The 144,179-nt window shown below is 42.0% G+C and overlaps 1 protein-coding gene and 1 long non-coding RNA gene across 2 annotated transcripts; one reads left to right on the top strand and one right to left on the bottom strand.

The window, feature by feature from the left end:
• Positions 1 to 62,437: 62,437 nt before the first annotated feature.
• Positions 62,438 to 99,413, bottom strand: LOC136589657 (P2Y purinoceptor 2-like). The gene is made up of 2 exons (XM_066588318.1): positions 99,286 to 99,413; positions 62,438 to 64,521 (listed from the first exon to the last, which is right to left on the bottom strand). The coding sequence occupies exon 2, from the start codon at positions 64,496 to 64,498 to the stop codon at positions 63,449 to 63,451; it is 1,050 nt and encodes a 349-aa protein (XP_066444415.1). The 5' UTR covers positions 64,499 to 64,521; positions 99,286 to 99,413; the 3' UTR covers positions 62,438 to 63,448.
• Positions 82,955 to 87,515, top strand: LOC136615005 (uncharacterized). Its single transcript, XR_010790968.1, has 3 exons — positions 82,955 to 83,011; positions 83,099 to 83,201; positions 87,239 to 87,515. It is a non-coding gene; the product is annotated as an uncharacterized lncRNA (long non-coding RNA).
• Positions 99,414 to 144,179: the final 44,766 nt, after the last annotated feature.

The following is a 144,179-nucleotide window of genomic DNA, read 5'->3' as shown; positions in this document are numbered from 1 at the left end:
GCGGCCCCCCCGTGTAACAGTAACCCCCCACAGCGGCCCCCGAGTGTAACAGCGACCCCCCCAAAGTGGCCCCCCGGTGTAACAGCGACCCCCCAGTGTAACAGCGACATCCCACAGCGTCCCCCCACAGCGCCCCCTGCAGTGTAACAGCGACACCCGAGAGCGCCCCCCCCCCCCCCCCCAGTGTAAAAGCGACACCCCACAGCGGCCCCCTGTGTAATAGCGACAACCCATTGCAGCCCACATGGAAGGGGGATGCCTGATGCGGGCCTCTATTGCTTTTTACCTGGCCTTGAGGGCCCCCCTTGCATCAGCGCTGTCTCTGCCGCCCGTACTGCTGCCAATAGGATGGCACTTGAAGAGGCCCTGCCGCCAGCGCTTACGCTCCCAGGACGGATCTTCAATAGGTGCTGCCGCCGTCTCTGCCACTCGTGCCGCTACTGAGGTTCAGCCTCTCCTCCAGAAGCAGGACAGCACTGAAATTGGCCCTTCCGCTGCTCCCGCTGTGCTCCCCGACCAGGACAGGAGTTGTGAGAACAAACACGTTATCAAGTGTCAATGCTGGGGCACTATGTCGCCAACTTCCGGTGGCGACATAATACACCATTACCCAACGCTGCTAGTGGTGCAGCTGTGTGAATGCTGGCAGAAAGCTGCAGCCCCTGTTGGTATTCACAATTATTGAGCAGCCAATGGCTGTGCGTGTAACCTCTGACATGCGTGCCATAGGTTCGCCACCACTGCTCTAGTGTCTTCCAACTCTATTTTGCATCCCTTCAGCTGCTCCTGCACCTCATGCAGCTTCTGCATAGCTTCTTCTCTACTATTATTTGCAGAGGAAACTTCTTCCTTTAAGACTTTTTTAATTTTCACAAACTGTTCACATTTCGTTTCCAGATTACCTTCTAAGCACAACTTGGCGTACCTTGTAACTCATCTTTAAGTTCCTCCATCAGGGTCTTCATCTCTTGCTATTACACACTCTTGGGACTTTTCCAGTTCCAAAACTTTCTGATCAGCATCCTTCTCGGCGCTAAACAAGTCTAGGAAAGGGCCGGAACGTGCCACGAGGGGCACATACGTGGAGGCCCTGCATGACAGGGTTGGCAGGGAACGAAAAAGGTAGTATAGGGTTAACTGATAAGGTGAGGGGAGTGACGGTTAAGAGGTAGTTTAAAGGGATTGGTTAGTGAGTAAGGAGGGCGGGGGGTTGCGGGGGGGTTAGATATAAAAGGGGGTATTCGGGCGGGAGCGCCATCTTTTTTGAAGCATTTTAGAGAGAGAGAAAAGTAAAAAGTATAGGAGCCGATAGAGAGGAGTACAGCGGTTATCTCTGCAGCGGAGCGTAGCTAGCGGTCTCGGAGTACCTAGCAGGACAAAGCGGCAGCGGAGTGAGAGCTGAGGGCAGAGAAAGGAAGCAGGTTACCGGTATGTCGTCTGTGGAAGCGGCGTTAGCGATCCTCAGGGCAGCGGCGGTGAATCATCCCCCTGGGTGGCTGCAGGCTCAAATGACAGGAGCGGAGAGAGGTGAGCCGGCAGCAGGCAGCGGAGAAGGAGCCCCGGCACGGCACGCGCGCGCAGGACACGTCCTCCGGCTAGGCTGATAGCCGAGGAGGCGGAACCCTGGACCCGGCGCAGGGTTAGGAGCCCCTCTGGGGACCCTCTGACCGGTCGCTCATCACCCACAGCCAGGGTGGCTGGGGACAGACCGGCCAGGAGGAATCCGAGACAACGCCCGGGTCCAACGGCCAGCCGCAGGTCTCGCTCTCCTCGGGGGCGGGGCTTGCCAGGCGCGACGCCATCTTAGATGCACAGGACACGGCTACCCCCCAGGGTGAAGTGCCGGCCCGGGGGGGGGGGGGGCAGGCAGCGAGAGAGAGGAAGAAGCGTGGTAGGAGCCGTGCGTCACCTGCAAAATCCGCCTAGGGCAACGGGGAGCTCGTCCGAGCGCCCCTGGGTTTCGGTCGCGGAGCAGGCAGCAGGACCATCTCACCAGCAGGAAGATCCACCTAGGGCTACGGGGAGCTTGTCGGAGTGCCCCAGGGATTTATTTCCAGGAATTCATTGCGAGGTGGCAGGAGGTAGTCGGCAGGTCAGGTCGGCTATTTTTGTGCCACTACCGGACGGGCGCCAAGTTGGCCCGGAGCAGTTAGACGACCCGGATCAACCGCAAAGAGAGAGCTTTTTTCGTTATCAGCGGGACGAGCAGGCGACTGGCGCAGTTCGTGCGCAGGAACGACGACCGGATCCGCGGATGACGGCTGATGGGATCACAGCGCCCATGCGGCCCGGTGAGCATGAATGTTTGACTCAATGTTATAACCTTGATGATGTTAATTTGCCTAGGGGGAGCGGGGAGTTTATGATTGGGGGGAGCGGGGGTAGTACAGGTGGAGGTCAGCGGGAAGTTGAATTACGCTCGTTGTTAGGTAATATGCGGGAGATGTTGGTCCGCTGTGAGCAGGGCCTGGGTTTGGGGACTCAGACAGTTGCATCGCCAGTAGCGGCGTGGTTGTCTGCAGGGTCAAGAGGTGTTTCACAAGAAAGTGGCGCGGTAGGTGGGAGCCAAGGGTTGACTACTGGATCCGCGGTGTCGGGGGTGACTGTAGGAATTCAGACGGAGAAAGATGGGGACGCGATCTGTTTAGACGATAAGGCTAGAGGGGAAGTTTACGTGTGCTTTGAGGGTCCCCTGGGTGCTCATCTAAAGAAGGAGGTTCGCGAGAAAATCTGGAGAGATGAGTATGTAGAGATTTTTTCCCTTTTACCTTTGGAAAAGTTCAACTTGGACAAAGGAAAAAGGACCGATTCTAAGAAGACAGACGAAGAAAAGAAACGGTGGCGGTTGATTCCGCAAACGTTTCAAAATTGGTTGCAAGCTTTTGCGATTTTGGCAAGTGTTATAGGCGAAAAAGCCCCGGAGAATTGTTCGGGCCTTTTTTGTTATTTGGATGCGATAGCGGAAGCGTATCGCACGTATGGCGGGCAGACATGGCTTCGCTATGACGAACAGTTTCGTCAGCGAAAGGCGGTCAGGCCAAGCATACAGTGGGATAATAAAGACATAGGTCTTTGGTTAAGGGTGATGGCCCCGGTTAGGTACGGGGGGGGCCGGCGGGGCCGGCGTCGGAACAGGGGGAGGAACGGGACAACAGTCGGGGCAACAAAATGTTAAGAAGCCCGGTGTGTGTTGGGCATTTAATGAGGGGAGATGTAAGTTTGGGGCCGCCTGTCGATTTAAGCACGTCTGTGCGGTTTGCGACGGAGTGTCGCACGGAGCAGCGCGTTGTTTTAAAAGAGACAAGGCAAGAAGTGCCGGTAGTAGTGGAAAAAGGGATGACGCCGGTGATGCTACAAAGGATGGCCCCTTATCTAAGTAGATATGGGAACCGGGAAAAGAGTGTTTTACTGTTTAATAGTTTTGATGTGGGTTTTCGTATTCCCCCTCCGGGGCATGTAGTTCCTGTTACGTTAAGAAACCTGAAGTCAGCATTGTTGCACAAGGAGGTGGTAAGGGATAAGTTGGAGAAAGAGGTGGGATTAGGAAGAATGGCGGGCCCCCTTTTTAGCTCCACCATGGGACGATTTGATTGTATCACCGCTTGGGGTGGTGCCGAAAAAAGAGCCGAACAAGTTTCGGCTTATTCAGCATCTATCCTATCCAAAAGGGGCCTCGGTCAATGATGGGATTGACCCCGAGCTTTGCTCGGTGGATTACACCTCATTTGACATAGCGGTTAAGTGGGTTCAAAAGTTTGGTAAGGGAGCCTTGTTGGCCAAGACCGATATCGAATCGGCTTTTCGTTTGCTGCCGGTTCATCCGGAAAGTTGCAAACTGCTGGGGTGTTTTTGGGAAGGGCAGTATTACGTTGACAGATGCTTGCCCATGGGTTGTTCTATTGCTTGTGCGTATTTTGAGATGTTCAGCACATTTTTGGAATGGGTGATGCATGAGGTGTCAGGGGCGTGTTCTATTATCCATTATTTGGATGATTTTTTATGCATTGGCGAGGCAGATTCGCCCATGTGTGCTAATTTGTTGACAACGGTCCAATGGGTGGCCAGTCATTTCGGTGTTCCATTGGCTCCTGAAAAGACGGAAGGGCCGACTACATCTTTGAGTTTCCTAGGGATTACAATTGATACTGAGGCAATGGAATTTAGGTTACCAACGGAGAAGTTAGAGGTTTTAAGGCAGGATTTGCAGAAGGCAAAGGCGGGAAACAAGATTACATTGCAGCGGTTACAGTCATTGTTAGGAAAGTTAAATTTTGCCGGGAGAATAATGCCCATGGGAAGAATATTTTGTAGAAGAATGGCACGCGCGACCGCAGGAGTTAAGAAGCCTCACCATTTTATAAGGGTGTCAAAGAGTTTGAAGGCTGATTTGGAGGTTTGGTTGTCCTTTCTTGAGAGGTACAACGGAAGGACTATGGTGATGGAAGAAGTGGTCGATAGTGCAGTATGTGAGTTGTTCACTGATGCAGCGGGAAGTGCAGGTTTCGGTGCATTTTTCGGGGGTCAGTGGTGTGCGGAAGCTTGGCCGGAAGAGTGGGTGACAGCGGGGTTAACTAGAAATCTGACGTTGCTTGAATTGTTTCCGATTGTGGTAGCCATAGTTATTTGGGGTGAATCCTTCAGAAACAAAAAAGTAATTTTTGGTTGCGATAACCTGGGAGTAGTGCAGGCCATTAATAAGGGATCTGCGTCTTCGGCGCCGGTTATTGACTTGTTGCGACAATTAGTTTTGTCAGGGTTAACGTTGAACGCTTGGTTTGTGGCTGAGCATGTCCCAGGGGCAAAAAACTGCATAGCTGACTCACTCTCTCGCTTTCAGTGGGAGCACTGGTGCCAGAGGCGGATACGGAAGGACGAGTGTGCCCTCCAGAACTTTGGCGATTGGTCGAGCACTTGATTCAGGGGTCGCTGGCAGCCGGCACATTGAAAGCTTATGAGGCAGCCTGGGGGGAATGGATGCAGTGGATTGAAAATATAGAGGAGGTACATTCTGAAGAAGACCAGGTAGAGGCGTTGTTGTTGTTGATAAGTGAGGCGCATGGGGCTAATTGGTCGGTGGCCAAGATCGAGAGATTAATGGCGGGTTTGGTATTTGGCTTCAAACTTAGGGGTGCGGAAGATATTACAAAGCGTTTCATTATATCCCAGGCTTTAAAGGGTTTCAAGAAAGGGAGGAGGGTGAAGGATAGGAGGAGACCAATTTCATTTTCCATGTTAGAAAGGATTGGTAGGATATTGGAAGACGTTTGTTTGGATGATTCGGAAATTGCGCTGTTTCAAGCGGTTTTCTCGTTTGCATTTTTTGGGGCGTTTCGTATTAGCGAGCTGGTGTCACCTAACAAAACGACAGTTGGCGGTTTACAGAGGACAGACGTCAGTTTGAGTGAAGATAACGTCGTTATATGGCTGACACACTCAAAAACGGATCAGATGCGAAAAGGGAAGAAGATTGTATTGGGAAGAGTGTCGGGCGCTCTGATGTGCCCTGTAACGTGTTTCACTAGCCTGATGGGGAAAGTGCCGGGCGACCAGGGTCCTTTATTCCAACATAGGGATGGGTCTTTTGTATCAAAGTTTCAGTTTGGAGCAATGCTGGGGAAAGCGTTGCAAGGATTGGGCATGGAGAGGATGGGTTTTTCTTCGCATTCGTTTCGAATAGGTGCAGCTACGGAGGCATACGAGCGAGGCCTGAGCCCGGGAGTGTTACAAAAAATTGGTAGATGGAGATCCAATAGATACCGGCTGTACGTTAGACCGGAAGGATGGTTTGGAAATGTATAAAAAAAAAAAAAAGAAAAAATGTATTTCTTTAACATCATATGTTTTTTAATTGCATTATAATTTTAATACGTAAAGGTATTCTGCTTACGGTCCCCCTGTTTTTCCTTCCTTTTTCTTTTGGTTGTTTTTTCTTGACAGAAGGAAGCCCAGCGCTCGTGTGGATATTAGGGCATTCTTTTGTGTTTTGGGCAGCCGAGCGGGCACAGGTTAGACCAGAAGGAAGACAGCTGGGATTTTCCAGAAGGGAAGCCATCATTCGCTGGATGGGTATTCGGGGGATGATGTGGGGAAGGGTGTTACCAGAAATCACTTCTTATGCAGAGCTGGATAGGGCTCCAGATGTTCTGGTAATACATGCAGGGGGTAATGATCTTGGGGGGCGTCCAGCCAGAGAGGTTAGACGGGACATACAACATGACTTTCTGCGACTTCGCAGGTTATTCCCAGCCATGGTAATTGTATGGTCTGAAATTTTGCCTAGAAAGTCATGGAGGATGGCCAGATCTGTTCAAAAAATTAATAAAGCCAGAATAAAGATAAATAGGCATATTTCAGCTTTTGTAGTTAGGAACGGAGGTGTTAAAGTGCGACATGAGAGCTTGGAAGGTGGGGTAGGGGGGTACTGGTTAGATGACGGCGTACATCTAAATGACGTCGGCTCGGATATGTGGTCATTGCGGATACAAGAAGGGATAGAGAGGGCTTTGATGGTATGGAGGGCGGCGCAGACTTAAGGGGTTAAGTCGTGCTGGCTGTGGCAGGCGGGGGGGGGGGGGGGGTCCTTGGAGGCAGTTTATATTGGGTGGAAGGAGTTACGGTGGGGACGGCCTCACCTGGAGTGATTATCACCCTAATGATTTTGGTTGGGTCTGGCGCGGTGGTCGTAGGCCAGGGAAGTGGTCCTGGTTGGCCTACAATATTATATGGTGATTGCCTCCCAGAGGGGGCTTTTTGGGCCTCCGAGCCGGGGTACGGTTGGAGGCCAGGTACAGTTTTGGTTTATGTATTATTATACGCCAGACCCTTATTATTATTATTATTATTATATTGGATGGGACTCCAAGGGCCTCCTCCCCGTATAGTTTAACGATACTGTGTTAATTTTGTTTATGTTTAATAAAGGCTGCTGTGGCCAAAATATTCCAACTAAGAAGTTGTTTGGACAGTCATTAACAAGAAGAGGTATGAATTTAGTTAATACCGAGTGAGTCGGTCATACCCTGGTCATGCCTTTCCATAAGCATTCTCTTGTTGCTGCGTTTTTCTAACTGAGCCTTTTCTCCGAGGGCCGCACTATCCACATCATTGCCGCCCCGACGGCCCCGCACTGTGCATGTGCAACTGTGAGCCAGCCGGCACATCCACAGAGCAAAGCGAAGATACCGGACAGGTAAGCCGGAGGCACTGCAGCGGCACAGGGTCACATCCCGCTGCGATGATCCCGCAGTCAGAATCCGACCCGGCCGTCTGTATCCGGCCTTAATCTGTACTCTTGCTTGCAGCAACTCCTCTTCCTTCTGTCTCAGTTTTGTGCTAAGGCCCGGCTTCTGACGAGTTTGTTCTTGCAGCAGTTCCTGAGAATCTTGAAGCTCAGATTCCACCCTTTTTCTCTTGTATTCAGAATCACTCTTGCTTTGTATTAGTACCTTTACCTCATTGCTCAACTCTTTACGCTCACTTTCCTTTGCCTTTTTAGATTGCTCTAGGTGTTGGACCAGTTCCTCCACAGCTTGTGCCCGTTCCTCTCTCAGCTCCTGGACTTGGGTTTCGTGTACTTCCCCTTTTGTTTTTCTGCCTTGCTGTGAACAGCTTTCTCCAATCCCCGGGCTTCCTGTAGTTCACCTCTCTGAAAATCAAGCTTACAAGTCTTCTTCAGAGCCACATTCTTTCGGGCAGACTCTTCCTCTAATCTTGCAAGGGCAGCATCAGCGTCTTGCTTGCTGTGAGCAATTCGCTCTTCCAGTAACAATCAGCTTGGCAAATCTTTTGAGGTGTTCATTCTCCTTTAAGATCACCTTCCTGTTTCTTCTTCTACCAGTAGCCTTGGTCTCTTGGCCTCTCCTGCAATTAGACACAAGTTGGCAGCTTCCTTTTTTCAATTGTAACCGATAGCTTTCACTTGCAGCTTGATACGCTTCTTCTGCAATCATTTGGGCCTTTAAAGGTATATCCCTGTTAGACACATCTGGATACCTTCCTCTTGAACTCTATGCACCTGTTCACCTTCTTTTCCATTTTGAACCTCATGGTCTTCACTGTGGCCTCCTGTCCACGAGCGGATAAGATTCTGCATGCGGGAGCCCACAGCGGAATCCGACCCTGCCCACAGCCAAGGACCCTGCGGGTCTTTAACTTACCCGTCCAAGTCTTCATTTTCTTCCCTGCAAATGTGTGCGGAAGCGCCGGCTGGTGCACGGCTGCATGTGCGCAGTGTTTTTTTTCTTTTAAACTCCTACTTTCCCGCGGAATCCGTGGCCCATCCACGGCCACAGATCGGACAACTTCCATTGACTTCAATGGAAGCCGTCTGTGTGGGATCCGCACTAAAATAGAGCACACTGCTATTTTTTTTCCGGAACAAAAGGTCCACAAATCAACTCTGCATGCTTTATTACATTTGTGGACGCCCAATGCTTCCCTATGGGCGGCTTGATTTGTGGATCTTCCACAAATCAGATCTGCCCCTGGACATTGGGCCTATCTCCATCTTCTGTTTTCAGAAAAATATTTTATTTTTCTTCCTCCTTTTCTAATCTTTAGGCACAGCGTACATCTGGTTGCCACTAGCAACCACATTAGTTTCACAGGAAACTATACTGACAACACCTCTCTCTAGTTTGCCTTCACTCTTGGATACTTTGTGTTAATTCTACGCCCTACCACTTGGGACATACTTGAGCTAATTTCACTATGGGCTGTGACTGAGCTATCTGTACCAGCTTGTTCACACTCTGCATTCACCTGTGGGGATTGTGGAATACAGTGTGCAGCAGGATTCTATTGTTCCATCTTCCTTATTTGCATATATTTCCCAGAGGAGCTTGCATGGCCTTATAAGTCTCCTCACTCACCTTCTTGGTGCTCTCCTTAAGGAGATATGATACTCCTCCCAACCCACATTGCAAGCCTCTCACTAGCCAAACCAGAATCCTACTGCACACTGATGAGGGATAAAAAACCCTGAAACAGCTGTCTGTGTTTGGATTCTGGCTTGGTTTTCAATTCCCACTCATTGTTATAAAGACCTGTATAAAGGGTTAGACATTGATTTGCAGGAATGCTACCATCCAATAGTTGGCACTGCAGAGGTATTGTTCCATCTTCCTTATTTGCATATAGACAGAACAGGACATTCCATCCTGCAAAGAAAACATATTAAGCACATTATATGACTTTCCAATCACATTATCATATTTTGTTCTGTCATTTCTAGCAACTCCTTTTGCAACAAAAACGTCCAACAACACATTTTTTTAGCACTGGGGCCATCAGTTTCTACAAGTCCATGCGGCACCCCGTTATTGGTACAGGCGATGGGTCACCACCCCGCAGACTTGTCTTGTGGTACTGCAGCTCCTCAGGACACACTGACGTTGGACCTCAGACACAGTTCACACTGTCAGATAGGGAAACTCCAACCACGATCTGCTCGGAGGCTTGCTTCTTGCTTGGCTGTTTGGACTGCTGACCAGCAGATTTTGCAGGAGGCTGCACATTATCCTTTCCTTCCCGCAACTGCCAGAAGTATGGAAAGTCCTTGCCCAGAACAAGCTCCATTTTTTGCACTTCACATTTAACAGTTTCATATGCTACAGTTCCATATATTATCTCAAAATGGACAAGCACTGTCTTTGCTCTGGACTTGTCTTGAGGAATGGCAGCACCTCGGGCATGACCTTGGAAACCTCCTGGTTTGGATTCAATTTTACCAGCATTGGAATTCCACCCAGCAGCAAGTCACGAGTCCTTATCTACAGCTTCACTGGCCTCCTGGCCAGAAAACACATAGGTGCACATCTGTCCACAGTGTGGCATCCCCAGTAAAACTCCTTTTGCCTGTTTATGACAGCTACCTGCTATCGGCCTTCTTGCCCACAGCAACCGCTCTCTTTTTACCTGTCCTCCAGAGGAACAACAACTAGGACCTTGGCAACAGTACTCTTTTGCCACAAAACATTTTTGTCCAAGATTCTTAATGGCAATTCCTACAGTAATGACCGTCTCACATCTACAGAAAACAGTTTCTATAATTTTAGGCTTCCAGCCCTTTAAATCTGTACAATGTTTGCAGCAGATGTAGTGACCTGGACAGGCACTACATAATAGAAGTACTGTACCTGCAAGTTCTTTTAATAAAGGGTAGTTAAGCTGGATTTTGTTTAATAAGAAGAGGGAGTCAGTAAACTAAAGAGTTAAGGTTGTTTAGGCACCGTTGTAAATCAGTTAGGTGCTGAGTTGTGACAGGCCCTCTGAAGTAAAAAGGTGGGGGTTCCAGCTCATTTTGTATTGCGCAATTAGAAATTGATAACAGTGTTAGAAGACAGAAGTGAAGGGGAGTATGGAGTGAGACAGTGAAGAGGTCAGTCGGAGGAGAGAGTGAGGAATCGAGATGGACACGGAGGAAGCTGACAGCCATGTGAAGCCCAAGCATGCAGCTTTTCCCCCTCCTCTGTCCTGCTGTAATTAGAGACACGTTATGTAAACTTTCAAGAAATCCTGTGTGCAGCAGCCCGTAAATCACCCAGACACTGAGAAACTGTTTGTTTTCCTAAACCTAAAGTCTGTTCTAGCCAGCTCTGCTTTCTACTGGACAGCAATACAGCCGCAAAGCTTCAGACAAGAAGTAGAGAATCTTCATGCAAGTTTGTGAGTACTAAAGAAAACTTGAGCACCGTGTTTCAGGAATGACAAAACTGTTATATAGCTCTTCCTTAGCTCAGATGCTGCCTCCTAAAAGTTTGTTTATCCATGTATAAAGTGTTAAATAGTGTATATGCAACTTTTATATGCAATTTCTGGTGCTTAAAAATAATGCAGACAACCACGGGCCTGAAAGTAAATGGTGTGCCTGTCATTTACCTACATACATGTGTTAGTCTTATTTTGCTACTAAGCTCTTTTAATCCAGACACTGGCATCACGATCACCTAATTCCAGTAGTTGTCTAGATCCTGTTATATACTTTCAACAGTGCACGAGATTGCAAAGAGCGTGCTGCACTCATTGCCACCGTGACATGGCTCCTCAGCCACATGCTAGCAACCGCTCACAGAGTGCAGGCCTCTTACCGCTTGTTGCCCGTTGCACAGACTTATCACATGCAGCAGTCAATTTTCAGCCATCCTGGCTCCTTACTACAAGACATTACTTTTATTTGCGGAAACCAGCACTTTCCACCTACCACAGGACATCCAGATTTCAGGACAACAAAACAAGGTTGTGTGTCCTTTTCTTTCCCGCATCCTCCACCATATGTGGCAACTTGGGGGTTGCTAGCTCACTGGATCACCATCTTCCCCCATCTAGATGGATGGTCGCCCCTCAGTAACCCGTGTCCAGACCAGATGTTTCGTAAAACTCAATAAATCCGTCTTTATTGCGGTAATTTAACAGAACAGCAGCAGTAACACAATCTTTACACTCTTAGATGTCACACGATTATGCAATTTCCTGGCTGTCTGGTTGTTAATAGAGATGAGCGAGCACCAAAATGCTCGGGTGCTCGTTACTCGGGACGAAATTTTTGCGATGCTCGAGGGTTCATTTTGAGTAACGAACCCCATTGAAGTCAATGGGCGACCCGAGCATTTTTGTATATCGCCGATGCTCGCTAAGGTTTTCATTTGTGAAAATCGGGGCAATTCAAGAAAGTGATGGGAACGACACAGCAACGGATAGGGCAGGCGAGGGGCTACATGTTGGGCTGCATCTCAAGTTCCCAGGTCCCACTATTAAGCCACAATAGCGGCAAGAGTGGCCCCCCCCCCCGCACTGTCAGCATAAAGATCGTTCTTCTCTGCCGCAGCAGTAACAGCTGTGGCAGAGAAGAACGATGTTAGCCCATTGAATTCAATGGAGCCAGCAATACAGCCGACTCCATTGAATTCAATGGGCTAACATCGTTCTTCTCTGCCACAGCTGTTACAGCTGTGGCAGAGAAGAATGATTTCTCTTCTATATGTTCTCAATGGGGTCGGCGCTGCTGCCGCCGGCCCCATTGAGCGCATATAGAGAAGAGAACAGGAATCGCAGATCGCAGATAGGTGCGATCTGCGATTTCTGTTCTATAATTTATCGGACCAGCGCATAAAAAGCGCTCATGTGTCCGATAAAAATTCGCCGGACGCATGCGCAAATCGCGCGAAAAACGCCCGACTGACTAAGGCCTTAGTCAGATGGGCGTTTTTTCGCGCGATTTGCGGATCACATGAAGGATGCGCATCCGCAAATCGCGTGACCGGTGCCCAAAAATCGCCCGAAAATCGGACGGAGCTGTCCAGCGCATTGCATTCAATGGAGCCGGCAATACAGCCCGCTCCATTGAAAGCAATGCGCTGCGGGCAACTGTGGGATGAATTGTCGGGAAGGGCTTAAATATATAAGCCCTTCCCTGCAATTCATCCAGAAAAGTGTTAAACTAAAAAATATATATATACTGACCTGCTCCCGGCAGCCGGAGTTCCGCGCGGCCGTCCTGCAGTGGGTGTGAAGGGGGTGTGAGTCAGACCTGCCCCCTGATTGGCTCAGCGCAGAGCCAATCAGGGGGCAGGTCTGACTTACACCCCCTTCACACCCACTGAATGGGTGTGAGTGAGACCTGCCTCTGATTGGCTCAGCGCTGAGCCAATGAGCGGGCAGGTCTGACTCACACCCCCTTCACACCCACTGCAGGACGGCCGCGCGGAACTCCGGCTGCCGGTAGCAGGTCAGTATATATATATTTTTTAGTTTAACACTTTTCTGGATGAATTGCAGGGAAGGGCTTATATATTTAAGCCCTTCCCGACAATTCATCCCGCGATTGTCGGCAGCCCATTGATTTCAATGGAGTCGGCTGTATTGCCGACTCCATTGAATTCAATGGGCAAACATCGTTCTTCTCTGCCACAGCTGTTACAGCTGTGGCAGAGAAGAATGATTTGTCTTCTATATGTTCTCAATGGGGTCGGCGCTGCTGCCACCGGCCCCATTGAGCGCATATAGAGAAGAAGGACCGTTGGGGTTCTTGAAGCCTAAAATCACTCCTAACACTCTCCCTATAGCAGCCCCGGCATCAACAGCACTTTCCCTCAGCTAAGTGAGAATGCATCTGTGGCGAGCCGCAGGCCGGCAGATTTCAATACTCGGGTGACACCTAATCTCGCCAGCCACTCACAGCAGGGGGGTGGTATAGGGCTTGAACGTTGCAGGGGGAAGTTGTAGTGCCTTCCCTGTCTTTCTATTGGCCAGAAAAGCGCGCAAATTTCTCAGGGAAGAAAATGAAAGTAACTCGAACATCGCGTGGTACTCGTTACGAGTAACGAGCATCTCGAACACCCTAATACTCGAACGAGTATCAAGCTCGGACGAGTACGTTCGCTCATCTCTAGTTGTTAAATAACAGGCTATTTTCTAACTATCGCGGGCTGAGTGCTTCAAACGCATACAACATAGTGCATCAAATATCCTACCCAACCAGGGTGTCAGCCTCGGGGCTGTCTACCGGTGTCAGGTCCGTGGCTTTTCTCAGCCACCATTAGCTGGTCTCAGGTTCTCTCTCTCCTTGGTACCTCTCACAAGATCCTGTCCCAGAGAGAGCCATTCCACAACAGGCCACAACTAGTCTCCAATGAACCTCTCAGGGTCCTCAGTTCAGCAGGGCTGGAGGTATTATCTCCTCCACCCACACATGTGTTCCCTGATTAATCAGGTGACTACCTGCTCTCTAGCCCCCTACAGGCAATCTTCTACACTGCACTGCCACGCATTTCTCCCTCTGACAAGTATAACTTATACCAGCTTTATATATGTAATTATATACGGCAGATGCCCAGGTTATACCAGCATGCTCCATATCACTATATAGAGGGAGATGTATAACTAATACCAGCTGTATATATATAATTATATACAGGAGATACTCTGATTATACCAGCATGGCTCCTATCACTATATACAAGCGATGTACAATTTATACCAGCTGTACATATATAATTATATACAGGAGATACCTAGGATATAACAGCATGCTCCATATCACTATATACAGGATGTATAACCTATACCAGCCATCCATCGGCAGTGAAACATTATATGGCGAGAGCCTGTGGCCCTCGTAACTAAGGGGCCAAGTCACAATTGCAAGCTCTGCGCCCCCTAGGGGGTATGCCACTGGTCTACACAAGGCTCTGTAAAGGTGGTTTCACACCTGCGCCTGGGGAAGCAGGAAGGGGGAAACCCGGTGCATGAATGCCTCCGTCTCAGGACAGAACTGAACAGCGCTGAACAGATGCCATTGACTATAATGGGGTCTGTTCGGTTTCCGTTCAGATGCCCAGAATTTAGCTGGAAAAAAAGCGCAAAATGAGCCGTATCTGCAGGCGGAACCTTCCGGACAGAGGTTCCAATGCAGATGTGAAACCACCCTAAGCTAAACAGCCTAGATTTCAGACAGGTACAATGTACAAAGCCAGTCCTGCTCTCAGCTGAGAAGTGGATACAGTTGTATCCAGTGCAGACAATGCTCTGTGAGCTCACGAGCCCGCACTCGAAACAGATACATTGTACATAGCCAGCCCCACTGTCAGCTGAGAAGTGGATACAGTTGTATCCAGTGTAGACAATGCTCTATGAGCTCAACACACCAGCGAGACCAATCCTTGCTAGTTTACTGCAATGTATCAGTTCGTTGCCCACACTGCTTTGCTCATGGAGCATAGTCTGGACTGATACAGTTATATCCACTTCTCAGTTGAGAGCAGGACCAACCATAAACAATATATCGGTCTAAAATGTGGGCTGTTGAGCTCACAGAGCATTGTCTGCACGGGATACAATTGATTAAACTTGATACTGGATACATCTAGAACAGCACTTTAGATCTATCCACAGCAGCTTGTTGACGGTTTCCAGTTAATTTCAGGTACTTTTTTTAGAGCTGCACAAAATTAACTATATGAAAAGTATCTGTGATAACAATGCAAAAGCTAATGCAGACATGTAACAAAAATGTATAAAGCTGAGCTTCCCTTTAAAATCCTCTTGCTGTAAAGAGCCTTTTACTTACGTAGATTTCCCTTATCCTAAGATCTCTTGGAATACAAAGTTCTTCCCGTAAATCCTTGTTTTGTACTTCACAGTATTTACATAAATATCTCGTCTACTTCTTGTCGTTTGGCCGGAATTGCATTTTCATACATTTTTGCTAAATCACAGGTTGATTGATTAAGCTTCCTAACAAATGACAGCAGGACGGGGGCGCCACAATGAGCCTTATCACTTCCAGCCGAAAAGCCAAGATACCCATACGGGAAAGGAAGGAGCGCGCGGCCCCACAGCCTGTTACTACCCCAGGAACTCCCATAAGCTTCCGAGGAATCCAATATTTATGGTTGAAACGGTTCTTCATGTACATTTTCTTAGTTTATTTTACAGTCTCGTTCCATTGTTTTCTTCAGACACTCTTGATATCAAAGAATATGCAGTGAAGTGACGAACAAACCGAGAACCGGGAACTAAAAATAACACAAAAGTCTAAGAAAAAGATGTTAAACAAAACTTGTGATTTATTTAGTATAAATTATACAACCTAAGTAGAGATGAGCGAGCACGCTCGGATAAGGCAGTTACTCAGGCGAGCATCACTCTTCTCGAGTAACTGCATTCTCGTCCAAGCAGGCTCAGGGGGGTGGGGGTGGCAGGGGTATGCGGGGGGCGGCAGGGTGTAGCCAGGGGGGTGGGAGAAAGAGAGAGATCTCTCTCACTCTCCCCCCCCACTCTCCTCCGCTCCCACCCCGCCGCTCCCCCGAGCCTGCTCGGACAAAAATGTCTACCATCATCAACTGTGTCTCTAATATTTAGTTTTGTATACATTTATACAAAACTGTTTGCCCCGCCCTCTAATGATAATGAGATGACAGCTGACCCCACTCTGTAAACATAGAAACATACACGCAGAAAAAGACCATGTGGTCCATCTAGTCTGCCAGTATATTATTCCCTCTTTATTTCTCTAATAGATAGATAGAAAACCCGACGGATATACGCCCATCTGAATAAGCCCTAATGCCATTGACCACACCCTAATAATGAGATGACCTCTGACCCTACCCTTTAAAGATAATGAGGTACCTCTACTGACCCCTCACTCTAATCATAATGAGATTACTTTCCTGACCAGCCTACTAATGATAATGAAATGACACTGCTGACCCGCTCTCCAATAAACATGGTAACATAGTATGTTAGGCTGAATTAAGACAATGTCCATCTAGTTCAGCCTGTTTTAACCTCCCCCTTGTTGGTCCAGAGGAAGGAAAAAAAAACCAGCAAGCCAATTAGCTCCCATGGAGGAAAAAATTCCTTCCTGACTCCATAATAGCAGCCAGAGTAATCCCTGGGTCAACATTTGAGACCAACAACCCCGCTGGTCACCTAATGTCTATATCCTGTCTATATCCTGTAATATCATAGCGCTCTAGAAAGACATCTAACATCCCCTCTTAAGCTCCTCTATGGATTTTGCCATCACCACATTCTCAGGCAGAGAGTTCCACAGTCTCACTGCTCTTACAGTAAAGAACCTCCTTCTATGTTGGTGATGAAACCTGGAGATCACTCTGTTGACCACATCGTCTAATAATAATGAGGTAGCTGCTGACCCCGCAGTCTAAGGATAATGAGATGACTCTGTTGACAACATCCTCTAATGATAATAAGATGACTGCTTACTCCTCCCTCTTATGATAATGAGAAGACTCTGCTAACCCCATCCTCTAATGATAATGAGATGATCCTGCTAACCCCACCCTCTACTGATAATGAGAAGACACTGCAGATCTCATCCTCTATTGACAATGAAATGACTCTGCTGACTCTCCCCTATTCTACACGGCAGACCTTAAAAATGAGTTTTAGAAAATGGGAGATGTCAGCATATTGTACATATCAACACTATGAACATGAGGCCCTATGCATATGTGAAGCATATCTGATGGGATCTTTTGGGGTACATGTGCCCAATGTAAAAAAAAAAAAACAGGTCTGTGAACTGACTCTAAGTGACATAAAGTTCACACATAACACTGCCATGTATTTCACACCTAATCCAGTAATTCAGTCATATACACCACTATACAATACTATGTGCTTTAGGCTTCATTCACATGAGCATATATCAGTCCTGCTTTCACTGCCGGCTGATTTACCTGCCCATTTTATGCATTGATTTACAATACATCAGTTCAGATGGGCATATTCCAGCATTATAAAGACGCCCGCCGTCCAAGATAGTGCATAAGGTGCGCATTTCGGCCGGGCGCTTTTTTATGCCGGCCAGGAAACATAGTTCAGGAACTATCTTCTGGCCGGAATATGGCATTAGCTCCCATAGACTCCTATGAGATCCTATGGTAGCTGCCAGAGGAAACTGCTAAACTCCCACCGCCTTCCCTTCTCCTGTCCGCCCATTTCCGACTATTTGCAATGGGAGTTGGAGCTAGTTGCTAAGCTGGCAGCCGACAAGGGGCAGAGAGGGGGCGGGAGCTAAGCACACTATCTCCTACCCTGTCCTGCCCCCTCCCCTTGCCTAGAGCTGGCGAGGGGGCGGAAAGGGGGACGCACTTTAACAGAGCTAAACCGTCTTCCCCCGCCCAACAGCATTCTGGGCTCGGCATATTTGCGCCGGACCTGGGCCTTCAGATTTGTGCGCCTGTTTATGCGATTCTTGGTCGCCCTATGGCCGTGACACGGCCGACCGAAAATCGCTTTGTTTGTGTGAAGGAGCCCTTAGCGGTAACTTGTCATCATGTTTAAGCCCTATTAACTACATTATGGGGCTCAAATGTGAGTAAACGGGGCGATGGCGGACAGGTGTTTGATACCCACAGGGCGCCTCATTCTCACGCTGCGTTCCCATGAAGTTGCAGCACACACAAACTAAAAAGAGTCACACTGTGTGCGTGCCAGAATGGGGCGCCCCGTGAGTATTAAACTTTCACAAACTCTGTAAAGCTAACGAGGAGGCTCTCAGACAATAAAAAGGAAGGCCATTGTAGTGTCAGGGTTTTCCACATATCGCACCAATACCTATACTGGTCGGGTGGATATGTGGTACCGGTAGTGAAGTATGATCACAAGGTTTGGGTTATGAGGTATTGATATTTCTGGTTCCTATCCATTAACTGGACTGCACCTCATTCTACATATATGTGTAAGTCTGTCCAAAATTGGTGTTTTTAAATAATATTTAATAAAGTTAGTAATTTTGAATACATTTCTTTTTCGGCGACCAGTTTAAACAGGAGGAACATGAAGCATATACTGTAGCGGATTGTTGTTTGGGCCCATGTCATGGAACCAGGGGTGTAACTATAGGGGATGCAGGGGATGTGGTTGCACCTAGGCCCAGGAGACTTAGGGGGGCCATAAGGCCTCTCTTCCCCAGATAGGGAGGCCAATACTATGAGTAAAGCATTATAGTTGGGGGCCCTGTTACGGGTTTAGCATTGGGGCCCAGAAGCTTCAAGTTATGTCTCTGTGCAGCATGAATTAGGTATGGGTACGGGTACAGATACAGATAGAGGGAGGGGCGCTCACGTTTTGCATCAGGGCCCCTGAGCCTTTAGTTACGCCCCTGCATGGAATAATTGGTAATAACTTTTGAAGGAATAAAGGTACATAAGAGGTTTTGGATTTCTCACCAAATTCTCGATCAGATACATATGTCACATGCACCCCTTCCCATTTAAAAATATTAACTTGCGGACTCCAATCAAGGTGTAGAAACATCTCAAAGATGATCAAGAAAAATAGAAGACTCCCACACCAAGGGTCAAGGGTCATACCAAAGGGCGTGGATACTTACCTCACTGCAAAATGATTGCTTTACATTTTTAAAAAATGTACGAAAATTTGCAGCATTCTGTTGTAACTTTGCCTTTATGTCATTATGGGGTATGGAGTGCAAAATGAGGTGGAAAACTAGAATTTGCACAAAGACACAACATTAAAATGTGATTAAATATTAAAAAAGTGATAAGTTCTGAAGACTTTCCGGGCCTCTGCACATCCACCGTCTGGAGGTGTCACAGTCACCATGTAATCCATGTCATTCCCTTCTCCTATCATATCTTAGTCCGTCCATATGAAACCTCATTCTGCGCAAAAACACAACTTAAAAGTTCAGCTGCAGCTTCCCCTCCCCCACATCATTATAAGAGGATAATCTAATAAGAGTTTTCCTTTAATGGATGTGTCAGAGTGAATCAGACGTTATTTGTACTGCTGAATGTGATCCACAAGAGTCGCCATTCTGAAGAAATTGTATTTACAGTTTCCTGCTTTGCTCAGAATTCCCAACGACTTCGTCCATAAACAACCGCTAATGACTGAAAGCTGAGATGTAAATAATGGGGCCTCCTCCACAACATCATTAATCATATAGAAAGCCTCCAAACACCAAACCCAGGCAGATATTCCCACATAGACTGTAATAGTTATATTTTTGTACATGGGAAGCAGTATTATAAAAGTTATATTTTTGGACATGGTGTTGCGGATTGTCGGTCGTGACAACGTCGTGGCATAGTGGCATCGACACAGGCCAAGACCTGTTGCTTTGTTAAGCAGGTCAAGGGTTAATTCACCATGTGCAGAGTCTGCTGGTGCTGTCTGCCTTTGTTGCATGGATGCATGTCGGATTAGCCATGCCTGGGAGTAGGGTGGAGGTGTGGTTTTCTATTCACTCTGCCAGTTTTCAGGTGCAGAGTGGCTATATATTCTCACCCCTCCTGGTGGTCAGTGCTGCTTTTTCTGTTCCATAGTGGAGAAGTTGGAATTTGGAGCTCTGCTGTGCTGGGTATTCTTGCCTTTCATTTCTGTTTTTGCTTTGCGTGTCGGTTCATCTCCTCAGGGGTTCCTATAGGGACAATCAGGGCCCAGAAAGAAGACCGTGGGGTTGCCTTTATTGAGGTGATGACCCTACTTTAGGCAGGGACCCGTTACCTCCCTGCTAGGCTAGGGCCGAGCTTCTTTCCCTCTCCCTAGAGTGGTGCTACCATTCTGCATTGCGTTGTGTGCGGCTTTTTCCAACTGTGTGTACGTTCCCTGTTGCCATGCCATGTGTAGTAGTATTGTCTCGCACAGGCTTTACATCTGGGCTACGTATTTCAGTTGTGGTGCGCACTGTTCTTCGGTGCGTAAGTCTATCTACTAAAGTAGTCGTGAACATCACCCTGCGTCCGTGCTGAGCGCGGTGCTTGTGAGCCACACAAAAGTGACATAATAAGCAGCCAGACGTTTCCTCAGTGGCTTTTTATTTTTCCTGGTGGGAACATGGATCCCATTGAGTCATTATCCAACCAGCCTAGGTCTCTAGCTATCGAGGTTGCCGAAGTCAAACAGCACGGCTTAGGTGGTATAGGTTTAGTTAGAGAACCTAAGCTGGATCTGCCAGATCCTTTTTCTGTTAAAAGGCAGGAGTTTTTTGTTTTCAAAGAATCTTGTAAATTATACTTTAAACTTCGCCCTGGTTCCTCTGGTGATGAGTCTCAGAGGGTAGGGTTGGTAATCTTCAGGTTGCAGGGAAATCCCCAAGCCTGGGCGATTTCATTGCCTCCCACCTCTGAGGCTTTTTGGTCGGTGGACTCATTTTTTTCAGCTTTGGGTCTGATCTACGATGACCCCGATAGGGTATCCCTGGCAGAGGGTAAGATCAGAGGTCCACGTCAGGGAAAATCACCTGTTGAAGATTTTTGCGCAGAGTTTCGCCGTTGGTCTAATGATATACAGTGGAATACCCCCGCATTACAGAGTTAATTTTGCTTTGCGCTTTGCGATAAGATAAAGGATCTCATGGTTTCACATCCCGCACCTAGAACTCTTGACGAGGCCATCTCCCTAGCCATATGGATTGGTTGGCGGTTGAGAGAGCGGATGAATGAGCTATCCTTTGCCTCGTCCATAGAACCCGTTGAGCTTAATGAACCCATGCAATTAGGCTCTTTATCCAGTGGTACAGGGAAAAAGGAGAAGCAGGGGGGCAGAGGTTGCTGTTTTTTCTGCAGTCGTAAAGGACACTTTATACAGTTTTGTCCTTTCCGAGGGTCTCAGTCAGGGAAACTTGGTGGCCTGAAAGCTAATAGGAAGTTCCCGTTGGGTCTGCAAGTCACCTGGATATCATCCTCCAGGTTGGCCCTTCCGGCTGAGATCCGTATTGGTGGGCATAGTTGCCCAGTAACAATCTTTTTGGATAGTGGAGCGGGAGTCAATGTAATTGATTATGAGGTTGCCAAACGGCTGAGACTTGATATAAGACCCTTGGATTACCTGATACCCGTATCAACCATTGATTCCACTCCACTGTCTCAGAAGTGCTTAAAATTTTTTGTCAGACGTTTGTCTTAAGATTGGGTTGTTTCATACAGAGAGAATAATGTTGTTTGTCATGGAATCACTTCCTACACAGATGGTGTTGGGTTTGCCGTGGCTGAAGTTGCACAACCCAGTGGTAGACTGGGAAAAGGGAGATGTGGTGCAGTGGAACCCTTCTTGTAGACAAAACTGCATGTCAGTCAATGTCTCTGCGGTACAAACCGAGGAGTTACCTGAGTACATCAAGGACTTTGCTGAGGTTTTTTCTAAAGAGGGAGCGGATAAATTACCTCCTCCAACACTGTTGGTTGATGGGAATCTGCAGTTTGAGGTCAGCCTCATCATTGGCTCTCTTCGAGTCAGGAACTCACTGCAGTATATGGTGCATTGGCGTGGGTACGGTCATGAGGAGAGAACATGGGTTCCAGCGTCTGAGGTTAACGCAGACCATTTAGTCAGGAATTTTCACAAATGGAATCCTGGTAAACCAGGACCTAAGGTTCCAGAGGCCCCTCCTCAGAGGGGTGGTACTGTCATGGTTTGTCAGTCGTGACAATGTCGTGGCATGGTGGCTTCAACACAGGCAACAACCTGTTGCCTTGTTAAGCAGGTCAAGGGTTAATGTAACATGTGCAGAGTCTGCTGGTGCTGTCTACCTTTGCTGCATGGATGCATGCTGGATTAGCCATGCCTGGGAGTAGGGTGGAGGTGTGGTTTTCTATTCACTCCGCCAGTTTTTCAGGTGCAGAGTGGCTATATATTCTCACTCCTCTTGGTTATCAGTGCTGCTTATTCGGTTCCATGGTGGAGAAGTGGAATTTGGAGCTCTGCTGTGCTGGGTGTTTTTCTACTTGCAGATAAGTACTGTGGGTTGTTTTTCAGTTGTATTGTTGCTTTTCATTTCTGTTTTTGCTTTGTTTGTCAGTTCATCTGTCCAGGGGTTCCTATAGGGACAATCAGGGACCAGAAATAGGACCGTGGGTCTACCTTTTATCAAGGCGATGACCATGCTTTAGGCAGGGACCCGTCACCTCCCTGCTTGGTTAGGGCCAGGCTTCCTTCCCTCTCCCTAGAGTGGTACTACTGTTCCACATAGCGTGGAGTGAGGCTTTTTCCAACTGTGTGTATGTTCCCTGTTGCTGTGTTGCGTGTAGTACTTTTGCGTCACACGGGTTTTACATCTGGGCTACATATTTCAGTTGTGGTGCGCACTGTTCTTTGGTTCATGAAGTCTATCTACTTGTAGTCATGAATATCACCCTGCGTCCGTGCAAAGCATGTTGCTGGTGAGCTACATGGACGTGACACATGGGAGCAGCATTATAGTAGTTATATTCTTGTACATAGGGGGCAGTATTAAAGTAGTTATATTCTTGTACATAGGAGCAGTATTATAGTAGTTAAATTCTTGTACATAGGAGGCAGTACTATAGTAGTTATATTCTTGTACATAGGGGGCAGTATTATAGTAGTTATATTCTTGTACATAAGAGCAGTATTATAGTAGTTATATTCTTGTACATAGGGGGCAGTATTATAGTAGTTATATTCTTGTACATAAGAGCAGTATTATAGTAGTTATATTCTTGTACATAGGGGGCAGTATTATAGTAGTTATATTCTTGTACATAGGAGCAGTATTATAGTAGTTATATTCTTGTACATAGGGGGCAGTATTATAGTAGTTATATTCTTGTACATAAGAGCAGTATTATAGTAGTTATATTCTTGTACATAGGGGGCAGTATTATAGTAGTTATATTCTTGTACATAGGAGCAGTATTATAGTAGTTATATTCTTGTACATAGGAGCAGTATTATAGTAGTTATATTCTTGTACATAGGGGTAGTATTATAGTAGTTATATTCTTGTATTATAGTAGTTATAGTCTAGTACATAGGGGGTAGTATTATAGTAGTTATATTCTTGTACATAGGAGGCAGTATTATAGTAGTTATATTCTTGATCATAGGAGCAGTATTATAGAAGTTTTATTCCTGTACATAGGAGGCAGTACAATAGTAGTTATATTCTTGTACACAGGGGGCAGTATTATAGTAGTTATATTCTAGAACATAGGAGGCAATATTATAGTAGTTATATTCTTGTATATAAGGGGCAGTATTATAGTAGTTTTATTCATGTACATAGGAGCAGTATTATAGTAGTAATATTCTTGTACATAGAGGGCCGTATTATAGTAGTTATATTCTTGTACATAGGGGTAGTATTATAGTAGTTATATTCTTGTACATAGGAACAGTATTATAGTAGTTATATTCTTGTACATAGGGGGCAGTATTATAGTAGTTATATTCTTGTATATAGTGGGCAGTATTATAGTAGTTATATTCTTGTACATAGAGGGCCGTATTATAGTAGTTATATTCTTGTACATAGGAGGCAGTATTATAGTAGTTATATTCTTGTACATAGGAGGCAGTATTATAGTAGTTATATTCTTGTATATAAGGGGCAGTATTATAGTAGTTATATTCTTGTATATAAGGGGCAGTATTATAGTAGTTATATTCTTGTATATAGGGGCAGTATTATAGTAGTGATGTTCTTGTACATAGGGGCAGTATTATAGTAGTTATATTCTTGTATATAGTGGGCAGTATTATAGTAGTTATATTCTTGTACATAGGGGCCAGTATTATAGTAGTTATATTCTTGTACATAGGGGGCAGTACTATAGTAGTTATATTCTTGTACATGGGGGGCAGTATTATAGTAGTTATATTCTTGTACATAGGGGCAGTATTATAGTAGTTATATTCTTGTACATAGGGGGCAGTATTATAAAAGTTATATTCTTGTACATAGGGGCAGTATTATAGTAGTGATGTTCTTGTACATAGGGGGCAGTGTTATAGTAGTTATATTCTTGTACATAGGGGGTAGTATTATAGTAGTTATATTCTTGTACATAGGGGACAACATTATAGTAGTTATATTCTTGTATATAGGGGGCAGCATTATAGTAGTTATATTCCTGTACATAGGGAGCAGTATTATAGTAGTTATATTCTTGTACATAGAGGGCACTATTATAGTAGTTATATTCTTGTACATAGGGAGCAGTATTATAGTAGTTATATTCTTGTACATAGGGGGCAGTATTATCGTAGTTATATTCTTGTACATAGGGGCAACATTATAGTAATTATATTCTTGTATATTGGGGGCAGCATTATAGTAGTTATATTCTTATACATAGGGGCAATATTATAGTAGTTGTAGTCTTGTACATAAGGGGCAGTATTATAGTAGTTATATTCTTGTACATAGGTGGAGTATCATAGTAGTTATATTCTTGTACATAGAGGGCAGTATTATTGTAGTTATATTCTTGTACATAGGGGGCAGTATTATAGTAGTTATATTCTTGTACATAGGGGCAATATAATAGTAGTTATATTCTTGTACATAGGGGGCTGTATTATAGTAGTTATATTCTTGTACATAGCGCGCAGTATTATAGTAGTTATATCCTTGTACATAGGGGTCAGTATTATAGTAGTTATATTCTTGTACATAGGGGGCTGTATTATAGTAGTTATATTCTTGTACATAGAGGGCAGTATTATTGTAGTTATATTCTTGTACATATGGGGCAGTATTATAGTTGTTATATTCTTGTATATAGGGGGCAGCATTATAGTAGTTATATTCTTGTACATAGGGGGCAGTATTATAGTAGTTATATTCTTGTACATAGGGGGCAGTATTATAAAAGTTATATTCTTGTACATAGGGGCAGTATTATAGTAGTGATGTTCTTGTACATAGGGGGCAGTGTTATAGTAGTTATATTCTTGTACATAGGGGGTAGTATTATAGTAGTTATATTCTTGTACATAGGGGACAACATTATAGTAGTTATATTCTTGTATATAGGGGGCAGCATTATAGTAGTTATATTCCTGTACATAGGGAGCAGTATTATAGTAGTTATATTCTTGTACATAGGGGGCACTATTATAGTAGTTATATTCCTGTACATAGGGAGCAGTATTATAGTAGTTATATTCTTGTACATAGGGGGCAGTATTATAGTAGTTATATTCTTGTACATAGGGGGCACTATTATAGTAGTTATATTCTTGTACATAGGGAGCAGTATTATAGTAGTTATATTCTTGTACATAGGGGGCAGTATTATCGTAGTTATATTCTTGTACATAGGGGCAACATTATAGTAATTATATTCTTGTATATAGGGGGCAGCATTATAGTAGTTATATTCTTATACATAGGGGCAATATTATAGTAGTTGTAGTCTTGTACATAAGGGGCAGTATTATAGTAGTTATATTCTTGTACATAGGTGGAGTATCATAGTAGTTATATTCTTGTACATAGAGGGCAGTATTATTGTAGTTATATTCTTGTACATAGGGGGCAGTATTATAGTAGTTATATTCTTGTACATAGGGGCAATATAATAGTAGTTATATTCTTGTACATAGGGGGCTGTATTATAGTAGTTATATTCTTGTACATAGCGCGCAGTATTATAGTAGTTATATCCTTGTACATAGGGGTCAGTATTATAGTAGTTATATTCTTGTACATAGGGGGCTGTATTATAGTAGTTATATTCTTGTACATAGAGGGCAGTATTATTGTAGTTATATTCTTGTACATAGGGGGCAGTATTATAGTTGTTATATTCTTGTATATAGGGGGCAGCATTATAGTAGTTATATTCTTGTACATAGGGGGCAGTATTATAGTAGTTATATTCTTGTACATAGGGGGCAGTATTATAGTAGTGATGTTCTTGTACATTGGGGGCAGTATTATAGTAGTTATATTCTTATACATAGGAGGCAGTATTATAGTAGTTATATTCTTGTATATAGTGGGCAGTATTATAGTAGTTATATTCTTGTACATAGGGGGCTGTATTATAGTAGATATATTCTTGTACATAGCGCGCAGTATTATAGTAGTTATATCCTTGTACATAGGGGTCAGTATTATAGTAGTTATATTCTTGTACATAGGGGGCTGTATTATAGTAGTTATATTCTTGTACATAGAGGGCAGTATTATAGTAGTTTTATTCATGTACATAGGAGCAGTATTATAGTAGTAATATTCTTGTACATAGAGGGCCGTATTATAGTAGTTATATTCTTGTACATAGGGGTAGTATTATAGTAGTTATATTCTTGTACATAGGAACAGTATTATAGTAGTTATATTCTTGTACATAGGGGGCAGTATTATAGTAGTTATATTCTTGTATATAGTGGGCAGTATTATAGTAGTTATATTCTTGTACATAGGAGGCAGTATTATAGTAGTTATATTCTTGTACATAGGAGGCAGTATTATAGTAGTTATATTCTTGTATATAAGGGGCAGTATTATAGTAGTTATATTCTTGTATATAAGGGGCAGTATTATAGTAGTTATATTCTTGTATATAGGGGCAGTATTATAGTAGTTATATTCTTGTACATAGGAGGCAGTATTATAGTAGTTATATTCTTGTACATAGGAGGCAGTATTATAGTAGTTATATTCTTGTATATAAGGGGCAGTATTATAGTAGTTATATTCTTGTATATAAGGGGCAGTATTATAGTAGTTATATTCTTGTATATAGGGGCAGTATTATAGTAGTGATGTTCTTGTACATAGGGGCAGTATTATAGTAGTTATATTCTTGTATATAGTGGGCAGTATTATAGTAGTTATATTCTTGTACATAGGGGCCAGTATTATAGTAGTTATATTCTTGTACATAGGGGGCAGTACTATAGTAGTTATATTCTTGTACATGGGGGGCAGTATTATAGTAGTTATATTCTTGTACATAGGGGCAGTATTATAGTAGTTATATTCTTGTACATAGGGGGCAGTATTATAAAAGTTATATTCTTGTACATAGGGGCAGTATTATAGTAGTGATGTTCTTGTACATAGGGGGCAGTGTTATCGTAGTTATATTCGTGTACATAGGGGGTAGTATTATAGTAGTTATATTCTTGTACATAGGGGACAACATTATAGTAGTTATATTCTTGTATATAGGGGGCAGCATTATAGTAGTTATATTCCTGTACATAGGGAGCAGTATTATAGTAGTTATATTCTTGTACATAGGGGGCAGTATTATAGTAGTTATATTCTTGTACATAGGAGGCAGTATTATAGTAGTTATTTTCTTGTACATAGGAGGCAGTATTATAGTAGTTATATTCTTGTACATAAGAGGCAGTATTATAGTAGTTATATTCTTGTACATAGAGGGCAGTATTATAGTAGTTATATTCTTGTACATAGGGAGCAGTATTATAGTAGTTATATTCTTGTACATAGGGGGCAGTATTATCGTAGTTATATTCTTGTACATAGGGGCTACATTATAGTAATTATATTCTTGTATATAGGGGGCAGCATTATAGTAGTTATATTCTTATACATAGGGGCAATATTATAGTAGTTGTAGTCTTGTACATAAGGGGCAGTATTATAGTAGTTATATTCTTGTACATAGGTGGAGTATCATAGTAGTTATATTCTTGTACATAGGGGGCAGTATTATAGTAGTTATATTCTTGTACATAGGGGCAATATAATAGTAGTTATATTCTTGTACATAGGGGGCTGTATTATAGTAGTTATATTCTTGTACATAGCGCGCAGTATTATAGTAGTTATATCCTTGTACATAGGGGTCAGTATTATAGTAGTTATATTCTTGTACATAGGGGGCTGTATTATAGTAGTTATATTCTTGTACATAGAGGGCAGTATTATTGTAGTTATATTCTTGTACATAGGGGGCAGTATTATAATTGTTATATTCTTGTATATAGGGGGCAGCATTATAGTAGTTATATTCTTGTACATAGGGGGCAGTATTATAGTAGTTATATTCTTGTACATAGGGGGCAGTATTATAGTAGTGATGTTCTTGTACATTGGGGGCAGTATTATAGTAGTTATATTCTTGTATATAGTGGGCAGTATTATAGTAGTTATATTCTTGTACATTGGGGGCAGTATTATAGTAGTTATATTCTTGTATATAGTGGGCAGTATTATAGTAGTTATATTCTTGTACATAGGGAGCAGTATTATAGTAGTTATATTCTTGTATATAGTGGGCAGTATTATAGTAGTTATATTCTTGTACATAGGGGGCTGTATTATAGTAGTTATATTCTTGTACATAGCGCGCAGTATTATAGTAGTTATATCCTTGTACATAGGGGTCAGTATTATAGTAGTTATATTCTTGTACATAGGGGGCTGTATTATAGTAGTTATATTCTTGTACATAGAGGGCCGTATTATTGTAGTTATATTCTTGTACATAGGGGGCAGTATTATAGTTGTTATATTCTTGTATATAGGGGGCAGCATTATAGTAGTTATATTCTTGTATATAGTGGGCAGTATTATAGTAGTTATATTCTTGTATATAGAGGGCCGTATTATAGTAGTTATATTCTTGTACATAGGAGGCAGTATTATAGGAGTTATATTCTTGTACATATGGGGCAGTATTATAGTAGTTATATTCTTGTACATAGGGGGCAGTATTATAGTAGTTATATTCTTGTACATAGGGGGCAGTATTATAGTAGTTATATTCTTGTATATAGTGGGCAGTATTATAGTAGTTATATTCTTGTATATAGAGGGCCGTATTATAGTAGTTATATTCTTATACATAGGAGGCAGTATTATAGTAGTTATATTCTTGTATATAGAGGGCCGTATTATAGTAGTTATATTCTTGTACATAGGAGGCAGTATTATAGGAGTTATATTCTTGTACATATGGGGCAGTATTATAGTAGTTATATTCTTGTACATAGGGGGGCAGTATTATAGTAGTTATATTCTAGTACATAGGAGCAGTATTATAGTAGTTTTATTCATGTGCATAGGAGCAGTATTATAGTAGTTATATTCTTGTACATAGGGGGACAGTATTATAGTAGTTATATTCTTGTACATAGGTGGCAGTATTATAGTAGTTATATTCTTGTACATAGGAGCAGTATTATAGTAGTTTTATTCTTGTACATAGGGGGACAGTATTATAGTAGTTATATTCTTGTACATAGGGGGCAGTATTATAGTAGTTATATTCTAGTACATAGGAGCAGTATTATAGTAGTTTTATTCATGTGCATAGGAGCAGTATTATAGTAGTTATATTCTTGTACATAGGGGGACAGTATTATAGTAGTTATATTCTTGTACATAGGTGGCAGTATTATAGTAGTTATATTCTTGTACATAGGGGGCAGTATTATAGTAGTAATATTCTTGTACATAGAGGGCAGTATTATAGTAGTTATATTCTTGTACATAGTGGGCAGTATTATAGTAGTTATATTCTTGTACATAGGGGGCGGTATTATAGTAGTTATATTCTTGTACATGGGGGCAGTATTATAGTAGTTATATTCTTGTACATAGGGGCAGTATTATAGTAGTTATATTCTTGTACATAGGGGTAGTATTATAGTAGTTATATTCTTGTACATAGGGGGCAGTATTATAGTAGTTATATTCTTGTAAATAGGGGGCAGTATTATAGTAGTTATATTCTTGTACATGGGGGCAGTATTATAGTAGTTATATTCTTGTACATAGGGGACAGTATTATAGTAGTTATATTCATGTACATAGGAGGCAGTATTATAGTAGTTATATTCTTGTACATAGGGGCAGTATTATAGTAGTGATGTTCTTGTACATAGGGGGCAGTGTTATAGTAGTTATATTCTTGTACATAGAGTGCCGTATTATAGTAGTTATATTCTTGTACATAGGGGGGCAGTATTATAGTAGTTATATTCTTGTACATAGGAGGCAATATTATAGTAGTTATATTCTTGTATATAAGGGGCAGTATTATAGTAGTTATATTCTTGTATATAAGGGGCAGTATTATAGTAGTTATATTCTTGTATATAGGGGCAGTATTATAGTAGTGATGTTCTTGTACATAGGGGCAGTATTATAGTATTTATATTCTTGTCCATAGAGGGTAGTATTATAGTAGGTATATTCTTGAACATAGGGGGCAGTATTATAGTAGTTATATTCTTGTACATAGGGGCCAGTATTATAGTAGTTATATTCTTGTACATAGGAGCAGTATTATAGTAGTTATATTCTTGTACATAGGGGGCAGTACTATAGTAGTTATATTCTTGTACATGGGGGGCAGTATTATAGTAGTTATATTCTTGTACATAGGGGCAGTATTATAGTAGTTATATTCTTGTACATAGGGGGCAGTATTATAAAAGTTATATTCTTGTACATAGGGGCAGTATTATAGTAGTGATGTTCTTGTACATAGGGGGCAGTGTTATAGTAGTTATATTCTTGTACATAGGGGGGTAGTATTATAGTAGTTATATTCTTGTACATGGGGGCAGTATTATAGTAGTTATATTCTTGTACATAGGGGGCAGTATTATAGTAGTTATATTCTTGTACATAGGAGACAGTATTATAGTAGTTATATTCATGTACATAGGAGGCAGTATTATAGTAGTTATATTCTTGTACATAGGGGGCAGTATTATAGTAGTTATATTCTTATACATAGGGGGCAGTATTATAGTAGTTATATTCTTGTACATAGGGGGCAGTATTATAGCAGTTTTATTCTTGTATATAGAGGGCCGTATTATAGTAGTTATATTCTTGTACATAGGAGGCATTATTATAGTAGTTATATTCTTGTCCTATGTCTAGCTATCTAGGCAGAGGTGAAGCTAGCTATGTTAACTACCTATGATGCATATAGTTAGAGATGAGCGAGTATACTCGCTAAGGCACATTACGCGAGCGAGTAGTGCCTTAGCCGAGTATCCCCCCGCTTGTCTCTAAAGATTCAGGGACTGGCGGGGGGCGGGGAGCGGCGGGGGAGAGCGGGGAGGAACGGGGGGGGGGGGGAAATCTCTCTCTCCCTCTCTTCCCGCCAGAACTCACCTGTCACCCGCATCGGCCCCCGAATCTTTAGAGACAAGCGGGGGGATACTGGGCTAAGGCACTACTCGCTCGAGTAATGTGCCTTAGCGAGTATACTCACTCATCTCTACATATAGTGCATCAAGACCTGCTAGCCTTTCTATCTCCATAAGCCCATAGCGGAAAATAACAAAGTAGTTATAGTCGTGTATAAATGGGCAATATAATACAGTGTTTCCCTGAAAATAAGACAGTGTCTTATATTAATTTTTGTTCAAAAAGGTTTAACCTTTTTACATGTATAGCTGCCTGGACACTATTTAAATTGACTTTTTTAATTAACTGTTAGCAGGGCTTAATTTTGGAGTAGGGCTTATATTTCAAGCATCCTCAAAAAGCCTGAAAAATCATTTTGCATCCTCAAAAATTCCGGAAAATCATGTTATGTCTTATTTTCAGGGAAACAGGGTAGTAGTTAGCTAAACTGAGAAGTGAAGGGATGCTACAGGTTCAATCATTTAGCTGTCATTTTTCCATGCTTCAGTAAGTGCAATGTTTAATATAACAGTAGAGGTTAGCAGCTAATGCCAGGGAAGTGCTGTGAAGGCAGTTGAAATCCTCACACTTGATGGGTTTAGATACGGCATTCCTGCAGACAGTATCACGCATGATAGGCTTAGATACCGCAGCACAGTTTCACACATATTACTGGATGCAGCAGCTCAGCAGATTGTATCATAGTTGAAAGATTTTGATATAGCAGACTGTATCACAAATAACGGGCTTAGATACTGCAGACTTAGCAGACTGTATCACAAATGACAGGCTTAGATATAGAGACTCAGTAGACAGTATCACAAATAACGGGCTTAGATACTGCAGACTCAGCAGACAGGGTCACAAATAACGGGCTTAGATACTGCAGACTTAGCAGACTGTATCACAAATGACAGGCTTAGATATAGAGACTCAGTAGACTGTATCACACATGAGATGTTTAGCTACAATGACTAATCATACAGTATCACACATGGTGGGCCGCGATGCGGGAGTTCAACAGACAATATTTCAGCGAGGGTTGCATGCGCTCCGCAGACTTGTACAGTATATGGCGTGGTGTCAACCACTGCCAGCGGCCATGTTCACTGATATACTGATATATTCTAGTACATAGGAGCAGTATTATAGTAGTTATATTCTTGTACATAGGCGGCAGTATTATAGTAGTTATATTCTTGTACATAGAAGGCAGTATTATAGTAGTTATATTCTTGTACATAGGAGCAGTATTACAGTAGTTATATTCTTGTACATATAGGGCAGTATTATAGTAGTTATATTCTTGTACATAGGGGGCAGTATTATAGTAGTTATATTCTTGTACATAGGAGCAGTATTATAGTAGTTATATTCTTGTACATAGGAGCAGTATTATAGTAGTTATATTCTTGTACATAGGAGGCAGTATTATAGTAGTTATATTCTTGTACAGAGGGAGCACTATTATAGTAGTTATAGTCTTGTACATAGGAAGCAGTATTCTAGCAGTCATATTCTTGTACTTGGGGGGCAGTATTATAGTAGTTGTATTTTTGTACATGGGAGGCAGTATTATAGTAGTTATATTCTTGTACATAGGGGGCAGTATTATAGTAGTTATATTCTTGTACATAGGGGGCAGTATTATAGTAGTTATATTATTGTACATAGGAGGCAGTATTATAGTAGTTATATTCTTGTACATAGGGGGGCAGTATTATAGTAGTTATATTCTTGTACATAGGGGGGCAGTATTATAGTAGTTATATTCTTGTACATAGGAGGCAATATTATAGTAGTTATATTCTTGTATATAAGGGGCAGTATTATAGTAGTTATATTCTTGTATATAAGGGGCAGTATTATAGTAGTTATATTCTTGTATATAGGGGCAGTATTATAGTAGTGATGCTCTTGTACATAGCGGCAGTATTATAGTATTTATATTCTTGTCCATAGAGGGTAGTATTATAGTAGGTATATTCTTGAACATAGGGGGCAGTATTATAGTAGTTATATTCTTGTACATAGGGGCCAGTATTATAGTAGTTATATTCTTGTACATAGGGGGCAGTACTATAGTAGTTATATTCTTGCACATGGGAGGCAGTATTATAGTAGTTATATTCTTGTACATAGGGGCAGTATTATAGTAGTTATATTCTTGTACATAGGGGGCAGTATTATAAAAGTTATATTCTTGTACATAGGGGCAGTATTATAGTAGTGATGTTCTTGTACATAGGGGGCTATGTTATAGTAGTTATATTCTTGTACATAGGGGGTAATATTATAGTAGATATATTCCTGTACATAGGGAGCAGTATTATAGTAGTTATATTCTTGTACATAGGGGGGCACTATTATAGTAGTTATATTCTTGTACATAGGGGGCAGTATTATCGTAGTTATATTCTTGTACATAGGGGCAACATTATAGTAATTATATTCTTGTATATAGGGGACAGCATTATAGTAGTTATATTCTTATACATAGGGGCTGTATTATAGTAGTTATATTCTTGTACATAGGGGGCAGCATTATAGTAGTTATATTCCTGTACATAGGGAGCAGTATTATAGTAGTTATATTCTTGTACATAGGGGGCACTATTATAGTAGTTATATTCTTGTACATAGGGGGCAGTATTATCGTAGTTATATTCTTGTACATAGGGAGCAGTATTATAGTAGTTATAGTCTTGTACATAAGGGGCAGTATTATAGTAGTTATATTCTTGTACATAGGTGGAGTATCATAGTAGTTATATTCTTGTACATAGAGGGCAGTATTATAGTAGTTATATTCTTGTACATAGGTGGAGTATCATAGTAGTTATATTCTTGTACATAGAGGGCAGTATTATTGTAGTTATATTCTTGTACATAGGGGGCAGTATTATAGTAGTTATAGTCTTGTACATAAGGGGCAGTATTATAGTAGTTATATTCTTGTACATAGGGAGCAGTATTATAGTAGTTATATTCTTGTACATAGGTGGAGTATCATAGTAGTTATATTCTTGTACATAGAGGGCAGTATTATTGTAGTTATATTCTTGTACATAGGGGGCAGTATTATAGTAGTTATAGTCTTGTACATAAGGGGCAGTATTATAGTAGTTATATTCTTGTACATAGGTGGAGTATCATAGTAGTTATATTCTTGTACATAGAGGGCAGTATTATTGTAGTTATATTCTTGTACATAGGGGGCAGTATTATAGTAGTTATATTCTTGTACATAGGGGCAGTTTAATAGTAGTTATATTCTTGTACATAGGGGGCTGTATTATAGTAGTTATATTCTTGTACATAGGGGGCAGTATTATAGTAGTTATATCCTTGTACATAGGGGGCAGTATTATAGTAGTTATATTCTTGTATATAGAGGACCGTATTATAGTAGTTATATTCTTATACATAGGAGGCAGTATTATAGTAGTTATATTCTTGTACATAGGGGGCAGTATTATAGTAGTTATATTCTTGTACATAGGGGGCTGTATTATAGTAGTTATATTCTTCTACATAGAGGGCAGTATTATAGTAGTTATATTCTTGTATATAGAGGGCCGTACTATAGTAGTTATATTCTTATACATAGGAGGCAGTATTATAGTAGTTATATTCTTGTATATAGAGGACCGTATTATAGTAGTTATATTCTTATACATAGGAGGCAGTATTATAGTAGTTATATTCTTGTACATAGGGGGCAGTATTATAGTAGTTATATTCTTGTATATAGAGGGCCGTATTATAGTAGTTATATTCTTATACATAGGAGGCAGTATTATAGTAGTTATATTCTTGTATATAGAGGACCGTATTATAGTAGTTATATTCTTATACATAGGAGGCAGTATTATAGTAGTTATATTCTTGTACATAGGGGGCAGTATTATAGTAGTTATATTCTTGTATATAGAGGGCCGTATTATAGTAGTTATATTCTTGTACATAGGAGGCAGTATTATAGGAGTTATGTTCTTGTACATAGGGGGCTGTATTATAGTAGTTATATTCTTGTACATAGGGGGCTGTATTATAGTAGTTATATTCTTGTACATAGGGGGCTGTATTATAGTAGTTATATTCTTCTACATAGAGGGCAGTATTATAGTAGTTATATTCTTGTATATAGAGGGCCGTACTATAGTAGTTATATTCTTATACATAGGAGGCAGTATTATAGTAGTTATATTCTTGTATATAGAGGACCGTATTATAGTAGTTATATTCTTATACATAGGAGGCAGTATTATAGTAGTTATATTCTTGTACATAGGGGGCAGTATTATAGTAGTTATATTCTTGTATATAGAGGGCCGTATTATAGTAGTTATATTCTTGTACATAGGAGGCAGTATTATAGGAGTTATGTTCTTGTACATATGGGGCAGTATTATAGTAGTTATATTCTTGTACATAGGGGGCAGTATTATAGTAGTTATATTCTTGTACATAGGGGGCAGTATTATAGTAGTTATATTCTTGTATATAGTGGGCAGTATTATAGTAGTTATATTCTTGTATATAGAGGGCCGTATTATAGTAGTTATATTCTTGTACATAGGAGGCAGTATTATAGTAGTTATATTCTTGTATATAGTGGGCAGTATTATAGTAGTTATATTCTTGTACATAGGGGGCAGTATTATAGTAGTTATATTCTTGTACATAGGGGGCAGTATTATAGTAGTTATATTCTTGTACATAGGAGGCAGTATTATAGTAGTTATATTCTTGTACATAGAGGCAGTATTATAGTAGTTATATTCTTGTACATAGGAGGCAGTATTATAGTAGTTATATTCTTGTACATAGGGGGCAGTATTATAGTAGTTATATTCTTGTACATAGGGGGCAGTATTATAGTAGTTATATTCTTGTACATAGGGGGCAGTATTATAGCAGTTTTATTCTTGTATATAGAGGGCCGTATTATAGTAGTTATATTCTTGTCCTATGTCTAGCTATCTAGGCAGAGGTGAAGCTAGCTATGTTAACTACCTATGATGCATATAGTTAGAGATGAGCGAGTATAGTCGCTAAGGCACATTACTCGAGCGAGTAGTGCCTTAGCCGAGTATCCCCCCGCTTGTCTCTAAAGATTCAGGGACTGGCGGGGGGGCGGGGAGCGGCGGGGGAGAGCGGGGAGGAACGGGGGGGGGGGGGGAAATCTCTCTCTCCCTCTCTTCCCGCCACAACTCACCTGTCACCCGCATCGGCCCCCGAATCTTTAGAGACAAGCGGGGGGATACTCGGCTAAGGCACTACTCGCTCGAGTAATGTGCCTTAGCGAGTATACTCGCTCATCTCTACATATAGTGCATCAAGACCTGCTAGCCTTTCTATCTCCATAAGCCCATAGCGGAAAATAACAAAGTAGTTATAGTCGTGTATAAATGGGCAATATAATACAGTGTTTCCCCGAAAATAAGACAGTGTCTTATATTAATTTTTGTTCAAAAAGGTTTAACCTTTTTACATGTATAGCTGCCTGGACACTATTTAAATTGACTTTCTTAATTAACTGTTAGCAGGGCTTAATTTTGGAGTAGGGCTTATATTTCAAGCATCCTCAAAAAGCCTGAAAAATCATTTTGCATCCTCAAAAATTCTGGAAAATCATGTTATGTCTTATTTTCAGGGTATGTCTTATTTTCAGGGAAACAGGGTAGTAGTTAGCTAAACTGAGAAGTGAAGGGATGCTACAGGTTCAATCATTTAGCTGTCATTTTTCCATGCTTCAGTAAGTGCAATGATTAATATAACAGTAGAGGTTAGCAGCTAATGCCAGGGAAGTGCTGGGAAGGCAGTGAAATCCTCACACTTGATAGGTTTAGATACAGCATTCCTGCAGACAGTATCACGCATGATAGGCTTAGATACCGCAGCACAGTTTCACACATATTACTGGATGCAGCAGCTCAGCAGATTGTATCATAGTTGAAAGATTTTGATATAGCAGACTGTATCACAAATAACGGGCTTAGATACTGCAGACTCAGTAGACAGTATCACAAATAACGGGCTTAGATACTGCAGACTCAGCAGACAGGGTCACAAATGACAGGCTTAGATATAGAGGCTCAGTAGACAGTATCACACATGAGATGTTTAGCTACAATGACTAATCATACGGTATCACAAATAATGGGCTTAGATATAGAAACTCAGTAGACAGTATCACAAATAACGGGCTTAGATACTGCAGACTTAGCAGACTGTATCACAAATGACAGGCTTAGATATAGAGGCTCAGTAGACTGTATCACACATGAGATGTTTAGCTACAATGACTAATCACACATGATGGGCCGCGATCCAGCAGTTCAACAGACAATATTTCAGCGAGGGTTGCATGCGCTCCGCAGACTTGTACAGTATGTGGCGTGGTGCCAACCACTGCCAGCGGCCATGTTCACTGATATACTGATACGAAATACTAAGAGCGGTGTAGTACCACAACCCTCAGCAAGCAAACAGCCAGATTGCAGTATGGAGGAGCTGGACTAGATGGACAATGTCTTCATTCGGCCTTACATACTATGTTACTATGTTACTATGTTACACAGGAGGAGCAACCACTCACATATCTAACACATATTGCTGCTTAGTGTTATACTTGCACTTTGGCTGTGTGCATGCTGAGGTATGTTGTTCTACAGGTTCTACACCTGCCCTTGTACTTTGTATCAGTATATCAGTGAACATGGCCGCTGGCAGTGATTATTTGGATACATGTCCTCCTGCTGTGACTTGTTTATTCTTCCTAGCAGCTATCGCCATCTAGTGGAGAGAAAACATATGACTGGGGAACCTTGTAACATCAACTGTGTAACCTAAAGGGTGCTAGAAATGCTGATACAATTCAAGCAGCGCTCGCCTGGAGATTGGGGGGCCTGGAAAAAGACCCTATTTTCAAGCGAATGGACTGAACTGCAGTATTGGTCACTGGACAAACCACCGCGCCAAAAGTAACCGATGAAGGGGCCAAGACACAGCCGCTTCATTCTGATATACGGTTGGACAGATTATACATTGAGGGACATCACAGAATTACAAGTCATCCCTTATCCATAGGATTGGAGATCACGTGATGATCGGTGGGGGTCTCAGGAAACTAAATGGAGCATCGGTTGCGCAAGCGCATCAGTGCTATATTCACTGAAGAAGGGGATAAAAGCTGCTAGAAACGTTGCATCAAAACTTCCAATGATGATAAAATCCCCCAAAATCTTCACAAAATGCCATCAGAGGAGAGTAAACCCAACAGATACTAACTGGAGATGCCACTCAGAGATACAAATAATGGCCATCTGAGTGCCTTGAGGTATAAATTAGCACTCTGGGCTACCCTCACCTATGGTGTATTGTGATATCACTTGGAGATATGTAGTATTAACCAAACTGGTCATCAAATATCTGTATCTGCATACAAGAAACACCAATCACGGAAGGGCAAGAAATATTCAAATGCATTTTACTCACATGGCTCTTGGGGATATATATCCGAAAGTCAGTCATCACATGGTGTGCTGCGATTGTACACCCAGCATATAACCACAGAGGAAATGCAGGTAGGAAGTGTATACAGGAATCCAGGGGTGTTGTATATAAATACGTTAGCCTATTGAGGATCCTCTATGAGACCCCTCCTTAAACAGCAGAGGACCCATCCTGATAATGGTGCTCCGACTCACCGTCAACTGACCCTGGACACCCCTGACTCATCCTACACAAAATCATAACATTGTCAACATTGTGAAGGACCAACGCGTTTCACGTTTACACAATAGTTCTTCAGGGGACTCTTAGCTAGATAATAGAATAGTAAAGAGCGGGATGACTCTGCAGGCCTAATGAATGGCATCCTCTATGGGAACCAGTAAGCTGGATGGGGTGGGACTGGAAATTGCCATGGATATCGTAAGTATTCCAATTGTTCTGGATTTTCCGGGTCGTTGGGCGCTGGTTTGGTTTTTCATAAATGATTGTAAGCATACATTACAGTGAGTGCGATCTTCAGGAGTCAATATTTGCCATACTTACTTAGGTACACAGAGAAGCTGATTACTTCTCAGAGTCTCTGTGACAACTAAGCCGGACAGCTGCTGGAAGTGTCACCGCAGTGTGTGTTCCCAGTATCAGGGCAAAGCATCCATCACTGCGTTCCCCAGGTACCAAGGATACAAGGAAGGTGGAAGCTTACAGAGATGACATTATCCTGCAGGGTTAAAATTAGTTAAAGCGATTATCAGAATATGACATTATGCTTTAATATAAGAATATTTAAAGCTTGGTGCTCTTTTATGTCATTATTAGAGATGAGCGAACGTGTTCTTCCGAGCTTGATATTCGTGCGAATATTAGGGTGTTCGGGATGTTCGTTATTCGTAACGAACACCATGCGGTGTTCGGGTTACTTTCACTTCCTTCCCTGAGACGTTAGCGCGCTTTTCTGGCCAATTGAAAGACAGGGAAGGCATTACAACTTCCCCCTGTGACGTTCAAGCCCTATACCACCCCCCTGCTGTGAGTGGCTGGGGTAATCAGGTGTCCGCTGAACATAAAAGTCGGCCCCTCCCGCGGCTCGCCTCAGATGCGGTGTGAGTTAGATGAGGGACAGTGCTGTTTATACCGGAGCTGCTGTAGGGAAAGAATTGGTAGTTAGTGTAGGCTTCAAGACCCCCAAAGGTCCTTATTAGGGCCACTGATAGCTGTGTGTTGGCTGCTGTTAGCAGTGGCAATTATTTTTTTTCTCAAAATCGGCTCTGCAGAGCGTTGCACCCGGCATTAGGGACAGAAGTGCTGCATAGGCAGGGAGAGTGTTAGGAGTGAGTGTAGCCTTCAAGAACCTCAACGGTCCTTTCTAGGGCCATATTTATCCGTGTGCAGTACTGTCCAGGCTGCTGTTAGCTGTGCTGCATTTTTTTTTCTTCTCAAAATCGCCTCTGCAGAGCATTGCACCCTCCATTGATACTGCAGGGAAAGAATTGTGTAGGCAGGGCCACAACACAGTTATTATTCATTGAATATACGCAGTGCTGCCTTTTGGTGGAAAAAAAACTGAAAATAATTGTATTTGTCCTGCCTCTGTCCGTTCTAAGGGCGGTGCACACGTGTCGGCTGCATGTGCAACGTTTAAAAATCATACGCACCCAGCTACGTTTTACTCCTGGCTTCGCCATTTGCTTTCCTTAATTGGGAAAAAAAATACCTGCTCTGCCAGAGTTAATAACTCTGCTACCCTCACGTTCTGTGACACATTAGCAGGAAAACAGCACAGTTATTAAACTTCTCATGTTCATTGAATATACGCAGTGCTGCCTTTTGGTGGAAAAAAACTGAAAATAATTCTATTTGTCCTGCCTCTGTCCGTCCCAAGGGCGGTGGACACGTGTCGGCTGCGTGTGCAACGTTTAAAAATCAGACGCACCCAGCTACGTTTTACTCCTGGCTTCGCCATTTGCTTTCCTTAATTGGGAAAAAAAATACCTGCTCTGCCAGAGTTAATAACTCTGCTACCCTCACATTCTGTGACACATTAGCAGGGACACAGCACAGTTATTAAACTTAGATTATTCATTCACTAGAGGCAGTGGGGCCTTTCGTTTTCAAAAAACGGAAAAAATTATATTTGGCTGCAGTCTTGCGCCAATTTATTTCCTGCCTGTGAAATCAAATCACTGGTAATACAGCATGCTGAGGGGTAGGGGTAGGCCTAGAGGACGTGGACCCGGCCGAGGACGCGGAGGGCCAAGTCAGGGTGTGGGCACAGGCCGAGCTCCTGATCCAGGTGTGTCGCAGCTGACTGCTGCGCGATTAGGAGAGAGGCACGTTTCTGGCGTCCCCACATTCATCGCCCAATTAATGGGTCCACACGGGAGACGGTTATTAGAAAATGAGCAGTGTGAGCAGGTCCTGTCCTGGATGGCAGAAAGTGCTTCGAGCAACCTATCGTCAACACGCAGTTCTGCGCCGTCCACTGCTGCAAATCCGAATCCTCTGTCTGCTGCTCCTCCTTCCTCCCAGCCTCCTCACTCCACTACAATGACACCTGCTCAGGAGCGGGAACACTCCCAGGAACTGTTCTCGGGCCCCTGCTTAGATTGGGCAGCAGCGGTTCCTCTCCCACCAGAGGAGTTTATCGTCACTGATGCCCAACCATTCGAAAGTTCCCGGGGTCCGAGGGAAGAGGCTGGGGACTTCCGCCAACTGTCTCAACAACTTTCTGTGGGTGAGGAGGACGATGACGATCAGACACAGTTGTCTTGCAGTGAGGTAGTAGTAAGGGCAGTAAGTCCAAGGGAGCAGCGCACAGAGGATTCGGAGGAAGAGCAGCAGGACGATGAGGTGACTGACCCCACCTGGTGTGCAACGCTTACTCAGGAGGACAGGTCTTCAGAGGGGGAGTCAAGGGCATCAGCAGGGCAGGTTGCAAGAGGCAGTGCGGTGGCCAGGGGTAGAGGCAGGGCCAGACCGAATAATCCACCAACTGTTTCCCAAAGCGCCCCCTCGCGCCATGCCACCCTGCAGAGGCCGAGGTGCTCTAAGGTCTGGCAGTTTTTCACAGAGACGCCTGACGACCGACGAACAGTGGTGTGCAACCTTTGTCGCGCAAAGCTCAGCCGGGGAGCCAACACCAACAGCCTCACCACCACCACCATGCGCAGACATATGATGGCCAAGCACCCCACAAGGTGGGACGAAGGCCGTTCAGCGCCTCCGGTTTGCACCCCTGCCTCTTCCCCTGTGCCCCAACCTGCCACTGAGATGCAACCCCCCTCTCAGGACACAGGCACTACCGCCTCATGGCCTGCACCCACACCCTCATCTCCGCTGTCCTCGGCCCCATCCAGCAGTGTAGTTCAGCGCACCGTCCAGCCGTCGCTTGCGCAACTGTTGGAGCACAAGTACGCCGCCACGCACCCGCACGCTCAAACGTTAACCGTCCGCATAGCAAAATTCATCAGCCTTGAGATGCTGCCGTATAGGGTTGTGGAAACGGAGTCCTTCAAAAGTATCATGGAGGCGGCGGCCCCGCGCTACTCAGTTCCCAGTCGCCACTACTTTTCCCGATGTGCCGTCCCAGCCCTGCACGACCACGTCTCCCGCAACATTGTACGCGCCCTCACCAACGCGGTTACTGCCACGGTCCACTTAACAGCGGACACGTGGACAAGCACAGGCGGGCAGGGCCACTACATCTCCCTGACGGCACATTGGGTGAATTTAGTGAAGGCTGGGACAGAGTCAGAGCCTGGGACCGCTCACGTCCTACCCACCCCCAGAATTGCGGGCCCCAGCTCGGTGGTGGTATCTGTGGAGGTGTATGCTTCCTCCACTAAAGCACCCTCCTCCTCCTCCTCCTCCTCTGTCTCGCAATCAAGATGTGTTAGCAGCAGCATGTCGCCAGCAGTCGGTGTCGCGCGGCGTGGCAGCACAGCGGTGGGCAAGCGTCAGCAGGCCGTGCTGAAACTACTCAGCTTAGGCGATAAGAAGCACACGGCCCACGAACTGCTGCAGGGTCTGACACAGCAGACCGACCGCTGGCTTGCGCCGCTGAGCCTCCAACCGGGCATGGTCGTGTGTGACAACGGCCGTAACCTGGTGGCGGCTCTGCAGCTCGGCAGCCTCACGCACGTGCCATGCCTGGCCCACGTCTTTAATTTGGTGGTTCAGCGCTTTCTGAAAAGCTACCCACGCTTGTCAGACCTGCTCGTAAAGGCGCGCCGGCTCTGCGCACATTTCCGCAAGTCCCACACGGACGCTGCCACCCTGCGCACCCTGCAACATCACTTTAAGCTGCCAGTGCACCGACTGCTGTGCGACGTGCCCACACGGTGGAACTCTACGCTCCACATGTTGGCCAGGCTCTATGAACAACGTAGAGCTATAGTCGAATACCAACTCCAACATGGGCGGCGCAGTGGGAGTCAGCCTCCTCAATTCCTTTCAGAAGAGTGGGCCTGGTTGGCAGACATCTGCCATGTCCTTGGTAATTTTGAGGAGTCTACCCAGATGGTGAGCGGCGATGCTACAATCATTAGCGTCACCATTCCTCTGCTATGCATCTTGAGAAATTCCCTGCAAACCATAAAGGCAGCTGCTTTGCGCTCGGAAACGGGGGCGGGGGAAGACAGTATGCCGCTGGATAGTCAGGGCACCCTCCTGTCTATTTCTCAGCGCGTACAGGAGGAGGAGGAGGAGCATGAGGAGGAGGGGGAAGAGACAGCTTGGCCCACTGCTGACGGTACACCGGCTGATTGCCTGTCATCCTTTCAGCGTGTATGGCCTGAGGAGGAGGAGGAGGAGGAGGATCCTGAAAGTGATCTTCCTAGTGAAGACAGCCATGTGTTGCGTACAGGTACCCTGGCACACATGGCTGACTTCATGTTAGGATGCCTTTCTCGTGACCCTCGCGTTGCACGCATTCTGGCCACAACGGATTACTGGGTGTACACACTGCTCGACCCACGCTATAAGGAGAACCTGCCCACTCTCATTCCCGAAGAGGAAAGGGGTTCGAGAGTGATGCTATACCACAGGACCCTTGCGGACAAGCTGATGGTAAAATTCCCAGCCGACAGCGCTAGTGGCAGAAGGCGCAGTACCGAGGGCAAGGTAGCAGGGGAGGTGCGGAGATCGAGCAGCATGTACATCCCAGGCAGTGCAACAGTCTTTAAGGGCCTGGCCAGCTTTATGGCTCCCCAGCAAGACTGTGTCACCGCTCCCCAGTCAAGGCTGAGTCGGCGGGAGCACTGTAAAAGGATGGTGAGGGAGTACGTAGCGGATCGCACGACCATCCTTGGTGACGCCTCTGCCCCCTACAACTACTGGGTGTCGAAGCTGGACACGTGGCCTGAACTAGCTCTGTATGCCCTGGAGGTGCTTGCTTGTCCTGCGGCTAGCGTCTTGTCGGAGAGGGTGTTTAGTGCGGCTGGGGGAATCATCACAGATAAGCGTAGCCGCCTGTCAACCGACAGTGCCGACAGGCTAACACTCATCAAGATGAACAAAGGCTGGATTTCCCCAGACTTCTGTTCTCCACCAGCGGACAGCAGCGATACGTAAGCAATACGTAGGCTGCACCCGCGGATGGAAGCTACGTTCTCTCTCACCATCCAAAACGGGGACATTTCTGCTTCATCAATCTGTGTCTAATATTCCTCCTCCTCCTCCTGCTCCTCCTCCTGAAACCTCACGTAATCACGCTGAACGGGCAATTTTTCTTAGGGCCACAAGGCTCACTCAAATAATTTTTCTGAACAATTTTTATAAGTTTCAATGCGCTTAAAAGCGTTGGAACTTTAACTTGAACCAATTTTTCGTTACACTGGGCTGCCTCCAGGCCTAGTTACCACTTAAGCCACATTAACCAAAGCGATTAATGGGTTTCACCTGCCCTCTTGGCTGGCCATGGCCAATTTTTGGGATGTACATTAGTACTGTTGATACAGCAATTTTTGTGGGCCCTCGCCTACAGTGTAATCAAATGAATTTTTAGCCCACCTGCATTACAGCTGACGTTACCTCAGCTGTGTTGGGCAATGCAATGGGATATTTCTATGTACCGCCGGTGGCTTCCTGGCACCCACCCAGGCAGTGGGTCCACAGGGAATTATAAATGCATCTGTTTCCACTTGTAAAGAACCCCAGTCTGACTGGGGCATGCAGTGTGGGCCGAAGCCCACCTGTATTACGCACGACATTACTACCTCAGCTGTGTTGGGCAATGCAATGGGATATTTCTATGTACCGCCGGTGGCTTCCTGGCACCCACCCAGGCAGTGGGTCCACAGGGAGTTTAACCTACATGTGTCCACTTCTAAAGAACCCCAGTCAGACTGGGGCATGCAGTGTGGGCCGAAGCCCACCTGTATTACGCACGACATTACTACCTCAGCTGTGTTGGGCAATGCAATGGGATATTTTTGTGTACCGCCGGTGGGTTCCAGGGAGCCACCCATGCTGTCGGTCGACAGGGACTTCACAATAGGGAGTTGTACCTGCCTGTGTCTATGAATTAAAAAGCCCGGTCTAACTGGGGCATGCAGACACCTTGACAGAATGAATAGTGTGTGGCACATAGGTTCCCCATTGCTATGCCCACGTGTGCAGCTCCTGATGGCGGTGGCACAGGATTCTATTTCTCATTGCTTCTGTACAGCATTGTGGGCTATCGCCCCGCCCCTTTTAAAGAGGGTCGCTGCCTAGCCGTGCCAACCCTGTGCAGTGTGTGCCTGCGGTCCCTCGTCATGGCAGACGCACTTCTAAATAGACATGAGGGTGGTGTGGCATGAGGGCAGCTGAAGGCTGCGCAGGGACACTTTGGTGTGCGCTGTGGGGGGGAGGGGGGGCGGTTGGGCAGCATGTAACCCAGGAGAAGTGGCAGTGGAGTGTCATGCAGGCGGTGATTGTGCTTTGTTGGAGGTAGTGTGGTGCTTAGCAAAGGTATGCCATGCTAATGATGGCTTTTCAGAAGTAAAAGTTGTTGGGAGGGGGGGGGGCCCCACTCTTGCCGGTATTCTGGCTTAATAGTGGGACCTGTGAACTTGAGATGCAGCCCAACATGTAGCCCCTCGCCTGCCCTATCCGTTGCTGTGTCGTTCCCATCACTTTCTTGAATTGCCCAGATTTTCACACATGAAAACCTTAGCGAGCATCGGCGAAATACAAAAATGTTCTGGTCGCCCATTGACTTCAATGGGGTTCGTTATTCGAAACGAACCCTCGAACATCGCGGGAAGTTCGTTTCGAATAACGAACACCCGAACATTTTAGTGTTCGCTCATCTCTAGTCATTATCCATAAGATATAAATTCTGTAATATTGCAGTTTGCACACTGTCCACTAGGAAAGGCGCAGTATACTGATGTTTCCTACTTCTGCATTTAGCTTTCAGCTTTGCTGTGTAGACTTAGACAGAGTGCATAGTCATCTCTTATTTATTACAATGTAGGATCAGCAGAGTCATATCATCATTAGAGGCCAAGGTCAGTAAAGTCATCTCATTATCATTAGAAGGTGGGGTCAGCAGAGTCATAGAATCCTGGAATGGTAGAGTTGGAAGGGACCTCTAGGGTCATCGGGTCCAACCCCCTGCTCAATGCAGGATTCACTAAATCATCCCAGACAGATATTTGTCCAGCCTTTGTTTGAAGATTTCCATTGAAGGAGAACTCGCCACCTCCTGCGGCAACCTGTTCCACTCATTGATCCCCTCACTGTCTAATATCTAATCTGTGTCTCCTCCCTCTCAGTTTCATCCCATTGCTTCTAGTCTTTCCTTGTGCAGATGAGAATAGGGCTGATCCCTCTGCACTGTGACAGCCCTTCAGATATTTGTAGACCGCTATTAAGTCTCCTCTCAGCCTTCTCTTCTACAGGCTAAACATTCCCTGATCCTTTAACTGTTCCTCATAGGACATGATTTGCAGACCGCTTACCATCTTGGTAACTCTTCTCTGAACTTGCTCCAGTTTGTCTATGTCTTTTTTAAAGTGGTGTGCCCAGAACTGGACACAGTATTCCAGATGAGGTCTGACTAAGGAAGAGTAGAGGGAGATAATGACCTCACGTGATCTAAACTCTATGCTTCTCCTAATACATCCCAGAATTGTGTTTGCCTTTTTGGCTGCTGCATCACATTGTTGACTCATGTTCAGTCTATGATCTATTAGTTTACCCAAGTCTTTTTCACATGTGCTGCTGCTTAGCCCAATTCCTCCCATTCTGTATATGCTTTTTTCATTTTTCTTGCCCAGATGTAGGACTTTGCATTTCTCCTTGTTAAATACCATTCTGTTAGTCGCTGCCCACTGTGCAAGCTTTTCTAGATCTTTTTGAATCCTCTCCCTCTCTTCCCTAGTGTTAGCTATCCCTCCTAGCTTTGTGTCATCTGCACATGTGATCAGTTTCCCATCAATTCCCTTCTCCAGATCATTTATAAAAATGTTGACCAACACTGGGCCTAGGACAGAGCCTTGTGGTACCCCACTTGATACATTCTTCCACTTGGATGTGCAGCCATTTATGACCACTCTTTGAGTACGATCACTCAGCCAGTTCTGAATCCACCTAACAGTTTCCTTGTCAATCCCATATTTGGTCATTTTTCCAATAAGTATAGTATGAGATACTTTGTCAAATGCTTTAATAAAGTCAAGATATACTATATACATCGCATTTCCCTGATCAACCCAGTCGGTGATACTGTCATAAAAGGAAATTAGATTCGGCATGACTTGTTTGTTACAAACCCATGCTGGCTCTGGTTAATTACTCCATTTTCATCCAAGTACTTGCATACACGCTGTTTAATAATCTGTTCAAAGATCTTTCCCAGTATAGAAGTCAGGCTCACAGGCCTGTAGTTTCCTGGATCCATCTTCTTCCCTTTTTTGAAGATAAGGACAACATTTTCCCTTTTTAAATCTTCTGGGACTTCTCCTGTTCTCTACGAATTTTCAAAAATTATGGCGAGTGGTTCAGCAATTACCTCCGCTGCTTCCCTTAGTATCCTAGGAGGTAATTCATCTGGACCTTGAGACTTGAATTCATTTAGGTTAGCTAAGTGTTCCCTCACCATCTACCTGCTTACAGATAGCCTGCATTTGTTTATTCCCCCAAGAGCACAGGGAAGATCAGTTGATGTTCCATCTACTCTCTGAGAGAACAAATACAAAATAGGAATTTAAAAGTTCGGCCTTCTTAACCAATTCACCATTTTCATCCTGTAAGCATCCAATAGCATCTATGACTTCTTTTGCTTTTGACATACCCAGAAAATCCTTTTTTATTGCTTTTGGCCTCTGTTGCAAGCCTCAATTCATTATTAGCTTTAGCTTTTCTGACACTTGCCCTACAGTTTCTGCAGACCACGTTATATTCTTCTTTAGATATTCCCATTCTTTCTTCTCTTAGGGATTGTTAACGATTGTGCTTTGAGAATCTCATTTCTCAATATTTCTCAACCTTCTTGGACATTTCACTGAGGCATGATCCCTGCCTCCTAAGGTCCCAGCCACACTTACTGTTGGTAAGAATTGGGTACAAGATAGCAGATCCCCTTGTTTTCTCTTCTTTCTGGAAGATAAAGTTGTCAGCAAGAGCGGATAAGAATCTGTTGGATCCATTACTTTTACCTGAGAGATTCCCAACAAATGTCTGGATCGGTAAAATCTCCCATGATCACTGTGTTGCGCTTTTTTGAGAGCTTGGCCATCTGATGTAGACAGAGTTCCTCCATGTCTTCTGCTTGTCCAGGTAGCCTATAGTAAATGCCTACAATGGTGTCCTTTCTGTTGTTCTCTCCTTGTATTCTTACCCAAACAGTTTCTACTGAACTCCCAGCTATGAAGCTTGAATCTTGGTGGAGATGAAGGTTTTCCTATCATACAACACAACACCTCCTTCCCTTTTATTAGGTCTGTTTCTTATAAATAAGTTGTATTCTTCAAGCCTTGTATCCAATCATGTGTATCATCCCACCAAGTTTCCGTGATGCCTATGACCTCATATTTCTCTTCCTGTGTTAGGAGCTCCAATTCTCCTTGTTTGTTTCCCATGTTCTGTGCATTTGTGTAAAAACATGTTAGTTTGTGATCGGGGTCTCTTGTTCCTCTTCTTTCCTTTTGAATTTTTTGTCTTTGTTCTTTCTTTCCACTTCTAATAACGAGGGTCTTAAATGTATTAATTAGTTGTATATTTTTACCTGGCCTTTCACTTCCCCTCTAATAATGAGTCATCTCATTATTAGAGGGTGGGTTCAGCAGTGGTATTACTCTGGAGGCCAGGCTGTTTAGCTTACAAAAAGTTATTATTTACAATATATAATAAAAAAATATATAAATTTGGTATGAGTGTGATCACACAGACTTATACAATAAAGAATCCCCCCCCCCCCCAAGAAAAAAATGGTGCAATTGCATTTATTCCATTTCACCTCACTTAAAAATGTTAAAGTTATTGAATAAATTATATGGTACATTAAAGATACAACTTGATGAAGGGTGGGGGGATAAATGTTTGCACTGAGTCACCAGCTGGTTGTAGACATCAGGCTTTACTTGGCATATTGACTCATTTTCATTGGATCTAACAACAGTCTGATGATTGAGTCATCTTGGCCCCAAAGTATATAATGGGCATGCCATCTACCATGTGCCATTTATGATACTTGTACCAGGATGCAACTGCTGCCTCTGCACCCCCTATAACAACACCCCTGCAGATATCTATGGGAGTGCCAAATGAGCCTTGAGGTCCAGGCATTGGACAAGTTGCTTTTTGCGGGATTAGTAGTGTCAGTGGTCTGGTGGCTGCTTTTCTCCCTAAGGGCTTATTCACACGTGTATATCGGCCGCCGTTTTCATGGCTGACTGATATACGCTACCATCTGATGCATTGGATTCCTGGAACTATCTTCCTGCCCGGACTATGCCTGCTGCCATAGACTCCTATTGGAGCCAATGACAGCGGCCGGAGAAGGGGGGTGGGAGGGAGTTTAGCAGCGTGACTGCTAAACTCCCTTCCCATTCTCTCTTCCTCTATCCCCCATTCTGGCTGTTTGCAATGGGAGGCGGCGGAACTGGGCAGAGCTAAGCTCCAGCCCATCCCATCCCCTCCCATTGCTGGCTGTGGACAAGGGGTGGGAGCTTAGCTCCGCCTCGTCCCGCCACCTTCCATTGCAAACAGCTGGAGGGGAGGAGAGAGGAGGTGAGCCAGTAATAGGAAGGGAAGGGGGAAACAGCTTAACATGTAAAAATGCCTACGTTCGTAGGAAAGAGCCCTTAGGGTGGAGTTTTCATTGGTTTATTTCCGCATACTGAACCTCGACAAACTCCAATTAACACATTTGCCATCACCTCCATTATTTGTCTTCATGAGTTGCTCTAGACATTTATGGTATATTGCTGGCTGGACTTTACACGGTTTGACACTTTTATTTGTGATCTGCTGATAACAGTATTTCCTTCTCATATTTACTCCATATTACACAGCTGTCTAGTAAAGGGCCGGGACATCGTGCGGAAATGTCATAATGTTAAAGTCAAACAGTCCTGTGTCTGAAAGCAACTTATCTGCCCTTTAAAACACTCTTTGTCAAAAACACTCCGGCCCCCAGAAGAAGTTGTCATTTTGCTACAAATCTCTTCCTGCGGTTCCATCTCAGCAGATCTGTAATCATGAGAGTTGTGGTGATTAGATGGACGGTCTTGTCACCGGAGGCCCTAAAAGTGGTTCCCCCCTTGGCCTATAAGAGGCTCTCGGAGGCCCCTTGTGTGTAGTGACCTCTTCTTCCACTTGTAGAGCTTGTTGGCCACTAGACGCCTCTACGACGCAGAGAAGAGATTTCACTCTATAACCAGAGGGGGGCGCATTATTGGGATGTGAGAAGCTGGATGGTCGTATCAATGAATTGTCCCCCACCGGCTGTTCTGACCAGACTGTTAGGAGGTGTTGGGACCAGTGGATGTGTGAGGGCACACAAGATTACCAGGCTCAGCGCCCCTGACAGACCACCAGTAGAGAGGAGTGTCAGACCGGACAGTTAGGAGGTGTTGGGACCAGTGGATGTGTGAGGGCACACAAGGTGACCAGGCTCAGGACCCCCCCCCCCCCCCCCTGACAAACCACCAGTAGAGAGGAGTCTCTGTCCAGACTGTTAGGAGGTGTTGGGGCCAGTGGATGGGGGCACACAAGGTGACCGGGCTCAGGATGCCCCCTACAGACCACCAGAGGAGAGGAGGTGTTGGGACCAGTGGATGTGTGAGAGTACACAAGGTGACCGGGCTCAGGATGCCCCCTACAGACCACCAGTAGTGAGGAGCATCTGATCGTCCGACAAGCACCAGCAGCTTCAACTGTTTCATTGTCTGACACCCAGAGACAGGGGGCGCCATCGTTACACCCCTATGTCAGTTGGAACCATTTCCAGGCGCTTGGCTGAAGGACATTTGATCTTCCGGCCCCCATTACATGTACGGCCTCTGACCCCCACCGTCGCCCCCATTACATGTACGGCCTCTGACCCCCACCGTCGCCCCCATTACATGTACGGCCTCTGACCCCCACCGTCGCCTCCGTTTGCAGTGGTGTGCAACGATGTATCTGGACGCTATGGATGGAATTGGGTTGTCTTCAGCGATGAATCCAGGTTTAGTTTGGGCGCTGTCGACAGCCGTGTTTCTGTCAGTAGACCTTGGGATGAGCGCCTCAATCCTGCCTTTGCTGTGGAGCGGCACACTGCCCCCTGCTGGTGTGATGGTCTGCGGGGTTCATCGCATACGACAGTCGGTCCCCCCTAGTGGTGGTACGAGGGACAATGACAGCTCAGCGATATGTTCAGGACATCCTGCAGCCACATGTGTTCCTCTCATGGCGGCTTCCAGCAGGATAATGGACGGCCGCACACACAAGGGGGTCACAGGAGCCCCCACAACATTGGCACACGTCCGTGGCTGCAATTTAGTGAAAAAAAGAACACATCTGGACCTTATTAGGCTAAATATCCATTTAAATCATTGTGTAGATACTTTGTGTACATGGACAGGCCCTGTGTGCGAAAAAGTACAGTACTATCACAGACAAGTGTGCAAATCAGCCTTGTTCATAGTGCAAATACACTACGCTGAAGTATGCGCATTTGTACTTACACTTGTCTGAAGGAGCCCTAAGGTTAAGGTTGACTTCACATCGGCATATTAGGTAATACGCAGAGAATAGAACCCATAGATTTCCATGTTCACATTTCCGTATTCTGGATGCGCATTTTGGTTGCACTAAAAATTGCTCTATTTTTCTGTGTATTTGTGCACCAAAGTTCCCATAGAAGTCAACGGGGGTGCGCAACTTTGCCCACAATGTACCAGGAGATTCGTGAAACACTGCATAATGCCGCTGGAAAAAGAGCACATCTGGACGTATTTAGCCATTTCAATCGGTGCGTTTGGTTGCTGCACACAAATGAACAAGTCCTGCGGGGCAAAAAGACCGTCGGTAAGATTGGATATAATGGATCGCCGTTTATCTTCTATTTTGAGTCACATAATTGAGAATTTTGATATCAGTCTTTAGGTCCCCGTGTACACAGCATCCCGATTAGAGGGTACGAGGAAATGGATGGGTCGGGTTCTGGAAACTAAGTACATAAAGCATGTCGGAGTTGAAGGAACTTGTGAAGTCCGATCTGGGTGTATCAGCCATTTGTTGCTTCTCTTTGAAGGATACCTTGAGTAAATCATGTGATAATGATCTTATTCCATCTTCAGACCAATATTCATAATCAAGAAATGTAAAAAAGTGAGGGAGACTTTTCTTTCAAAGGGAATTTCAGATGAACGTTCTTGCTATCCTGTCACAGTTCTGTCCAAGTCCCATATTCGAATTGCAATATATGTTTTTTTAATTGTTTAGATACTTTATGGGGCACAATGGGAAAAGGTTATTTTTTTACTGTTTTTTTGACACTGTTATTTAGTTCCCACTCGGGACTTGAACTTGTGATCATTTGATCGCTTGTACTACATATTGCAATACTTCAGTATTGCAGCATATAACAATTTTTGATGAGTGCTTGATAGTCATTTATGCATGGCAGCCTTTATGCTAGCCCATCGGTACCCTCCAATCGTGTTGTAGGGGTGGGCTAAAGCGGTGAGGGAAGGGGTCCCCTCTCTTGCTGACTATTTAGACATGCAGTCAGCTTTGACGACAGGATCTAAAGACTTTACTGTTGCAATCAGAGCTAATTCTGATCCAACAAGTTACCGGCTGATGGCCGCTAGGTATGAACCAGACTTGGCTCCCGAGCACACTCCATACACACTTCACATTCATCCAACATAAATTTACATTAGGTGGTTGGGAAGTAGTTAAAGCAAAATATGATTAAGCTGCAATACGAGACACAACCAATAGACAGGCATAGCGCTGTTTGTTGAAGAGAGCAGCCATATTTTTCTAAACCTGGACAATCCTTCTAGGGTTCAGGTTTGAGTTTAGTGTAAGACTAAGGATGTTAAAGGGGGTTGAGATTCTACTGAAATGTGTTGCACAACCCAAGTATGACATAAGTAAAATACCATTGCCGGAAACAAATGAGGAACTTAGTCACCATTCTGACATAATAAGAATTCAGGGGAATCAATCCCATTGTCAGTCCTCGTAGTGTACACAGAGCTTCTCAGGAACCAGCCTCGACCTGCACGGACAGTTTTCGTCATCTATTTCTTATGAAATCTACTATTAAGCAATGGCCGCTCGTGGGCGGACGGCGGTTTACCTGCTGACTTTATTTTTTTGTGCCAGAACACAGATAACATGATAGTATCCCATAGCTTATAACTCATGATCCAAACAAGACCATACATAGAGGAGAAACGTCCCAAAGTGGGCTCACGGGGACAAGCAGCCAACACGCCAGACTGATGAAGGATGTTTAGACCCGCCTGATGAAGGCTCTTTCATCTGCCACACAATGATCTGATGAAGGATGTTTCATCTGCAACACAAAAGCCTGATGATGGTTGTTTAGACTGGTTCCCACTCATTTGCTAATGTCAAGTCATTAGAGAGAATAGGAGTTCTGCCAAGACTCATAACTCTCAGTGTTTAGAGCCAAGTGTGCTTGTAGACATGTTCTAGGGCTGTACTGGACACATGAGAAGTTTCCATTGACTAGAACCTCTACCAAGCATTAGAATGAAGGGTTTTATCCAAATATTGTGTTCCGTTGACTTTCAGCTAGCAGACTTCCATATCTCAGAAGAGCCCATGTCCCATTAACATTTAGCTCAGGAATCTTTGAAGATAGACACAGGAAGGGGGTGAGAGCTCAGAACAGGGTACATTTGTTCTAGTAACTGGGGGCAGAAGTGGTCTCATTAAAAAGATTATGAAGTAGAAAATGGAGAACCCTGCTAAGGGTGGTTGTTGTGGCTGTACTGGGATTGCTTTCTTTCTGATGATCAGGTACAGGTTTTGTAGGTGTTTCTCCATCTTCTGCTTCTGGTGGGAGTGGCATTAGGTGAGATGTCCTTAGTCTCGCCTATGGGTATTTGTCAGGGCTATTTAGCCTGGCCTGATGCTTAGCTCATTGCTGTTTAATCTTCAGTCTCCCTCTGTCTGTGATAGCAGTCAGAGCTTGGTTCAGGATCTCCCATTAACCTGTAGAATCTCAAAACTAAGTACTGCGTTTGTTATCATTTCCATATTGTTCCCTGTGTTATTCTTCTGTCCCACATAGGGTCAACTAGTGACCGAGGTATGTGGTCAGGTTTGTCCTTGTCAGGATGGGTTACCTGCGTTTAGGCAGGTCCCTTACCTGGGTAAGGTTCAAAAGGGGCAGCGTTTCCCTTTGTTGCAGTTGGTTTTATTGTTTTGCATTGTTTGGTGTGCAGTGCTGCGTGTATTTCAGGTTTATGGATCTAGGGCACTCCACTTGGATATAACAGTGGTTTTATATGAGCAATCTGCCCGTAGTAACGAGCCCTGGCCAACAAAGCGCATGTGTCAGTGAGCACTTGTTAACAAGGGTCACATAGGCAGATTATCACTAGTATGGGGGGGCAAATTATCTAAACTATGATTGTTTGTCCCCATATAGGATGCATTCGTCAGCAACATGTCCAGCTATTTACACGAGCCCCGGTACCCTTTCACATTTAGCTTGGAGAGCTCTCTATCTAAAAAGACTCCATGGCTGAGCGAAATTTAGTTAAAGTTTTGGACATGTGGAAAATTCTAAGCAAAAAGAGTCCCACAAAGTTTAGAACTGGGGCCTTCATTCTGTTAATTAGGAGCAGAGATTACCCCACAGCAAAGATCAACAATTGCCCCCATTATGGGGGTGAGCTTTGAGTTCCCAAACAGAAAGGTCTGGTAAATGACCGGCCTTAGCTGCGTGTGAGCTGTGCAGTCTCGCAAATCGTCAGCCACCAGGTTCAGGGGGGTACCAGGTGGATGTAGGCCGGGGCGATCGCTGCCGTTAGGGCCCTCCTTACAGATGATCCTCCTACATGTGGCAGAATCTTGTAAAGCCACATAAATGATCTTCCTTTTGGTCTCCTATCTTCTGATGTTCTGAGGCGCCACTGTCAGTCTATCAGCGCCCCCAGAACATGATTGCTTAGTTCCGCTACTGTATTTATGGTATGAGCTTGGCCCTAGTGCTGTATGTATGTTATTAGCTTTTTTTGGTGCTGTATTTATGTTATGAGATTGGTTCTGGTATTGTATCAATGTACTGAGCTAAGTTCAGGGGCTGCATTTATGAGCTTTGTTTGGGGATTTTATCTATGTACTCAGCTTGGTTCTTGTGCTGTATTTATGTACTGAGCTTGGTTCTGGTTCTGTATGTATGTTATGAGCTTGGTTCTTGTGCTGTATTTGTGTTATGAGCATGGTTCTGTTACAATATTTATTCTCTCAGCTATTTTGGTGTGGATATATACAGTTTTTTTCTCATGAAGAGTGTGCCAAAACTTTTTTTGCACAAAGTACCATCTAACCTAAGGCCGGCATTAGTCTGGTGTTTGTTTCCCCCTCCACCCCCTTCTATGACCCTTTGGCCAATTCCCTATGTCCAGGGTTTTGGCTCCTCTCTCCAAATGAATCATAAAAAGTCAATAACAAAAGTTTATAAGAAAACAATAAAAGTTTATTCTTTACACAACAGGAAACAGAAAGGTCATCATACCTTATCAGTGAGGGATATGTAGAGGGATATTTGTAGCTTCTGCTCATGCAAATCAGTAATGTATCAATATTGACATATGAGGCCTGATGGGTCTCCAATGGGTGGTTCCGCAGTCCTACGGTAGTTACACTACAACTTTTCAGTATTTTCACCATTAGGCCGCCTGCACACGGCCGGGTCAGATCCCCTGCAAGAAATCTCGCAGCGGGACCCGACCCGCGCCCCTGCTGGAACCAGTGCGGCGCTCACCCCTCCCACGGCTCCGGCTCTGTGATGTGCCGGCTGCCAGCCAGCCGGCGCATGCACAGAGTGGAGCCGGGCCGCCGGGAGTGACATTTCTGTGCGGGCCTTTGCGAGACCCGCACAGAAATAGAACATGCCGCGGTTTGTTTTCCACGTGTATTTTCACGCGGACAAATCGCGTCCTTTTGCATAAGATTGCGTTTTGCGTATGCTGAAATCCCGCCGCAGAATTTCCAGGAGGCCTTACTGGAGGACCACAGCCTGCAGAGCACAATTGTTTGCAATACAACATTGCTGACAGATATATGTCCAATAATATTTACAGGAGTAGGACCCCCGTGTACGGACATATTTACACTGCGTGCCATGAGTACATGCAGCATGTGCCAGGAAATGCTTTCATTTACCAATCATGTCTATACACCCCTATGGCAGGGGTATCAAACTCAATTTCACAGAGGGACACATCAGCTTGATGGTTGCCTTCAAAGGGTCGATTGTAATTGTAAGACTGTATAGTAATAGTGACCCCAGTACTAATATTTATCCCAATACTGGCTGCAGTAGTAAGTGACCCTCATAGCGGCCCCAGTAGTAACAGTGACCCCCATAGTGGCCTCAGTATTAATAATGACCCCTACAGTGGCTACTTTAGTAATAGTGTTCCCTATATTGGCCACATTAGTAATAGCGTCCTTTACATTGGCTCCAGTAGTAAAAGTAGCTCCAATAGTAATAGTGTCCCTTACACTGGTCCCAGTAATAATAATGGCCCCAGTGGTAATAGTGTCTCTTACATTGGCCCCAGTAGTAATAGTGGCCCTTACATTGGCCCCAATAGTAATAGTGGCTCCAGTAGTAATAGTGTTCCATATATTGACCTCAGTAGTAATAAGTGACCCCCATAGTAGTACCTATAGTACTAGCAACCCCCTATTGGCTTCTGGCCAGGCAGCATCCCAACAGGCATTCCAATCACCCAGCCTGCAGCTCTGGCAGCCACTGCTGAGTCTGTGACCGATGACTTGTTAGGTTTGATGCCCGGCCGGCGTCCCTTGTGTTTGACATGTGTGCCCTGTGGGGTTTAGATGTAGCTTTAAATGCAGAGGATGGGAGCAGTGTAAGAGCACTGTTATGGGGGCTGGCGCTGCTACTTGGGACCATACTTTGGGCGATTCTGTTATGGGCAGTACAGTGGTTGTTCTGTTGTTGGGGACAGTGGCTGGCACTGTGCAGCGTCCGAGGAGCAGGCTCCCAGCCTAGGAGACAGCGGGGTAGAGTTTGGGCCTTGTCACGGAGCTCTACCATCTCCCACCCTGAGGGTAGCATGGGACCTGTCCAAGTAAACAAGGGGTGGCCTTTCACAGGGTAACCAAACCTGTGGTTTACCTTAAGTCCTTGTCACTCGTGACGCCACCGTTCCGTCCTCTGCGGTGAATCCATAAGGTGACAATAAAGAGTCCACACAGAGTTAACGTTTCAGAGCAAAACCAGGAACGGTCGGTAGAGCTCGTTTACTTGATGTTTAAGTTACAGTCCAAAAACAAATTACATCCACCATCAGGACTCGGGTGCAGGCAAACTAGTGGTGTGACAGGGAGGTTCTCTCGGGCTGCTCCAGGCAATCCAAAGTTGAGTTATCTGCATGACCCGGCTCCCGGCAAACTCCTTCTTTCTTTCTCTCTCCACCGGTACACACTCACGTTTAGGAAAAGGCATGGCGGTTTCTTGCACACTTGCGGTCCTTCGAGTCACTAGCATAAAGGCTTGGGTAGATTAGGCCCAGGACACACGCAAGGCAATCGCTCAGCCTCTTCCATCCTGGTCTCCTTGTAGGACCAGACACAGTTCTCTTAATAACTCCAAGTCTCTCAGCTCTCCCCAGACGAAGACCAAGATTCAGAACCAGACCCCTTGCATTCACCTTGCAATTACATATATATTATATGGTCACATGACACACCACAAGATACATTTTCCAGCCATAACCCAGACAGTAACCCATTCAGTGCTGCAGAGGTGCAATACACATCAACTTCACTCACATAGAAGACAGGGACAATACATAGGCACACGACAAATGCATTCCTACTTATGGAGTTACTGTTACTCCAAGCCACTACAACTGCCGTGGGGCACATTGCCTGGTACTGTTATGGAGTAATGTTATATAGGTGGTGTAGGTGTATTGTAGCTTTGACAGTTATGGAGGCTTTGTTATAAGGGCATCATGGCTACCTCTGTCACAGTATACGAGTTCGAGTGCGAGTTCTGTCCGATAGTGGTGTGAGGGGAACTCGCATGTGAAAATATTACAGAACTTTCAATGTGTTTACGCACATGGGAGGTTTTTACTACTAAACCGTCGGTCCGAGATGGAAAAATTGCAGCATGTCGTATTTTGAGAGGTTCTGTACAGGAATTGCCCATCCATTCCTATGGGAGTAAAAATAAAACCACACTTGCATGTGAATGTGAGCGCCGTGCGAGTGTGATATGAAAACTTCATGTGCAGCGATGCACCGCGCTTCCCCAAAATAAGTCATAGCTACACTACATGAAAAAAACAATCAATAGTCACCTGGCCCGCGGTGTCTGAGTCCCTCGCGCTGGTCTCCGGCGCTGCAGCGGGCTTCTGTGTCCTCTGCGCTGACATATCACTCGCTTTCTGGTGACGGGGTTTTGAATACCCCGCCTCCAGCAAGCAAGTGCTGTGATTGGATGGAGCGCCAGTCAATCAGAACCGGCGCTCGATCATTCACAGGCCGTGTCTACACAGGCGAAGCCCTCGCACAAGTTCCTTCCATTTTTGATATAAACAGAACTCACACACAGAAACGACAATTGTACTTTATATAAAGGCATTATCTCTGAGTGGGGCCTGTGAGGGCCATTATTACTAAGTGGGGGCCCATAAGTGGCATTATTACTGCGTGGACCTTTGAGGAGCATTAGAACTGAATGTGAGCCTATATGTGTCATTATTACTAATTGGGGGCCTTAATGGGGCATTATTACTAAGCAGGGGCCTTAATGGGGCATTATTACTGAATGGGGCCTATATGGAGCAAGATTACTGAATGGGTGACTACATGGGGCATTATTATTAAGCGTGGGGCAATATAGGGTATTATAAGTGTGAGGCAATATGGGGCATTTTTAATGAGTGGGGGGCCATATGGGGTGTTATTACTGAGTGAATGGCTATATGGGGCATTATTATTGAGTGAAGGCCCATGACTGGCATTATTATTGAGTGAAGGGCTGAAGGCCCATGAGTGGCATTATTATTGAGTGGTGGCCTATATGGTGCATCATTACTGAACGGGTGACTATATGGGGCACTATTATTGAGTGAAGGCCCATGAGTGGCATTATTATTGACTGGTGGCCTATATGGTGCATCATTACTGAACGGGTGACTATATGGGGCACTATTATTGAGTGAAGGCCCATGAGTGGCATTATTATTGAGTGAAGGGCTGAAGGCCCATGAGTGGCATTATTATTGAGTGGTGGCCTATATGGGGCATTATTACTGAATGGGTGACTATATGGGGCATTATTACTGAGTAAAGGCCCATGAGTGGCATGATTATTGAGTGGTGGCCTATATGGGGCATTATTATTAAGTGAAGGCCAATATGCATCATTATGACTGAGTGGACCTCTGAGGAGCATTATTAATGATTGAGGGCCTATATAGAACCTAACTATGGGATCTAACCACCTAGATGCCGTGGTCACTATTGGTCTTTATGGATTAAATGACAAGGATCAGAGTCTTTCTGATCCTGGTCAATACATGAGAGTTCGGCTGTCAGTCAACACAAGGACCATGTGGGCGCAGAACACGTAACATAAATGTCTGTCATAGAAGCTAAAGACACTCCAGTCTGTGATGTTCTTTTACGTCATGGAGGCTTAACGGGACAGAAATAGTCGGCCCCTTAGTGTGACCTCTAGCCCAACATGTTCTGTGCTTCATGGGAAATCTGCTGCTGTGATCTCTGCATGCTGCAAAGGCTTCTTCCCTCCTTCCACCCTTGATGTGCTGGCCTGGCCCACTTGGGTTTACCCCACTTACTGCCGGTTTGGGCCCCCTACAATATGGGACCGCTTTGTATTTTTTTCCAGGGCCACTTTGATTTCCCAACATGCCCCTGTTTAATCAGGCTGTCACTCCTTTACCCACTAGAAACCGCTTCCAAGAGTTGCACAAGTTGGGGTGATGCCCTTAGGATCGAGGGGTACAACTCTGGCACTGTGAATGATTTACCTGCATACTACCTGGCAATGTAAGTGATGCTGGAGGCATCCTCCGGAACCGGCTATGGGGGAAATATCAGGGAAACACAAAAAATACTTCTACACTCTGTACGGCAATAAATTATGAAGACAAAGTTCTAGAAAATTCCACTTTATTTACATGATAATAGGGGGGTTCAAACGGAATCGCCCCATAGTTTTACGCCCCCTATGCAGCACTATATTACACATTATATACAGTTGCCAGGGATATACACGATCATTATGTAAAGCCCTTTGAGTTGGTTTTAGGTGGTCCAAATCGTGAGCCAAGTTCGGGATCGGATGAAGTAAACCATCAGGGTCTACAATCTACATCTTCTTTACAAGTACATAACATTCAGTCGTTTAACCCCTTAGTGCCGAAGCCTGTTTGCGACTTAGTGACGAAGCCAAATTTTGGAAATCTGACATGTGTCACTTTAACGTAGAATAACTCCATAAAGGTCCTGGAAGGACCAGAACGTCACGGGACATTGCAGCCATTGCGTGACCGGGGGTCGCTCACCGCGACCCCCCATGACAACTGCAGGTTGTTGGCTACCTCCAGCAGACGACAGCATGGAGCTGTCACGTCCTCAGCCCATGTGGCTTTAATCCTCAATGTGAGTGTGTTTTTACGGCCCTGAGGATTAAAGCCAGGACGTAAAAAGGCAATAGGGCCGTCACTAAGGGGTTAACATCTTTAGAGGTTTTTCCAGCAAATACATTCTTCCACCTGTCCATGAGATATGGGAAAATGATCTCTGGGACCTCCAGCGATCTTGAGACCGGTGACCGATGTGAAAAGAGCGGTGGTGCAAATGTGTGACCACGACTCCATTCACTTCTATGGGATGAAGAGAGATTGGCAAGCACATTGATCTCCATCTGTCCCATAGAAGTGAACTGAGTGATGGTTGAGCATGTGCACCACCAATCTTTTCACATGGATCATTCAGGGGCATCGGTCTTGAGATTGCTGGAGGTCCCAGCTTTCGGACTTCAGGGATCAGAAATTTATCCCCCATCTTGTGTCTTTCCTTGTAACATAGATTTGTCAGGATTTTCATACATTTAAAGTTCTTCAACCATCTAAACCTTCCAAGGTTTGACAACTTCAGTGCTTTGATAACACATTTATAAAACTGCTCCTGGCATACAAAATTTGTAACTTTTTGAGCATTTACACTAGGATCCGACACTTTTTCAAAAAGTGGGTGGGGCCTAGCAGTACAGGGCGTGGCCATACACGGCTTGTCACATTGAGTATAATTTATACCTGAAACCTACACCAGTTTCCAGGTTTCCACCTCTTAATACATTTTTTTTTAATTAAAGGGGCACAAAGTTTACTTAGACTAGCATATGAAATGATAATAAAGCCCCACAATGTTTAACCCTTTTATTACCAAGAATGTATGTGATACGTCATGACTAGAGTACAAGGGTTACACTTAGATGTTGGCATCATATTCCAGAATCGTAGCTTTCAAATGATACCAGGTGATATATTCAGGGAGGAGAACTTGTTTGAAGTCAGGGAGTAGCAACAAAAGTTTTCCTTCCTAGTTCTGTGTCAGTGTAGGGGAGGAGGGAGGTGCAGGTATAACCAAGAAGACGGAGCACAGCCTGGTACTGTATAACATCCAGTGACCCCCAGGGGGTTATACAGGAACCTTTATATGTTATCACCCCCTTACCAACTACACAGATATCTGTCCTCTAATTATCACATTTAGTTTGTTGTTGTTTTTTTTCACTAGAGGAGTGACAAGATGAGTGATTGCATATCTAATTACCCCCCCCCCCCCCCCCTGCACCCACTTGGGTTAAAATTTTAACCACAAACATTACACATTTTTACAAAATGTTAAACTTTGATTCAAAATTGCATAAAGGGCCCATAAGTATAAAGTGCTGAGTGGCACAATGTGCCGGCTGTCTACTGCTAGAACATTTATGGGTATGTTTCTTTAAAATTTCTTTGGCTGATAACCAAAGTCATGCTTTAAGGCTCCTTAAGAAGTTGAACATTGTCTTACATGGTAGTCACCTATAGGTGGCACTACTGAGACAATTTTCTTTCTTCTGGGGATATGTAAATGAGTGATGGAATAATATCTCCAGCTCTTTGAAGACAGATACCCTAAAGGCCCATTTAGACACAACGATTATCACTCAGAATTCACACAAAATCAATCTTATGGGCGAAAATCGTTGTGTGCATTTACATGGCAAGATGATCACTCAAAATTCACTCAAACGTTATCACTCTGTACACAGAAGACAAGCAGGACCGCTATCTTCTGCATACAGCTGTTGTCTTCTTGGAGCGCTCAGCCGCACCCTTAGTACTTGTCCGTTTCTGCTGTGCTGCTATGTGCTACTACTCTTCATCCTGACATGGAAACAAAGCACCAAGTACGGTTCTGGCTGGCTGGGTGAGAGACCATTAACATGAATCAGAGTGGGGGGCATGTTTCTCCTTGTGGAGAGCACCACAAGGGTGTAGGGAGTATTATAGGCCATGCAATGCTCCCTGGGAAAAAGCTATGCAAATGAGTGATGAAATAATGTCTCCACAGAGCCACCTATTGAGTCAATGTCAGACCTTTTAACAGGCCTTGCTTTTTGATCCTTCATGACTAAATAGCTAGCTCCACCACTCCCACCAAGTTCTACCACTAACAACCTTGAAGACACAAGTCCATCAAGCAATGTTTTTCTGCACATTGCTATCCAAAATGGTCTCATGGAAGAAGGAACTTCCTTGAATTACGGATGAACCTCCTTGAAGCTCTATAAAGTCTACAATATTGCAGCCGTCACATCTTGGTGATTACCGTAGAACTTGAACTCGGGGTTGAGGTAATGTCCCCAGCATTTTTATTCGTAACGGAACTCCAATTATTTTCTTGTACATAATTAGAAAATTTGCTTTTGAGTTTTGAGATTCCAGCTCTGGAAATGATATTCCTTCGAACAGTTTGACCAGCCAGAAAGTACAAAATTGGGTCAAAGCAGCTGTTGGCACTGGCCAGTGGCCTTGTGACTTTGTAGGCAATGTTGATGGCATTTAGGATATAGCAGTCAAGGTCTAGCTTTCGAAAGTAATAATAAAGAGTCCGGTTGACGTGAAAGGGTAAAAAGCAAATGATAAAGACCAGTAATACAATGATGATTGTTTTGATGGACTTCCTCTTGAAATTGGAGGCCTGTGAAGTAGCTGTTGATGGCCTCAGAAGAGCTCTGGCCATCAAGACGTAGCACACAAGGATGACCACAAAAGGGACACAGAAGAGCAAGGCCAAGTTCACCGAGCTGTACACCACGAATGTATCAAATAAATCCTTACTAGACGTGTCGTGGCAAGTTGTGTGTTCCCCGTTGACGCTGGTGGTCACAAAGTATAATATAGGAGACTGGAAGGCGGCTACTACCAGCCAGACAACAGCAGATACAATTCGAGCATTTCGAACCTTGAGCCAACCAAGAGATTTCATTGGGTAACAGATGCCAAGGAAACGGTGGACGCTGATGCAAAGCAGGAAGAAGATGCTACAGTACAGGTTGGTGTAAAACAAAAATTTGACAAGCTTGCACAAAACTACTCCAAACGGCCAGTCGTCCCCCTGAGAGTAATAGTATATCAGGAGGGGTAGTGAGATGACGTACATCATGTCCGAGATGGCCAAGTTGAACATGTAGGTGGTGGATGCATTCCAAGGTTTGATCCGGAACAGAAAGATGTAAAGTGCCAAAACGTTGAGAATGAAGCCCAAGCAGAACACAATCCCATAAGACACCGGCAGGAGGACATATTTAAAATCCTCGTCGAATTTACACCTGTATGTAGAATTTTCCGTATTATTCATGGTTCACCCCCGAGGTCGCTCTTCTAGAATAAAAAAATATAACAGTGAGTTTACATAAAGATCTCATGGAACAGAACACAATGGGGTAAGTACTAAAATAATTGGGATTGGGTTTGGATTGCCAACAATTTCCAATTACAGATGTATAGCGGTACCCCCATGTCAATGATAAATCTACAGTAAAATACATACAATTAATATGTATAATTATCAGATTATGCCACATACCCTGTTTCCCTGAAAATAAGACATACCCTGAAAATAAGACATAGCATGGTTTTTCAGAATTTTTGAGGATGCAAAATGATTTTTCAGGCTTTTTGAGGATGCTTGAAATATAAGCCCTACTCCAAAATTAAGCCCTGCTAACAGTTAATTAAAAAAGTCCATTTAAATAGTGTCCAGGCAGCTATACATGTAAAAAAAAGTTAAACCTTTTTGAACAAAAAATACTATAAGACACTGTCTTATTTTCGGGGAAACACAGGTAGTTGCAAGATAGTGCCATACTGTGCCAGATAAACAGCGCATACAATACTCAGATAGTGCCATACTGTGCCAGGTAAAGAGTGCATCCAGTGTAGCACGTACCAAACACCTCTGGTGATGTAGTTGTGGATATAATTATCATACAGTGCCCAGATAAGTAGTACCCTGTTTCCCCGAAAATAAGTCCTACCCTGATTTTTCAGGATTTTCGTGGAAGACTTGAGATATAAGCCCTATCCCGAAAATAAGCCCATTACATTAAAAAAAAGGAATCCATTGCCTAGCAGACTCGGTCCAGTCCTCCAGCTGCTCTCGAAGCTCCGCTGTACGTGCTGCAGTCCTCGGTTGCCCACAAAAGGTCACTTCCTGGGTAGAAGATTCATAAATCCTCCAGGAAGCGATGGCTCTGATTGGTTTCGAGCGCTGCTCAGCCATTCAATGCAGCACTTAATGAACCAATGTGACAGCCGTGATTAGTTCATCCAGCACTGCATTGATTGGCTGAGCAGCGGTTGGACACCCAATCATAGCCATCGTGTTATGAGGGCGGGATTTATTAATTGACCAATCAATGCCACGACTCGATGGCTCTGATTTGACATCTAGCGCTGCTCAGTCAATCAGTGCAGTGCTGGATGAACCAATCACAGCCATCACATCGGTTCATAAAGTGCTGTATTGATTGGCTGAGCTGAACCCGAGAACCAATCAGAGCCATAATTCCTAGAGGCGGGATTTTTGAATCCCATAACCAGGAAGTGATCTTCTGTGGGCGGCTGAGAACTGCAAGAAACATGTCTGAGCCCCGAAAAGAAGCAGAAGGAGGACCCGGACCAAGCCTGCCAGGTAAGTAAAATAAGACCTGGTGCCTCTTTTGGGGCCAAAATTAATATAATATTTTCGGGGAAACACAGTATAGACATTTCTCAGACAGTGCCCATATAAGTAGTATATACAGTTATCATATAGTGACCAGCTAAGTGGTATATACAGTTCTCAGACAGTGCCCAGCTAAGTAGTATATACAATTATCATATAGTGCCCAGCTAAGTAGTATATACAGTTATCATATAGTGCCTAGCTAAGTAGTATATACAGTTTTCAGACAGTGCCATACTGTTTCCAGATAATTTATTAAAAACGTAGTCCCAGGCGAGCGCTATGATGTCACTGAACAGACCCATGTAGTCCCAGGCGAGCGCTATGATGTCACTGAACAGACCCGTGTAGTCCCAGGCGAGCGCTATGATGTCACTGAACAGACCCATGTAGTCCCAGGCGAGCGCTATGATGTCACTGAACAGACCCATGTAGTCCCAGGCGAGCGCTATGATGTCACTGAACAGACCCATGTCAGGACACGTAGGGCTCATACTGCACAGATCAGATATCCACCCCACTGTGTGGCTGAGATTACATTGCGGAGTCCCGCTGGGCAAGAACCGCTGAACCCAACGCAAACAACCCGTAGGTTGTGGAGATCCTCAACTTTATAGCCAAAAGTCAAAAAACTCTTGGCAGATAAAAGCTCTTATGGCAATAAATAATTTTCCACCGATGTCTGCACACGATATATGACAGCGGGGCGGCACTATCTGATCTCAACTGGAGTATGTAGCAGAGATAAGAGGTGAACACGCCCTGAACTGCCTCCTCTAATCATGTCATCACAGTCAGTCCCCATAATATTACTACAATCTTATAGGCGATGTTCGTTAACACAGCTCCTCAGAAATTTAGAAATCACATTCGTAACTAACGAGTTAATGGGAAAAATGGAGACTGTGCCTTCTCTATAGATACATAATTTATAACATTTCTATTTAAACTTAGAAAGAAAAAAAATAGGGTACTGTCCCTTTAACTCTTAAAGGGCACACCCACTTTTTTTCAATTTGCCTTTTTTAGTGTGAATTTCCATGATTAGAACCAAAAAAAAGCAACTTGATCCCTATACTGGACAGATTTCTTCTAGTAATCTTGTCAAATTTAAGGCCCACGTATTGAATCTGGTCCTCCACGTTATTTTATGTGGCACACGATGAGATTTGGATGTAGAAGGACCGTTTCTCCACTTTCCTCGAAGGACGCAGCCAGTGCTTGGCAGAGGAGGTGGCGCCAGCTGAGTGAGTGGGTGCCATCTTAGATTCTAAGCTCCGGCGCACCACCACACCACTCTGTTTAGCAGCTCATTGTGAAATATGCAACATTTTCAGACTGAAGCTCTGTATTTTCACTGCATATTTGGACCTTCTTGTGTTTTTTTTTCACATGCATTAACTGTGTTTTTTCACGTGCGCAAAAAAAAGAAGGAGGTCCTAAAGATTTCTCCTGCGTTCATGTGTAAATATGCAGGAAATACAAATATATCGTACACACTGCATACTTATGTGACCCCATTGACATTAGGGGCTCCTGCACGCTCATGAGAGGATGGTGCAATTGCGCGCTCAATGGAGACTAATTACTCTCCAGTATTATCAATTGGCGCCACAAAATCGTGCCCAAGGTTTTCCTATGGTGCCATAGAATAGAGCGTTTTTTGCTTATTTTTCCCCCGACGAAAATGCGCGCAAAAACGCTGAATGTGAAAGAACCTATTAAAATCAATGGGTTCTACCAACAGCGGTTTGCGCAAGTGATTTTGCACACGTGAGAATGTGCGCAAAATCGGCCATCTGCAGGAGCCATAATGGGCAATTTCGGTCCGTAATACAGACTAAAATAGGAAATGTGCTTTTTTGCACACGTGAGAAACACAAGTCTGACAATCCCAATGCAAACCAATGATGTTTACGATGTCTGTATTACGGGTGTAAAACTGCTCGTGTGAACGCGCCCTTATAAACGGCAGCCATAACGCTGATGTGGCCCCCGTGGCGATAGGTTTGACCCCGGCTCTAGGAGGATGTCATTTACTAGATTGCACTCCTACGTGACCACAACATATGCTGTTCAGTAACGGCTCCGCTTATGTAAACTGCTGCATTGTCCTGGTTAATACTAAAGCCACAAATATAGCGCCAAACCAAGCAAACGTCAGATGGCGGTAGATTGTGGCGGTGTACCCGGGGCCAGGACGTCCTCGCTATCTGCTTATTATAAGTGACCCAGCGTCCTGCTTTTAGTCTGAAGTTACCAGAATTCCGGTGACTACCTGCTATCATTGGTCTCGGGGGCCATTTACTGGCATTTTCTATACTGATGCCCACTCAATGAAATTTAATACAGGCAGAACATAGACATGGGGGGGCGCAGAAAATGTCTTACATAAGCCCCGCCCTTATAGAATAAAAAGCACCGCCAACAATTTCCACCCATTCTACAACCCCAATTTCAAAAAAGTTGGGACGATGTGTAATATAAGTAAATTGATTAAAAGAAAAAAAGAATGCGATGATTTAGAAAACTCATCCAACCATATTTTATCCACAATAGAACATATCAGAGGGGGAGGGGGGGGTTGTTCCGTTTCATTAAAAAAAATAATAATAAAGAAATTGACGGCGGCAACACATCTCACAAAAGCGGGGACGGGGTAACAAAAGGCTGGAAAAGTAAGTGGTACTAATGAAAAACAGATGGAGGGTTGAGTTTCTACTAAGTCACATGACTGGGTACAACAAGAGCTGTTAGAGAGGCCGAGTCTCTGAGAAACAAAGATGGTCGGAGGTTCACCGATCTGTGTGCAAATTGTTGAACCATTTCAGAAAAATGGTTCTCAACATAACATTGTGAAGACCTTGAATATCCCCCATCTATAGTACATAATATCATCACAAGATTCAGGGAATCCAGAGAAAGTCATGTCCACAAGGCAGAAGGCCGATGGTCAGTATTGGATGCTGGAGATCTACAGGCCCTCAGGTGGCACTGCATTACAAACAGGCATGATTCTGTAATGCCAGTCACTGCCTGGGCTCAGGAATACTTACAGAAATCATTGTCTGTGAACAAGCGTAATCTCAACGTAATCCATGAATACAAGTTAAAGGGGTTGTCCCGCGCCGAAACGGGTTTTTTTTTTTTTTTAACCCCTCCCCCCGTTCGGCGCGAGACAACCCCGATGCAGGGGTTAAAAAAACAAACCGGAGAGTGCTTACCTGAATCCCGGCGGTCCGGCGTCTTCATACTCACCTGCTGAAGATGGCCGCCGGGATCCTCTCTCTCTGTGGACCGCAGCTCTTCTGTGCGGTCCATTGCCGATTCCAGCCTCCTGATTGGCTGGAATCGGCACGTGACGGGGCGGAGCTACACGGAGCCGGCATTCTGCACGAGCGGCGACATTGAAGACAGCAGAAGACCCGGACTGCGCAAGCGCGGCTAATTTGGCCATCGGAGGCCGAAAATTAGTCGGCACCATGGAGACGAGGACGCCAGCAACGGAGCAGGTAAGTATAAAACTTTTGATAACTTCTGTATGGCTCATAATTAATGCACAATGTACATTACAAAGTGCATTAATATGGCCATACAGAAGTGTATAGACCCACTTGCTGCCGCGGGACAACCCCTTTAAACCAGTATCATGCAAAGAAGAAGCCGTATATCAACACAATCCAGAAACACCGGCGTCTTCTCTGGGCCAAAGCTCATTTACAATGGACTGAGGAAATTGAAGCAAAATTTGAACTTATTTTTGGAAACCAGACACCGCATCCTGCGGACTGAAGTAGAGAGGGACCATCAGGCTTGTTATCAGCACACAGTTCAAAAGCTGCACATGAATTTCCCAAATTAAATGGAAGAAAGTCTCCCCTCCCCCTCTGATATGTTCTATCGGAAATACAATATGGTTAGATGAGATTTCTAAATCATTACATTTTTTTTCTTTACATTTTAGACATTGCCCCAACTTTTTTGGAATTGGAGTATTGGAATGTACAATAACTTGTGGGAGTCGGGATACAAGCCTACTGATACCCTTCAATGTACATACATGGTCATTTTCCTACAATAGGCCCACATAATGGGCGGCACAGGAAGTGCCCATTACTATAAGTGTCCACCGATGCAGCAGAGCACCAAACAAGCAGGACGCTCCTTCCCCGCATCCACCTGCAACTACCAACAGGATGCCTTCATGTCCGAATGGATACTTTATTTCATCCCCATCCTCCATAACACGTGCGCTGCGGAAAGGGCTGTGATTCAAATCGTAGCACTGTGCCGCGTTTTACTTTTCGGTTTATGCCGGCATTTCGCATTCCTCATCATTGATGATGAGGAGCGCTAAACGTTCAAAAATAGAACAGACTCGAAAATCTCAGCGCTGAAAAGTCCCGAGCGTCTGTCTGCGGCTGTGAGAGGCTCCACTGAAATACAATGGCAGCCGCCGACAGCGCTATACGGAGGGAGGCCTCCTGTTACTATGATCCTCCTTCAAGCATTACAATGTAATTAACAGATCACAAAATATATATGTATCTCCTTAGTACAACCCAAAGCACTTGACCAATCACATTAACCCCTTGGTGACCGCAATCTGCCTTTTTACTGACCTCATTAATGGGCTTTAAACCGGCACATACATCTTATTAAGGCAGCGGCTGACAGCGGGGCTCCGGCTCTAACAGCCGGGAACAGACAAACCTCTGATCGGACAGTTTAACCTCTTCCATGCCACGATCAATAGTAAGTGCAGCATGTAAGCAGATGATGGGGAAAGTGGCTCCTTCTGTCACCCATCAGCACCCTGCAGCACGATCACAAGGTGCCAACGGGCTCCCATGGTAGCTGAAAGTCTGACAAAGGCCTCCATGTCTACCATGTAACTCAGCCGATTAGGCCACATAACAGTGACCGCCACAGTACCCCAAAAAAACTGTTTCAGCAACAATGCCCCTCATAACAGTCACAACCACAGGGCCCCCATAACAGTCACAACCACAGGGCCCCCATAACAGTGACAACCACAGGGCCCCCATAACAGTCACAACCACAGGGCCCCCATAACAGTGACAACCACAGAGCCCCCATAACAGTGACAACCACAGAGCCCCCATAACAGTCACAACCACAGGGCCCCCATAACAGTCACAACCACAGGGCCCCCATAACAGTCACAACCACAGGGCCCCCATAACAGTGACAACCACAGAGCCCCCATAACAGTCACAACCACAGGGCCCCCATAACAGTCACAACCACAGGGCCCCCATAACAGTGACAACCACAGGGCCCCCATAACAGTGACAACCACAGGGCCCCCATAACAGTGACAACCACAGGGCCCCCATAACAGTCACAACCACAGTGCCCCCATAACAGTCACAACCACAGGGCCCCCATAACAGTGACAACCACAGGGCCCCCATAACAGTGACAACCACAGGGCCCCCATAGCAGTGACAACCACAGGGCCCCCATAACAGTTACAACCACAGGGCCCCCATAACAGTGACAACCACAGGGCCCCCATAACAGTGACAACCACAGAGCCCCCATAACAGTGACAACCACAGGGCCCCCATAACAGTGACAACCACAGGGCCCCCATAACAGTCACAACCACAGAGCCCCCATAACAGTCACAACCACAGGGCCCCCATAACAGTCACAACCACAGAGCCCCCATAACAGTGACAACCACAGGGCCCCCATAACAGTCACAACCACAGGGCCCCCATAACAGTCACAACCACAGAGCCCCCATAACAGTCACAACCACAGGGCCCCCATAACAGTCACAACCACAGAGCCCCCATAACAGTGACAACCACAGGGCCCCCATAACAGTGACAACCACAGAGCCCCCATAACAGTGACAACCACAGGGCCCCCATAACAGTGACAACCACAGGGCCCCCATAACAGTCACAACCACAGGGCCCCCATAACAGTGACAACCACAGGGCCCCCATAACAGTCACAACCACAGAGCCCCCATAACAGTGACAACCACAGGGCCCCCATAACAGTGACAACCACAGGGCCCCCATAACAGTCACAACCACAGGGCCCCCATAACAGTCACAACCACAGGGCCCCCATAACAGTGACAACCACAGGGCCCCCATAACAGTCACAACCACCATTCCCCCATAACAGTGATCTCCTCAGTACCTCCCCATAACAGTGACAACCACAGAGCCCCCATAACAGTGACAGTCACAGTGCCCCCATAACAGTGACAGACACAATGCGCCCATCACAATGACAGACACAATGCCCCCATAACAGTGACAGTCACAGTGCCCCCATAACAGTGACAGACACAGAGCCCCCATAACAGTGACAGACACAATGCCCCCATAACAATGATGACCACAGAGCCCCCATAACAGTGACAACCACAGGGCCCCCATAACAGTGACAACCACAGAGCCCCCATAATAGTGACAACCACAGAGCCCCCATAATAGTGACAACCACAGAGCCCCCATAATAGTGACAACCATTGGGCCCCCATAACAGTGACAACCACAGGGCTCCATAATAGTGACAACCACAGGGCCCCCATAACAGTGACAACCATGAGACACCCAGCGCATCTCAGACACAATATGCATCCTTGGCCAGATGATAAATGTGAGAACCCTTTTATTAAACACAACCGTCCAATGAAACGCACTTCCAAAATCATGTGACAACCTGTAATGGAATCAACCGCCAATCCCTGATGGGCACTGAGACTCTTCAGGAAGAAGCAAAGAGAAAACCAAGAAGTACCTTGAAGACATTTAGTCTTATTATCGGTCCACGTCCTGAACTGCAGGTTATCCTGTATAGTCAGAGCATGTTCTATTAGTCAGCCATAGACCGGCGTCTTATCCTGTAATGGCTGATTAATAAAGCATGCTCCGACTATATGAGATAAACCTCCATCCAGGACACGGCCCAATAGAACGCCCTGCTGGCCATAGCTGCCCTGTGTGGAAGGGTCTTGGTCCTGTCACATACATCATAGCAAAACAGCATTATATGTTGCACTGGTAGGCAGTCCGTCTGTATTCTGCTTGTGCCGAAACCAGGAAGACAGCAGCATAACCACACCGGCACAGCTCAGGGAATAAATACAGCACCAGAGCCAAGCTAATAACATAAATCCAGTACCATCAGTGAGCTCAGTTCATAAATACTGCAACAGAACCAAGCTCAGTATATAAATACAGCACTAGAACCAAACTCATAACATAAATACAGCTCAAACCAACCTCACTACATAGATGCAATACCAGAGTCAAGCTCATAACATAAATATCACACTAGGACAAATTTCAGTACATAAATACTGCACCAGAACCAAGCTTGGTATATTAATAAAGAACGAAGCCCAGTACATAAACACAGCACCAGAATCAAACTCAGTATAGATATTTTGCCCAAACCAAGCTCATAACACAAAACAGCACCAGAACCATACTTAGCACCTAAACACAGCACCAGAGCCACGCTCAGTATATAAATACAGCACCAGAGCCACGCTCAGTATATAAATACAGCACCAGAGCCACGCTCAGAATATAAATACAGCTCCAGAGCCACGCTCAGTATATAAATACAGCTCCAGAGCCACACTCCCAACATAAATACAGCACCAGAGCCACGCTCAGTATATAAATACAGCACCAGAGCCACGCTCATAATATAAATACAGCACCAGAGCCACGCTCAGTATATAAATACAGCACCAGAGCCACGCTCAGTATATAAATACAGCTCCAGAGCCACACTCCCAACATAAATACAACACCAGAATTAAATTCATAACATTAATACAGCACCAGAACCAAGCTCATAACATAAATGAAGTAGCAGAAGTAAGTGATTGTGTCATGGGGGTGCCGATGGTCTTACAGTGGCACCTCAGAACATCAGAGGGAGGAGACAGAGCCAGGAGGATTCTTGTAGCTCCACAAGATGATGATGCTACATGGAGGAAGAAGATCATCTGGTTGAGTGGACCTAAAGGGGGCAATCACTCACCCAGCCTACATCGGCCTAGTATACCCCTTAAGGCTGGTTTACACGGGCCGATGATCGCTCAAAGATCGCTCAAAGGACAGTGACAGCTTTGAGCGATCATTTTGCATAAAAATTAATTGTTATTTAAGTAGCTACTCAGCCACTTAAGTACCAATTAAGTATGCAAATGAAGCCTTCTCTGAATGCAGCTCATAGCCTAGGCTATTATCTGTACTCAGATCCTTTGTTCTCCACGGGGAAACAAGGCTATCAGCGCTCCCCATGGAGAACTACTGATAAAAGTGAAGGACAATTTTTAGGTTAGCTTGAATTTAACGATCAGCCAGCAGTGCACGATTAGCAGATGATGGGCGCACATTTACACGCACCGATTATCGCTTAAACGATCGCCGATTAGCGATTTTTTAGCGATCATTGGCTGGTGTAAATGGGTCTTTACATGTGTTCATTATTAAGATATGGATTTCAATTAGCATCTCTTGTGATCTGGACCATCAAGTTCATTTTTGCATGTAGCTGTGTCCCCATTCACTGACAGCAAGCAGAGATTTATGAGAACACAAAGTTGATGAACAGCTGATGCCCTCTACACATAGAGTGTCAGATGCTCCAGAATGTGTCAGCGGGAGGAATGGCGGGAACAGCTGCGTCTGATTGCACAGGGATTACATAATCCAACGACCTTCCTATAACGAGGCGGGTACACGATGACTTGATGGCACCGCTGACGCGGTTTACACGCTGAGTTTATGAAACTTTATATCCGGGTAATCGCCCCGGGCTCGCATCTGCTGCTCCGCTTACAAACAAATAACTGAGCAGCTGTTTATTTGACTCGTATTTACCAAGGAGAAAGCCTGGTGTTGACTGTAGGTGATAAGGTGTCACCTTATCTGATTCGGGCGCGCCCCATTTCATGACTCTTATCTTAAGAAAGCTAAAGACAGCCTGAGATCCAAGCATGCTGAATATGTGTTTAGTGTACCAATAACGCATTTACTCTCCTTTGTTCCAGTAAAATATTGTGGAAACCACATAAAATATTGTGGAAACCATCAGCAAGTTGCTGTTTATGGATCTGAATTAAAATGAAGTTGCACGTAGAATGTATGAGCACAGGAACAATCAATGAGCGGCCAACAGGTCATCCCATGTAAAAGCGCCTTTCCCGACCCAACCTAACAAAAAAACCAAACAGAAACATAAAACATCTCTTACCCACCTCAATCCTACAACACCCCCCCCCCCCCAAAAAAAAAGTTAAAGGGGTTGTCCCGAGGCAGCAAGTGGGTCTGTACACTTCTGTATGGCCATATTAATGCACTTTGTAATGTACATTGTGCATTAATTATGAGCCATGCAGAAGTTATAAAAAGTTTTATACTTACCTGTTCCGTTGCTGGCGTCCTCGTCTCCATGGTGCCGACTAATTTTCGCCCTCCGATGGCCAAATTAGCCGCGCTTGCGCAGTCCGGGTCTTCTGCAGTCTTCTATGGGGCTCCGTGTAGCTCCGTGTAGCTCCGCCCCGTCACGTGCCGATTCCAGCCAATCAGGAGGCTGGAATCGGCAGTGGACCGCACAGAAGAGCTGCGGTCCACGGAGGAAGAGGCCATCTTCAGCGGTGAGTAGAGAAGTCACCGGAGCGCGGGGATTCAGGTAAGCGCTCCGGTGAGCTTTCTTTACCTCCCTGCATCGGGGTTGTCTCGCGCCGAACGGGGGGGGGGTTGAAAAAAAAAAAAACCCGTTTCGGCGCGGGACAACCCCTTTAAGTCCAAACCTTATCCAACCGAAGCCAATAAGATCACAAGAACACAAGCAAAAAAGTGCAGGAATAATCCGTACCCAATCCAAGCCAACAAAAAAAGAACAAAGAGATGTACGAACTCCAATCCCTGCCCACCCAATGAAAAATGTACAAAAGCTTTTAAAAAAAATCACACTTTTTATTGACCCACAATCCAACATGAAAAACACCAAGTCAATAAACCAACAAGAAAGCAAACCAAGAAGTACTAAATGAATCCTCACTGGCCGGACGCAACAAAAGGCAATAGAAGCAAACAAAAACATGCAAGAGCAATCATAATAGGAAAGAAAATGCCGAGATCAGAGGGGCCATCTGTCGTGAGAACATTCAGAGACTTCTGAGCAAAGCTGAAAAAGTTAATTAAAAGCATGAAGTCGCCATGAAACAAAAGTTGGAATCAGTAGAGTTTGTAATTTGTGTCTGCCGGGGGCTGCGGTCCTCACTGACCCGGCACGGGGTGTCCTTACAAGGGTCTACAACGCCGTGGGAAGTCATAGATTCTCACGGGACAAGATGATGGAGGTGATTCCACAAGACTTTTGGGTAGAGGAAACATGACTGGTTGGGTGGGTGTCCAGATTTAAGGCTCTCGTTGCTCGCATTTTAAGCCATAGGTGGACATATTAGGCTGGGTTCACATGGGGCGGAAATCCCGTGGAAATCTTGCAGAATGACCGCACCGAAAAACCGCAAGATTTCTGCAGGATAAGAGTGCCGTGGGTTTTGAAGCGGCTCCGTCACTTGTATTTCCCCTGCGGCCATCTATTCCCATAGAGAGGAGGGAGGCTGCTGTGGATATGAAAAAATAATTGACATGCTGCGTCCTTCTTTTCTGAGCCTCGTGTCCGTTTCCACGTGGCTTGGCCACAGCCTGTGGATGAGATTTTAACAAAATCTCGTCCCCTTTGCTGGCCAATCCCAGGATTAGGAGCCGCAGGTGGAATTGCCGTGTGGACATTCCGCATGAAATTTCCGCCGCAATTCCGTCCTGTGTGAATCCAACCTTACTATGAGGCCATTTGAATTTTTTGGAAGCTGGCCAAAAACTTCCATAGACAACAACAGAAAACAACCCAAAAAGTTAGGAAATTTCCAAGTACATTAGTTGGCATGTCCATTGTCTAGTTTCGAGATGCAGATAGTCCCAGTAGGGTCCTATAGTAATCTAGGTCATAGATGTTGTCCAGGCAGCCCGGGTAGCTATTATGGGGCGTAAACTGCGACTTGCATTTGGTTTCTCTCTCCACTGGTTCCGCAATGTTTGCCAAAAGGGTAGGTGTTGTTTGTCTCCTCGTAGCTCCCTCTTGCTGTAAACAGTTTACAGATAAAGGCCCATTTAGACACAACGATTATCCCTCAAAATTTGCTCATCTTCCATCTTTTGAGTGATAATCGTTGTGTCTAAACGTGCGGCCGTCGTGCACTTTTCGCTGATCACTGACTTTTAGCAAACTAAAAGTCAGCGATGAGCCTTATCAGGGCCCGCACGCTGAGTTCTCAGCGGGATACAGCTGATACTATTGTTTCAGCTGGTATCCCGCTCTGAGAACAAATCACAAGCATGCAGAAGACAAGCGCTCCAGCTGTCTTCTGTATACCCCGCAGCTCAGAGCGCTCAGCTGCAATCCAGCTGTGCTCTCCGAGAAGAAAACAGTTGCATACAGAAGACAAGCGGCCCCGCGGCATGTTCTATTTCTGTGTGGTGCTCGCAGAACCTCGCACAGAAACGTCACTCACCCGCTGCCAGCTCCGGTCTGCGCATGCGCCAGCTGCCCGGCAAGCCGGCACATCAAACAGCCGGAGCCGCGGACACAGGTGAGTACGCGCTGCTCTCTGCAGGCGCTCAGGTCGGGTCCCACGGCGAGAATCCTCGCCGCCGGATCCCACCCGCCCGTCTGCAGGCGGCCTTACTCGGGTGGAGTTTGATTTAAAAAAAAAGAAAATAGCTGAGCATAAAGTGAACTTTTTAACACTAGACTAACATGATCTGAATATTAAGATAAAGGATTAAGCAAGTAAATGGTGGCAGCCTCCACTTAGCCTCTGCCATCTTACGTGGCATTCTGTATATGGGGGTCCACTGTTATGACACTTTTCTACAGGTGTATTGAGACTGGCAGTTTTCATGGAGGCATTCTGCTTTTGGGGTAGCTGTGATGGTACTGTTAATGGTGGCACTTGAACAGTTCCTAGGGGGTGTGGTCTGTACTCATGGGTGGGGTTTGATTAAAATGAAAGAGTACTTGAATAAATCCATTCTAGGAATTTTAAAAATAGATACAAGATCTGGAAATGTAATTAAACCCTGGTCCGTCCAAAGATGATGGACCTGAGAGATTCCCCAGCTTTTTCATTTGGAGAGATCAAGGTCTTCAATTGCAATAGATAGAATAACAATAAATCCCCCCACACACACTAGAGTCAATGTCCCCTCAAAGTTAGAAGCCAGGTTGAATTCCACTCAAGGACAAGGATCCAACAATTTAGTTGTGTGACCAAGTCTTAATATCCTACACACAAGATCCGTTAGCCTCCATAAATAAGAAATGGGAGGTAGATTTACAAATCCCAATAACGGATGAACAGTAACGGTTAAATAGTTCTTCTTCCATTTCATCAATATCCAGATGTACAAATCATTTGGAAAAGTTATGCAAAATATTATCCCGATGGTACCTCACTCCCCAGGAACTCCACGAAATATCCTCCCGCTACTCTGATAACTGTCGGAGGCGTGGCTCATCAGAGGGAACTCTAATGCACTTGTGGTGGTTCTGTCCGTACATTTCAGGTTTGTGGACTCCAATCTCTGTGGTATACTGACACCCCCGAATCCAGCTGTGGCGCTCTGAAACTTCGGTTCTGATCAGCTACCCCATAATATGCGCACCCCTCTGATAGCTACCACAATCTCTATCACACAGTTCTGGAATGGTAATTCTATACATGCATCTTTGCGCATCAAATAAGAAAAGAAAATTCACGAAAAGTTAGGAAATCTGGATCCAAAGCAATTTTTGTTACATGCCAAAATCTTACTTGCTGTAATTACTCTTCTCATATACTAGACTGATGACTTGATCCAAAGGTTTACAGTTTTTTTATGTTTAAGTTAAGCCCCATATACATGCAACGTTTATCGCTCAAAATTCGTTCAAATGATGGCTTTTGAGTGATTATCGTTGCATGCAAACGCTTCCATTTTTCACTCTTTGGTTGAACGATGATTTTTAGGTAAGCATAAAATCCATTGTTAAGTCGGAGAGAGATAGCAAGGACTGCATGCTGTGTTCTCCATGGGAGCAGCTGATTACATTGTATTCATCTGACAGCCCTCAGGAGCCTATGCCAAGACAATGCAGCTGTGTGCAAAGTCCAGTCCACATGCTGGGATTCGCAAACAGCTGCTGGAGGCTCATTTACATGCAAATGAAGCTGATAAAGTGCTAATGGACATTAGTGTCCATTAGCATTTTATGCAAAATGGTCGCTAGAACTGTCAGTCTATCAATCGTTTGAAAGATTGTAATTTGCGTGTAAATTAGCCTTTACATATTTCAACCTCTCTGTAAGAGACTCTGCGATTACCTAGTCAATGACGTTATGTTATTTTTTTCATTACGACTGCTACAATTATTTTGTAAAAACTTTTTAATAAAAACTGAATGTTCAAAAAAAATAGAAAGAAAGAGAAATAGTTGTGTGCAAAGCATACTCCTCGATACCAGACAAGTAGGATTTGAATATTAAGATAATGGCTTCAGGAGGTAAATGGAGGCGGCATCCGCTGTCATATGTAGCATCGTATACTGGGAGCTATATGTGAACTGTTTTGACACTTTTTACACGGGGATTGGACTGGCTTTGTTCATGGGGGCACTCTGCCAGCTCTGCCTACAGGGTTGTCATGAAAGCACTATTAATGGAGACACTTAAGCAGGGGGTGTGGCCTGTACTCATGGGTGGGGTTTCATTTAAAAAAACCATAAATTAGCTATGCTCAAATGTACTTTTTAATCCCAGACAAGTTTCATTTGAATATTTAGACAACGGCTCCCGGAAGTAAATAGAGACAGCCTCTACATTGCCTCTGCCATCTTACGTGGCATTGTATATTGTACACAGGTGTCCTTCCTACATATTGTTTGGCTGTTTACATTGCTGACAAGTGATCCATCACTTACAAGCTAGTGAAATCAACCGAACAAAAGAGCCGGCGTATGTGACGAGCGGCCATTTTTAATGAACATGTCTATTCCTGATTTTGTAGATTCCTTCCATTGTGCCTTACGGTTTTATGAGCGCACATGAGTCACGAGAAGAAAGGTCGCCACCGCTAACACAAATATTGTCCTAGAAGACAAATAAAAAGGATTGACGTCTGCAGGAGCCACTGCTCCCACGGGGTCTTATACCCGTCAGTAGAGACTGGCATGCTGGAATCCTCACGCTGAATATAGTGTCCAGTTACATTGTTCACAACATCATTGCAAACTGAGGTGACGGTGGGGGTCAGAGGCCGTACATGTAATGGGGGCGACGGTGGGGGTCAGAGGCCGTACATGTAATGGGGGCGACGGTGGGGGTCAGAGGCCGTACATGTAATGGGGGCGACGGTGGGGGTCAGAGACCGTACATGTAATGGGGGGCGAAGGTGGGGGTCAGAGGCCATACATGTAATGGGGGCGACGGTGGGGGTCAGAGGCCGTACATGTAATGGGGGCGATGGTGGGGGACAGAGGCCGTACATGTAATGGGGGCGACGGTGGGGGTCAGAGGCCGTACATGTAATGGGGGCGACGGTGGGGGTCAGAGGCTGTACATGTAATGGGGGCGACGGTGGGGGTCAGAGGCTGTACATGTAATGGGGGCGACAGTGGGGGTCAGAGGCCGTACATGTAATTGGGGTCGCAAGACCAAATGTCCTTCAGCCAAGAGCCTGGAAATGGTTCTGACAGACACAGGGGTGTAACAATGGCGCCCCCTGTCTATGGAGGGCGGACAACGAAACAGTTGTAGCTGCTGGTGCTTGTTGGACGACCAGACGCTCCTCTCTACTGGTGGTCCGTAGGGGGCGTCTTGAGCCCGGTCACCTTGTGTGCTCTCACACATCCACTGCTCCCAACACCTCCTAACAGTCTCGTCAGACGCTCCTCTCTACTGGTGGTATGTCGGGGGTCCCGAGCCCGGTCACCTTGTGAACTCACACATCCACTGGTCCCAACACCTCCTAACAGTCTCTTCAGACGCTACTCTCTACTGGTGGTCTGTAGGGGTATCCTGAGCCCGGTCACCTTGTGTGCCCTCACACATCAACTGGTCCCAACACCTCCTAACAGTCTCGTCAGACGCTCCTCTCTACTGGTGGTATGTCGGGGGTCCCGAGCCCGGTCACCTTGTGAACTCACACATCCACTGGTCCCAACACCTCCTAACAGTCTCTTCAGACGCTCCTCTCTACTGGTGGTCTGTTGGGGGCGTCCTGAACCCAGACGCCTTGTGTGCCCCCATCCACTGGTCCCAACACCTCCTAACAGTCTCTTCAGACGCTCCTCTCTACTGGTGGTCTGTTGGGGGCGTCCTGAGCCCGGTCACCTTGTGTGCCCCCTTCCACTGATCCCAACACCTCCTAACAGTCTGGTCAGACGGTCCTCTCTACTGTTGGTCTGTCGGGTGATCCTTAGCCTGGTCACCTTGTGTGCCCTCACACATCCACTGGTCCCAACACCTCCTCTCCTCTGGTGGTCTGTCTGCGGTCCTGATCCTGGTCACCTTGTGTGCCCTCACACAGCCACTAGTGCCAACACCTCCAAGCATAATTAAGGCCTAATAATGGGTTGAAACGTCGCTGGTGTTTCTTTTATGGAGAAATAAAGAATACAAGTTTGCTACATCTTATGCTGCCTGGACTACTTATCTTTCCTTGGATGAATTACTGGTCTTGATCCGGACCTTACAACTGGGCTCTGCATTTTCCCTCCTTGCCTTATGATATAGGCGTATATTCACCAGGAGACCTTGGTGGCCTCCAGTTGCTGCTGTGTGCACTATTTTCTACAACATCCACTGATCACAACGCCTCCTAACAGTCTGGTCAGACTCTCCTTACCACTGGTAGTCTGTCGGGCGCCTTCTGAGCCCGGTCACCTTGTGTACCCTCACACATCCACTGGTCCCAATACCTCCTACCAGTCTGGTCAGACGGTCTTCTCTACTGGTAGTCTGTAGGTGGCGTCCTGAGCCTGGTTGCCTTGTGTGCCCTCACACATCCACTGGCCTCAACACCTCCTAACAGTCTGGTCAGACACTCCTCTCTACTGCTGGTCTGTAGGGGGCGTCCTGAACCCGATCACCTTGTGTGCCCTCACACATCCACTGGTCCCAACACCTCCAAACAGTCTGCTCAGGCGGTCTTCTCTACTGGTGGTCTGTAGGGGGCGTCCTGAGCCCGGTCGCCTTGTGTGCCCTCATCCACTGGTCCCAACACCCCCTAACAGTCTGGTCAGACGCTCCTCTCTACTGGTGGTCTGTAGGGGGCGTCCTGAGCCCGGTCGCCTTGTGTGCCCTCACACATCCACTGATCCCAACACCTCCTAACAGTCTGCTCAGACGGTCCTCTCTACTGCTGGTCTGTAGGGAGCATCCTGAGCCCGGTCACCTTGTGTTCCCCTTACACATCCACTGGTCCTAACATAGACTGAGAGATTTCCAACATACGACAGCTCAGGGGCTATCTTCAGTGATAGGACGAAGGCACCACATTGTCATTTGTAGGTTCATGTGAGTCTTCCACAGTGGGAAGTGCCATCTATGGAAGACTTATATGTTATTGTTTATTACATTCATTCCAAGTCATAAGTTGTAAAAGAGGATATATAACCTGCGATGCCTCTGAACAAAGCCCAGTGATGTCAGTGGTAAGGGGGGGCCCTTGGACCTGCCTAGCTTATGTGCCCGGATGCAACTGCAACCCCTGCGATCCCTATTGATATGCCACTGATCTTGAGTACTCGGTGGCCACTATTTGAGACCCTCGTAAGAAATCCTTACCAGTAATTAGTCACAGTCAACACTTTTGCAAGATTCAAGAATCTACAGTATTCATGTAACAAGGTCACCTGACCCGAGGGGGCACTTCTTCCTGCACCTTGTTGTTCAGGTTCTTGTCTTCAAAGTATTTCTCATTGTTTCCTTGACACTAGAAAATGTAATGACTGAGCAACAGAAAGACGATCCGCAACACAGTGAGGACACAGAAGCAACCACAGGGGGTAACATGCAATATACATGTATGTGTCATATGACTATACGTGAGGCGATGGAGTGACCCCACCGGGCATGTTTATACTGTTCTGGTTTGCATCTCTTAATTCCAGCAAGAACTGAATGACGATGTGTTGGCTGCCATGTGTGAACCGTGGACTCCGCGCCAGTCATCGCGTCTGGGTGTAGCGATGTGAAAAGCCTCGCTGAGCTTCCGTGAGTGTTTGTGTATTTTTCGTGTGATCTCCACAGATAAGAACGAGTGAAAAGAAGGATTTAGCAGCAATGTTGTCAGACAAGCCCGAGAGGTGAGGATAAAGTCGCGCAATAACAAAGTGCCGCAAGTTAAGGAAGTTTCCATTACAATTACGGTCTTTGCTGAACAGCGGCCAAAATGGATATTTACACGGTTCTCATCTATCAGCGATACGTAAGTGGCGCCGTGACTTAATCGTTGCACAACTATGATACAGCGCAATCGGGGAGCAGTTCCAGCCGCTCCTCAGATTTCCACACTCTTCTCTGATGAGAGGCACTATGCTTGCTTGTTAATATCAGTCACTCATAATGGTGACTTTCCCTCATAGTACGCCATTGATGGACTGTCTGTAATGAAGGGGTAGCGGTAGGACTTAGTGTAGTCTGCGGGGGTCCAGCATTGGGTAGTAACACCTAGGAGGGATGTCTGTGGTATCCAGCTTCAGCTCCCATTTTTATCTCCGCGGCGGCTTTCTTCCGTGACTCACCTCAACACTGGGACCCTACTGGTCACCGGGCATACAGACTACCCACGGACTATTTGATGGGAAGGAACTCCTCTTAAATATCCCCCCTCAGCTCATTCCTGAGCCTCACGCTTCACGGGCCACCGCCATTTTTTCCCCCATCGATGTCTGGAGCTGTACTTCTACAGCGCCATATTGGAAGGGGCACAACCAATCACATTAGGATTGGGAAAACAGAGATGCATTATTCCAGCGTAAGGACCGGTATAGCATGAACATATGGCCACAGCACCTATCATATACGGCTGGGTTCACACTGCGTTCTGGTGTACACGAAGACTTTGTGTCCCGGAGTTCTTGTCTGAATCACTGAAAGCGGCAACCAGATGTAACCTTGGATGGAACCATAGGCTTTCATTACTAAAACAGTAAGTTTCCCTTCACTTATGCAGAACAGAATAGTTTATTTGACTACAATATTCTGTCCTCCCAAAAAAAATGCAACTAATGAAAACTTGATCAAATGGTAACCAATGTTTGCACCTTAAGGCCCTTTACACGCAACAATTATCGCTCAAAATTTGTTCAAGCGATGGCTTTTGAGCTATATCCATTGCGTGTAAACGCTTCCATCTTCCAGTCTTCAGCTGAACGATGAATTGTAGGTGAGCTTAAAATCCATTGTTTAGCCGGAGAGAGATAACACAGACCACATGCTGTGTTCTGCATGGGAGCAGCTGATTACATTGTATTCAGCTGACAAGCCTCAGCAGCCTGTGCCAAGACAATGCAGCTGAGTGCAAAGTCCGGACTACATGCTTGGATTTTGCAAACAGCTGTGGGAGGCTCATTTACATGCAAATGAAGGTAATAAACTGCTAATGGAGGTTATGCACAATGATCACTAAAACTGTCAATCTTTCAATCATTTGAAAGATTGTCTTTGCATGTAAGTCAGCCTTTAATCTTCGTTTGACTCATTAGACCTGTAAATTGAAGGTTGGATGATGGTATGATAATGACAGATAGAGGCAGAGGCCTCCTTTTTAACTCAGCACTCAGAGCACTTTTCCACTCTTCTGCTCCACTAAGCTCAGTGGCTGGTCAGAGCAGCGGCAGCCGCTGAAGCACTTATGTGGAAGGACTGAGGGGCAGTCCTTCCACCACTCTACATGCCCCCCTTCTTTTTCCATTGCCATCCTGACAATGCACGATAGTCCTCAGGGGTTTGATTGCTGGTGCTATCTACCTGCTACCACTTGTGTCATCCTGCCCACCTAGGGCGTATCTATAGGGGATGCAGAGGATGCGGTTGCACCCAGGCCCAAGAGCCTTGAGGCCCATTTAGACACAAAGATTATTACTCAAAATTCTCTCAAAATACATCTTTTGAGCGATAATCATCTAGTGTATTTACATGGCAAGATAATCCCCCCAAATTCCCTCAAATGGCAGTTTGAGTGACAGTTTTGAGCGTTCACTTTGCATAAGTGAAAGTATGAATAGTATGCAGAAGACATAGCTGTTGTCTTCTCAGAGCGGTCCAAGTGGGGTATGCAGAAGACAAACGGGGCCACTTGTCTTCTGTATATAGCTGTTGTCTTCTTGGAGCACTCAGCTGGTATATAGCTGTGAACTCTGAGCGGGGGTATGCAGAACACAGCTGGAGCACTGCCTTCTGCATACTTCTGCTGTGTTCACGGAGCACTCATCTGATATACTGCTGAGAGCTCCGAGCGGGGTATGCAGAAGACAGCTGGAGCGCTGTCTTCTGCATACTCCTGCTGTGTTCATGGAGCACACAGCTGGTATACACCTACGAGGAGGGAATACAGAAGACAGCTGGACCGCTTGTCTTCTGTATACAGCTTTCAGTTTGATGAAAGACAATGATGAGCGAATCGTTAATGAAAACTGCACGATGGCTGCGCGTTTAGACCCAGCGATTCTCACTCAAAAGACGGCTTTGAGCGAATTCTGAGCGAGAATCATTGGGTCTAAATAGGCCTTTTGCGGGCCCATAAGCTTTCTCCTTCTATATAGGGAGCCCAGTACTTTGAATAAAGCATTATAGTTGGGGGCCTGTTACAGGTTTTGCATCGGGGCCCAGAAGCTTCACGTTACGCCTCTGCTGCCCACTATGGCAAAAGTGATGTAAATGCAGGTTTGATGCTGCATGATGGCGCAGTGGTGACAGAAGGGAGTGGAGGACTCTTTAATCCAGCACTCAAAGGGTTCTTCCCTTATATGCCCCAGCCACATGATATAAGGGGGCATGATCTAAGTCCATGGCGGAGTGGAGCAGCAGGCCGCTAAACCACTTCTGTGGGGGCAGCAAAGAGCGCTCCCTCCGTCACTCGAGAGTCAATGGCTTCCACTTGAATACTGTTTTTGGCAATCTGGGAAAGGTTCAATGGAATCATAAAGCAATCTGAACACTGACCTGTAGGCACTCCGTGTGCCGCTTTATGGTGCCTACATAGTTTCCCCTAAACCAAGAACCGCTGTAGTACAATGTGCCACGACTGGAGGTGGGCCCGTGGCCGGCTATGGGCTCTGCATCCTGGAAGCTTGAGTCTCCCCGTGGGCCGCGCTCCCAGATTATCGCGCTCCCAGGTTATCGCGCTCCCAGGTTATCGCGCTCCCAGGTTATCGCGCTCCCAGGTTATCTCTGCTGATATCTCGTTTACAATCAATGAGAAAGTAAACAGTAAATGATACTTTCTATACAGTTCAGCATACAAGAACGTGTCAGCTAACACTACACCTAGCAACCACACATAAAGACTGCGCCCGCAGCACATTCACCGGGGATTACTGCAGCTTGTCCGACGCTTCCTTATATATGGGGAACAGCAAGATTCTACCTTACTGTGACTGATACAGTGAATGACCCCTTTATTAGAGCCCGCGGCCCTTTAATGGTTTACTGGCTTACTTTTATGGAGATTCTCCCCGTGACCCCGGAGTGCGGCATAAAATCACGTGACAAGTTTTCTGTGGATCAGTTTCAGTGTGAATCCACATTAGATGGGAAAATCCAGCGATCGGAGCAACTTGAGTCATTGGTGCTAGACTAGAGAATACAGAGAATGGCGAAATCAAGTGAAACATCAAAGGGGGATCCTGCAGAGGAAACAACTCGTCGCCAAAAGGGGTCAAAGGAGGATGTCAGGAATTGTTCTGACCAACCAGAGCTACTCAGTCAGCAGCAGCTGAATACAACACTGGTGCCCCAACTAATCTGTCTGACAGCGTGTCACAGTCCCTTGCAGGGATGATGTTCCCTCAGTCACATCAGACTGTCATAATCCTTATTGCGTGCAGGAAATGTGACAACGTAGTGTAATGTTTAGTAGAAAGATTAAAAATGTTTGCTGCTTGCGTCTCCATCTGTCATCACCGTACCATTACACAACACACTGTCCTGCTTCACCACAATGCAGTCTGGGGATCCAAAACTCCCTTCACAACGTATTATCATGTTCTGTGTTTATTACGCTCTAACAGACATCTGTTTGCTTTTAGAACACCTTTAATGTTGACGGGCCCCTTTAAGAGAATATTCTTGGGAAATTGAGAATCATTTTGGGTGAAGTTTTTCACGATTGCTAGAACCATCTCCTCCACAGCGATATGATTGGAAAAGAGGAAGTGACATCTGATCTAAAATATCTCATTACTGGATGTGAGAAATGTGGGGTTCAGTTCTGACTCAGTACTACGGCTGATGATGAATATACAAAGTTCCTAAATGAGTAGTACCAGAAACAATCCAGGAAATGCTGAAATTAATCATGTAGTGTTCATGATTCCCATCATGTAAAGTTTCACTGTGAGAGAGCGGGAGGTGATGTTTAGGGGGCTAGTTGTCTCCCACCCAGCAATACTACCGTTGATGGTGAGATGCTGGTCAATGCTCTCTGGTGTCATGCCTTGGTGTAGTGTCGCCTCCCCCAGTGAAAGAGAGTAACAGTTAACTCACGTTGATTCAGCCTCCAGATGATGACGGGTAAAGTTCTTTATAATGCCAGTCTCCAACCTCCCGTCCTGAAGGTGGTAGCTGTCAGTGCTGCTGCCTCTCTATTTAATCTGTACTGGTCATCTGGGGTTTTCATCAGTAATCAGAATATCTGCAACCTGCACTAAGCACCTTGAATCCTCCAAAAGTCAAGTGAGTATCTAACTCCTAAACCAGCTGACTTGCTCAGTTTTCACTACACATCTATCTGCTCTTCTCCAACGTCTGGAACGCTGCATGAATTTATGGAACTTTTGCTCCTCTCCTCAGCTGATTGGCTAACTGATAGAGCTGAGTCACTGGGCTGTTCCCTCTCCTTCTAAACTCAATCTTCAAACCACCAGCATCAATTCTAGATATTGATACAGTATATATCTTACAATGAAAGTTAGGCTATTACAGCATAAAGCACAGTTTAAGGGGTTTCCCAGGCACAAATATCATTTATGACCTTTCCTCAGGATGGGTCATCAGTAGTTATCCAGCCGGGTCTGCTGCTCGGTAATCTGATTGATCAGCTGAGCAAGAGCATTTTTTTTTAGAGTGTTCTTCAGTGGTGATTTTGTCCTGAACGGCATGTGCCACAGAAGCATACAATGGGGTGAACAGTCATGTGCACAATGAATGGCAGAAGACCACCACAGCTTCTTCTGTGATCAGAGTCATCCTGTGTTGAATGAGAGAGGGGAGAATACTTAAAAGAAGGTGATCATGGCTTATTTCCATATTTCCCACCATTCCTGCCCTTTAACTGCACTGATACACTGTAACAAACTATCAAGGCTGGAGAGATTTTGATTCCACAACGGCAGTATTGCACAGCAGTACAGGAGATACTTGTGTATTTGCATATAAGTAACTAAGTTTGCCACTCAGGGAAAGTTGAGTGATGACCCCTAAGGAAGCTGAAGATAGAGGAGCAGCTGAGCCTGGGCTCTGGTGCCTGAAGGGCCCAAACTCACCTCTATGGAGTATAAGAGGTCAGAAGTCATTCCAAATTGGAAGTCACTCCCCCTAGTTTAGGTAACACCCCCAAGGGTCCTATTAAATGAATATTAGCGGAAGTCGTTAATGCTCGCAATTTACCTATTGTAAGGCTGCGTCTGTACTTGCAACTTCAACACAGTAATTTGCGGTAAATTGTGAGCATTGGTGGTGGCCGCTAACGCTTGTGTCATAGCACCATAAGAGGTGTGGTAGTAGCACCCCTAAGCAGGGGTCACCAGTAACTGTTTTCTGCATAGAAGGAGTAGAATTAGAACAGACGTCACACACAAGGACGATTTGCCTTACCCTACATTACAGCTCGTACTGTTCCTTTATTTAAGGTGGAAATGTATCGTTAACCTTGGCCTCATTTTTCAAATTGGACGCAATTTGCTAATTACCCTCTATAAAAGTCGTAACATCATTGATCCCCGGCGCTAATTTTTTATTACCTCAATTTCCCATATGCAAAGCAGGTAATCAGCGCTTCTGATCTTGCACATCCTTTCCAGAATCCCATTAACCTGAGGCTGACAGGTGTGCGGCGAGACGACCAGAGAATGTGGTAATAAATGGGGCTTTTATCGATAAGACTGGCGTGGAGTGGATGGCAAGAATGTAACATTGTAACATAGTAACATAGTTCGTAAGGCTGAAAGAAGACAATGTCCATCTAGTCCAGCCTGTTAGCCTCCTGTTTTGTTGATCCAGAGGAAGGCAAAAAACCCCAAGAGGCAGGAGCCAATTAGCCCTTTTGGGGAAAAAATTCCTTCCCGACTCCCTAATGGCAATCAGACTAATCCCTGGATCAACCCCTAATAGTTCCTACCTGCCTGTATACCCGGATTAACAAATAACCTAAGATTTATATCCTGTAATATCCTTCTGCTCTAGAAAGACATCAAGTCCCCTTTTAAACTCCTCTAAGGATTTTGCCATCACCACATCCTCAGGCAGAGAGTTCCACAGTCTCACTGCTCCAACAGTAAAGAACCCTTTTCTATGAATGAAACCTGCATTCTTCTAAGCGTAGCGGATGTCCTCTTGTTACCGTCGCAGTCCTGGGTGTAAACAGATCCTGGGAGAGATCCTTGTATTGTCCCCTCATGTATTTATACATGGTTATTTGGTCGCCCCTTAGCCGTCTTTTCTCTGTGGTGAATAATCCCAGTTTTGGTGCCTCTCGGGGTATTCCAGTCCCGTCATTCCATGTATTAGATTAGTCGCTCTTCTTTGAACCTCCTCCAATACCGTAACATCTTTCCTGAGCACCGGTGTCCAGAACTGTGCGCAGTATTCCATGTGGGGCCTGACAAGTGCCTTATATAGTGGGAGGATAATGTTCTCGCCCCTCGCCCCTATACCTCTTTTAATGCATCCCAAAACGTGATTTGCCTTTACAGCAGCTGATTGGCATTGGTTACTCCAGTTTAGTCTACAGTCCACTTGTACCCCCAGGTCTTTTTCCATATCACTTTTCCCTAGCAGTACCCCATTTAGTGTATATTGGTCACATCCGTTTCTCCTGCCCATGTGCAGAACCTTACATTTATCAACATTGAACTTCATTTGCCATTTTTCTGCCCAAGCCCCCGGCTTATCTCGGTCCGTTTGTAGCTGTACATTGTCCTCCATTGCATTGATGATATTGTATAATTCTGTGTCATCTGCAAATATTGAAATTTTGCTGTGCAGCCCCTCTATCAGGTCGTTGGTAAATATATTGAACAGAATGGGGCCCTATGGGCAATGAGGACACAACTCACTGATGTCACTGAGATGTTCGACAAGGTTGCGTCTTGTCTCCCGCACTCTTCTGCAGGGCCATGGACTGGATCCTTCAGCGTATTGTCCAATGTAATGGGGTCACTGTCCCGGAGTACCACTTCACCGACCTGGACTACCGACGATGTTGCACTCTTGGATGTCGCATCTAATAATCTCATTGGAACAGCGTGATTCTGAGGCCTCCTGTCTTGGGCTTCAGATCTCCTGGAAAAAAAACCAAGCTGCAGAATCTAGGAGCCGACGCAATCCCTCCGGATCTAGACGTAAACACTGTCAGTGAGTTCGTGTACCTCGGCAGCGTTCAGCACACAGATGGGAGGGCGCTCCCGGACATCCTGCAGAGAATAGCGCTGGCAGCCTCGGCAATGAGGTCCCTGGATAAACTCCGGCGGAGGCAGAACATAAGACTCAGGACTAAGATCCGATTTTATCAGACCTGCGTTATGCCAATGTTATTGTACGGCTCGGAGACTTGGGCCTTGCTGTCGTGAACCACTGAGCTTCTGGAGTCCTTTCACATGCGATGCCAATGCCAGATTCCCCGTGTCCGTTGGTTTGACTTCATCAGAAACAGCGAGATCCAGGCTCGCACGGGGCTTGAGTCAATCACAAAAACAATAACAAGGAGACGACTCGCACTTTCTGGTCATGCTGCACGCCTGTCAGAAGCTGTCCGGCCCATGGTGCTCTAACTGCAGCAATTGCTAGGAAAAGCGAGAGACGACCCCCTGAGGGATGGCGGAGACCTCCTGGTCGTCTGCGGCACTCGTGGGTGCAACAGATAGGCAACGGTACCTTCTCCGACATCAACACCAAATGGAACAATGTTCTCAGTCGTGGTCACTCTAGATCGGCGCTACGGACCCTCGTCGTCCAAGCGAGATAACTAATTTGTTGGGATCAGCATTGCCTTATATTTAAAGGGCCAAAGACTCGTATTTACAGTAATCCAGTGCAGCAAATCAGTTTTATCACCATTAGTAAAGAAATAAATATTGGAACTATCAGTTGTAATAAATGATTTGCTACACCAGATTATTTTATGGCTCTTTAATGTTGAGTATCCCATTAAAGTATGGCAACATTTCAATACCAAAAAGTGTGACACTTTTAAGCCCCGACCATGATCTGCCTGGGAACGCCCCAAAGGACTGCAAAGAAGACATTTCATAAGCCCCACCCCCAGTTCATGGGATTGTCCATGTAAAAACTGGGACTGTTGAAAGTAATCCAAAGGCTATGTAGCTTAGGAGTATTGAGGTAGTTTGTGTGGTTGCTGTGGCGTCCCTGGTACATGGGCCCCTTCTTTTAATGGGTGCTAAGACCCCTCCAAGACCTCCACAGCCAAAGATCACCAAAGGACCAGGGGAAGGAGGATTACAAGTAATAGGACCTCCTATTAGAGGTATTCAGGGATATGATATCAGCACTAGTAGGGGGTCCGCATTTAATTTTCACTATAAGGGCTCCTCCTCTCTATATAGCCCCCGTTTAGATCTCAAGAAATTAGTAGCGAGAAACCCCCTTGCATATCCATTCCCCATATTTCCTGTTTATCATGTACATAGAAATCCCCTAGTTCATCAGTGCAGGAATCCCCATCACTACTTCCCACTGATGTGAGACTGATGTATAAAACACGTGTTGGGGTTGTGATATCAGGCTCCGGTCCATCATGCAAGCTGTTCTGGAGAAACAATTTCCTCTTAATGTCTTTTCCAAATCACAATTTCAATTTTCTTTTTATTGTCAGTATGAGAAAATATCTGGTAGGTCTTAAGGGAGAGCCCAAGGCAAAACTGGGGGAGAAGCATGACACAACAAATGAAAGCACACCATACAGAGAATCCTTGATCCATGTCCCGCCCCCGCAGAACCTGCTTAAGACATAACACAATGCATTGGCTTTGTCTGGAGTGTTCTTTTAAAGAGTACCTTCAAAACGGGCGGGATTTGTGCACATTTATCAGAAGGTAGTTTTCTCTGGTAAATTTTATGGGTGTTACTGGATGGACCCAGGGGAGGGGCTAAAAACGCATCTTCCAAATCACCATTTAAATATTTTTATTGTCAGTATGCTGCAGTACCTGATAAGTCTTAAAGGAGCATTCCAGGAAAAATGGATACACTGTATTATATCTAGTACAGGGCCTAGGGGGTTAAGAATGAAATAAATCAAAGAGCGCTATAGAGAGAATCCTTGTGCTATGCTCCACCCCTGCGGAATCTGGTTTATGCATAACACACTGTAACATTTTATTTGACATGTTCCCTTAAAGTGTAAACCCACCAAAAAGGACAGGGTTTGTGCATATTTATCAGAAGGTAGGTGTTTATGGTACCTTTTGTGGGTGATACTGGACAGATGGAGAGCAGGGGTTAAAAATGTTTTTTCCAAATCATAGGTTGTAAAGGTGCAGTCCAGTCAAAAGTGATACACTGTATTATGCATAGTGCAGGACCTAGGTGTGAATCATGACACAAGAAATGAAAGGACACCATAAAGAGAATCCTTGTGTAATGCCCCGCCCCCGCAGAACCTGCTTTAGCCATAATACAGTGTAATGTTTTGTCTAGAGTGTTCCCTAAAAGTCTACTCCCCAAAAAGGTGGGATTTGTGTACATTTATCAGAAGGCAGGTGTTTCTTGTCTGTTTTGTGGGTGGTACTAGATCAAGGGCAGCAGGTACAAATGTCCTGCAAATAAGAATATAAATGTTGGCTATGGTGTAGGCTCCATACCTAGGGGTCAAAAGCTGGCCACAATATGGCCAATGAATTTTTTGTGGGGTCATTCTTATGGAAAACCCCACTAGCAACATCAACCATTTCGGCTGACTTTAATTCCATGTGTATGAGCCACTTTACAACTATTGTGCCCCTCGATGTGAAGAAATATTAACAAACGAAATTAATACAATTTTTAGGATTTTCCTGCATTAAGGAGGATGTGTTTTTCATGATAGCAGATTAAGGTACAGTTAATCTCCCAGCGTGCACAATATCATTAGGAGGATTCCCCAATTTAAGTACTAACAGGAAGCCAGAAGAAGTTTGAATGCAGCTTTGGGTGTGACTGTAGTATAAAATTGTGAATGCAGCTTTGGATGTGATTGGAGAAGGGAAAAAAAACATTTTAAATGGATAAAATAGCTTGGAAGATAAGGAATTATTTTAGCCAACAGATGTACAACGTATTTTATTACACAAGGGATGGTGCTAAATAAAATATACAAACAGTGTCATTACAGACAAGTTCTCCGCGCCGCTGTATTTAACTGTCCACCGCGGTTTACAGACATTAATCCCAACTAAGCCAAGCAGAAAATCATATTCTCATAAATGTAGTAGAAGATTATCCCGGCTGCACATTCCAGGAGGATGAATCATGAATCATAACAACTCATCTCAGTCATTAGATACAGAGCTGAGGGCCTGTATGACATATGGCACTGCCACAAATAAGGACGGAGCATTGTGGGTGTCCCCTAGGGACCCAACCCCCGGACCTCTTATAATGTGCAGGGGGTAAGACTACCTTTAAGATGCTGAGACCCAGAACATCTCTTCTCTATGTGGATCCTCACTAGTGCAAGGATAAGGAAGGTGGGGCAGGAGGGCACCTAAATACCCCTCACTCAAGTTGTTGTGTGCTCCACACCTAAGCCCAAAATGGTCCTCCACCCCATGGTGTTAGGTCATGCCACAAAGCTCATCCAAGGACAAAGAAGTTCATAATTATTTGTTCCCTGTGACTTCCCTTGTAGGAAATAAGTACTGGTTAACTCATCTTAATTACTATAGTGAAGGTTAGTACCGCCCATGAGGAACAAAGAAGAGTCCAACTTCCTGATGAGTTACTCTACACGCTCCATAGCAGACACACAAGTCCTACCTCTATAGTAGGTCCCCTTAAAGAGGTTTTGACAAGTCTATTTAAACATTCTCAGGGGGCAGATAAGTGGCTAAAGGAAAGAAAAACACATATACTCATTTCTTAAAGGGGTTATCTGGGGGCTATGTATTTTTTTTTTACAAATTAGCTAAATATACTATAAAAATCTAACAAAAGCTATACTCACCTCCCCCATGACTTTTAGTCCTCTAGCATCTGGAGCCCACCGCTTTTTAGTTTCGGATTCTAAGTGAAGACGTCACAAGACCAGGGTCATGTGATCACTGTAGCTAATCACTGACTGAAGTCAGCTGGTGATTGGCTGCAGCGGTCACATGGCCCTGGCGTTGGTGAAATATTTCTGGTTTGTGCCATTTATTACATTTAACACCTCTCTCGCCAGCTATCTAAAACCAGCATGTAAAACACCAGTCTTGGATAATTCTGCCAGATAGATAGATAGATAGATAGATAGATAGATAGATAGATAGATAGATAGATAGATAATTATATAAGATAGATGATTATATAAATAGACATGAGATAGATAGATATGAGATAGATAGATAGATAGATAGATATGAGCTAGATAAATAAATAGATATGAGATAGATAGATATGAGATAGATAAATAAATAGATATGAGATAGATAGATAGATAGATATGAGATAGATAGATAGGAGATAGATAGATAGATAGATAGATAGATAGATAGATAGATAGATAGATAGATAGATAGATAGATATGGGATAGATAAATAAGTGGATATGAGATAGATGGATAAATGGACATTAGATAGATAGATTGATAGATAGATGACTATATAAATGGACATGAGATAGATAGATAGATAGATAGATAGATAGATAGATAGATAGATAGATAGATAGATAGATAGGAGATAGATAGATAGATAGATAGATATGAGATAGATAGATATGAGATAGATAGATAGATAGATAGATAGATAGATAGATAGATAGATAGATATGGGATAGATAAATAAGTGGATATGAGATAGATGGATAAATGGACATTAGATAGATAGATTGATAGATAGATGACTATATAAATGGACATGAGATAGATAGATAGATAGATAGATAGATAGATAGGAGATAGATAGATAGGAGATAGATAGATAGATAGATAGATAGATAGATAGATAGATAGATAGATAGATAGATAGATAGATAGATATGAGATAGATAGATAGATAGATAGATAGATAGATAGATAGATAGATATGGGATAGATAAATAAGTGGATATGAGATAGATGGATAAATGGACATTAGATAGATAGATGACTATATAAATGGACATGAGATAGATAGATAGATAGATAGATAGATAGATAGATAGATAGATAGATAGATAGATAGATAGATAGATAGGAGATAGATAAATGGACATGAGATAGATAGATAGATAGATAGATAAATGGATATGAGATAGATAGATAAATAGATAGATAGATATGAAATACATGTGAGATAGATAGATATGTAATAGATAGATAGATAGATATGAGATAGATAAATAGACATGAGATAGATAGATAGATAGATAGATAGATAAATGGATATGAGATAGATAGATAGATAAATGGATATGAGATAGATAGATAGATAAATGGATATGAGATAGATAGATAGATAGATAGATAGATAGATAGATAGATGTGAGATAGATAGATATGAGATAGATAGATAGATAGATAGATATGTGATAGATAGATAGATATAAGATAGATATAAGATAGATATAAGATAGATAGATATGAGATAGATAGATAGATATGAGATAGATAGATAGATAGATATGAGATAGATAAATAAATGTATGAGATAGATAGATAGGTAGATAGATAGATAGATAAATGGATATGAGATAGATGGATAGATAGATAGATAGATAGATAGGTAGATAGATAGATAGATAGATAGATAAATGGATATGAGATAGATGGATAGATAGATAGATGTGTTATGAGTAAAGTGCTATAATGATATAATTATTCCCTGTAACGTTGTAGCCTCCCCAGTGTTCTGCATCAGCTGAGTTGTTGCAGTACTTACAGTAACAGGTAGGTGACCTGCAGATAGTGTACATGCTGGTGAAGCATTACTGGCAGGGAAAGCAGGATCTATTTATTAAACAGCCCATTTGAGCCCCTCCATTGTCCTGCAGGTTTGGACATGCACCCCGCTGATTTCCCACCATTCTTTGTATATTGTCCCCAAACATGCAGCCCGGAATTTCATAGAAGCAGCATGTTATCATATCCACAGCATGAGGATCAGAAATAATGGGATTTTACAGGTATGTACTGGTTTATACATACAGAACCCAAACAACGGGGTGCAGGGGGCACTCCACCCCTACAAAACTCCATGCAATTAAGGTCTGAACTCAGGATTGTTTTATTCCAGACATTGTTATATCATTTCTATTCACTTTTTCCCACAATTCCTTGCACTGCTGCACTGTTTCTGGGTAGTGCATACAACTCTCTTGAGCTCAGTCTTTGAATACAATGCCAGAATAACAGTGTAGACTGACACTAAATTATAACCAGTCTAATGTCTGGATTCTGATTGCACAATATTAGTGACCGTTGGGCAGTCACACAACATCCATTGTCACATAGTGTACATTCCAGGCAAGGTTCTGCTATCTGAGCTGAGCCCCTAGATCAGAACAAGGGACAACATTGTGTCCAGTGAAAAGCCATTACTTCATGTCAAGGACTCAATGAATCAATTGTCTGAACATTAACAGCTTCCTGACAGCTCTGCTCACAGAGTCTGGTGCGGATCCAGCACTTGTCTCTACCATCTGAGGACCACAGCGAAGCCTGTGGACACCTCTGGGCAAAACATAGTGGAGGGATTCCGCTCCTGAGGAAGGGGCAAAAGAGTACTAGTAAGCGAATGAGCTACAGAAGTGCCATACTGTACATAAGCAATGGCACAATACAATGCCAACATAATGCTGCAATACTGTGCAAAAATGATACCACTATATCCTACCCATGTAATACTGCCCTACTGTATGTAGATTCTACTGCTATGCAAAGCTCATTTGATAATGCCATACTATATGGAAATTATACTACTGTGTAATGCCCATTTAATGCTGATATACAGAAAACAAATAATAGTCCAAGACAATTGCCAAAAACCGTGCCAGAGTCCATAAATTATAACACAGTGCTGCTATAACGCATATATATGATAGCATTATACAATGCCCAGATAATACTACCACACCAAAAAATACTGCAGTACTGTATATACTTATATCATGTCCATGTAATACTGCATGCTGTATGTAAACTATACCACTATATACTGTCCACTTAATTCTGATTACTGAACAAAGATATTGCTAAACAATGCCCATTTAATACTGACATATTGAATAAAAATAATAATACTATACAATGACCAATAGTGGCCATAAATTATACCACCATAATGCACATAAATAATGGCACCGTACAATGCTAACATAATGCTTCCATGCAGGAAAAAAATACTATACATTGCCCACAGAATGCTACAATACTATACATAAAGTATACCACTATATCAAGCATATGTAATACTGCAATACTGTATGTAAATTATAACACTATATAATGCCCAATTAATACTTCTATACCGAGCAAAAGTGCTATTGCTATACAATACCCACATAATACTGCTATACAGTGTATAAATTATATCCTTATGCAATGGCCATTTAATACTGGCATAGTATATGTAACTTATACATCTCTACACTGTCCTTTTCATAATGCCCTACATTGGCCACATAATGCTGCAGTACTGAACACAATTGATACCACTATATCATGACAATCTAATAATACCGTATTGTATGTAAATTATACTACTAGACAATGCACTTATAATACTGCCATACTGAACAGAAATAACATTGCTATACAATGCCCACATAAGGCTGCAATACATATAAATTAAACTACTATATCTTGGTCATGTAATGCTGCCACATTGTGCAAAACTGATGCCACAGTACAATGCCAATTTAATACTGCCATACTGTAGATAAGTTGTACCACTATGTAATACCCATGTAATACTCCAAATCTGCATTTACTGCACATAAAAAAATACCGCTACCTAATATCCATGTAATTCTGCCATCCAGTGCATAATACTGTCAACTCATAATATTATCATACAGTCCCTAAATATGAGCGCTATATAATGCCCATATAATACCATAGCAGCAGCCAAACACAAGAGGATTCAATGTGGAGGGAACAGGGTGATGGAGGTCCTAAAGGCTGCAAACCCCAGGACCAATACCCTTCCAGTCCCTTCTAATCCCTTCTACAGTCCCGCTCATCTGTGAAGTGTCCTTTCTGAGTCCTTAAGGATAGTTTTCATGCTGATCTATTGACCCCAACAATGCAAATAAACTTTCACATGCAGACCCAGCAAATAACTAAATCCTTAGGCAGGTTATAAATCACAAGTGGGAATACAAGTCTCAGCAAGCCTTGCCAGACAGATACAGCCTATGGGATAGTAACGGCCGTGCAGCTCAGTCAAAATCGGAAATATGGCATAGATCTTGCAACCCATCAATATATTAAGAATCCCAGCAGGGCATAAATGGCGCTCCGTATTGCCATATATGTGAATCACAACAACCCGCACTCCTATGATCTCTAAATGTAACAAGAGAAGTAGAGCAGCATGATGGGACTTGTATTTCCACATTAAATTAAAACTTTAGAGTCACTGTTTTCTTGAAGGAGCCGGAAAAAAAACACAAACATGCATTAACAAGACCGCTTCCCCTCCCTAATGTCTCCCCTGCAATACACACAGGGCACAGACTTACCCCAGTAAGATCCTGCCAGGGTTGTGGGCACTCTTCTCACATGTCGTCCCAGAGAACTTAGACTCAGCCCTGGATACAAAGTCTAGAGAGAAGTGACTGCACACATTGCTTGCCCAGACTCACCCCTCCAATCACCAGCACTAAATACCCAGTGAAAGACTGTGGGTGGGAATAAAAAAGTCTGGGAGTGACTGGGTGAGACTGACTATTTACCAGGCATGCAATAAACATAGACAGCACTGAGTACATTAACACCCCACAGAGTTCACAGATACATTGCTGGAGGCATGGACACATGAGGAAGAATCAAAGACACAAGAGGACATCTCAACAAAGATAAGAATTTCACAATGATAATATTTACTACAGAATGAGATTTATACTAGGAACGCGACCCCAAAATACTCTAAAGAACAACACAGTTCACTATTGATTAGTGGAAGAAAAAAAGAACAAACATACTACCTACTTACATACAAGAAGATAACGACTATAATACAGTCCCCTATATGAAAAAATATAACTACTATAATACTGCCTCCTATGTACTAGAATCCAACTACTATAATACTGCCTCCTATGTACAAGAATCCAACTACTATAATACTGCCCCCTATGTACAAGATCCCAACAACTATAATACTGCCCCTATGTACAAGGATCCAACTACTATAATACTGCTACCTATGTACAAGAATATGACTACTATAATACTTCCCCCTGTGTACAAGAATATAACTGCTATAATATTGCCCCCTATGTACAAGAATATAACTACTATAGTACTGCCTCCTATGTACAAGGATATAACTACTATAATACTGCCTCCTATGTACAAGAATATAACTACTATAATACTGCCCCCTATGTACAAGAATATAACTACTATAATACTGCCCTCTATGTACAAGAATATAACCACTATAATACTGCCTCCTATGTACAAGAATATAACTACTATAATACTGCCCCTATGTACAAGAATATAACTACTATAATACTGCCCCAATGTACAAGAATATAACTACTATAATACTGCCCCTAGGTACAAGAATATAACTACTATAATACAGCCCCTATGTACAAGAATATAACTACTATAATACTGCCCCTAGGTACAAGAATATAACTACTATAATAGAGCCCCTATGTACAAGAATATAACTACTATAATACTGCCTCCTATGTACAAGAATATAACTACTATAATACTGCCCCCTATGTACAAGAATATAACTACTATAATACTGCCTCCTATGTACAAGAATATAACTACTATAATACTGCCCCCTATGTACAAGAATATAACTACTATAATACAGCCCCTATGTACAAGAATATAACTACTATAATACTGCCTCCTATGTACAGGAATATAACTACTATAATACTGCCCCCTATGTACAAGAATATAACTACTATAATACTGCCCCCTATGTACAGGAATATAACTACTATAATACTGCCCGAATGTACAAGAATATAACTACTATAGTACTGCCTCCTATGTACAAGAATATAACTACTACAATAATGCCCCTAGGTACAAGAATATAACTGCTATAATACAGCCCCTATGTACAAGAATATAACTACTATAATACTGCCTCCTATGTACAAGAATATAACTACTATAATACTGCCTCCTATGTACAAGAATATAACTACTATAATACTGCCCGCTATCTACAGGAATATAACTGCTATAATACTGCCCGAATGTACAAGAAAATAACTACTATAATACTGCTCCTATATACAAGAATATAACTACTTTATTACTGCCTCCTGTGTAGAAGAATAAAACTACTCTAATACTGCCCCTATGTACAAGAATATAACTACTATAATACTGCCCCCAATCTACAGGAATATAACTGCTATAATACTGCTCCTATGTACAAGAATATAACTATTATAATACTGCATCATAGGTACAAGAATATAACTACTATAATACTGCCTCCTATGTACAAGAATAAACCTACTATAATTCTGCCCCCTATGTATAAGAATATAGCTACTATAATACTGCACCCTATGTATAAGAATAAACCTACTATAATACCGCCTCCTATGTACAAGAATATAACTACTATAATACTGCCCCCTATGTATAAGAATATACCTACTATAAAACTGCTTCCTATGTACAAGAATATAACTACTATAAAACTGCTTCCTATGTACAAGAATATAACTACAAAAATACTACCTCCTATGTACAAGAATATAACTACTATAATACTGCCCCCTATGTACAAGAATATAACTACAATAAAACTGCTTCCTATGTACAAGAATATAACTACAAAAATACTGCCTCATATGTACAAGAATATAACTACTATAATACGGCCCCCTATGTACAAGAATATAACTATATTAATACCGTCCCCTATGTACAAGGATATTACTATAATACTGCCCCTATATACAAAAGTATAACTACTATAATACTGCCCCTATATACAAAAATAAAAGTACTATATTCCTGCCCCCTATGTACAAGAATACAACTACTATAATACTGTTCCCTATGTACAAGAATATAACTACTATAATACTGCTCCCTATGTACAAGAATATAACTACTATATTACTGCCTCTTATGTACAAGAATATAACTACTATAATACTGCCTCCTAGGTACAAGAATATAACTACTATAAAACTGCCTCCTATGTACAAGAATACCACTACTATAATAGTGCCCACTATGTACAAGAATATAACTACTATAATACTGCCCCCTATGTACAAGAATTTAACTACTATAATACTGACCCCATGTACAAGAATATAACTACTATAATACTGCCTCCTATGCACAAGAATACAACTACTATCATACGGCCTCCTATTTGCAAGAATATAACTACTATAATACTGCTCCTATGTACAGGAATATAACCACTATAATACTGATGCCATGTACAATAATATAACTATTATAATACTGCCCCCCTATGCACAAGAATATAACTACTATAATACTGCCCCATATGTACAAGAATTTAACTACTATAATACTGCCCCCTAGGTACAAGAATATAACTACTATAATACTGCCTCCTATGCACAAGAATGCAAGTACTATAATGCGGCCTCCTATGTACAAGAATATAACTACTATAATACTGCTCCCCTATGTACAAGAATATAACTACTATAATACTGCCCCCTATGTACAAGAATATAACTACTATAATACTGCCTCCTATGTACAAGAATATAACTACTATAATACTGCCTATATGTACAAGAATATAAATACTATAATACTGCCTCCTATGTACAAGAATATAACTACTATAATACTGCCTCCTATGTACAAGAATATAACTACTATAATACTGCTCCTATGTACAAGAATATAACTACTATAATACTGCTCCCTATGTACAAGAATATAACTACTATAATACTGCTCCCTATGTACAAGAATATAACTACTATATTACTGCCTCCTATGTACAAGAATATAACTGCTATAATACTGCCTCTTATGTACAAGAATATAACTACTATAATACTGCCTCCTAGGTACAAGAATATAACTACTATAAAACTGCCTCCTATGTAGAAGAATACAACTACTATAATAGTGCCCACTATGTACAAGAATATAACTACTATAATACTGCCCCCTATGTACAAGAATTTACCTACTATAATACTGACCCAATGTAGAAGAATATAACTACTATAATACTGCTCCCTATGTACATAATAATAATAATAATAATCTTTATTTGTATAGCGCCAACTTATTCCGCAGCGCTTTCAGGCATGGATAAATGCAAAACAAGAATATAACTACTATAATGCTGCCCGCCTATGTACAAGAATATAACTACTATAATACAGCCTCCTATGTACAAAAATATAACTACTATAATAGTGCCTTCTATATACAAGAATATAACTACTATAATACTGCCCCCTATGTACAAGAATACAACTACTATAATACGGCCTCCTATTTACAAGAATATAACTACTATAATACTGCCCCCTATGTACAAGAATTTAACTACTATAATACTAACCCCATGTACAATAATATAACTACTATAATACTGCCCCCTCTACGCACAAGAATATAACTACTATAATACTGCCCCCTATGTACAAGAATATAACTACTATAATACTGCCCACTATGTACAAGAATAAAACTACTATAATACTGCCCCCTATGTACAAGAAATTAACTACTATAATACTGCCTCCTATATACAAGAATATAACTACTATAATACTGCTCCTATGTACAAGAATATAACTACTATAATACTGCCCACTATGTACAAGAATAAAACTACTATAATACTGCCCCCTATCTACAAGAATATAACTACTATAATACTGCTCCTATATACAAGAATATAACTACTATAATACTGCCTCCTATGTACAAGAATATAACTACTATAATACTGCCTCCTATATACAAGAATATAACTACTATAATACTGCTCCCCTATGTACAAGAATATAACTACTATAATACTGCTCCCTATGTACAAGAATATAACTACTATATTACTGCCTCCTATGTACAAGAATATAACTGCTATAATACTGCCTCTTATGTACAAGAATATAACTACTATAATACTGCCTCCTAGGTACAAGAATATAACTACTATAAAACTGCCTCCTATGTAGAAGAATACAACTACTATAATAGTGCCCCCTATGTACAAGAATATAACTACTATAATACTGCCCCCTATGTACAAGAATTTACCTACTATAATACTGACCCCATGTAGAAGAATATAACTACTATAATACTGCTCCCTATGTACAAGAATATAACTACTATAATGCTGCCCGCCTATGTACAAGAATATAACTACTATAATACAGCCTCCTATGTACAAAAATATAACTACTATAATAGTGCCTTCTATATACAAGAATATAACTACTATAATACTGCCCCCTATGTACAAGAATACAACTACTATAATACGGCCTCCTATTTACAAGAATATAACTACTATAATACTGCCCCCTATGTACAAGAATTTAACTACTATAATACTAACCCCATGTACAATAATATAACTACTATAATACTGCCCCCTCTACGCACAAGAATATAACTACTATAATACTGCCCCCTATGTACAAGAATATAACTACTATAATACTGCCCACTATGTACAAGAATAAAACTACTATAATACTGCCCCCTATGTACAAGAAATTAACTACTATAATACTGCCTCCTATATACAAGAATATAACTACTATAATACTGCTCCTATGTACAAGAATATAACTACTATAATACTGCCCACTATGTACAAGAATAAAACTACTATAATACTGCCCCCTATCTACAAGAATATAACTACTATAATACTGCTCCTATATACAAGAATATAACTACTATAATACTGCCTCCTATGTACAAAAATATAACTACTATAATACTGCCTCCTATATACAAGAATATAACTACTATAATACTGCTCCCCTATGTACAAGAATATAACTACTATAATACTGCTCCCTATGTACAAGAATATAACTACTATATTACTGCCTCCTATGTACAAGAATATAACTGCTATAATACTGCCTCTTATGTACAAGAATATAACTACTATAATACTGCCTCCTAGGTACAAGAATATAACTACTATAAAACTGCCTCCTATGTAGAAGAATACAACTACTATAATAGTGCCCCCTATGTACAAGAATATAACTACTATAATACTGCCCCCTATGTACAAGAATTTACCTACTATAATACTGACCCCATGTAGAAGAATATAACTACTATAATACTGCTCCCTATGTACAAGAATATAACTACTATAATGCTGCCCGCCTATGTACAAGAATATAACTACTATAATACAGCCTCCTATGTACAAAAATATAACTACTATAATAGTGCCTTCTATATACAAGAATATAACTACTATAATACTGCCCCCTATGTACAAGAATACAACTACTATAATACGGCCTCCTATTTACAAGAATATAACTACTATAATACTGCCCCCTATGTACAAGAATTTACCTACTATAATACTAACCCCATGTACAATAATATAACTACTATAATACTGCCCCCTCTACGCACAAGAATATAACTACTATAATACTGCCCCCTATGTACAAGAATATAACTACTATAATACTGCCCACTATGTACAAGAATAAAACTACTATAATACTGCCCCCTATGTACAAGAAATTAACTACTATAATACTGCCTCCTATATACAAGAATATAACTACTATAATACTGCTCCTATGTACAAGAATATAACTACTATAATACTGCCCACTATGTACAAGAATAAAACTACTATAATACTGCCCCCTATCTACAAGAATATAACTACTATAATACTGCTCCTATATACAAGAATATAACTACTATAATACTGCCTCCTATGTACAAAAATATAACTACTATAATACTGCCTCCTATATACAAGAATATAACTACTATAATACTGCTCCCCTATGTACAAGAATTTAACTACTATAATACTGCCTCCTATGTACACGAATATAACTACTATAATACTGCCCCTATGTACAAGAATATAACTACTATAATACTGCCTATATGTACAAGAATATAACTACTATAATACTGCTCCTATGTACAAGAATATAACTACTATAATACTGCTCCCTATGTACAAGAATATAACTACTATAATACTGCTCCCTATGTACAAGAATATAACTACTATAATACTGTCTCCTATGTACAAGAATATAACTATTATAATACTGCCCCCTATGTACAAGAATATAACTACTATAACACTGCCCCCTATGTACAAGAATATAACTACTATAATACTGCCTCCTATGTACAAGAATATAACTACTATAATACTGCCTCCTATGTATAAGAATATAACTACTATAATACTGCTCCTATGTACAAGAATATAACTACTATAATACTGCTCCTATGTGTAGGAATATAACTACTATAATACTGCTCCTATGTACAAGAATATAACTACTATAATACTGCCTCCTATGTATAAGAATATAACTACTATAATACTGCTCCTATGTACAAGAATATAACTACTATAATACTGCTCCTATGTGTAGGAATATAACTACTATAATACTGCTCCTATGTAAAAGAATATAACTACTATAATACTGCCCCCCTATGTTCAAGAATATAACTACTATAATACTGTCCCCTATGTACAAGAATATAACTACTATAATACTGCCCCCTATGTACAAGAATATAACTACTATAATACTGCTCCTATGTGTAGGAATATAACTACTATAATACTGCCTCCTATGTACAAGAATATAACTACTATAATACTGCCCCCTATGTACAAGAATATAACTACTATAATACTGCCTCCTATGTACAAGAATATAACTACTATAATACTGCCTATATGTACAAGAATATAAATACTATAATACTGCCTCCTATGTACAAGAATATAACTACTATAATACTGCCTCCTATGTACAAGAATATAACTACTATAATACTGCTCCTATGTACAAGAATATAACTACTATAATACTGCTCCCTATGTACAAGAATATAACTACTATAATACTGCTCCCTATGTACAAGAATATAACTACTATATTACTGCCTCCTATGTACAAGAATATAACTGCTATAATACTGCCTCTTATGTACAAGAATATAACTACTATAATACTGCCTCCTAGGTACAAGAATATAACTACTATAAAACTGCCTCCTATGTAGAAGAATACAACTACTATAATAGTGCCCACTATGTACAAGAATATAACTACTATAATACTGCCCCCTATGTACAAGAATTTACCTACTATAATACTGACCCAATGTAGAAGAATATAACTACTATAATACTGCTCCCTATGTACATAATAATAATAATAATAATCTTTATTTGTATAGCGCCAACTTATTCCGCAGCGCTTTCAGGCATGGATAAATGCAAAACAAGAATATAACTACTATAATGCTGCCCGCCTATGTACAAGAATATAACTACTATAATACAGCCTCCTATGTACAAAAATATAACTACTATAATAGTGCCTTCTATATACAAGAATATAACTACTATAATACTGCCCCCTATGTACAAGAATACAACTACTATAATACGGCCTCCTATTTACAAGAATATAACTACTATAATACTGCCCCCTATGTACAAGAATTTAACTACTATAATACTAACCCCATGTACAATAATATAACTACTATAATACTGCCCCCTCTACGCACAAGAATATAACTACTATAATACTGCCCCCTATGTACAAGAATATAACTACTATAATACTGCCCACTATGTACAAGAATAAAACTACTATAATACTGCCCCCTATGTACAAGAAATTAACTACTATAATACTGCCTCCTATATACAAGAATATAACTACTATAATACTGCTCCTATGTACAAGAATATAACTACTATAATACTGCCCACTATGTACAAGAATAAAACTACTATAATACTGCCCCCTATCTACAAGAATATAACTACTATAATACTGCTCCTATATACAAGAATATAACTACTATAATACTGCCTCCTATGTACAAGAATATAACTACTATAATACTGCCTCCTATATACAAGAATATAACTACTATAATACTGCTCCCCTATGTACAAGAATATAACTACTATAATACTGCTCCCTATGTACAAGAATATAACTACTATATTACTGCCTCCTATGTACAAGAATATAACTGCTATAATACTGCCTCTTATGTACAAGAATATAACTACTATAATACTGCCTCCTAGGTACAAGAATATAACTACTATAAAACTGCCTCCTATGTAGAAGAATACAACTACTATAATAGTGCCCCCTATGTACAAGAATATAACTACTATAATACTGCCCCCTATGTACAAGAATTTACCTACTATAATACTGACCCCATGTAGAAGAATATAACTACTATAATACTGCTCCCTATGTACAAGAATATAACTACTATAATGCTGCCCGCCTATGTACAAGAATATAACTACTATAATACAGCCTCCTATGTACAAAAATATAACTACTATAATAGTGCCTTCTATATACAAGAATATAACTACTATAATACTGCCCCCTATGTACAAGAATACAACTACTATAATACGGCCTCCTATTTACAAGAATATAACTACTATAATACTGCCCCCTATGTACAAGAATTTAACTACTATAATACTAACCCCATGTACAATAATATAACTACTATAATACTGCCCCCTCTACGCACAAGAATATAACTACTATAATACTGCCCCCTATGTACAAGAATATAACTACTATAATACTGCCCACTATGTACAAGAATAAAACTACTATAATACTGCCCCCTATGTACAAGAAATTAACTACTATAATACTGCCTCCTATATACAAGAATATAACTACTATAATACTGCTCCTATGTACAAGAATATAACTACTATAATACTGCCCACTATGTACAAGAATAAAACTACTATAATACTGCCCCCTATCTACAAGAATATAACTACTATAATACTGCTCCTATATACAAGAATATAACTACTATAATACTGCCTCCTATGTACAAAAATATAACTACTATAATACTGCCTCCTATATACAAGAATATAACTACTATAATACTGCTCCCCTATGTACAAGAATATAACTACTATAATACTGCTCCCTATGTACAAGAATATAACTACTATATTACTGCCTCCTATGTACAAGAATATAACTGCTATAATACTGCCTCTTATGTACAAGAATATAACTACTATAATACTGCCTCCTAGGTACAAGAATATAACTACTATAAAACTGCCTCCTATGTAGAAGAATACAACTACTATAATAGTGCCCCCTATGTACAAGAATATAACTACTATAATACTGCCCCCTATGTACAAGAATTTACCTACTATAATACTGACCCCATGTAGAAGAATATAACTACTATAATACTGCTCCCTATGTACAAGAATATAACTACTATAATGCTGCCCGCCTATGTACAAGAATATAACTACTATAATACAGCCTCCTATGTACAAAAATATAACTACTATAATAGTGCCTTCTATATACAAGAATATAACTACTATAATACTGCCCCCTATGTACAAGAATACAACTACTATAATACGGCCTCCTATTTACAAGAATATAACTACTATAATACTGCCCCCTATGTACAAGAATTTACCTACTATAATACTAACCCCATGTACAATAATATAACTACTATAATACTGCCCCCTCTACGCACAAGAATATAACTACTATAATACTGCCCCCTATGTACAAGAATATAACTACTATAATACTGCCCACTATGTACAAGAATAAAACTACTATAATACTGCCCCCTATGTACAAGAAATTAACTACTATAATACTGCCTCCTATATACAAGAATATAACTACTATAATACTGCTCCTATGTACAAGAATATAACTACTATAATACTGCCCACTATGTACAAGAATAAAACTACTATAATACTGCCCCCTATCTACAAGAATATAACTACTATAATACTGCTCCTATATACAAGAATATAACTACTATAATACTGCCTCCTATGTACAAAAATATAACTACTATAATACTGCCTCCTATATACAAGAATATAACTACTATAATACTGCTCCCCTATGTACAAGAATTTAACTACTATAATACTGCCTCCTATGTACACGAATATAACTACTATAATACTGCCCCTATGTACAAGAATATAACTACTATAATACTGCCTATATGTACAAGAATATAACTACTATAATACTGCTCCTATGTACAAGAATATAACTACTATAATACTGCTCCCTATGTACAAGAATATAACTACTATAATACTGCTCCCTATGTACAAGAATATAACTACTATAATACTGTCTCCTATGTACAAGAATATAACTATTATAATACTGCCCCCTATGTACAAGAATATAACTACTATAACACTGCCCCCTATGTACAAGAATATAACTACTATAATACTGCCTCCTATGTACAAGAATATAACTACTATAATACTGCCTCCTATGTATAAGAATATAACTACTATAATACTGCTCCTATGTACAAGAATATAACTACTATAATACTGCTCCTATGTGTAGGAATATAACTACTATAATACTGCTCCTATGTACAAGAATATAACTACTATAATACTGCCTCCTATGTATAAGAATATAACTACTATAATACTGCTCCTATGTACAAGAATATAACTACTATAATACTGCTCCTATGTGTAGGAATATAACTACTATAATACTGCTCCTATGTAAAAGAATATAACTACTATAATACTGCCCCCCTATGTTCAAGAATATAACTACTATAATACTGTCCCCTATGTACAAGAATATAACTACTATAATACTGCCCCCTATGTACAAGAATATAACTACTATAATACTGCTCCTATGTGTAGGAATATAACTACTATAATACTGCCTCCTATGTACAAGAATATAACTACTATAATACTGCCTCCTATGTATAAGAATATAACTACTATAATACTGCTCCTATGTACAAGAATATAACTACTATAATACTGCTCCTATGTGTAGGAATATAACTACTATAATACTGCTCCTATGTAAAAGAATATAACTACTATAATACTGCCCCCCTATGTTCAAGAATATAACTACTATAATACTGTCCCCTATGTACAAGAATATAACTACTATAATACTGCCCCCTATGTACAAGAATATAACTACTATAATACTGCTCCTATGTACAAGAATATAACTACTATAATACTGCCTCCTATGTACAAGAATATAACTACTATAATACTGCCTATACGTACAAGAATATAACTACTATAATACTGCCCCTATGTACAAGAATATAACTACTATAATACTGCTCCTATGTGCAAGAATATAACTACTATAATACTGCTCCCTATGTACAAGAATGTAACTACTATAATACTGCTCCCTATTTACAAGAATATAACTACTATAATACTGTCTCCTATGTACAAGAATATAACTACTATAACACTGCCCCCTATGTACAAGAATATAACTACTATAATACTGCCTCCTATGTACAAGAATATAACTACTATAATACTGCCCCCTATCTACAAGAATATAACTACTATAATACTGCTCCTATATACAAGAATATAACTACTATAATACTGCCTCCTATGTACAAAAATATAACTACTATAATACTGCCTCCTATATACAAGAATATAACTACTATAATACTGCTCCCCTATGTACAAGAATTTAACTACTATAATACTGCCTCCTATGTACACGAATATAACTACTATAATACTGCCCCTATGTACAAGAATATAACTACTATAATACTGCCTATATGTACAAGAATATAACTACTATAATACTGCTCCTATGTACAAGAATATAACTACTATAATACTGCTCCCTATGTACAAGAATATAACTACTATAATACTGCTCCCTATGTACAAGAATATAACTACTATAATACTGTCTCCTATGTACAAGAATATAACTATTATAATACTGCCCCCTATGTACAAGAATATAACTACTATAACACTGCCCCCTATGTACAAGAATATAACTACTATAATACTGCCTCCTATGTACAAGAATATAACTACTATAATACTGCCTCCTATGTATAAGAATATAACTACTATAATACTGCTCCTATGTACAAGAATATAACTACTATAATACTGCTCCTATGTGTAGGAATATAACTACTATAATACTGCTCCTATGTAAAAGAATATAACTACTATAATACTGCCCCCCTATGTTCAAGAATATAACTACTATAATACTGTCCCCTATGTACAAGAATATAACTACTATAATACTGCCCCCTATGTACAAGAATATAACTACTATAATACTGCTCCTATGTACAAGAATATAACTACTATAATACTGCCTCCTATGTACAAGAATATAACTACTATAATACTGCCTATACGTACAAGAATATAACTACTATAATACTGCCCCTATGTACAAGAATATAACTACTATAATACTGCTCCTATGTGCAAGAATATAACTACTATAATACTGCTCCCTATGTACAAGAATGTAACTACTATAATACTGCTCCCTATTTACAAGAATATAACTACTATAATACTGCCCCCTATGTACAAGAATATAACTACAATAAAACTGCTTCCTATGTACAAGAATATAACTACAAAAATACTGCCTCATATGTACAAGAATATAACTACTATAATACGGCCCCCTATGTACAAGAATATAACTATTATAATACCGTCCCCTATGTACAAGGATATTACTATAATACTGCCCCTATATACAAAAGTATAACTACTATAATACTGCCCCTATATACAAAAATAAAAGTACTATATTCCTGCCCCCTATGTACAAGAATACAACTACTATAATACTGTTCCCTATGTACAAGAATATAACTACTATAATACTGCTCCCTATGTACAAGAATATAACTACTATATTACTGCCTCTTATGTACAAGAATATAACTACTATAATACTGCCTCCTAGGTACAAGAATATAACTACTATAAAACTGCCTCCTATGTACAAGAATACCACTACTATAATACTGCCCCCTATGTACAAGAATTTAACTACTATAATACTGACCCCATGTACAAGAATATAACTACTATAATACTGCCTCCTATGCACAAGAATACAACTACTATCATACGGCCTCCTATTTGCAAGAATATAACTACTATAATACTGCTCCTATGTACAGGAATATAACCACTATAATACTGATGCCATGTACAATAATATAACTATTATAATACTGCCCCCCTATGCACAAGAATATAACTACTATAATACTGCCCCATATGTACAAGAATTTAACTACTATAATACTGCCCCCTAGGTACAAGAATATAACTACTATAATACTGCCTCCTATGCACAAGAATGCAAGTACTATAATGCGGCCTCCTATGTACAAGAATATAACTACTATAATACTGCCCCCCTATGTACAAGAATATAACTACTATAATACTGCCCCCTATGTACAAGAATATAACTACTATAATACTGCCTCCTATGTACAAGAATATAACTACTATAATACTGCCTATATGTACAAGAATATAAATACTATAATACTGCCTCCTATGTACAAGAATATAACTACTATAATACTGCCTCCTATGTACAAGAATATAACTACTATAATACTGCTCCTATGTACAAGAATATAACTACTATAATACTGCTCCCTATGTACAAGAATATAACTACTATAATACTGCTCCCTATGTACAAGAATATAACTACTATATTACTGCCTCCTATGTACAAGAATATAACTGCTATAATACTGCCTCTTATGTACAAGAATATAACTACTATAATACTGCCTCCTAGGTACAAGAATATAACTACTATAAAACTGCCTCCTATGTAGAAGAATACAACTACTATAATAGTGCCCACTATGTACAAGAATATAACTACTATAATACTGCCCCCTATGTACAAGAATTTACCTACTATAATACTGACCCAATGTAGAAGAATATAACTACTATAATACTGCTCCCTATGTACATAATAATAATAATAATAATCTTTATTTGTATAGCGCCAACTTATTCCGCAGCGCTTTCAGGCATGGATAAATGCAAAACAAGAATATAACTACTATAATGCTGCCCGCCTATGTACAAGAATATAACTACTATAATACAGCCTCCTATGTACAAAAATATAACTACTATAATAGTGCCTTCTATATACAAGAATATAACTACTATAATACTGCCCCCTATGTACAAGAATACAACTACTATAATACGGCCTCCTATTTACAAGAATATAACTACTATAATACTGCCCCCTATGTACAAGAATTTAACTACTATAATACTAACCCCATGTACAATAATATAACTACTATAATACTGCCCCCTCTACGCACAAGAATATAACTACTATAATACTGCCCCCTATGTACAAGAATATAACTACTATAATACTGCCCACTATGTACAAGAATAAAACTACTATAATACTGCCCCCTATGTACAAGAAATTAACTACTATAATACTGCCTCCTATATACAAGAATATAACTACTATAATACTGCTCCTATGTACAAGAATATAACTACTATAATACTGCCCACTATGTACAAGAATAAAACTACTATAATACTGCCCCCTATCTACAAGAATATAACTACTATAATACTGCTCCTATATACAAGAATATAACTACTATAATACTGCCTCCTATGTACAAGAATATAACTACTATAATACTGCCTCCTATATACAAGAATATAACTACTATAATACTGCTCCCCTATGTACAAGAATATAACTACTATAATACTGCTCCCTATGTACAAGAATATAACTACTATATTACTGCCTCCTATGTACAAGAATATAACTGCTATAATACTGCCTCTTATGTACAAGAATATAACTACTATAATACTGCCTCCTAGGTACAAGAATATAACTACTATAAAACTGCCTCCTATGTAGAAGAATACAACTACTATAATAGTGCCCCCTATGTACAAGAATATAACTACTATAATACTGCCCCCTATGTACAAGAATTTACCTACTATAATACTGACCCCATGTAGAAGAATATAACTACTATAATACTGCTCCCTATGTACAAGAATATAACTACTATAATGCTGCCCGCCTATGTACAAGAATATAACTACTATAATACAGCCTCCTATGTACAAAAATATAACTACTATAATAGTGCCTTCTATATACAAGAATATAACTACTATAATACTGCCCCCTATGTACAAGAATACAACTACTATAATACGGCCTCCTATTTACAAGAATATAACTACTATAATACTGCCCCCTATGTACAAGAATTTAACTACTATAATACTAACCCCATGTACAATAATATAACTACTATAATACTGCCCCCTCTACGCACAAGAATATAACTACTATAATACTGCCCCCTATGTACAAGAATATAACTACTATAATACTGCCCACTATGTACAAGAATAAAACTACTATAATACTGCCCCCTATGTACAAGAAATTAACTACTATAATACTGCCTCCTATATACAAGAATATAACTACTATAATACTGCTCCTATGTACAAGAATATAACTACTATAATACTGCCCACTATGTACAAGAATAAAACTACTATAATACTGCCCCCTATCTACAAGAATATAACTACTATAATACTGCTCCTATATACAAGAATATAACTACTATAATACTGCCTCCTATGTACAAAAATATAACTACTATAATACTGCCTCCTATATACAAGAATATAACTACTATAATACTGCTCCCCTATGTACAAGAATATAACTACTATAATACTGCTCCCTATGTACAAGAATATAACTACTATATTACTGCCTCCTATGTACAAGAATATAACTGCTATAATACTGCCTCTTATGTACAAGAATATAACTACTATAATACTGCCTCCTAGGTACAAGAATATAACTACTATAAAACTGCCTCCTATGTAGAAGAATACAACTACTATAATAGTGCCCCCTATGTACAAGAATATAACTACTATAATACTGCCCCCTACGTACAAGAATTTACCTACTATAATACTGACCCCATGTAGAAGAATATAACTACTATAATACTGCTCCCTATGTACAAGAATATAACTACTATAATGCTGCCCGCCTATGTACAAGAATATAACTACTATAATACAGCCTCCTATGTACAAAAATATAACTACTATAATAGTGCCTTCTATATACAAGAATATAACTACTATAATACTGCCCCCTATGTACAAGAATACAACTACTATAATACGGCCTCCTATTTACAAGAATATAACTACTATAATACTGCCCCCTATGTACAAGAATTTAACTACTATAATACTAACCCCATGTACAATAATATAACTACTATAATACTGCCCCCTCTACGCACAAGAATATAACTACTATAATACTGCCCCCTATGTACAAGAATATAACTACTATAATACTGCCCACTATGTACAAGAATAAAACTACTATAATACTGCCCCCTATGTACAAGAAATTAACTACTATAATACTGCCTCCTATATACAAGAATATAACTACTATAATACTGCTCCTATGTACAAGAATATAACTACTATAATACTGCCCACTATGTACAAGAATAAAACTACTATAATACTGCCCCCTATCTACAAGAATATAACTACTATAATACTGCTCCTATATACAAGAATATAACTACTATAATACTGCCTCCTATGTACAAGAATATAACTACTATAATACTGCCTCCTATATACAAGAATATAACTACTATAATACTGCTCCCCTATGTACAAGAATATAACTACTATAATACTGCTCCCTATGTACAAGAATATAACTACTATATTACTGCCTCCTATGTACAAGAATATAACTGCTATAATACTGCCTCTTATGTACAAGAATATAACTACTATAATACTGCCTCCTAGGTACAAGAATATAACTACTATAAAACTGCCTCCTATGTAGAAGAATACAACTACTATAATAGTGCCCCCTATGTACAAGAATATAACTACTATAATACTGCCCCCTATGTACAAGAATTTACCTACTATAATACTGACCCCATGTAGAAGAATATAACTACTATAATACTGCTCCCTATGTACAAGAATATAACTACTATAATGCTGCCCGCCTATGTACAAGAATATAACTACTATAATACAGCCTCCTATGTACAAAAATATAACTACTATAATAGTGCCTTCTATATACAAGAATATAACTACTATAATACTGCCCCCTATGTACAAGAATACAACTACTATAATACGGCCTCCTATTTACAAGAATATAACTACTATAATACTGCCCCCTATGTACAAGAATTTACCTACTATAATACTAACCCCATGTACAATAATATAACTACTATAATACTGCCCCCTCTACGCACAAGAATATAACTACTATAATACTGCCCCCTATGTACAAGAATATAACTACTATAATACTGCCCACTATGTACAAGAATAAAACTACTATAATACTGCCCCCTATGTACAAGAAATTAACTACTATAATACTGCCTCCTATATACAAGAATATAACTACTATAATACTGCTCCTATGTACAAGAATATAACTACTATAATACTGCCCACTATGTACAAGAATAAAACTACTATAATACTGCCCCCTATCTACAAGAATATAACTACTATAATACTGCTCCTATATACAAGAATATAACTACTATAATACTGCCTCCTATGTACAAAAATATAACTACTATAATACTGCCTCCTATATACAAGAATATAACTACTATAATACTGCTCCCCTATGTACAAGAATATAACTACTATAATACTGCTCCCTATGTACAAGAATATAACTACTATATTACTGCCTCCTATGTACAAGAATATAACTGCTATAATACTGCCTCTTATGTACAAGAATATAACTACTATAATACTGCCTCCTAGGTACAAGAATATAACTACTATAAAACTGCCTCCTATGTAGAAGAATACAACTACTATAATAGTGCCCCCTATGTACAAGAATATAACTACTATAATACTGCCCCCTATGTACAAGAATTTACCTACTATAATACTGACCCCATGTAGAAGAATATAACTACTATAATACTGCTCCCTATGTACAAGAATATAACTACTATAATGCTGCCCGCCTATGTACAAGAATATAACTACTATAATACAGCCTCCTATGTACAAAAATATAACTACTATAATAGTGCCTTCTATATACAAGAATATAACTACTATAATACTGCCCCCTATGTACAAGAATACAACTACTATAATACGGCCTCCTATTTACAAGAATATAACTACTATAATACTGCCCCCTATGTACAAGAATTTACCTACTATAATACTAACCCCATGTACAATAATATAACTACTATAATACTGCCCCCTCTACGCACAAGAATATAACTACTATAATACTGCCCCCTATGTACAAGAATATAACTACTATAATACTGCCCACTATGTACAAGAATAAAACTACTATAATACTGCCCCCTATGTACAAGAAATTAACTACTATAATACTGCCTCCTATATACAAGAATATAACTACTATAATACTGCTCCTATGTACAAGAATATAACTACTATAATACTGCCCACTATGTACAAGAATAAAACTACTATAATACTGCCCCCTATCTACAAGAATATAACTACTATAATACTGCTCCTATATACAAGAATATAACTACTATAATACTGCCTCCTATGTACAAAAATATAACTACTATAATACTGCCTCCTATATACAAGAATATAACTACTATAATACTGCTCCCCTATGTACAAGAATTTAACTACTATAATACTGCCTCCTATGTACACGAATATAACTACTATAATACTGCCCCTATGTACAAGAATATAACTACTATAATACTGCCTATATGTACAAGAATATAACTACTATAATACTGCTCCTATGTACAAGAATATAACTACTATAATACTGCTCCCTATGTACAAGAATATAACTACTATAATACTGCTCCCTATGTACAAGAATATAACTACTATAATACTGTCTCCTATGTACAAGAATATAACTATTATAATACTGCCCCCTATGTACAAGAATATAACTACTATAACACTGCCCCCTATGTACAAGAATATAACTACTATAATACTGCCTCCTATGTACAAGAATATAACTACTATAATACTGCCTCCTATGTATAAGAATATAACTACTATAATACTGCTCCTATGTACAAGAATATAACTACTATAATACTGCTCCTATGTGTAGGAATATAACTACTATAATACTGCTCCTATGTACAAGAATATAACTACTATAATACTGCCTCCTATGTATAAGAATATAACTACTATAATACTGCTCCTATGTACAAGAATATAACTACTATAATACTGCTCCTATGTGTAGGAATATAACTACTATAATACTGCTCCTATGTAAAAGAATATAACTACTATAATACTGCCCCCCTATGTTCAAGAATATAACTACTATAATACTGTCCCCTATGTACAAGAATATAACTACTATAATACTGCCCCCTATGTACAAGAATATAACTACTATAATACTGCTCCTATGTGTAGGAATATAACTACTATAATACTGCCTCCTATGTACAAGAATATAACTACTATAATACTGCCTCCTATGTATAAGAATATAACTACTATAATACTGCTCCTATGTACAAGAATATAACTACTATAATACTGCTCCTATGTGTAGGAATATAACTACTATAATACTGCTCCTATGTAAAAGAATATAACTACTATAATACTGCCCCCCTATGTTCAAGAATATAACTACTATAATACTGTCCCCTATGTACAAGAATATAACTACTATAATACTGCCCCCTATGTACAAGAATATAACTACTATAATACTGCTCCTATGTACAAGAATATAACTACTATAATACTGCCTCCTATGTACAAGAATATAACTACTATAATACTGCCTATACGTACAAGAATATAACTACTATAATACTGCCCCTATGTACAAGAATATAACTACTATAATACTGCTCCTATGTGCAAGAATATAACTACTATAATACTGCTCCCTATGTACAAGAATGTAACTACTATAATACTGCTCCCTATTTACAAGAATATAACTACTATAATACTGCCTCCTATGTACAAGAATAGAACTACTATAATACTGCCCCCTATGTACAAGAATTTAACTACTATAATACTAACCCCATGTACAATAATATAACTACTATAATACTGCCCCCTCTACGCACAAGAATATAACTACTATAATACTGCCCCCTATGTACAAGAATATAACTACTATAATACTGCCCACTATGTACAAGAATAAAACTACTATAATACTGCCCCCTATGTACAAGAAATTAACTACTATAATACTGCCTCCTATATACAAGAATATAACTACTATAATACTGCTCCTATGTACAAGAATATAACTACTATAATACTGCCCACTATGTACAAGAATAAAACTACTATAATACTGCCCCCTATCTACAAGAATATAACTACTATAATACTGCTCCTATATACAAGAATATAACTACTATAATACTGCCTCCTATGTACAAAAATATAACTACTATAATACTGCCTCCTATATACAAGAATATAACTACTATAATACTGCTCCCCTATGTACAAGAATATAACTACTATAATACTGCTCCCTATGTACAAGAATATAACTACTATATTACTGCCTCCTATGTACAAGAATATAACTGCTATAATACTGCCTCTTATGTACAAGAATATAACTACTATAATACTGCCTCCTAGGTACAAGAATATAACTACTATAAAACTGCCTCCTATGTAGAAGAATACAACTACTATAATAGTGCCCCCTATGTACAAGAATATAACTACTATAATACTGCCCCCTACGTACAAGAATTTACCTACTATAATACTGACCCCATGTAGAAGAATATAACTACTATAATACTGCTCCCTATGTACAAGAATATAACTACTATAATGCTGCCCGCCTATGTACAAGAATATAACTACTATAATACAGCCTCCTATGTACAAAAATATAACTACTATAATAGTGCCTTCTATATACAAGAATATAACTACTATAATACTGCCCCCTATGTACAAGAATACAACTACTATAATACGGCCTCCTATTTACAAGAATATAACTACTATAATACTGCCCCCTATGTACAAGAATTTAACTACTATAATACTAACCCCATGTACAATAATATAACTACTATAATACTGCCCCCTCTACGCACAAGAATATAACTACTATAATACTGCCCCCTATGTACAAGAATATAACTACTATAATACTGCCCACTATGTACAAGAATAAAACTACTATAATACTGCCCCCTATGTACAAGAAATTAACTACTATAATACTGCCTCCTATATACAAGAATATAACTACTATAATACTGCTCCTATGTACAAGAATATAACTACTATAATACTGCCCACTATGTACAAGAATAAAACTACTATAATACTGCCCCCTATCTACAAGAATATAACTACTATAATACTGCTCCTATATACAAGAATATAACTACTATAATACTGCCTCCTATGTACAAGAATATAACTACTATAATACTGCCTCCTATATACAAGAATATAACTACTATAATACTGCTCCCCTATGTACAAGAATATAACTACTATAATACTGCTCCCTATGTACAAGAATATAACTACTATATTACTGCCTCCTATGTACAAGAATATAACTGCTATAATACTGCCTCTTATGTACAAGAATATAACTACTATAATACTGCCTCCTAGGTACAAGAATATAACTACTATAAAACTGCCTCCTATGTAGAAGAATACAACTACTATAATAGTGCCCCCTATGTACAAGAATATAACTACTATAATACTGCCCCCTATGTACAAGAATTTACCTACTATAATACTGACCCCATGTAGAAGAATATAACTACTATAATACTGCTCCCTATGTACAAGAATATAACTACTATAATGCTGCCCGCCTATGTACAAGAATATAACTACTATAATACAGCCTCCTATGTACAAAAATATAACTACTATAATAGTGCCTTCTATATACAAGAATATAACTACTATAATACTGCCCCCTATGTACAAGAATACAACTACTATAATACGGCCTCCTATTTACAAGAATATAACTACTATAATACTGCCCCCTATGTACAAGAATTTACCTACTATAATACTAACCCCATGTACAATAATATAACTACTATAATACTGCCCCCTCTACGCACAAGAATATAACTACTATAATACTGCCCCCTATGTACAAGAATATAACTACTATAATACTGCCCACTATGTACAAGAATAAAACTACTATAATACTGCCCCCTATGTACAAGAAATTAACTACTATAATACTGCCTCCTATATACAAGAATATAACTACTATAATACTGCTCCTATGTACAAGAATATAACTACTATAATACTGCCCACTATGTACAAGAATAAAACTACTATAATACTGCCCCCTATCTACAAGAATATAACTACTATAATACTGCTCCTATATACAAGAATATAACTACTATAATACTGCCTCCTATGTACAAAAATATAACTACTATAATACTGCCTCCTATATACAAGAATATAACTACTATAATACTGCTCCCCTATGTACAAGAATATAACTACTATAATACTGCTCCCTATGTACAAGAATATAACTACTATATTACTGCCTCCTATGTACAAGAATATAACTGCTATAATACTGCCTCTTATGTACAAGAATATAACTACTATAATACTGCCTCCTAGGTACAAGAATATAACTACTATAAAACTGCCTCCTATGTAGAAGAATACAACTACTATAATAGTGCCCCCTATGTACAAGAATATAACTACTATAATACTGCCCCCTATGTACAAGAATTTACCTACTATAATACTGACCCCATGTAGAAGAATATAACTACTATAATACTGCTCCCTATGTACAAGAATATAACTACTATAATGCTGCCCGCCTATGTACAAGAATATAACTACTATAATACAGCCTCCTATGTACAAAAATATAACTACTATAATAGTGCCTTCTATATACAAGAATATAACTACTATAATACTGCCCCCTATGTACAAGAATACAACTACTATAATACGGCCTCCTATTTACAAGAATATAACTACTATAATACTGCCCCCTATGTACAAGAATTTACCTACTATAATACTAACCCCATGTACAATAATATAACTACTATAATACTGCCCCCTCTACGCACAAGAATATAACTACTATAATACTGCCCCCTATGTACAAGAATATAACTACTATAATACTGCCCACTATGTACAAGAATAAAACTACTATAATACTGCCCCCTATGTACAAGAAATTAACTACTATAATACTGCCTCCTATATACAAGAATATAACTACTATAATACTGCTCCTATGTACAAGAATATAACTACTATAATACTGCCCACTATGTACAAGAATAAAACTACTATAATACTGCCCCCTATCTACAAGAATATAACTACTATAATACTGCTCCTATATACAAGAATATAACTACTATAATACTGCCTCCTATGTACAAAAATATAACTACTATAATACTGCCTCCTATATACAAGAATATAACTACTATAATACTGCTCCCCTATGTACAAGAATTTAACTACTATAATACTGCCTCCTATGTACACGAATATAACTACTATAATACTGCCCCTATGTACAAGAATATAACTACTATAATACTGCCTATATGTACAAGAATATAACTACTATAATACTGCTCCTATGTACAAGAATATAACTACTATAATACTGCTCCCTATGTACAAGAATATAACTACTATAATACTGCTCCCTATGTACAAGAATATAACTACTATAATACTGTCTCCTATGTACAAGAATATAACTATTATAATACTGCCCCCTATGTACAAGAATATAACTACTATAACACTGCCCCCTATGTACAAGAATATAACTACTATAATACTGCCTCCTATGTACAAGAATATAACTACTATAATACTGCCTCCTATGTATAAGAATATAACTACTATAATACTGCTCCTATGTACAAGAATATAACTACTATAATACTGCTCCTATGTGTAGGAATATAACTACTATAATACTGCTCCTATGTACAAGAATATAACTACTATAATACTGCCTCCTATGTATAAGAATATAACTACTATAATACTGCTCCTATGTACAAGAATATAACTACTATAATACTGCTCCTATGTGTAGGAATATAACTACTATAATACTGCTCCTATGTAAAAGAATATAACTACTATAATACTGCCCCCCTATGTTCAAGAATATAACTACTATAATACTGTCCCCTATGTACAAGAATATAACTACTATAATACTGCCCCCTATGTACAAGAATATAACTACTATAATACTGCTCCTATGTGTAGGAATATAACTACTATAATACTGCCTCCTATGTACAAGAATATAACTACTATAATACTGCCTCCTATGTATAAGAATATAACTACTATAATACTGCTCCTATGTACAAGAATATAACTACTATAATACTGCTCCTATGTGTAGGAATATAACTACTATAATACTGCTCCTATGTAAAAGAATATAACTACTATAATACTGCCCCCCTATGTTCAAGAATATAACTACTATAATACTGTCCCCTATGTACAAGAATATAACTACTATAATACTGCCCCCTATGTACAAGAATATAACTACTATAATACTGCTCCTATGTACAAGAATATAACTACTATAATACTGCCTCCTATGTACAAGAATATAACTACTATAATACTGCCTATACGTACAAGAATATAACTACTATAATACTGCCCCTATGTACAAGAATATAACTACTATAATACTGCTCCTATGTGCAAGAATATAACTACTATAATACTGCTCCCTATGTACAAGAATGTAACTACTATAATACTGCTCCCTATTTACAAGAATATAACTACTATAATACTGTCTCCTATGTACAAGAATATAACTACTATAACACTGCCCCCTATGTACAAGAATATAACTACTATAATACTGCCTCCTATGTACAAGAATATAACTACTATAACACTGCCCCCTATGTACAAGAATATAACTACTATAATACTGCCTATACGTACAAGGATATAACTACTATAATACTGCCCCTATGTACAAGAATATAACTACTATAATACTGCTCCTATGTACAAGAATATAACTACTATAATACTGCTCCCTATGTACAAGAATATAACTACTATAATACTGCTCCCTATTTACAAGAATATAACTACTATAATACTGTCTCCTATGTACAAGAATATAACTTCTATAATACTGCCATCCATGTACAAGAATATAACTAGTATAATACTGCCTCCTATGTACAAGAATATAACTAGTATAATACTGCCCCCTATGTACAAGAATAAAACTAGTATAATACTGCCCCCTATGTACAAGAATATAACTACTATAATACTGCCCCCTATGTACAAGAATATAACTACTATAATACTGCCCCCTATGTACAAGAATATAACTACTATAATACTGCTCCCTATGTACAAGAATATAACTACTATAATACTGCCCCCTATGTACAAGAATATAACTAGTATAATACTGCCCCCTATGTACAAGAATATAACTACTATAATACTGTCCCCATGTACAAGAATATAACTACTATAATACTGCCCCTATGTACAAGAATATAACTACTATAATACTGTCCCCATGTACAAGAATATAACTACTATAATACTGCCCCCTATGTACAAGAATATAACTAATATAATACTGCCCCCTATGTACAAGAATATAACTACTATAATACTGTCCCCATGTACAAGAATATAACTACTATAATACTGCCCCTATGTACAAGAATATAACCACTACAATACTGCCCCCTACATACAAGAATATAACTACTATAATACTGCCCCCTATGTACAAGAATATAACTACTATAATACTGCCCCTATGTACAAGAATATAACTACTATAATACTGCTCCTATGTACAAGAATATAACTACTATAATACTGCCCCCTATGTACAAGAATATAACTACTATAATACTGCCCCTATGTACAAGAATATAACTACTATAATACTGCTCCTATGTACAAGAATATAACTACTATAATACTGCCCCTTATGTACAAGAATATAACTACTATAATACTGCCCCTATGTACAAGAATATAACTACTATAATACTGCTCCTATGTACAAGAATATAACTACTATAATACTGCCCCCTATGTACAAGAATATAACTACTATAATACTGCTCCCTATTTACAAGAATATAACTACTATAATACTGTCTCCTATGTACAAGAATATAACTACTATAATACTGCCCCCTATGTACAAGAATATAACTACTATAATACTGCCCCCTATATACAAGGATACAACTACTATAATACTGCCTCCTATGTACAAGAATATAGCTACTATAATACTGCTCCTATGTACAAGAATATAACTACTATAATACTGCCCCCTATGTACAAGAATATAAGTACTATAATACTGCCCCCTATGTACAAGGATACAACTACTATAATACTGCCTCCTATGTACAAGGATACAACTACTATAATACTGCCTCCTATGTACAAGAATATAGCTACTATAATACTGCTCCTATGTACAAGAATATAACTACTATAATACTGCTCCTATGTACAAGAATATAACTACTATAATACTGCCCCCTATGTACAAGAATATAACTACTATAATACTGCCCCCTATGTACAAGAATATAACTACTATAATACTGCCCCCTATGTACAAGGATACAACTACTATAATACTGCCTCCTATGTACAAGAATATAGCTACTATAATACTGCTCCTATGTACAAGAATATAACTACTATAATACTGCTCCTATGTACAAGAATATAACTACTATAATACTGCCCCCTATGTACAAGAATATAACTACTATAATACTGCCCCCTATGTACAAGAATATAACTACTATAATACTGCCCCCTATGTACAGGAATATAACTACTATAATACTGCCCCCTATGTACAAGAATATAACTACTATAATACTGCCCCCTATATACAAGAATATAACTACTATAATACTGCCTCCTATGTACAAGAATATAACTACTATAATACTGCCCCCTGTGTACAAGAATAGAACTAATAATCAATGTGCAACATGTAACCTAAACTCTCAGTGAACTGATATCTATCTCATTTCTCAAGTTGGATTTTGCAGTGCATTGATATGAGTGATCAGTGTAGGACCTGAGGGAAGGGTAAGAACTGTCTTACAAGTGGAGAAGGAAACATTCACCTATGATAAGATACATTATATAGTTTGCTGTATTACTTTGTACTATTGGTTTATACAAGTTGTAGTGAAATAGTCGGCTGCAGCATTATATCTGCCAGTAGTGCCTTATAATGAGATGACAATAGCGTACTTGACTCGCAGGGCATGGCTTAAAATTGTTTTCCAGAGCGGTTTATTGGGTTATACAGTTAATACCCGCGTGGTCATACGCTCTGATGTGATTTGATGTTTATATACTGATGTTTTTGGATTGTTTTTTATTGCTTTTCACGTGTTTCATTTCCTCATTATTTTTTCATTAGTCGTCGTGGTTTTGCCTTTATTAGCTCATATCCTGTTTAGTTTCTCACAATTTTATTTCTTTCTTCTGTTTCATTTGAGACAAACAGTAATAATAGAAGAGAAGTCCTGAACCAAAGGACAGAACTTACCAGAAACAAACATAACAACACCTCCATTACCATTATAATACCACAGCAATTGGCCAATGCCAGAATTGTGGCCCCCAGGCTCTATTCTTAATGGGATTAGCACTTCTACTGATAAGTACAGTGGACACTCATTGTCAGTTACATCCCTTCACTAGAAGTTGACTGAATGGAATTAAACTTTCTCTGATTGTAACATTGATATGATTAAGTGATTACAAAAGGAACATGATTGTGGATAACTGACTTCTTGAAGAGAGGCTCTTGTACCCTGTCATACTGCCTCTAGCTTGGACTCAAGATGTGATACGGGTGGGCATGGAGGCTCTAGTACCCTGTTGCATCGCCTCTAGCTTGGATACAAGATGTGATACAGGCGGGCATGGAGGCTCTAGTAACCTGTTGTATCGCCTCTAGCTTGGATACAAGATGTGATACAGGTGGGCATGGAGGCTCTAGTACCCTGCTGTGCAACCTCTAGCTTGGATGCAAGATGTCATTCGGGTGGGCATGGAGGCTCTAGTAGCCTGTTGTACCACCTCTAGCTTGGATACAAGATGGGATACGGGGGGACATGGAGGCTCTAGTACCCTGTTGTACCACATCTAGCTGGGATACAAAATGTGATACAGGCAGGCATGGAGGCTCTAGTACCCTGTTGTACCACATCTAGCTGGGATACAAAATGTGATACAGGCAGGCATGGAGGCTCTAGTACCCTGTTGTACCACATCTAGCTTGGATACAAGATGTAATTCGGGTGGGCATGGAGGCTCTAGTCCCCTGTTGTACCACATCTAGCTTGGATACAAGATGTAATTCGGGTGGGCATGGAGGCTCTAGTCCCCTGTTGGACCACCTCTAGCTTGGATACAAGATGTGATACGGGTGGGCATGGAGGCTCTAGTACCCTGTTGTACTGGATTGAAGATGTGATACAGGCGGGCATGGAGGTATACACGTATTGCTCCACATTTGCTGTAACTGAGCCTCTAGATCATGTAAACTCATAGGCTGTAGAATTTGGCATCCCAGATAGTCCCAAACATGTTCTACTGGTGATAAATCTGGTGACCGGCAGCCACAGAACTGTGACAAAGTTATGGGGGCTTCCTGGGACCCCCTTGTGTGTGCGGCCGAGCATTATCCTGCTGGAAGCCGCCATGAGAGGAACACATGTGGCTGCAGAATGTCCTGAACATATCGCTGAGCTGTCATTGTCCATCGCACAACAACTAGGGGTAACGGAGTGTCGTATGCGATGGTTCCCTAGACCATCACACCAGCAGGGAGCAGTGTGCCACTCCATAGCAAAGGCAGGATTGAGGCGCTCACCCCGAGGTCTCCAGACACGGTCTCCGCCGTCAGCGCCCAAACTAAACCTGGACTCATCACTGAAGACAATTGGGTTCCACTCTGTAGTGTCCAGTTTCATGCTTCACGGCACCACTGCAAATGGAAGTGACGCTGGTGATCAAAGGCTAGTAATGAGAACCATGAGACCAAATGTCCTTCAGCCAAGCACCTGGAAATGGTTTCGACAGACACAGGGCTCTAACGATAATGCCACCTGTCTCTAGATGGCGGACAACAAAACAATTGGAGCTGCTAGTGCTTGTCGGACAATGGAATGATGGAAGGCAACATCAGCGGGACGTACCGGAAGTGACGTCAGGCGGGAATCTGGGGAGCAGAGAGCAGGAACAGGGGAATATTAGGGTGGCACCGGAGTCACCAGCGGCTAGGAAAACCAGGAGAGTCGTTGGGGGGAACCCGCTGAAGTATCTGTCCAGCAGGGAGAAGAGGATCAGGTCCTGAAGTAGCAGGCAGCCAGAGAGTGTGACCGCTGGGAGAGAAAGGTCCCGACAATGAGCCTGGCAGGTGATGTCATGGACAGCCCAACCAAGCTGAACAGTAGCTGTGAGGAAGAAGACTGCTGCTGACAAGGGCTGATAAGTATATTCTGTATGTGTAATGGGAGGAAGTGAGTGTGTAAGAAAAAAGAAAAAATTAAGGCACGAATTCTATTGCGGGCCTCGCACGGACGGCTTCCATTGAAGTCAATGGAAGCCGTTCATCCTTCGGCCCTTCCTCAATGAGCACTGCATAAGGGTCACGGGATCCGCATCATCTATACTGCACATGTGTGATGGCCACCACATCCACAAAACAGAAGAAGAGAAAAGACGACAGGTACGCAGGGGTTGCTGCCGGGGCACAGGTACAGGATCCCATATCCGGAATCAACCCCGGCCGTCTGCATGCGGCCTAAGCCTGAGTCGCTGTTTATCTATGTTATGTGTTTATTGTTCTGCTTTTTTGGGAACCTGACTTTGTTACAAATATTGTCTTTTCGTTGAACGGTTCATTATGTTGCAATAAAAGTTTTTTAACCATCAAAAAAAAAAAAAACATATTTGATATTGTAAGAGTCTCATATATCAAAGTAACATCATTTATTCTGCACGGTGAATGATGTCAGAAGAAATACACAACATCAAAATTGAGCTTTTTTAGTTATGCTGTCTCCAAGAAGAAAATGTAATAGAAAGCAATCAAAAAGTCATAAGAACTCCATTATGAAACCAATAAAAACTGACGGAAAACTAAGAAAGTTCTGGCAATCAGCAAATGGTGGGAGGAGTCAGGAGTGATGTAATAGTCCGAAAATGCTGATAGTCCAGCATATGGGATAGTCCAAGCGAAATTATGGGACATAACATGACCAGAATAAGGAGGTCCAGCAGAGATTATAGGAGACTTCTCTGATTAGTAAAATGCATAGTATTAGATTTATAAAGGTTCTCCGCCTGCACAAGGACTTGATGTTTGTGGAGGTGACATAGTCTGCTCAGGAATTTAATAGCAAAACGAATAACAAGACCTGCAGATTTAATGACCCCAAACTGACATATAAACTCTTTGTCAAAAAACACTCCGGCCCCCAAAAGAATTTGTCATTTTACTGTAAAGCCCGTCCTGCAGTTGTATCTCAGGCAGATCGGTAACTGATGAGAGTTGTGGTGATTAGATGGACGGTCTTGTCACCGGAGGCCCGTTGTTTTCCTTCAGGTATTCCAGGATGGCATCTCGCAGAAACTCCTCGAATATTTTTCCAATTATTGAAGTGAGACTCACCGGCCTGTAGTTACCAGGCTCTCTTTTAGACTCTCATTGTATATTGGTACACATTGGCAGTACAGCAATCCAGTGGCACGACCCCTGTCTCAATAGAGTCCCTAAATATAAGAAATAGTGGTCTGTCTATCACGTCACTTAGTTCCCTTAGGTGTATTCCATCTGGGCCCGGTGATTTGTCGATTTTAATCTTTTTTAGCCGAATCTGCTCTTCTTCCTGCATTAGGCAGGTGATATTTAGCAGAGGGGTCGTTTTATCTCTGTAGCGCGGTAGGATGATGGCAAAGTGCCATGATTCTATCACACATGTGAGCCCCAAAGCCAATTTTTCAAAGGGTGGCCCTCAAGAAGTTCCAGTTGACTCTATCCAATGCCTTCTAAGCATCAACTGTTAAAAGGCATAAGGGACTATCATGGAGTGGGATTTGGTAGTATTGTCTTTGGCCTCATGTCCAGGCACAAAACCCCCCAGTTCTCTATGTATCATGGAGGAGATATAAGGTTGAAGTCTCCCACCGAATCTTAGCATTAGTGGTATTGTATTTATGGATGGTGGCAAATTCTTTTATAGCTGTATGTATATCTGCTAAGCAGAGGGTGTCGGTCAACAGGTTGTCATTGAGGCGCCATGAATAACACCTAGCCCCAACTCCCAGGCCCACTGAACCATACAGCGGAGTGTGGTCCGACAAGGGGAACACATCCATGGAGCTGCGTGGGCTGATTAATACAACCGTAGGGAATGAAAACTATTGTCCTTGACCCCTTGTTGAAGAATCCTCCACAAATCTACCAATTTGAGTGCTGATGGGAAGATGGAGGACCTACCTGATGAAGACAAGGTTGGACCCTCAGCTAAGAAGCACAGTACTCGGGGAGGGGGGGGGGGTGGAAGCTCAAAAGTACTTGGGTACCCTCCTAGGTGACCTAATGAAACTCACACTCACACTCGCAAAACGTGACGGAGCGAAGCCATTGGTTTCAATGGTTTCATTCTCACGAGTTTGTTTCTCATGCGCAAAATCTATGTGTGAGAACAGATGGGTCCTGCCCTATCTATCCGGTGCAGCGAGCATATTCGCGCGTACGTTCATCTGCTTAAACCCGAAATTTCACAAACCAGCCGAACTGATCTTTTCAAAAGTTCACTCCTCACTAATCATCTGAGTATCATCAGTGTATATCGTTACCATGACAGTATAGTAGCGGAATGGTCTATTAGTAGTATGACAGTATGTTATTACGTTACAGTGTATCATTATATGTATCTTCCTCCGTTGGAAACGCGCAGCTTGCTTTTTTTTGCCATCAAAGCATTGAGTGTTTTTTGGCACCATGCTTTTGGTGTTCTTGGGAGCAGAGACCAGTTCTGCCATTTTTGGATTCCGGCCTGGAGCCTCGGGGAACGTTCTTAGGGTGTGTCAGGACAAGCAGCTCCCTATCTGGGAAGTTTGGATCAACACCGCGATGTATTCTTTTGAAGCGCTCTAAGACCTTATTCACACAGGCCAAAATCTCACGTGAATTTTGTGTGATGCAAGACGCACAAAACTTGCATGAAGATCTTCTGGATGGACTTATTCACATGAGCGTAGTTTTCCCTCGCAGCATGTTCTATCTTTTGTCGTTCCCTTAGAAGCCTCACCTATTGTTTTCCATGGGACCTTTAAAGACACCGCAGGGCCCTCGCATGCCGTGTGATGTGCCTGTGAATGTCATGTGATTCTTGCTATTGAAATCAATGGGAAATACCGTATATACTCCAGTATAAGCCTAGTTTTTCAGCACATTTTTTGTGCTGAAAAAGCCCCCATCGGCTTATATTCGAGTATAAGGCTTAAAAAAAAAACCTCCATACTCACCTCCCAGCCGGCGTCTGTGTCCCCGATGGCGGTGCGGCAGGCTGCTTGAATTCTCTCTGCTGTCATCCGCCACCATTCTCTTTGCTTGGCTCCGTCATCCCCCGCCATCAGCGCTGTGTAAGTAAGCGCTTTGATTGGATCGAGCACCAGCCAATCACAGCCGGCACTCAATCATTCACAGCCAATCAAGCTGCTTTAGAATTCTCACCGCTGTCATCTCCCTGCTCAGCTTTCAAATCCCCCACTGTCAGTGCTGTGTAAGTAAGCGCTGTGATTGGATCGAGCGCCAGCTGTGATTGGCTGACGCTCAATCCAATCACAGCGCTTATCAATCCAATCACAGCGCTTACTTACACAGCACTGACAGAGCCAAGCAGAGAGGACGGCGGGGGATGACAGCGGGGAGAATTCAAGCAGCTTGTCACACAGACACAGATGCCGGCTGAGAGGTGAGTATGGAGGTTTTTTTTTTACCTAGTATATACTGGAGTACAGCTCAGCTTATGCTCGAGTCAATACGTTTTACCAGTTTTTTGTGGTGAAACTTATTGTCTCGGCTTATGCTTGGGTTGGCTAATACTCGAGTATATACGGCCCGATTTCTGGCTCACCCATGTGAATGTAACCTAAAGGTGCATTCCAACTGACAAGAGCGAGTCAAGACGTTCTCAGGTGCGGCTCATATCGCGTAGCGTGCGGATACTCCGCCCGTGTGTTGTGCGTTGTGTGGGAGGCCGTACATCTGCATGTTCTGTTCCACACATGATAGGACATGCTGCGATTTTCCGTCTAGTAGCATCGCTGCGAGAGAAAGTACGCCCGTGTACATACACCCATCGCAGATAATAGGTGGTATCTTTGTGCAAGTTTTATGCATCTCGCATCGCACAAAACTTGCACAGTTTTGTCGCCCGTGTGCGTGCGCCCTTACGTGGGTGTTCTCATACCTAGCACAACCCTTTCAGGTGAGAGGACAGACTCTTGGTTCTTTACATCAGACAGCGCCCCTTTCTTTTCCTTCCTTGTGTTTTCTATCATCAGAACACTCTGTTACCCTGGCAGGATGTTACTTTGGCGCTGATCACCGCGAACGCAGTCTTGTCAGTGAAGTGTTTACCCACAAGTCAGTCAATAGTGATACACGGCGACGACAGCTAGAAGAGAGTCAGGAGCTCTCTTTGATCTGAGTGGATGGCGTTCACCCTCACACGTCCCGAGGATTTTGGGATGGAGTTGATCATAGGCTGTTCGTACGTACGTGACGAGAGGCGACCACGACAATGCGCTGCGGATGTTTCGGCTGCGGAAAATGTGCACCGAATCTACTGCTATGAACGTACCCGCCATTCACCTCTTCCCCTCACTGATTTGGACGTCATAGTAGCGCTCACAATGGTCGTCACTCAGCGTCTCCAGGTTAAAGGGGTTGTCTACAATTAGAGAAACATGTCTGCTTTCTTCCAGAGACAGTGCCACACCTGTCCATAGGTTGTATGAGGTATTGCAAAAGTGAATGGGACTGAGCTGCAATACCGCACACAACCTGAGGACAGGTGTGGCACTGTTTATGGAAGAAAGCAGACATGTTTTTTTTAACCCTGTTAAACCGCTTTAATCTCTCCCACTCCATCATAGTTTGCCTTGCAATTCCATGTGGTCAGAAGAGTCACTGTGCAGGAAGAAAGCTGAGGGTACCCGAACCTCTTTATCTGCAGGACTGGTGGGGGCGCTGCAGCTCCGACCCCCCCGCTGCTCATAATGTTATGGTGGATCCTAGCATCATGAATATCTCTTTTTTTCCAGATTGTGTTGTGAAAATATTATCTTCCCTGTGACTGTCCCTCTCAGGTTGAGATAAGAGCGCCATTGTGTTATTCTGGCTGATTGTGGCCTCCTTGTCCTGTATTTATCAAGACTCTGTTATCGCCGGGTAAATATGGCCGCCGTAGCCGTTACTGTGAGAATCTGAGGCCTCTGACAGGAAAAACAGAAAGCGGTGGAATTCATATACATGGGGATGTTACTGGTCACTGCCAAAATTATATGGATCACTGAGGCCTATCTGAGTGCTTCTCCTCAGCCCTTCCTCCTCGGAATCCTCCCATCCTTCCCATCACTTCTCTTCCTCCCTATAACTCATCCTCCTTTTCTTCTACTCCTCACTGGCCCCTCCTTAAGAGTCCTTCCTTCTCGTCTCTGCCTTCCCATGACTACTCTTCTCTAACTCTCCTTCATCTCCTAATCTCCAGCACTTCTTCTCTAGCCCCTTTCCTACTCCCTTCCTCTTCTGCTGGTACCTCCTCCTCTTCTCACTTAGCCCTTCCTCCATGGATACCCCCCTCCCAGCCCTCTTCTTCTCTTTCTCCCATAGCGTCTCCTTCTTTTCTCCTTCTCTTACCTCACTTTACCAAGTTTTTTTTTACTCCTGCCTGACCCCTCCACCTTAGATCTCCTTCTCCACTTCCCCTCCTCTCCCCATGGCACCTACTTCTTTTATTCCCCTCTTCCCTGATTCGTTCTCCTCCTCCTTTTTCTTCCTCTCCTTATGGCCCCTCCTCTTCTCCTCCTCTACTAGCTCATCCTCTTCCTTTTCTCTTGCTCTTCCCTGGCTCTTCCTTCTATTCTTTTACTTCTCCCTAGCCCTTCCACCTTAAATTTCCTCCACTCTGACTCCTCCTTTACTTTTCCTCCTTCTCCCCGTGGCCCCCCCCCCCCCCCCATTTTCTTTTCCTCTTCTCTGACTTCTCCGCCTCTTTTTTCTTTCACTGCTCATGTCCTCTCCTCTTGTTCTCCTTCTCCTCTAGCTCCCCCTCTTCCTTTTTTCTCCTCTTCACTTCTCGTCCTTCTCTCTATGGTTCCTTCTCCTTTTCTTCTTGTTTTTCCCGAGTCCTCCTTTCTTCTTCCACTCCTTATGGCCCTCCTCTTCTTCTCCTCCTCCTCTTCCTTCTTCTCTCTGGTTCCCACTTGTCGACGACCCAGCCCACTCTTACAATAATGTAAGAAGTAGAGCTAGTCCTCATCTATCTCCTCATTTTCATGAACTGGAGAGTCAATATAAAATTAAAGTCCGACTGAAAATAAAACGTGCCCCCTGCAGGTTTAAAGGGGCAATAAAATATTTATTACTAAAGCACTGAAAATATAAATATATTTAAAATATACAGTGTACTTTTATCAAATGACGATACAGGAAGTGACATCAACGGACATGCGTAAATATGAAAAATGGCGTTAAAGAGATAAGCGGCTCATCCCCTATACATATAGAGATAAGCGGCTCATCCCCTATACATATAGAGATAAGCGACTCATCCCCTATACATATAGAGATAAGCGGGCTCATCCCCTATACATATAGAGATAAGCGGCTCATCCCCTATACATAAAGAGATAAGCAGCTCATCCCCACATACATAAAGAGATAAGCGGGCTCATCCCCCATACATAAAGAGATAAGCGGGCTCATCCCCCATACATAAAGAGATAAGCAGCTCATCCCCTATACATATAGAGATAAGTGGCTCATCCCCCATACATATAGAGATAAGCGGCTCATCCCCTATACATATAGAGATAAGCGGGCTCATCCCCTATACATATAGAGATAAGCGACTCATCCCCTATACATATAGAGATAAGCGGCTCATCCCCCATACATAAAGAGATAAGCGGGCTCATCCCCCATACATAAAGAGATAAGCGGCTCATCCCCTAGACATATAGAGATAAGCAGGCTCATCCCCTATACATATAGAGATAAGCGAGCTCATCCCCTATATATATAGAGATACGCGGCTCATCCCCTATACATATAGAGATAAGCGGCTCATCCCCTATACATATAGAGATAAGCGGCTCATCCCCTATACATATAGAGATAAGCGGCTCATCCCCTATACATATAGAGATAAGCGGCTCATCCCCTATACATATAGAGAGTAAACATACAGGATGTTCATCCGTGTTCAGGAACAAGTGTTTTAAAACTGAAGCAGAGGAACCAACATTGTGAAATCAGTTTATATAACTGCGGACCGCGAACGGTTTAGTCCGACGTGCGATGCCTGTAACTTGATTGGAAAAACAGACATTTCTGGAATGAAGGTGGATACAAATGTAACTTTATTGATGCTGCTTACATAAAACAGATAAAACTACCCTACATCACAACAGTTTATGCCTGCACACTTGGGACCCGGGAAATATATGTTACCTTGTGTATAACGCTAACTAGGAATCTAAGTTCACATCTGTGCAAGGCAATCCATTAGGGGAGCAGGAAAACGGAACCCCCTGGATGAACAGATCCATCTCATAATGGAACCAAACTGCCAAACGGACCCCATTGACTGTAGCAGACCCCATTGACTGTAGCAGACCCCATTAACTGTAGCAGACCCCATTGACTGTAGCAGACCCCATTAACTGTAGCAGACCCCATTGACTATAACGGACCCCACTGACTGTAGCAGACCCCATTGACTGTAGCAGACCCCATTTACTATAATCTGTTCAGTTCTTGCACCTGTCCAGCATTTTGACGGGAAGAAAAAGTCCTCAATGCATGATTTTTTCGCCTGGCATTACATACAGGATGTGCGCTGGATGTTGAACATCATCAGTACCCAGAAGAAGTGGCGAATCTACAAATATACCGTTGTGTCAGGCCGGTGCGTTCCCATCATTAGACAGCTTGAGCCTCTGGCCTCAGGCGGCACCCTGCAGCTTCACAGAGGGGGCAGCAATACAGTTAAGGGCCCTTTTACCCCAGATGACCTGTTGGGCACAGATGCCTGACAAGTAGTCCCAGCAATAACCTTCCTGCGCTTCATTAACCGCTTGAAGACCTGACTTTTTTTTTCATTCCTGTCTTTCAAGAACTGTAACGTCTTTACTTTCTCATCAACATTAGAATATGTCTTAGGGCTGTTTTTGCTGGACAACGTGTATTTCCAATGATACCATTCAATGTACCCTAAAATATATCGCATGACATTAAAAAACTGTTAAATGGACTGAAAGGACAAAATGCATTTGTGCCAGTGATGTTTGGGTTTAGTTTTTACATCATGCACGGAGATGCCCACGTTATTCTGAGGGTCAGTACAGCTACAGTGATACAATTGTATATAGTTTTATGTCTAAAAGGTAAAAAGCCCTTTACCTAAAAATGTTCTTTCTGTCACCCCATTCTGTAACCTATAACTGCTTTTATCTCTGCACAGATGGGGCTCGGTGAGGACTGGATTTTTGCAGAGCGAGCCCCAGTTTTCACCATTACTATTTTTGTGTATATACAACTTTTTTATCACTTTTTTTATTCCTATTCTTTTTTCGGCTAAAGGCGTGCTCAAAAATGCAATTTTGACCTTCTGCATTTTTTACATTTAATGTGCAGTATACATAATGCCGTATTTTAATAGTTCAGACTTTTTTCATTTATTTTATTTTTTTTAATCCTTATAAAAACTGTGTTAAACCTATTTTTACTTTTTTAGTCCCCATAGGGAACTTGAACTTGTCATCTTCTGATCGCTTGTACGATATATTGCAATACTTCTTTACTGCAGTATATTGTACTTTTACTAGCCTTCTGTTGGGCAGGAATACATGGCAAGCCTGGGAACCTTCAAAAAGCCCCAAGCTGTCATTGCAACCCACACACTGCACCTAGCTCATCTAGGCTGGTTGCTCACAAACAGATCACACTGACATTGCATCTGCCTTATTAAACCCCACTTGCCGCAAGGTTACACTACCACAGGCCCACCTTGCCTCAATGCAGATGCACCCCTGGATCGAGGGGGGCATCTTCCTATAGTCTGCCTCAGAGAGGCTAAGTTCACCCCTGACGTCAGGTACTAGTGGTTTGCATAATCTGAATTGACAAATTACAGAGAAATAGGCAAGATCGAACCAAGAGCCGATGGTAAGGGTCTGATCGGACCAACAAAGGATACCAGAATAAGGTATGGCAAAGTGCGGAAAACTAAATGCATACATATGGGAGAACCATGGCCCCTCAAGTGGAGCGCCAGCCTTGAAAATGTCAACCCTATTATGAGAAAGAGACTGGAAACTAATCCAAGAGTTACTGGAAACTACTACACTGAACCCTGAACTTCTGAGCCTAACTAACAAAATATACAAAAACTGACTGGACTCTATTAACTAATACTAGAATCACAGAGACCTTTAAGGGGGTTGTGTGCCCTCTTTTTCACTGATAACCTATCCGCTAGATAGACTATCAGTGGTTGATTGATGGGGGTCCGCCGCTCAGGACTCATGTCCATCAATTGATCATTCCGCTCACTGGTCAATGCAGCAGGCCTGATGTTATCATTAGCCATCAGGACAGGAAGCGTATGCTCTGTGTTTACTGCCATTGAAAGCAATGGAAGAGCTGCGCTGCTTCTATGCTGATCAAGACGTCACATCCAGTCCTGACCAGGAGAGAAGCAGGAAGTGCTGCAGCAGCGCGGCGCTCCCATTGATTTCAATAGAAGTGAAGTTGGTGCACTTCCTCCCCTGCCTCTTATAACAACGTCAGGCCTGCTGCACTGGAGGACGATGAGCTGATGGATATTGTGTCTAAGAGAACCAAAAAACAAGACTGCCATGGGGAAAAGAGCACAAATATTGTTTAAGTAAAGAATGGAAAAACATCTCCTGCTCAGATGAATCCAGATTTCTGTTGTCCGGTGCTGATGGGAGGGCAGAATTTGGTGCAAGCAGCGTGAATCAATAACCCCTTCCTGTCTGGCTGGTGGAGTACTAGTGTGGGAAATGTTTTCTTGGCGCTCCCTTGGTATTGTGATACCTGTGGGTTGACACCAATTATAATATTGTCGTTTCAGTGGTGTACACTGCAGGTAAAGCATTTGTCAAAATGTTCCATGTATAAGTTTGAGAACCTCTGGGTAAATTGTGCCAATCATTGCGCCCCGGGTCTGCCTATATCTGACTTACAAATTGGAAGACGTTATGAGTTAATGTGAATGAGATACCATCTAATAAGAATGGTCTTTGAGTCCAAGGCATGAAATGGACAATAAATTAATGGATACATTAAAGCTGACACAGAATAATAAAAAAAGATGTAAATGACATAAGAATTTGGCTAAATCACAATATTGTCATGCCAGTGGTGTCCCCTATAGATGAAGCGTTCGTCAAAATGTCCCATGTATGAATTCGTAAACCATGGGGCGAACTGCGTGCCCATCGCAGACCCCCAATTCTACTTGTCAAATTGCTAATAAAGGACTGAACTTTATTAGAGTTTGCCAGTTCTGTGACTTCATGTAAAGCCGTCCTTAACAGGGTGGCAATGTGACCCTCAGCAGGCGATTTGTAATTTTTACGGAGTTTATTGGGTTTAAGGAGTTTTTTTTAAGAATCTGAGGTCTGTAATATGTGATTTGAGGTTTACGGGATAATGTATCTTTCTAAAAAGGGTCTCCTGTGAGACTTGACCAACGCTTGGTCAGGATATTTCATATAATTTGATGTTTGGTATAAAATGTGTCAATTTAGATTATTTTGGGTCTGCTGGTTTAAGGCAGTCATTCAGTGAAAGAGATTTTGCTGCTTCCTCCATTTTGCTGGTAAAGAATAGATTTTTGTTTCAAATCTTATTTTAAGAGCTTATTTTGAGTAACAAAATCACTAAATTCCATTTAATTCATCTTCAAATGTTTAAGTCAAAGAAAAGGGGAAAAACATAGAAAATCACAGGAGTATGGCCATATTCACTTACCCAAAATAGTAGCAGGATACAGATAAGGAGGCAGGATACACAACCTCCCAATGGGTGCAGAAAGCCCAAATGCTAAGTGTAAGGTACTAATGAACAGCTGCTCACATGACCAACCTAAGAAAGGGGAGTGGCTACCCAGTGTTACACCTGCATAGAGATAAAGTATATAAAGGGTTCAGGGCCAAAGCTGCACCACTCAATGCACATCCAAAGCCCACACATAAAGCAGGCTCAAGCATGACAAAGAGCAATCCACATTGGTACTGACACCCCGACCTCCCCCAGCACAAAAAGCCAAATGGCACATTGCAACTAATAGAATGGATAAAAACAAACATGCAGACAGCCAAAGTGAAAAATGGAGGAGCACTGCAAAGGTGCAAACCACTAACAAAAAGCCACTTATACACATCCTCAAAGAGAAGGAGCGGCTGCCCAGCACAAAACATGCACATGGATACAGGATACAAAAAGAGTCAGGACAATTGATAGGTGTTGTGCACCATACAGGCTTACAGCCTATTAGTTACGCCATTGTTAAATCAGCTGGCTGCCCTGTATCTCAAAGGTGAACCACACTGGCATAGACACCCCAGGCTCACCCAACATATAAAGGTCAAACTACCAAATAACAAATATATTGATAAATACAAGGTATTGATTAACATTTTGGCCAAAATACAGAAGCTCACAAGCCCACGTCAAGGGTCCTCGTTTTCCTACGCTACTATGCAAAAGTAACAAAAAAAGGGAAAAAAATTACTAAAATCATCTTTAAATGTTTAAATTAACTAAATGGTAGATTGGTTTTCCACTTTTTGTGATGTATACTACGGCTACTGCTGTCCATTGTTGTAAAAAACGTTATTTTACTGTGGTCACTAAATACAACCAGATCCAGACACTCTACCCGAGAATGTGCGTGCATTGAAAAGAGAATACGCCCAAATCATTATTACTAATGTAGACTATAAAATCCAGAACACTGTATCGTATATTCAAGAACATAATGAGATTATCTATATAACTTGTGTAAACTAAAGTATTGTAATTCCAGTAATGTCTATTGTCGATGAAACATTCCTCAAAATGTCCCACGTATAAACTGGTGAAGCTTGAGGTGAACTGTGTGCCCATTACGGTACCTAGAATTTTTTTTTTTTTTGCCCTTCAAATTGAAGGATGAGTTCAGCTAAAGGCAGGAGCGCTTCTGTGTGTAAAAAGTGATATGTAGAACTGATACCATTCTTAGAATAAAAGGATCTTAGAATAAAGGGATGCTCGATCGAGGGTCAGTCACATGTAGCTGCCCTTTCAAATTGTAAGTGACAGATATAAGTAGCTGAGAGCAGGTAATGCAGCCAGTGTGCGGCTGAAGCCACATGTAGTGTCAGGAGAGGCTGTTGAACAATTGAAGTTCAGAGCTTGCAGTGAGTGCAGTGAGACCTCCATTGGTTGGCATTGAGACTTGCTGTGATAGAGGGGAGTGGGTCAGGATTCCAGCCACCATGGAGCATGATAGTGGGCTGAAGGAAAAAGGTGAGTGACGGGAAGCTGTGCCAAGAAGGTTCAGAGACATCTGCCAGGATGGTGAACACTAAAGGCTGTGGACCTGTGAATCGAAAAGACCAGTAAAGAGCAATGAGCATGGTGAGATATCACTGACAGAAACTAATAAAGAGAAATTATTTGTTATTTGGTAGTTTGACCTTTATATGTTGGGTGAGCCTGGGGTGTCTATGCCAATGTGGTTCACCTTTGAGATACAGGGCAGCCAGCTGATTTAACAATGGCGTAACTAATAGGCTGTAAGCCTGTATGGTGCACAACACTTATCAATTGTCCTGACTCTTTTTGTATCCTGTATCCATGTGCATGTTTTGTAAGCAAGTGTGAGCCATAGATGGTACTCTGGGTGACTGACAATGTGACCGCCTTAGAGTGAAGGCCGAGTACATGCCAGCCAAGATTGGATTATCAGCAGATAGTAAGGACTGGCTGCCCTGGGGCCTAAGTAGACGTCTAAATAACAGAAACCTGCAGAGTGTGTGAATTGGTGACAGAAGTGGAAAGGAACGAGTCTACAAGGCACTTGGAGAATGAGCCAAGACAGTGAGAGGGTGCTCTTCTCCTACAAGCTACGAAGGTATAAGGTATAATTAGATGTGTGAAGAAACACGTTGACTTGTATTAAGGTAAGGTTACAACCAGAGGCGTAACTTTAAGCTTCTGGGCCCCGATGCAAAATCTGTAACAGGGCCCCCAACTATTATGCTTTATTCATAGTACTGGGTTCCCAATATGGAGAAGAGAGGCCTTATGGGCCCTCTAAGGCTCCTGGGCCCGGGTGCAACCGCATCCCCTGCACCTCCTATAGTTACAGCCCTGGTTACAACTGTGTTGCTGCATTGGTGCTGTTCCAGGTTGGAGTTCTTAATGAGGCCGTACCTTTTGTCAAGGAGAACGTAGACTCTAATTGTGTTGGCCACATGGCAGTCAGGGACTAATAGCACAAAGTGTTGGGCAAAGTAAACATTTATTTCCATGCAAACAAGGGTAGTTGGGAGTAAACTCCATGAAATGCAGAAGTCTACCAAACTCAAGTGCGTACGGAGGCGTTGGGCAGCTCTAAATAACCGGTTGATGCAACTCCAGTGAGAATAATCAAGGCAGGTCAGGCTGTGACAGGAGGTAGTCTCCACTAAATCGTAACCACTAAGCATATTATACCACTATATGTGAACTGTAACCACCAAGCATGCTGTACCAAGTGTTTGTTCATAAGTGCTGCATTATTCCAGCAGGGTGCCACCCTCTTGCCCCCGACACAGCAGCAACAGCTTGGTGAAAATCATAAAACATTTGGGGGCACAAACTGACTCTCGGGGGATTTGTGGAGTGTCTTACAATCTTTTGACCCAGTAAGGAACCCCTTCATGAGTTAATAAGAAAGTTTAAGTTCTGCAACCATCACTTGTGTGAACCCAAGAGAGTATCTTAACCACTATGTGCATTATACCTCTGTTTGTGACCTGTAACCACCAAGCATCCTGTTCCAAGTGCCGCCCTCTTACACGTAGATTAAATCTACCACATGGGTTTACGCCACCTTCAGAAAAAAGTCGTACTGCTCACAAAAAAGACAAGACGTATCCCAGCTTATTATCTCGTCATACGTGTTGCTGGAAAAGACCAGACGACTGCGACTGTCATTACTGTTTATAGCAATGAGGAGTCAGACTGGTATCTCAGCCCATGGTCACTGTCCGCCCTCTACACCCCCGGAGTGCAGTTTAGAGTCCTCTCTTGTATCTCCATCTGTTGTTATCCTCCGCTGACTGCCAAATTCCTGGAAACCTCATAAAACAATGAGTTGTTTGACATCTCTTGATCATTGTTGTGTTTGCTGATTACACGTAATCCACTGCTTGTTGTGTTTGTACTGCGATGCACAAGTATTCCGAGAAAACACCAAGAAAAACACAACGCTGCTGCGGCCAATCATAACGCTGCTCAGATTTACTGGAAGCTGAATAATGATATCCCAGAGTTTCCTGCATGATGATGACGATGGCTATATTATATAAGTAAGAACAAGCTCTGCAACTCTCTCATATACGATGGGCTGCTGATAAGTCTTTGGCTTTACCCAGAAAGAAACGAGCTAGGAAGATGAAACTTTCCATTTCTTCCACATCCTCTCCGCTGATGCCAACACA

Source organism: Eleutherodactylus coqui, chromosome 1 (assembly GCF_035609145.1).
Source record: "Eleutherodactylus coqui strain aEleCoq1 chromosome 1, aEleCoq1.hap1, whole genome shotgun sequence".
Lineage (NCBI taxonomy): Eukaryota > Metazoa > Chordata > Amphibia > Anura > Eleutherodactylidae > Eleutherodactylus > Eleutherodactylus coqui.
Note: the sequence above shows the minus strand (reverse complement) of the source record. Positions and strands in the feature narration are given on the sequence as shown.

Coding starts and splice junctions, on each gene's coding strand:
- LOC136589657 (XM_066588318.1), bottom strand. CDS start 64,498: ATGAATAATACGGAAAATTCTACATACAGGTGTAAATTCGACGAGGAT.